We start from the raw sequence: 144,179 nt of genomic DNA on the forward strand, positions 1-144,179 counted from the left end.
TCTCTCTCTCTCTCTCTCTCTCTCTCTCCCTCCCTCCCTCCCCCTCCCTCCCTCCCTCCCTCCCCGCCCCCTTTGCTTGTCCTCCCTTGTCATCCCTTGTCCTCCCATGCACTCCCTCACACTCCCTCACACTCCCTCACACTCCCTCACGCTCCCTCACACTCCCTCACACTCCCCACTTCACAAAAACTCGGCCTTTTACTTTCACTGCCGGTGTCGCCGTGGGCACTGACGACAATTATATATATTCTCATGGGAAAGTGAAATTTGCATTTGGCTCCACGCGCATGGGCAGGTCTCTGGGTGGGGGCGGGCAGGCCAAATGCCCACGTGGGGGCATTTACCCCCCTCCCCCCCTCCCCCCACCCCCACAATCCCATGAACTCCCTCCGGGGGTAAGAATGAAGCACTCATAAGAGGAGATATAATAATGTTGATGATAATAATGAGAAAATCCGCTAGGGGGCGTTGGGTAAGGGTGAGGTGGGCGCGAACCTTAGACTAATGGATTGTCAAGTCGCATACTTAACCACTAGACCACCGTAACTTAATATTATTATAATAATAATAATAATAATAATAATAACGATATTGCCTGGTACTGCCATTCTTACTGACATTTGGCACGTCGTGGTTTGGTAGAAGGGCGTCAGAGTCCGGGGTACATGACTGAACTACAGCAGCTTGGGGTATTGAGCTCAGGTGTGCAGCAGTAAGGTGAGAACGAGGTAGAGATTATAATCAGTGGTCGTTGACAGAACCAGGCTGTGGCTCATACGTCAGGCTGCGAGCAGCCGTGTGCGACCCCGGTTGACCAGACGATCAACAGGGAGGGCTGGTCGGAGACCGGGCCGCGCGATCTTTGATCCCTGGAGCCTCCACAATGTAGGAAGCCACTGCAGGGTTGCAATGCACGGAAGGTTGCTCTGCAGGCACCCTCTCAATATCCTGTAGTTTCATCTCGAAAGTAAGAATATTGTCATAGAATTCTGTCTATGTGTGTATGTGTGTGTGTGTGTCTGTGTGTGTGTGTGTGTGTGTGTGTGTGTGTGTGTGTGTATGTGTGTGTGTGTGTCTGTGTGTGTGTATGTGTGTGTGTGTGTGTGTGTGTGTGTGTGTGTGTGTGTGTGTGTGTGTGTGTGTGTGTGTGTGTGTGTGTGTGTGTGTGTGTGTGTATGTGTGTGTATGTGTGTGTGTGTGTCTGTGTGTGTGTATGTGTGTGTGTGTGTATGTGTGTGTGTGTGTGTGTGTGTGTGTGTGTGTGTGTGTGTGTGTGTGTGTGTGTGTGTGTGTGTGTGTGTGTCTGTGTGTGTGTATGTGTGTGTGTGTGTGTGTGTGTGTGTGTGTGTGTGTATGTGTGTGTGTGTGTATGTGTGTGTGTGTCTGTGTGTGTGTGTCTGTGTGTGTGTGTGTGTGTGTGTGTGTGTGTGTGTGTGTGTGTATGTGTGTGTGTGTGTGTGTTAGGCTTATATCTACATCCCCCAACATTGAACTATTGAGTTTCAACTCAATTTCTTTCTTTATTATGCACCCCATACCCATCCCGTGGGCGGTGATGTAAAGGATTACAGAGGCACATAATCAGGTTCAGGAACTGAACCCTCTAGTTCGTTTAGCTAAGCAAATAACAATCTATTGACGCTAGTTACACAATTATCGTCAAAAGATTGTTATTTGCTTAGCTAAACGAACTAGAAGGTTCAGTTGAGTTTGGAAACTAATATACATATGTGGGTTTGTGATTTTAAAAAGATGAAAAAAATCATTGTTATTTTCCAACCAGAAAGGCTGAAAGACGGGGCCCAGGTGCTGAAGCTCATCGTACGTATATATAATATACTGGGTATATATATAAATATTCATGGGAGATATTAAAGAGAGATTAATATGAAGTACGGTATGTTGTTGTTGTTTAAGATTCGCTACCTGGAACAAAAAGTTCCAAGCAGCACGGGCTATGGTGAGCCCGTAGCAGTATATGGTACGGTAGCGGTTATACGGCGAATATTGGGTGGTATGATATGGGTTGTGAGGAGACTCTGGGTGTATTTGTAATGTTGTGTGTGTGTGTTTTGTGTTTGTTGTGCGATTATATTGTTGTGTGGCTCGAACCGCGGTCCCCACGTGTGTGAAGCCGTAGCTCTATCGACCGAGCTATTGCGAACGAGTCCCCCAGTCTTAAGTATTTATACAGGATTAATGATTATGGGCTATTCATGCCCGTGCCACCTCTTGGGTGACTTGATCTTCATTAATCAATCAGGACTAATGCCAATCATTTCAATCAATGAATGAATCATTTAGTCAATGAATAGAGTTGATCGCTGCAACATAGCCGTCTGTTCCTTACCAAACTGGTCCTCGTGCAACCCAATAATAGCAGCTGCACGGTAAATATTGGACGAGCAAAAGCCTACGGTTGTCATGAACGCACAAAGGCAATATATATATATATTTATATATATATATAATATGTAAAAGTTAGGAGGACATTTTTGGGTGGGATGGTGGTGGGGTAGTTAGAGCACTTTGTGTGAGGCCCGTGTCCTTAAAAAGCGCGGGAACCGTCAGTCCCAAAAGGGGAAGTCTTCCACAGGAGACTAGGCTCTGTATTTCTTTTGTAGAGATGTGCAGCACTCAACAGCAGCTTTTATGCTATTGTTTACTCTATATATATATCTGCCTCCGTCTCTATTTCTTTATTTTCTGTATTTACACATATATTTACAGTAATTAGTGCTCCATAACGTGTGTGTGTGTGTGTGTTTATGTATGTTTATGTGTAAGTGCTTGTGTATATGTGTATATTATATTTGTGGACTGTTTCTCTAATAACTTCATCACGTGAGCTTCAGTTTACACACATAATTAAGAGTGAATGGCATTTCCAATTCAACATTAATGAACGTAAAAACTAAAATTACGCTCGTAATGATCAATCATTTTTTGCTGTCAATTTTAATTACACAAGTTCCAAAAGCAAAATCCCCGATTCGGCAATCCGCATAATTAAAAATGTATATGAGCCTGCAATTTCCAGGCACTTATAGAGCCATAATAGTTAACCCTTATAAATCAACATCAACTTAACTGTATCTCTTGTACTAAGAACTAGAGCTGAAGAACAGCACTGATGTTCTTGAAGTGAATACTGCGAGCTAAGAGTCTTTCTCCTACATTCTACACGAGTCTGAGAACGGGTAGGAGTCAGGTAGCCATAGAGAGAAAGGCGCATACTCAATCAATATTTGAAACGTGAGTTTCAACGTGAGTTTGTGTAAGAATGACCTGCATCTTGACAGTAAAGTGGTAAGTTTCAACGTGAGTTTGTATAAGAATTTTGGAAGTCTGTTGATCAGGTACGAAACGCAGCTATTGCTGTGCGTCGCGTGGATTCCCTGCGCGCTAGGCTTGGCGCGGGGCTCTTGTGGTCATGGACGAATCAAAACTTCATCACCAAGTTATACACTTCATCGCTGAGAGCACTTAACATTTCAACTATCCATATGGTTGCCCCCGATGGTAGATATTGCTGCAAGGTTCGATTGGTGAACATCGTAGCAGTTGACGTATCCCCTCTTATAAATATATCCGTTGACTTGAGGTCATCAACGCAGGTGTCGGAGATGAGAAGCAGGTAGATCGTTGACATTCGAGAGCAAAGGGCAAGCACACTGCCCTGTGGTACGCTGCCACCAATTGTGTCGATTTAATTTTTTCAGCTCTATTTAGGACTATCCTTGAAGATCTACACTGAAGTATACACCTATTAGTTACCAAATGGAGTCTGAGATGCCCTGGCCAAAGGCACCTGCAATGTTCAGTTCAGCAATACAGCTCATCATGGATTCAGATGATCATCATGAAACCATCACCAAAACAATCTGTTCCTAAAACAATTTAACCACGGATTGGCTCTCCCATTTTGTGGAATGGGACTACACCTGCCTTGAGCTGGGCAGAGTTGATAACGGCGAAGCCAAGAGGTCCACACACCTGCATAACGGCTTCAACTATCTTGTCATGGTGCTTGGATCAAGCTGTGAAGGCTGTCTTTCAGGATCCCAGACCTGCATCTTGACAGCAAAGTGGTCTAACAGACGGTCTTTTCAACAACAAAAATGCAACAATTCAGCCTTTTCTTGATTACGGGTTGCAGCAACCCCATCATCTCGGTTTAGGGATGGGGAATGTGTTAGAGGAATATTGCTGTTTGGAGGACAAGGGACCACCGGGCTATAGAACCGACTTTGTCTGAGGCTGAGTCCTGAAAGTTCTCGCTGTGACCAGAATGATTCCCGTTACGGCTGGTGAAAAGACTTGCTGCTTGATATTAATGAGAGGCCGTGCCTGAAGCCTTAAACGTGGCTTAGACTAGCACCAGAATGAATACTCTCTCTCTCTCTCTCTCTCTCTCTCTCTCTCTCTCTCTCTCTCTCTCTCTCTCTCTCTCTCTCTCTCTCTCTCTCTCTCTCTGAGCCAAAATATATTCTTGCCAAATAGCTTTCCATCCGCTGCTCCCCGACTTATCATCCTTACCCTTCGCTTGGTTTTGATCTCGTCTGCTTTGTCATTCACTTTATCTTGTCTCCCGCGCGCTTCCCCTCTTCGTTATCCTGTCGTTGTGTGCTGGCTCCTTCATCCTCCGCTTCCACAGCTTATGTTTTGGTATTGGTGGATGGTAAAGGTGGTGATGGTGGTGACGGTGAAGGGCTAATGGTGGTGATGGTGAAAGGGGTGATGGTTGTGATGGGACAAACTGGGTGATGATTGCGAAGGGGAAGGGGGAGGGTTTATGGTTTTGAAGGGGTGATGGGGGTGAGCGCCATGATGGTGGTGAAGGGGGGGATATGGATAGTATAACAGGGGTCACAAATAACTCTAACAATGGTCAAAACAAACGTCTAACAACTGCCAAAGCAACTGACTAACAATGGCCAAAAACAACCGTCTAACAATGGCCACACACAATTCCCTGCCAGTTTGTCCGTACTCAGTAAGAGAACAAAGTCGTCTTATCTCGCTAACAAACTTGGCCAGAATTCATCAGGCATTTTCGTGTCCGCGAACGAAACCTGTGCATCTTTCCTCAGACATGGCGGCCTAGTATGTAAGGAACAGTTTTCCAGCTTGGACCTTAGCATCCCCAGGTTATGAATGTTATAAAACAACCTCGTAGTGCTTCGGAGCTCATAAACTGTAGAATGCAACCAGGAGCCAGATTCACAAAGCAGTGACGCAAGTACTTACGAACCTGTACATCTTTTCTCAATCTTTGGCCGCTTTGTTTACAATTATTAAACAGTTAATGAGCTCCGAAGCACCAGGAGGTTGTTTATAACAATAACAACAATTGATTGGGAAGTTTTCATGCTTGTAAACGGTTTAATAAATGTTTATATAAGATATAACCGGTTGTGAATCGCAACACAGACGCGTACCTCCGCGACAAAAACAAGTCCACTAAACAATTCCGCGTAACTCGCTACCAAACAGCGTCCTCCGCGCTAATAACCGGTACGACAGAATCACAATTAACTGCACTTGGACTCTGGGGGAGAATTCGCGCCAAATTAATCTCACATTCACCGGTGCGACACACGGCAGAGGAGGAGGCGAGGCTGGAGGCAGCCGGGCGCCACACAAGTGTCCATTGAGCAACTTGAGCAACGCGTGAATTCAGTCGGTAACTTGCGTGAAGCGGACATTCATTGGTCAACTTCAGCCCGGACACGCTTGGCGCGCCTCTCCTACTTGATTTTATATATTTATATATATATATAATATAAAATCAAGTAGGAGATAATAACGAGTGAACGTCTTAGCCAGTGCATACACTCTGATAATGTTCTACATATACGTATGTGTATGTTATATACTGATTAAGTAATGATTGTACGGTGTTTAATGGTAATTTTTTCAGTCTGTAACGACACTCGTATTGGTTGGGATATGAGGACAAGGAGCTGGGATATGAGGACTAGGAGCTGGGATATGAGGACAAGGAGCTGGGATGTGAGGACAAGGAGCTGGGGTATGAGGACAAGGAGCTGGGATATGAGGACTAGGAGCTGGGATATGAGGACAAGGAGCTGGGATATGAGGACAAGGAGCTGGGATATAAGGACAAGAAGGTGAGATGTGAGGACAAGGAGCTGGGATAAGAGGACAAGGAGCTGGGATATGAGGACTAGGATCTGGGGTATGAGGACAAGGAGCTGGGATATGAGAACAAGGAGCTGGGATGTGAGGACAAGGAGCTGGGATATGAGGACAAGGAGCTGGGATATGAGGACAAAGAGCTGGGATATGAAGAAGTGGATGATCAGAGTCCCCAACTTTGACCATCGGGGATCGAACATTAACCCAGCAAGAAGCGAGGCTGCCATTCTACCGCAGTTATAACGAGGCGTCCAGCCTCCTAACTCTATGTAACTTTATTAACTAGCTCTCCCGTGAGCTACAACCATGTAATCAGCGCAGCCGACCTACATGCTATTGCCCAGGGTTCGATTCCCGGGCAAGACAAGGCATATTTCACTTCCTACCTGTAGCATTATCCTGCTCCAACTGTTGTTAAAAGCATCTATAGTATTCAGATAATAGATTACCGATTCAGATAATAGATTAAAATACGAATTAATGTTAAAATTAATTCGTATTTTAACGAATGTTAAAATATTATTTCGTGTTTTAATATTAAAGTTGTAACAACGGCACTCGAAAATTAAATTCGTAATGCATATCTTGTGTTAGGTATTTTCTTAGGCTTTTATAGTCGAAATTTCTGGGCAAATACTTTATTCAAAACTTTGATTCAAGTTTGCATAGTTAAATCTTTTTTGAACAAAAGGACAGACTTAACTTATAACGAGGTTTATTCTCGAATTTACTTACAAAATACTTAAACAATTGCTGTATGATTTGCAGTAAATATTCATATGTTCCTGTGAATTTCATTATTCATTTAATTTTAATAGTATGGTGTTTTAATATTAAATCCCAGAGCTCACAATCCAGGCTCTATGTAAAATATTAAAGCCCAGAGCTCACAATCCAGGCTCTATGTACAATATTAGAGCCCAGAGCTCACAATCCAGGCTCTATGTAAAATATTAGAGCCCAGAGCTCACAATCCAGGCTCTATGTAAAATATTAAAGCCCAGAGCTCACAATCCAGGCTCTATGTAAAATTTTAGAGCCCAGAGCTCACAGACTAGGCTCTATGTAGAATAATCTCGGAGAAAATGTGTCGTCGCCTCTGGGGTTTACTGCCATTATAAAAGAGTTTGTCCAGCGAGCCAAATATCCTCGTTATAAAGCTGTTATACAGTTGGTGCGGACTTGTAAACTGCTTGGCGGTAGTTACTACAAGCCAGGGGGACGGGGGTTCTGTTGTTAGCTCCACCGGAGGAGTCCTTTGTTGTTGGCTCCACCGGGGGAGTCCTCTGTTGTTGGCTCCACCGGAGGAGTCCTTTGTTGTTGGCTCCACCGGGGGAGTCCTCTGTTGTTAGCTCCACCGGGGGAGTCCTCTGTTGTTGGCTCCACCGGGGGAGTCCTCTGTTGTTAGCTTCACCGGGGGAGTCCTCTGTTGTTGGCTCCACCGGGGAAGTCCCCTGTTGTTAGCTCCACCGGGGGAGTCCTCTGTTGTTGGCTCCACCGGGGGAGTCCTCTGTTGTTAGCTCCACCGGGGGAGTCCTCTGTTGTTGGCTTCACCGGGGGAGTCCTCTGTTGTTGGCTCCACCGGGGAAGTCCTCTGTTGTTGGCTCCACCGGGGAAGTCCCCTGTTGTTGGCTCCACCGGGGAAGTCCTCTGTTGTTAGCTCCACCGGGGGAGTCCTCTGTTGTTAGCTCCACCGGGGAAGTCCCCTGTTGTTGGCTCCACCGGGGAAGTCCTCTGTTGTTAGCTCCACCAGGGGAGTCCTCTGTTGTTAGCTCCACCGGGGAAGTCCTCTGTTGTTGGCTCCACCGGGGAAGTCCCCTGTTGTTGGCTCCACCGGGGGAGTCCTCTGTTGTTGGCTCCACCGGGGAAGTCCCCTGTTGTTGGCTCCACCGGGGAAGTCCTCTGTTGTTAGCTCCACCAGGGGAGTCCTCTGTTGTTAGCTCCACCGGGGGAGTCCTCTGTTGTTAGCTCCACCGGGGAAGTCCCCTGTTGTTAGCTCCACCAGGGGAGTCCTCTGTTGTTAGCTCCACCGGGGAAGTCCTCTGTTGTTGGCTCCACCGGGGAAGTCCCCTGTTGTTGGCTCCACCGGGGGAGTCCTCTGTTGTTGGCTCCACCGGGGAAGTCCCCTGTTGTTGGCTCCACCGGGGGAGTCCTCTGTTGTTAGCTCCACCGGGGGAGTCCTCTGTTGTTAGCTCCACCGGGGAAGTCCCCTGTTGTTGGCTCCACCGGGGGAGTCCTCTGTTGTTAGCTCCACCAGGGGAGTCCTCTGTTGTTAGCTCCACCGGGGAAGTCCTTTGTTGTTGGCACCACTGTGCCACAGGACCCTTGGCCTGGCGTTAGTGTGTTCATGGTGGTGGTGGTGTGATGTGTACGGCAATAACATGTGAGATGTCTAGGGTTCTGGTACATCAGTTCTGGCACTGTTATTGCTCGTAGCATGCTCAGGGTGCTGTGTGTGAAATGCCATGGGGTGGCTCTCCTTAAACTGAGGTTTATAGCTAGAGTAAAAATGTGTGTGTGTGTGTGTGTGTGTGTGTGTGTGTGTGTGTGTGTGTGTGTGTGTGTGTGTGTGTGTGTGTGTGTGTGTGTGTGGGTGTGTGTGTGTGTGTGTGTGTGTGTGTGTGTGTGTGTGTGTGTGTGGGTGTGTGTGTGTGTGTGTGTCCTTGCTTGTGTGCGTGCGCAAACACTGTGCGTGTGTAGGGGGTGGGGAATGCTTATAAATGTGAGTTACTCACACTCTAGGAGTGAGAAATGAAGTCTGGCAAAATTGAGAGAGTGTGTGTACGTGGAATCTTTAATTTGTTTTGGGTGGAGGGAGTCAGACTGTAATTTTAACTTGACGTATGTTTAATTTTGTACTTTTTGTGAACGTCATCAATCTAGTAATAAAAATTTAAGTCATTCAGGTGTTTAAAATTAATACTGCGTGCAGAACCTTCAATATTAACTGACCGGTACATGTAATATTTTGAAATTATACTATCATAAATTATATAGCACGGAAATTTTCAAAAAGCCTTGCAATTTCGCGCAAAATTTAGAGATTATTTATTGCCACCCTCACTCACCGTCAACTCCTGCAAGTCTCCGAAAAAGATTGGAAATTCGTCTCATCGTGATGCAGTATTGGGGCGGCAGCCGGGGCTCGCCCTCTATGTCACGCTCCAGTCCACGACTTGCATCAAAAAAGATAAAAAAAAAAATTTAGTCAAGGAATTTTCGCATCCATCTACATCGTTTGGCTATTTTAGGTTTTATCATTTTCTTTAACGGACGGGTCGTCGCGGGAATTTGAATCGGTGTCGCTTGAGTGATGGTTCAATCTCTCGGTGTAGGCGTCATGGGCGGTATTTGACCGCAATGTTTTTGACGTAATGATGAATGCTTGTCCCAGATGGCGGAGAAGTAAGACTTGTCCTGCGCCTCGTAGAGTCGACCTGCCCGGGTCTTGTTCGAGGGTAAACTAGTAGGGTTAAGGCTTACAATGAACTACTAGAAGGGAAAGCTCTCAGGCTGCTAACACGAGTCAGATATAGTCTACTCCTGTGCTCCCCTGTATAAAAACAAAAATAACAATAAAAAGCTGTGTCGTGAGAGGTACTACTGCTCGGCGCTTTTTCTCATGGTTTTCTCATTTTTCTCATCATTTTCTCTGGATCCCGCAGCAATGGCGTACGCCCCTCGGCTTATAGTACACCCCGGTCTCTCCAGCATTCACAACGTCACTAAAATGGTGTACTAAACTGCCCGAACCTAACCTAAATGAGGACCGACGAATAGAAAACGGGATATGACGTCAGCACAGAGCCTCTTGCTTTTATTACCGCCAAAAATATATTCTCGGGTAACCTGTCGCAGTAGCCGGAACGCTCTAAAATGTCTTTCTGTAGCCTATGTTGCTAAAAATAAGGATTTAGCAATTACTTTATATATTTTTAATCACTTTATACCAGTTCTTGAGCCAGTGTTATAACACAATGTTATAATTAAACTACGTAGCAACAAAATCAAAACTGTAACTTGCTTAGCTAAATGAATTTTAAGTACAGTTCCAGAAGCTTCATCATTATATGTGCCTCTGTAACCTTTTCCATCACAGCTCACAGAATCGGTATGGGGAGCATAATAAATGAACAGGATTATCACACATGTTCTTGAGCTGATGCCTGTATCTCATCCATATTTACCAGCTCCCTTTTCCCCGCATCATTTATCAAACTTCCGTCTTCGCACCCCCTTTTTGAACACCAAACCGGAAAAGGAAACGAACATATGAGACCATTTTCGAACCGACCAGTCAAGTTCAGAAACTCGACATCCCTTCAAAACTTTAATAGGAACACGCCACATTCGGACCAGCGAGGGCTTTACCGGATAACAGATGGATGTTAGTGCGTACACACTCCAGACGAGGACAAAGGGTCGGGAGATCAGAGCGGGATTGCGGGGTGCAGCGGGCTGATGATTAAGTATAGAGTTGAGGTTGAATTAGCAGTACACAAGTAGATTTGCAGTTTGTGGATGCAATCATACAGTACGCTGTACTGAGGCTAATTTGTTGAGGTTAATGCATTTCGTATTTTATAATAGTTGCTGTGAAGTTAATTATGTTGAACTACTACTAGAGAGTGTATTAGACCTGACACGTTTCAAAAGTTGAGTGTGCTAATGTTAGGAATGTGTTATATTACGTAAATTCTGCAATTCGCGTGTTGCAACTTCAGGTTAGGTCGTAATCTTGACTATGTTAACGTCAAGATGTCAGGAGTCGAGCCTGAAATTAATCATTAAGTCAAAGTTAATTACTTTTACACGAGAGGATGAGCGCGGGGCTCAAGCCTGAAAACCAAAAGGCTAAAATTTTTATGCTTGCGGGCGTCCGTAATTGTTTTTCTTGCCTATGTTCTTACCTATGTACGTACCTACACTTTTGTGAGGGTTGAGCTCCAACTACTGGTCTCTGCCTTTAAACAATTAATCATTCTATTCCTGGGATCCTAATAAATTTATATTTAACTTAGCTTTCAATATAAATCTATATGATCTAAAATGTCTAGATATACTCTCCATATTTTAGATATCTAGAGTATTTTGAACGTAACAAAATAACCACTTTTTAATTATTAAAAGGTTCAACTTCCATTTATGAGGTTTCCTGGTCCCAGGACCAACTCATCTTCGACTCGAGTCCATTACATTCAGCGGTCAACCCAGCATTTATGGGATAGATGTTCATGGTAATGACACGAAGTGTAAACTATGTGGTATGTTAAGGTCTCACACCCTTGCCCATTATATTCTTGATTGTCCGTTGATTAGTGTATATAGAAACACTGAGATAAGGACTGTTCCTGAACAAATAGCCTGGATGTGTCACAACGGAAAGGTTGATGATATTCTTGAGAGATATAAGAATTTTGCACCAAGATTGTAATATTTTGTTGAATTATCTGCAGGTGTCTTGCAAATTGTCTATACAGTATACCTAGGTCATAAAAGTATTTGTGTGTACGTCTGATACCATACTCCTTGTGAGGGAGGAAATGTATATTTTTACCTCTCAGAATGTTTGGTAATATGTTTATTTGTGATGTGTGTATATGTATATATTAACACGTTGTACTGAACGGGGTGAGAATAGCTTGAGCTACCTCATCCCTTTGTGTGTATTTTACCTCAATAAACTTATTTCAATTTCAATTTCAATTTCAAAACCCAGCATTCATATATTTTAACATGCTGTTCATTCAAAACGGGAATTTTCTCAAGTATAAATTAATATTATAATATATTGGCATATTGTGTATAAATAGGCGTAGGTTAGGTGTTTAGGTTCTATTGCCGATTATTTGTATATGTAGTACGTGGGTGAAGCATTTACAGCGTTGTGGTTCAAACAAAATTCGTCAGTGAAGCACTTGTTCCGGATATGTTCGAACGTCAGCAGTTGTGAGTCGTGTGTAAACCGCTTTTCATTCATAAACAGGGGGTTTGGCGGGTGCATGGAATCACTTTTGGATCTTTGTTTGGAGGACAGGCTGCCCAGTACCGTTAAACATCTCAAAATATCTTACATGTTGCGACTATGCAACCCGTCCTCGACTCAAGTCCATTACATTCACCGGTCAACCCCACAGACGCATTCATAAATTTTAACATGCTGTTCATTCAAAACGGGAATTTTCGCAAGTATAAATTAATATTATAATATATTAGCATATTGTGCATATATAGGTATAGGATAGGCTAGGTTAGGTGTTTAGGTTCTGTTGGCGATTATTTGTATTTGTAGTACATGGGTGAAGCATTTACAGCGTTGTGATTCGAACAAAATTCGTCAGTGAAACACTTGTTCCGGATATGTTCGAACGTCAGCAGTTGTGAGTCGTGTGTAAACCGCTTTTCATTCATAAACAGGGGGTTTGGTGGGTGGATGGAATCACTTTTGGATCTTTGTTTGGAGGACGGGCTGGACTATGTCTCCATACAGCTGGTGCTTCACGATGTGTGAGCTCCACACTGTTGCTTCACAATGTGTGAGCTCCACACTGTTGCTTCACAGTGTGTGAGCTCCACACTATTGCCTCACAATGTGTGAGCTCCACACTGTTGCTTCACAATGTGAGAGGCTCCACTCTGGTGCTTCAGGTGTGAGCTCCACACTGGCGTTTCAGAAGGTTAGGGCTCGACATTGCTACTGCAGATGTGAGCTCCACACCTGTGCTTCAGGTGTGAGCTCCACACCTGTGCTTCAGGTGAGAGCTTCACACCTGTGCTTCAGGTGTGAGCTCCACACCTGTGCTTCTGGTGTGAGCTCCACACTGATGCTTCAGGTGAGAGCTCCATGCTGGTGCTTTAATACATCTTTCATGGCTCCCCCCATAAAAGATGTACTAACCTGCCTAAACTTAAACCAACGGAGGACCCGCAAATAGAAAAGAAGAGTGCCCATCAATTTTGCCAGCTGCTATGATTTATAGCACATCATATTTCGACATTGGAAACGCTGCACGTACAAGTGGCTTTACAAGATTGTAAATACTATGCTATGTATTCTCTCAAACCCAATGTACCTTCTTGTATATAAATAGATAGATAAATAAAAAATAAATAAATAAATTGGGCATTTATACATCAAAATGGGATACACTATTCAAGATCACGGTATTAGGGAAAGAGGGCTGCCAGTGTTTACTACTGCAAGGAATGCAGCATCTATTGTCTCGGGAACCAAACACAGTGTTATGGTAAGAGGATGGAAAAAAAATATTTTTATTATGTAACTACTATATACTGTACCATAATGTAGTGCAAAAGACATTTTGCGCTGTTATACAAAATAGTTACTTCAAATTTATTTTCTATGTAATGTAATTTTATTAATTATATATAATTTAAGGCAGACAAAAAATACAATAAGAACTTATAACTGAAAGCTTTAAAATATTTAACAAAAAACTACTAAAAAGGCACGAAATGTTAACCAAGTTTTAGAAAATTACCTATCCTCACAGTCATCTTTTTTCAAGGAACATATGGCTAAGTTGTGAATAATAGTTATCTTGAGGTTATCTTGAAATGATTTCGGGGCTTTAGTGTCCCCGCGGCCCGGTCCTCAACCAGGCCCCCACCCCCAGGAAATAGCCCGTGACAGCTGACTAACACCCAGGTAGCTATTTTACTGCTAGGTAACAGGGGCATAGGGTGAAAGAAACTCTGCCCATTGTTTCTCGCTGGCGCCCGGGATCGAACCCGGGACCACTGGATCACAAGTCCAGCGTGCTGTCAACTCGGCCGACCGGCTCCCTATAATGTATCAGTATTCTTCAAAGCTTATTGATATAATAATTTTAAAATGCAAACATAAGGGAGGAACCTACTAGATGTAGTGAAACTTTTGCACTTCTAAAAATTTGTTAAGACTATTTAACTCCTGCAAATAGTTACCGCCCCCCCCCCCCCCCCACCCCACCCATTTCCTGTATTTACTTGTTGATCCCTATTTCTATTATCAGTACTTACCTATCTGTGATTCCTAGGGGTTGAGCAAAAGCTCATGGATCCCACCTCTTAACCTTCATTCTCCTGACACCCAGGTTACTGAACTCATTGGGGCTGTCATATCTGTAATGTTGGCTACATAATGAGTAATTGTCAAAAGAAGCCATCATGCAAGGAAGGCTGCATAGTACCATAAGGCTTGTGGGATATCACAAGGCACTAAATATCTTCAGGATGCCAATTCGAGAACAAAAGGACATAATGCAAGCAGCATCAAAGGTATCAGATTCACAAAGGACTCTCAAGGGACAAGAGACCCAGAGGGACGTTAGGAGTTATATAATGATTCACACTTCCTCCCTTCAACATTTCTCTACTTCTCAGACATTGAAAAAACTATTTTTAATATACCTGTAGCTCAATTTGGCACTTAATCAATGATGATCAATTGTTCTTGTCAATGCCAATTTCTACAATTGTTTTATGTGTGTGATGATCAGGTCTCCCATGTTTTCATATTCTTCCAGCAAAACCAGTGACTGGTGATGAAAGGTTACCCCATTTTTTCACATAAGAGCCCTCTTTGAATTGGTCTGCATTTGCATTATCTAATTTATTGTAATTCTTATGTTCCAGTTGGGTTAGAATTGTTATTTTAGAGTTGTCAGTCCTGTATGTTTATGTTGCAAGGAGTACATGTAAAGGACACTGAAGTACAGACAAAGTACAGTAAAGGACACTGAAGCCAAGATGGTGTTTCCATTCAAAATACATTTGGTAAATCACAATAAGATTAGTCTGTCTTTTCCCCAGTTTTATTTTGAACTTTAGCACTGTCAAAACTTCACAACTTCAAACCATACACAACAGGGCTAACCTCTCCAGACATTACAAGTTACCAAAGTTCAACAATTTAATCCCAGAGCACTTCAATGAGGTTCATGTACCACACAGAAGAGGTAACTGGTTGAAGGTTACCAGCCATTGAAGCTGGAAGTGTTTTCAAGCTTAAAATACACCTTGAAAAATATAAAAATTAGAATGACCATACAAGTCACTGGCTTCCTGTCCCACTACAGCTTCTAGAAATGGTGGCAATTGGGTAAATAGACAATTGTTGTCAGGAAATTTATACATAAACCTCAAAAACACATTCTTTGTTCTTTGCAAAATAGCTTATATTATTTAAACTTTCAATTAGTATTTAACACTCTTGGTTAAATACAAGTACTAAATACCTTATGTAAAATAATTTTTAAGTGTAATACTATTTAAAGATTTTTTGTAACTTCTGTAAGTTGATCCTGTGTAAATCTTAGAAATTATTATTATTATTATTATTATTATTATTATTATTATTATTATTATAAAATAAAAGTTTGCCTTGTCCAGGAAATATTGCAACAATTCTCTAAACACACTTTAGTATCGGATGAGACAAGTTAATATGGTCAACATTGTTAACAATGCAGCTCTTTTTTAAATGCTTATAAATCAAAACCAAAACAATTTCATAAACCTAGGCCTTTCTTATGAATTAAGAACTAACGTAATTTAAATGACTGAAGAAAAGAAATTATAAAACTAAAATTAACTCAATATTGTATGTACAACTTAATACTGCAATATGATAACAGGTTAAATTAACTTACCCAACCACCATCATATTCAATATCAGTGAAATTCAATGGCCATTTAACAACAATACCATGTGAAAGATATTATTGTATAAGGATGTTACTTCCTTTTCACAATTGTCAAGAATGTGCCTCCTCCCCTTTGTTTAACCCTCACGTCACAATTGGCAGCCTTCGCAGCCGCGGACACACAAGCCTTCTCCGCAGCTGACAGATTGAGAGGAAATGGCAGGTTATTGGCTTTAGGATTAGCAGCAAATTTTAGTATGCTCTCCTTAACTATCCGTTCAAATTCTGGGCGGACTTCCTCTAATTTTTTAGATGAATTACAATTTTCATCTCTTTTCTTAGATTTGTCAATTTTGATTACTTTGCCTTCAGGACTCCCATCTGAAATCTGAGCCAGAGGTTCAAACATTTGCCTGTACATGAACCGTTCCTGTTCCTCGGACTTTTGTTCTTTCTGAAGCAAGATCTCCAACTCTGTACTAATATCTGCATTGTTGGGTTTCAGATGCTGAGCACGCAGGAGCTGTTTACGAGCACTTTTGAAATCATGAAGCATTGCTTTTGCTTTTCCAAATCTGAAAAAAGGAAAGATTATTAAATGAAAAATAAACAATGGCAAGAACAAATATCAGTGTTTATCAATTATCTCCGATGCCTTGTTTCTTCTCAGACCTTCATTTCCTTGAATGGTGCTTTAATTTAGAACTAATGTAGAAATTTTAGCAATATCAAAATATGAGGAATCTGGCTCTCTAGGAGGTAAGGAAAGTTTGCAGATCAGGGATCAACTCACAATTCAATTTCTTTCTTTATTATGCACCCCATACCCATCCCGTGGGCAGTGGTGTAAAGGATTACAGAGGCACATAATCGGTTCAGGAACTGAACCCTCTAGTTCGTTTAGCTAAGCAAATAACAATGTTTGACGCTAGTTACAAAATTATCAATGTTGTATACACATGTACACACCCTCATACATACATGTACATATATATATATGTATACACATATACATACACATACATATCTAATCACCAACACAAATACACACATCAATAATCTTTGTGTCACAAGTGTCTTTGTGACACATCAATAATCTTTGTGTCACTTTGTGTCAACTCACAACTGACAAAAAACACACTAGGAAATATAAGGGTAACACAAGAAGCAACTGCTTGAAGAAAATTAAATGAGACATCTGTTTCAGGTTGCATCATAGGGAAGGTAAGCAGTTGGCATAGTGGGACCTCGATAAGCCTATTGGGCTTCCTGTCTCCGACTCTGGAAGGCTAAATCAAAGAGCTGCCGTAGGGTAAACACCACTAACCCATAAAATTTGACTAACAGGAAAAACGGGTAAAGTAGGGCAATGGATATTCAATTTCCTGTCAATCAGAATACAAAGAGTAATAGGCAATCATATAAAATCAAGTACAAGCACAGTAAAAAGCTCTGTACCTTGAGGCACAGTCCATACATCACTTTCTTTTTATTCTCAGATCAGATATAGACAAAACTACAAATCACAGCTTTATGTCATCATATGCAATGACACAAAAATCAGCATGAAAATTATTTCTGTAGAAGACATTGAAAACTACATGCTGGTATTAATGGTTTTCAATTGGGGCAGCAGAAAATAACAAGATGTTTAACGTTGATAAATTCCAGGTACAGAACTTAGATATGGTAAAAATGAAGACCTTAAACAAAATATTTAGTAGAAGACAATCAGATCTACTAACTATAGGAAAGCAACTTGTAAAGGATCTGGGAATAATGATGTCTAACAACCTAACATTCTGGAAGAATAGCCAATCATATATAGCATGAGCTAGAAAAATGATAAGATGCATTATTAGAACCTTCAAATCCAGGACTCCTATCATAATGCTCACACTATTCAAATCACTTGTGCTGTCCCACCTTCAGTACTGATCAAAACTCACTCACCCCCCTTGAAAGCAGAAAAGATTGCTGAAATCAAGGAAATACAAAAAACACACATAGCACGCATGGACACGATAAAGCACCTAAATTATTGGGATCATCTCAAAGCACTGAAAATGTATTCTCTGGAAAGGAGACAAGAGAGGTATAACATTATATACATATGGAAAATGGTGGAAGGCCAGGTCCCAAATTTGCATAATAAAATAACATAATGGAGTGAACAATATGGAAGAAAATACAGCACAGAGCCAGTGAAGAATAGAGGTGTCATAGGCACAATCAATAAACACGATGCACATCAGAGATCCACAGTTGTTCAACTTCCTCCCAGTAAGTATAAGAAAAACTGCTGGAACTAAAGTGGGCTTCATGAAATAATTAGATGACTTCCTGCAAAAAGTGCTGGACACACCGAGTTGTATGGATATGTGGGCCAACAGGCCACCCCAAGAAACAGTCTGTTGGACCAAGCTCTCATGTCAAGCCTTGCCCTAGACCAGGCTTGGGAAGTAGTAGAACTCCCAGAACTTTCTCAATGCACAATCCAGGTACAATGTATTGGAATGCTCCATAGGTGGCAGTCTAGGTCACCTGAACCTCCAGCCTGCTCCCCTCCCCCCAACCTCTCTCACTTATGACCAGCTTGAATAAAAAAAAAATCCATCTCATAAAGAGAACACAGAGGGAATGGGGAGCTACTGAGACCTAACCAGTAAAGGGCTCAATATTCAATACTTGATTAACAGAAGGGCTTCCTCAGTAGCCTCCTGGCCTAACTCTCCATGGTGCCTCAGCATAAGAGGCTTGGATTTCAAAAAAAAGAACAAATCAATAAACAGAAAATGTAGGACTTACCAATGGAAGATGGTAGAATATAGCACTGTGCAGTGGCACCACAGAAAGCAATTTTTAATTAACACATACAGTGAGGCCAAGGGACACTCCAGGCAGATACCAAAGGATAACACCCAGGTGGATTACCCGGAACAAGCCCCCAAGCTTGAACAGCAGCCAGGAATGCAGAGGAAGGGAATGAGAGCAGACTACTGACTAGGCCAAGAACAAAAACAACAGAGGGACACCATGAAGCCAATGACCAGAACCCACAGCATGGACTCAAAACGCAGGGCCCAAGAGCCCCAGGAACCAGCAACCGAATTCTCAGACCAGAAAAATAATGGTGGAAAAACACAAGGGGCTGGAGTTGGGGCCAGGAAGCATACAGCCGAAGTCAAATCTAAAATGAATGAGAAAACCCTAAGACGACTCGAGCAAGGAGACCAGTGAAGCAGAGAAAAAAAAACAGAAATCTTCTAACATGCAGCACAGGCCAAGATATAGAAGTCAAATTAATCCAAAGTTCCAGGTACACAGATGAAGCAATGACTGCCACAGTCAGGTCAGCTAATGTTCCAGGGCACAGTCAACATTGCTTAGTTTAAACCATGAAGCAGAGGATGTGCCCTATCAAAGGTTCTGTGCCCCCCTATGCAGGCTGAGGTGAACCCTAGGTGACCTGTGTTGCCACCTGGTAATGGTCAGGTGCATGATATTCAGGGTGTTAAAAAATTAGCAATGATAGTTTGCCTCCTTTTCTTCAAACAGTTGCTAGTTTTGTTACATTTATGCTTTCTGGTGGATTTTTTCTTAGTCTAAGGTTGATCATTAATCCCTAAGCTTCCCTCGCCTCATTTCAAAAACAACGAAGAATAACTCGAGGATAAATACCTCAAGATTAATTTTAAAATTGTTTGCACTGTTGCCATCTAAAATAATCTTTATATTTAATATTTTTCTTTACAAAATCTACCATTTTTGGATTCTATTATTCATACCATGATTAAATGCTAACATGTCTTCAAGCATACAAAATAATATAATCACTTGATTATAGTCTTCCTATTCATCCTTACCCAAGAAACTCACCTGAAGTGAAGTTTAGCAATGATATCTGTGGAATGAACTCCTGATACATCTAAGCCTAGCTTGCACTGAGTACAGGCTCGACCTGGCTCCTTCAAATCTAAAAATACCTGCAAATTAAAATGCTATCAATATACACTAGGAAATCATAATAGCATGATAAATCTTTGCAAAAATCATTGGAGCTGAACAAAAAAAATTGTAGAGTACATTAGTAAAAGATTTTGTAAGGACTTAAGTGGACTAAACAAGAAGTCCACACTATATTTTGTTAGGAAAAGAAAGGAAAGTAATGAAATAGATAAATACAAGTACAGTACACATATTTTAAATTAAGAGCATTGCTAGCAGAAGCTCCAAGAATTTTCAGTTACCATGGAGGAGGTCGACGGACGACTGACGGTTGAGGAGGCCTGATCGACGACCAGGCCGTGGGGTCGCTAAGCCCCGAAATCATCTCCAGGTAAGGTACCATTTTGATCTACAACTTTTAGTGACTAGAGCATAAACAAAATGATCAAATGTCTAAGATAAAAAATTCAGCATGTTGGTTTGTCCATAACATCAAACAAGTAGTTGGATTGTATATATACAGTACAACTTACACTACAATATTTTACCTCATACTTTGCAAGATACTATACAATACAGTATTATACAATATGCTTTACACGATAGCTACTGTCTCTAGTAGCCATGGCAGATATAGTAGCCCGGTGGCTTGAGGAATGTCTCCATTTATCCTGATGAGTTTTTCCCAGCTAAGTTTTGAAGTGAACTTTATTAGATTTCACAACCTCAGCAGGTAACTCACTCCAAAGTTTTATAGCCTAATGAGTCAAAAAAAGCATCTCCTATTATCAGTCCTACATTAAAGATGCTGAATTTGGAACAATTCTTAAATATATGTCATGCTGGACCTTTAAAGAAGAGGTATGGATGTAGGTACAGGTAGGTATGGATGTAGGAAGAGGTACATCTTCTAACTTGCTCAGTGTTTTAAGTGTCCAGCAGCGTCCCAACACCGTTTCACCACACGTCATGATGTATCTCTTACTACATCACTTCCCATGGTCCCACTGCATGAACTTGTCCACAAGATCCAGCCGCTCCACCATCATCCCAGGAAGCAATGACCACATTCTTTTTCCTCCAACTGCATTGCCCCCACCCCCCTCCTGCTGCACCAATTGGTCCCTGCTACTCAGGGCCTGTTTGCATGCTGCCAGCCTCTAGACACCAAATCTAGCTACTCCACTAGCAACCCAAGTTGCAACAATTACATTCTTATTCTCTACATAGATATATATTGCTGCCCAAAAGGAAAAGTATTGGAGTAACTATATCAAGCACTAACAGCTACTACTCCTATATCCACAATGTTTAGAGCCACTACACAAACGGCTGCACCAAATTGCTTCACCACAGCCAACCAGCAAACAGCTTTGGTCTGCACATCACCTGCTGACAGGTATGCAAGACTAACCCAACCTTGAAGAATCAACACCACCACAGACCAGCCCAGAGAAACAACAACACTCACCAGCCTCTAGGTAGCCATCTTAAAACACTTTGCCTCCAGCTTGTCAACAGTGTCCCCAACACCATCTCATCATACTTCAGCTACTGTAACCATAACTCAAATCTAAATACTGGTTACCACATTGTGCATTTTGTGTCATCAGGATAACAGAGTAGACTTCTGAATGTAGTCAAACCATCTTTGCTACATGCCAACAAGCGACCAGAAGTTACATGGAAAGAAGCCAAGGACCACTCAAAATCACCTGGTGAACCTGGGACACAGTGGTCATCCAGGATGAAAGACAAGAAATGAACCTGTTGAGAGAACACAAACCCAAAATAAAGCGAGATCCCATAATTTCTTCTTGCTTGAGGATGTGGAAAAATGGGACACCTGCAAAAATGGAGTTACTGTGAGCAAACTCTAGTCCACAAAATCACGAATAAAGGAGCAGAGTAGACGGCTGAGCAGGTTCTCAAGACACCAAAGGTAAGGACAAAACCCACTGGTGGCTCCAAGACTGCACAATGCGCCCAAACCTCTTGACACCAGGTGTTTTGGAAGATGCTTATATGTCCCCCACACAATGCCATCACAAGAAAGTACAATCAAAGGGGCCAGATTAGATGCACAGTACCAGTTCTACAACAGATAACAAAGAAAGCCAGGTTGAGCCAAATGCAGGGGGAAGACAAGACAATGAAAACCCATACAGGAAAAGCATATCTAGGAGACAGATCAGGATTCAGGAGCTGCACCTACAGGAAAGAGGAATAGTAGTCCAGCTCACAACGGAATAAAGGATAAAAAAAATTCTGAGTTTGTTGCTCGGTCTGTTCTGAGCAACAAACCTTAAAGCCAGGAACCAAACTCCAAAGAGGGTCAAAGAGCAGCCAAGGGCTTACTCGAGCAACCCTATATCCCCAAGAACCTCTGCCACAGGAGAAGGAAGAACAGAGATGGAGCATTCATCCCCCCAAAGCCTTGAGACCTTAAAGAATGAATAGACAGGGACATCAACAAGGAAATCCCTTGAAACTCAGGAAGCCAAACTCTCGGGTACATGCTAAGGACACAAAGAAGTAGGCTCTACATCCTTTGTTAAAATCCAAGCGAGATAGCTCCCAGAGCTGCTCCAGCAACCCCAGATCTGATGGTACGTCATAGAGCCAGTGCTGGCAAATTGAACAGATCTGAGGGTGGAAGGAATCCTTCACTGAACAGGCTGCCGAGTGATGAAGACAAAGGAATGAGCATTGGTATCCAAAATCTCATAATAACATCCAGAAAAATCACAAAGAGAAGTGTCAGGAATAAAACTGGCAGTGTCAGACAAGCAAAAACAAATCAAATGAGATTGCAAATACAAAAATTCTCACAGGGAAGAGCGATACTAGCAACTCAGAGTCAGGCAAAAACCTAACTTAAACTAAGTACAGTATGTATGCTGATTATTTCTCATTGCAATACTGCCAAACTTAGGTATTACTACAAGTAATCCCAAGTCAGAAAATCACATTGTCCATAAGGTTCATAATAAAAAAAAAAAATTCCAAGTGATAGTGAAATAGTGATTTTGGTTATCGGGTATGACATACGTACACACAACCAAGGCAGCAAAATTGTCACACTCAACATAAGTTTCTTTTGTTCCTTCAGTTAAATTTACTCTATTACATCAAGGGGTATGTATCATAAGCAATGCAACTGGAAAAGATCATCAGGCCAAATGGGGTATTTCTGATAAGCCACTTGCTTCCTGTCCTCGAGGCCACTAGTGTTTGTGGCCTCAGGTATATTCAGGTAAATAAGGCACAGGGAAACTTGCAGTATGTTTGGGAAGTAGCATCATGCAGTAGTTCACACAGTTGGCTCACAAACAAATGAACCAAAGTTTGAGTCCTAAGCAGGAGGAGACACATGTTGACCTGTTTCCTTACACCCGATACATATGTTCACCTAGCGGTAAATAGGTACGCAAGAGTTAGGCAAGTATTGTGGATTCTATCTTAAGGAGCATCAGGCATTGGCCTAAAGAGACCCTGATAAGCCCAACAGGCTTCATGTCCCCAACAATGTGAAACCAAAACATCACTGAATCACAAGTCAGATGATCAGTATTGTATTTTCAGTAGTGTATCACAACAGGAGTCCCAAATGTGCAGGACACACCATCACCAGTGATGGAAATGGAGGTTACACCTGTGTGGTATATACCTATTTCTTAATTCCCAGTTTTTTCTGTACTAATAAAGGTATTTATTAGCTATATTTTTGTAAGTTTCTACCAATTAAAATTACCTGTTTATTTGTTACAATTCTGGATGGACCCTCCTTGTGAACCCCAATTATAAATTCTGGATACAACCTTAGCATATACCAAGTTCCTTAAACCTATTTCAATGACTGACCAGCCTCACCTACATGTACACACACACTTTTAACCCCACCACAATCCTCACAACTATGAAACCACACCTCCCAACACTTATAAAACCTGCTGACAACACAAAACAATTCATCTGCAAAACTGCACATTTTGACCAAAAATCAAGAACACGGTTGTCAACACATCTACTGCAAGACAAAGTATTATGAAACATACAGACTCTTAAACTGGTTTACCTGTGCTAAATTACTGCGCATTTTCAGCAACATCTTGCCCCTCTCTACTTCCTCGTTCTTATCATTCACGTGAGCATCTTCCATAATCCAAGCTGCACGAGTATAAGCATCTCTTGCGGCATTCAGACTCCCTTCACGGTAGTGCTCATTGCCCTGAAATAAACCAAAAATGCCTTTCTAAAAAGAGGTTTCTTCAAGAGAGAACTTTTAAACCTTTGAACTTCAATCATTTTTTTAATATTCACTTAACAACTTTCTGAAAGTTGGAGTCAAATTATGAAAAATAAAGCATTAAAAGTGCAGAAACAATCAGTATAAGGAAATTAATAAACAATTATATTGAGCAACTAGATGTGAGGGGAATCAAGTAAGGCATCCCTGGCCCAGCATATCTCAAGATTTAAACAACATCAAGTGTCACATCCCCGGCGACTCGTTATGTTTCCTGTAACATCCCTTGTCCGTTATGCTTCCTGTAACATCCCCGGCGTCTTGTTATGTTTCCTGTAACATCCCCGGTGACTCATTTTTCCTGTATGTCTCCGGTGACTTTTATATTTACTGTCATGTCCCTTTGACTCATTATGTTTCCCATTATGTTTACCATCACGTCCCTAGTGTCTGGTTACCGTATGTCTTCTGTCACACCTTGTATCTTGTTATGTTTCCTGTCACATCCCCAATGTATTGTTGCTTCCTGCATTGTCACTGATTATGCTCACTGTCATACCTGGTTGATACCTGGTTAATGGGGTTCTGGGAGTTCTACTCCCCTTCTACTCTACTCTACTCCTGACGTGTGAGAGTTGGTCCACCGCAGGCCCATATATCTACCACAGCCCGGTTGGTCCAGCACCCCTTGGAGAAAATGATCTTGTTTTCTCTTGAAGATGTCCACGGTTGTTCCGGCAATATTTCTTATGCTCGCTGGGAGGATGTTGATCAACCGTGGACCTCTGATGTTTATACAGTGTTCTCTGATTGTGCCTATGGCACCCCTGCTCTTCACTGGTTCTATTCTGCATTTTCTTCCATATCGTTCACTCCAGTACATTGTTATTTTACTTTGTAGATTTGGTACCTGGCCCTCCAGTATCTTCCACGTGTATATTATTTGATATCTCTCTCGTCTTCTTTCTAGCGAATACATTTGGAGAGCTTTGAGACGATCCCAATAAATTAGGTGCTTTATTGCGTGTATGTATACTATATATGTTCTCTGTATTCCCTCTATTTTAGCAATCTCTCCTGCTCTGAAGGGGAAGGTGAGTACTGAGCAGTATTCAAGACAAGACAATACAAGTGATTTGAATAGTACCACCATTGTGACGGAATCCTTGGATGAGATTCAATTGTGATTGTGATCCCATTGTGATGGGATCCCATGGTGGCAGAGAGGGAGAGACAGACGAGAGTAGAGTATACTGTACTTGTGGATGGATAGGTGGGGAAGAGGCACTGCCTGGCATCATGATTTTCTAAATTGGTCATAGTCTTTTGACTCAAAATAAATATGAGCATTTTACAACACTAAGTAAACCCCAAAAACAATTTTGAAGATATTCTGTGAGCCAGACTTCAACAAAATCATTCCAAATTTGAATAAAATATCTTGCACCATTCTTGTGGTGTATATAAAATAAAGCAATATAACTGGATCTAATGCAAAACCTCCTAGGTTATAATTTACAAGAGAGACCACAGTCAGTGTCTTCTGGTATCAGGGCACTTGTAGACAATTTGTTGCTATATGTATAATTGTTTTACAGTGTGTTAAGTCTTCTAACCCTTAATCCTAGATAGTGTGCTAAAATGATTATAAAATCTACAACCTGTGGGATTCATGGCAAAATAACAATAGCGGACCTTCTTTGCACCATGATACAGAGGAGTTGAAAGTTTCTATCTGCTACATGAAGGCATTCTCCAGATATCACATGGACACCATAAAAGTTTTTGGACAAAAAATAATCCTGACAGGGATATGTAATTAGATATGCAAGATTTTGTGTTAACTAGCCTGGCGATGGAATCCTTGAGCAGCTTCTAACTTCTCTTGAAAAGTAGCAGCTCTCTGCTCCTTACTGTCCAAGGCATCATAGGAATCCGCTGCAGCACGATCAACAAAATAAATGACATACACTTCATATAGAATTGTCTCATTACCGGGAATCCTAGGTTGACATCCAATCTGAAAATAATTAGATTAGATTACAGGACTAATTGAAATAACTTATACAAATCATTATGATATAGGAACACATAAAAGTTAAGCTCTTTGCTGTGACATTCAACAATATACACAACATTCATAGCAAGTGGTTTACCATTTTCATATGAGGACTGTTCAATGCTTTGATACACTGACTTACATCCGAGAGAGTTTGAGCTCATCTCTCGAGCTGAGAGTTGAGCTCAAGTGTAAATGGAAACGGACAGAGTATTTTGTATTTATCTGGTTAAACCAAATTGTTTAATTATAATTTGATTACTGGAAAGCAGAGGTTGGCAGCATTCATATTAGCAACCCACCCTCAAAACATTAGGGTTAAATAAGTTTCATGCATAACTAGGGCCCTAGAACCACAACCCCTAAGCGCTGTCCACTCTGCCATGAGACCCACCCAAACCTGTATTTTGCTCTTAATGTGAATATTAATGAACTGTTACTAAATCAATTGGAGCTGTACGGGGGCTCAGCAACCAGCAACATGGATACTCCCAGGCTCACGCCTTAAACCAGTGACATGGATGAAAAATTTTCTAACTGACAGATGAGGGCAATAATCAGAGGCAATGTATCTAACTGGAGGAGTATTACTAGTGGATTACCACAGGGTTCAGGGTTCCATTCTTGCACCAGTAATGTTTATTGTCTACATAAGTGATCTACCAGAAGGAATTCAGAATTATATGAATATGTTTGCAGATGATGCTAAGATACTGGGGAAGATAGGAGATGCAGATGATTGTCATGCCCTTCAAATTGATCTGGAAAAAATAAGTGCTTGGAGCGACATGTGGCAAATGGAATTCAACGTGAAAAATGCCATGTTATGGAATGTGGAATCGGAGAAAATAAACTACACACAACTTACAAATTATGTGGAAAGACATTACAGAACTCTAATACAGAACGAGATCTAGGGGTGGTTTTTGAATAGTAAATTGTCACCAGAGGAACACATAATGAACATTGTGGAAGGAGCGAATGCATCGCTATCTAACTTCAGACTTTTAATTACAGTACATGGATGGTGAAATACCAAAGAATCTGTTTTAGGACTTTTTGAGACCAAAATTGGAATATGCAGCAGTTGTATGGTGCCCAAATCAAATCAAACAGTACTAGGAAGACGGAACCCATGAGCATAGCTTTCATTCTGCAACTACACTTGGCTAGTTACTGAATCACAATAAGTAATGTAACCTGTGATTCAATTGAATTCATTAGGGATCTTGAGGCATCAAGCTGATACTGTTCCAAATCAAGTTTTTACACAATACCATGCACACATGGGTATTGTATAGGAGTTCTTCCACCAATGCACCCTTCAGATGCACAAGGAAATCATATTTATGTTTGTACTCTCCTCATAAATTTTGCATCGTTGGTAAATATTACCCCTTAGTGAAGTTGCCCCCCCCCCCCCACCTTCCAGAGATTACCATAGATTGGGAATAGCAATGAACCTAGGACCAAGTTTACAGGGACTCTACTAGGTATGCCTCTTCAATCTGATCTCTCTTGCTCAGGGCTCCCTACCTATCCCCGTTCTTAAAGATCGGCATACTGTACTGATTTGCATTTTTACCATATATTATAGCAATTATTTAGAAATCTTTACAAGTAAAGCAAAGATAACATACAATAAAAAGCTGTATAATCATAAAATATATGTAAATACTTCAAGACTGACTAGCTTGCTGTTGTGAAGGTAAAATTATTTCAATATCACTATAACAATCATTCATAAATGATTACATGCAAAGCAAACAAATAAAAAACTACAAGACAGGGCAAACTTGAAATGATTTCAACTCCAATTCACTTCTAGAGGCATCTCTTGAAGAGAACAACTTATGTCCTCCAAAGAATGAGTGAATTTATTTGTAAACATTTACATGAAAAAGTAATACCTGTATAACAGCTAAACAATCACAGGATAAATATAAGCATCCTTTTGTGGCAATCTGCAGAGCTTCTAGAATCTAGACTCAAAACAACTTGAAGGGTGACACCACAAAATCACAGAGCACGAGTGTGTCATCAAAAGCTGACAAAATTAAAGTGGCGTAAATTATTACCTTTCCATAAGCATACTCTGGCTTTACAAGGAATCTTGCCGTCTCATTCTTCCTCATGCTCTTAATGGCAATGTTGAGCCCTGCCAGCAGTTGTCCACTGTCAACAATCTTCTTCTCTGGTTTGTTGCGAAGATAAGTCGAGTCAAACGGCTCATCACAGTACTGAAGATAGGAACTGTAGTGGAATGTGACAGAAGCCCCACTAGGGATATCTCCCCCAATACCTGGACGCACTTCCTGCCACAAAAATAGAGCGTTAAATGTAATGTAATGCCACTTTCTGTGAGGAGTCCTCACTGGCTTCTCTTAGCCGATGGCACTATTCAGAAAGGCCTTTGCTGTTCTACTGGGTGCACATGACCAGAATCTAACTTCTTAAAATGGAGGAGAGTATAATGATTAGAAATCAACCTGTTACCAAACAAACCAACACTTGTGAAAAACGACAAGAACAAATTGAGATCATGGTAACCAACAGCTCGCAATGGGTAAAACCTATGCCCCAACTCCTCTGAAAATCACCAGGTGACAACCCAGGTCACAGGGGATTTAATATCCACTCCCCATTTACTCACATGCAACAAAAGCCTAACCCCAACCCCACAGGACAGAATGGAATGACTGGACAGTTGGAAGCCACCAAGAGACCCCCATACATATTGGCATTCCACTGCATTTAATGCCTTTTTGTTCTGTTGGATTCTCCAGTGCCTCTCTGAACAATCTTACAAGATAATGGCTTTTCTGTAAGTAAAACATAATATAAAAAAATTGGATGACCTAGTACAAGCTTGCGGCAAGCCTAGCAAGATGCACAGAAATCAGCAGCCACATTTTGGAGAACCATGTACTGTATGTCGTTAAATTTAGCAGAGAATCTGAAGCAGTTGGTGTCAACAAGGCTGGATTGAAATTCACAAAGAAAGTACTCTAATTTCAATTACAAGCAAAAAAAGAAATTCCCTAGCCTAACCCAAGTGGAGAATCTCCACTAGGTGGATCCAAGCTTTCAAGTCCACTGAAAACAAAGCTGTCACTACCTTACGAGCTGTCATGCCCCCCCCCCCCCCCCCACACATCAATGTGGAAGGGCAGGGGCAAATAGGGCACAGTTGATAAATTCATACAGCACATTTCACAGAAAAACACAAAATTGGGGAGGTCTTCTTCCACTACAAAATCGAGTCCAATGATATTGTTGCCATTTCTCCAAAGAGGACAACTGCTTGTCTCCCAACCAGGAAGAGGCAGAGGAACTGAAGTCAAGAAATAAGACAAGAATGTGGGAACTTGCAGAATGGAGGCAAATCCAGTTGGAGGCATTGGGAAAAGGTAATATCCATTGCAAACAATTACCATTCTCTTGTTTCATTCATTTTTCAACTACCTTTCTCTACATATGATGGTTTGCTTCAAAATGCTTTTAACTTCCTGTGTGGTTCACAATTGGTAGCAGGTTGACTCTGATCCCTATGCTTTGCTCGTCTGCGAGGGAGCCAGATTCTGGTTCTGTGCTATCAGAAGGCCTACGAAAGTCATTAAGCCTGATTATTGCTCTTCTGAATGGGAGCTTTTAGCTCAGGGAAGCCACTGACAGGCCCACCTCAAGGCAATAAATACGGAGGAAGGTCAAAACTAGCAAACAATTAGTTACCACAATATTTGTTATTATTATTATTAAAATAAAAGTCAAATAATCTCATAGTGAAAAGTCTTAAAATATGAAATAAATAAAATGTGATAAAGAGGTTCTTTCAATAGTTCAATAGTAATTATACTGACTTCAGATTAGTCTAGTTACCATTTTTAAAACACCACCGTCCTCTATGAGAGCCACCATTTTCTTGGCAAGCTTTTCAAATGGTTCTGCTTCATCATCTGAACCTATAAACAATCAAGAAATATGAACATTTTTGCTTGAAAATTTTAATAAAGTTCAAATTCAAATTAAGTACATTTGAGAGATACCTTTTCATGTCTCTTTGGTAGACTAGTTATATATTAAATTTTACACTGATCAGCTTTAATTCAATCCCAGCTAAAAAAAAAAAAACTGATGCACTAGTTTTAAAAAGACACAAGGTACAGTAATATCAGTTTTCCATCAGTTCGCATCGAGTATTAAGTTAGGCATTCAGCACTACAGAAATGTTTCAATAATATCGTACCAAATATATTTTACAATACTGTATGTTGGTATATAACTGTAACCTCCATTTAAAGTAACTCTTCCACTTTCAAAATTTAAATAAAACGAGCACAAGGTTTAAAACTAAACAAGCCCCATTTAGATCTCATTTAAGAGCTTAGAATCTGATTTCTTATACAACCTATCTGTTCCTATCCTTCCATTAAGATCACTATTATAAATACAACCTGTCATGCATCATAAGTTGATGCTGTCTCAATGTTTTACCCAGGGATCTTGCTTAGCATGTTTCATCGTTTTATCTAATAAAACAGTGAAATTCTTGGCATGTTATGTATGACAATGACTAATGGTCATGAATGCTAGAAATTAACTAGGATACATATAAACTACATGTTCAAATGACATATCTTAAAGTTCATCATTATTAAACAAGTAGAGCAGATACTGTTACTCACCAGAGGCATCATCATCGAACACTGCATTGCCAGCACCAATACTGAGGCTGTTGATGAGAGACTCGTCATCAAAAAAACTCCCTTCATCCTCTGTACAATCTTTAGGAGCTTCCTGTTGTTCTGAGATCTCAAATAGTGCTCCCGTCTTTGAGTATAAATCCCTAAAAACAGAAAACCAGCATTGAATGTAATGAAACGCCAATTTCTAGGTGAGCCCCGAAAGCTCCCTGAAGCTATTACACTGATTCAGTGCAATACTACTAGGTGCCATCAATAGCGGTGTTCTTATTGGCCTACCAGGGACCACAAGCCAGAGCCTGGACCCCTCAGAGAGGCACAGGGAGCAGTGGCATATGAACACTTTACATTTAAAGTTAATCAACTCTACTAGACCAGCTGAAAGGTTACTGCAAGGCCTAGGGTAACCTTTCCACTAGGTGACCGCTAGGCCTCGCCCGTAGTCCAGTGCATTCAACCTGCAGACAACCAGCAGTCCAGTCCAGTCAGGGAACAACACTGCGCAAGGAGGCAAAAACCAAAACCATGCTGATGCAAAGAGGTCAACATTTAGGCGTCCAAACGTCCAGCAAAACCAGAGGGAGCAGTGTCAACTGTCCATACCATGGAACCAGGAAGAAACCTGGACAGACTGGCAGCCAGGACGTCAGACACACCTATAACGTGAATGACACAGCCCAGAGAAATCTAAACCCACCTTTGTGTCTGTCACAGCCACAAACACCCAAACTATTCAGCTTGCCAGACGAAGGGAGATGTAAAGTGAAGGCGGAGGAAGGTGCCAGAGAACCAAATCCCAAAAAATCCCAAGGGTAGGCTGGAGATGCAGAAGCCAGAGCCTCTGGCTGCTGCATCAGGCCCTTGGAGTCTGCACTCAAAGATCGCGAGAAAGGCAAAAAGGGGACTGCCCCGAAGAAACCAGAACAGCCCCTGAAACCAAACCCCACCAAATGGGTAAACCCAAATGGCAAAAGGCAGGCAAATGCACAAATGCTTGAGCAACCATCAAGTAACTCGGCTCCCCCTCACCACCACAAGATGGCAGCACTGCAGCCGGAGCAAGGTCACAGGATGTAGGAAAGCGACGCCAACTGAGAAACCCAAGTCAGGCCCAACCAGGTCTGAACCCAGGACAGAACCAACTGGGGCTTCCACCAGTTCACCAGGAACCCAAACCCAGTGAGCTAGGAATGAACTAGATTCCTGGCTAGCAGACAAACATACCAGCTGGAAGCCCACACCAGCCAGTCGTCGAGACAGGCCAACACCCAAACGCCTAACAAACTAAGACAGACCACCACGACCCCGAGTAAAATGCACAAAAATGCAAGGTGCCAGATTCAGCCCAAACAGGAGGACCCAAAAGTGGCAAGCCTGACGCCTCACCACAAAACCGAACCAATCCCCAAACCTCAGGTGGATAAGGATGTGCCATTACACGTCCTGGAGGTCCAGAGACTCATCCAAGCGCCACTACCCCTTCAAAGGGGCAACCCACGAAAGGGCCGGCACCAACTGCCGGCCTATAAAAGCAGGCAACACCTTGGTCCAACCAAAACTCCTGGAAAGGCAAGACCGACCCCCACTAACACACAAGGCAGCGATTGGATGGCCACCAACAGCCATAGCCGACAAAAAAAGAGAAAAAATGTCCTCGGGAAACAACGACATACAAATGGGGAAGGCAAAAGGGAGATCTAGGGGCTGATGCCGAGTCCAAAGAATGAGCGAGCACGGCTTGCCGACATGCGAGACAGGAGGTAAAATCATAAAAAAACAGCCCAGTGACTGATGGCAGCAAGTAATGTAGTATAGCAATGAATTAGTGTAATAGCTTCAGGGAGCCTCAAAGGGCTCCCCCCCCCTAGAAAATCCATATACAGTATATATCAATAAATAAATTAATTAATGCTTAATTATGCATTTGAAAAAATCAAATGTCAATTGAAATTGAAATTGAAATTGAAATAAGTTTATTGAGGTAAAATACACACAAAGGGATGAGGTAGCTCAAGCTATTCTCACCCCGTTCAGTACAACGTGTTAATATATACATATACACACATCACAAATAAACATATTACCAAACATTCTGAGAGGTAAAAATATACATTTCCTCCCTCACAAGGAGTATGGTATCAGACGTACACACAAATACTTTTATGACCTAGGTATACTGTATAGACAATTTGCAAGACACCTGCAGATAATTCAACAAAATATTACAATCTTGGTGCAAAATTCTTATATCTCTCAAGAATATCATCAACCTTTCCGTTGTGACACATCCAGGCTATTTGTTCAGGAACAGTCCTTATCTCAGTGTTTCTATATACACTAATCAACGGACAATCAAGAATATAATGGGCAAGGGTGTGAGACCTTAACATACCACATAGTTTACACTTCGTGTCATTACCATGAACATCTATCCCATATTCCCAGTAATATTTGTACCCAAGCCTGAGCCGCATGTACACAGAGTCACTCCAAGCATTTCTCCTTTTACCATAAGTGAAATGGGTGTTTTGACTCACATACATGTAGTGTTGCATGGTTTGACTACTCTCATACATTATCTCTCTCCTCTCCACTCCCGCCTGTGCCTGAATATTTCTGATTTTGCTTCTTATTTGTCTCATTGTGAATTCACATTCAATGTCAACTTGTGGTTTTGATGTGGCACGTTTGGCCAAGTCATCCGCCACCTCGTTGAGCACTATTCCAACATGAGATGGAATCCACATGAATTTCACACTATAACCTTTCAGCTGTATCTCAGTTATTCTTCTCTTACAGTCCTCCACTATAGACATGAAGACTGGGTTTCTACTGTTTAAGGACTCCAGTGCTCCTCGGCTATCGACAAATACAAAAACATTTTTGTCGTCATGACGTACTTCCTCCAAACACGCCAGAATGGCCTGCAGTTCAGCTTGTGTGGATGATATATAATTACTAAGCCGGAGTTCAATTATCCTGTCCACAGTCCCAAACTCCGTATAATCCCTTATTAGGACACCACACCCTGCCCTGCCATCCTCCGCCACCGACCCGTCGCAATATACATGTAAACTGTTGCCTCTTGGTAACCGAGATATCATGCTTCCATACAAACACCGTAATTGTCCCGGTTCATGATGAATCTTTTTCACCTTGAGGGGTACAATTTCGACGTCTATTTTCTGTACTTTCCAGGGAGCAGACATATTACACTTTCGAGAGGGTTTACAGCAGTCAAGTACGTCGTATTCCCTGAGGTCATGAGCTAATCCTCTCGTATAGCGAGTCTCCCTCAGTTTCCTGGAAGTGTGTACGTCACTCAAGCAGGTCTGAACGCTCTCAAACAGCTTATCCCCTCCTTTTCTCCGCATGAAACGAATAGATACTCTAGTGTTAATGTCACGGACTCTATCACACACACTCTGTAAATTTAATTCCATTCTCATTATTTCAATCATTGCATTTCTTTGACATCCAAGAATAATCCTCATAGCCTCGTTCTGTATCAGCTCTATTTTTTGAATTCTGCCTTGGCCTGTGTAAGACAATACGGGTGCTGCGTAGTCTATCAGGGATCGAACAGTGCTTATGTATAACATCCGCAAGATAGGTACCCCAACACCTTTACCAGAAAAAGCCAGTGCTTTTAGAGGATGCAGACGGGCTTTACATAAGGTGCTGATATGATTTATTTCAGCATTTTTACTCTCACATGTGTATCCAACATACATGCCCAGATACTTGTACTTCTGTACACGGCTCAGTTCCACACCATTTAGAGTAAGTGTTATATTTCTTCGTTTCCTATACTCGTATTTGGTTTTATCTGCATTTATAACTAAGCCTAACTTGTGACAGGTTGTACCAAGTATGTTAAGAGCATCTTGAATTTTGTTCCCAGAAGTGCCTTGTATAAGAATGTCATCAGCATATATGATCGTCGTGACCCCTGGAGGATACATCTCTGATGCTAATCTGTTCATTAATACATTGAATAAGGTGGGACTTAATACTCCCCCTTGTGGGGTACCTAACTGAAACCTCCGTTCCTCAGACATGTATCCCTGGTAATACACCTGACCTTTTCTGCCTTGCAGGTAATCCCTTATCCAGTGTAGCAATCTCCCTGTTATTCCCAGATTGGCTAATTCGTATAAGATTACTTCCCCATTGGCTTTATCAAACGCTCCTTGTAGATCAACAAAAACTCTACAATTGTCATCCACATTAGACAAACACTTTAAGAGACAATCCGCAGTACTTTTGCCTTTGATAAAACCAAAGAGATTATTGGACATGTTATCACCTACAAGGTAGAGTAGCCTATTTAACAAAATCCTTTCCATCATTTTACAAAAGCAGGATATTAAGGAGACAGGTCTGTAGCCTCCGTTTGACTTAGGGATAGGAATGATGACAGCCTCTTTCCATTTTCTTGGTAACTTTCCCTCTCTATAACTCATATTAAACAAATCAAGTAAGGGATTAGGTTTCATACCGGCTAAATAATTAAGTATGTCATACGTTACTCCATCTTTTCCCGGAGCAGTGGAGCTGCCACTTTTTATAGCATCCAGTAGCTCATCGTGGGTTATCTCAGTGCATGCTATAGATCTTGTATTTAAGGCACATAAAGTTACTCCATTTCTAATATTTTCCCATGACTCAATGGTGACTCTCGTGTCTGCAGGTAAGGACTCCATACCAGCAGCACTTGCCCATTTATCTACTAACTCATTAGCAACTTTCCCTGGATCTGAGTGAGCAATGAATTTAGTCTTACAACCCCTGACTTATGTCAAATGTCTGTCATATTGCTTACCTATCATTTATATACAGTAGAGGAATTCCTTACCAGTTACAGGTAGCAATTCATAGCTTGACATTTCATTGGTTTTATGAAACGAAGGATGTACATTTGGAATGTACCAAAGGTCCACCAAACAGGACACCAACTGAAAGGACAAGGCCATCTCGACCATGCCCGAGTCCTACCAACCCACAATGACCGAACAAGGGCAGGCTCAAAGGGAACGATCTATAATGGACCATGCCAGAGACTCGACCACTGTACCACATTAAGGTTCAATAACCACATAGAAAGCAACATACACACCTCATATTAATGGCCGTAGTAAGTTGAACAGGAGGATAAATTAAGTCTTGATCACAGTTCTCATTATTTGCCCGATGTGTATCCATCATCACCTGAAAACACATTTTATATCACTTAAAGCATAAATTTGTAATTATGTTATAATTAGCATTTTAGTAGGCATTCTTTGATTAAACATTATTTGTTTGAACCATTAAACTGATCCTACCATTCTCAAATGAATGGAAACATGGTCCTCCTGTCATACGTGAACAATTTAATGTGCCTCTTAATATTCAAAGCTTCTAAATATTCTATTTGGTTGTCATTCAATTCCAGAGACCTCTGGCAATTATTTGCTGTATTGGGAAAATTCATGAAATCATTAGCTACCTGACATTCCCTATATTCCATGGGTTTATTACCCATAGGGTAATAAACCCATGGAATTACGTATCCATCAAAACTGTATGTGCCAAGACATTACTGAAGTTTAAAATTCTGGTGGAAAAAAATCCTCAGGAATATGGTGGAGTTTTGACAATATGCCACCTACCTGTTTTCGTCAAGGCCACTAGAGATGGTACCCTTTAGGTTAATACTGTAATGAAAATTGGTAACCATGTTAAAAATTATTGTAAATTCTGGTAAAGATAATTTTTCAATTTTTCAAATCTTTTTGAGTGGGGTTCCAGGTTCCATCTTGACACCAACCCTTTTTGTCATAAACAAAAGTGTGTTAAGCGTGAGCTTGAATTATGCTGGCATTCTATAGTATGTTCTGTGTGCTTGGAAGGGTGCTTTGATTGCTTTTGTTTTATTTGTACATATTTTAATAATATAATAATAAAAAGAAACAAAAGTTAAGTGAAGTAAGTGGTGGAGGCCAAAACCATCAGTAGTTTCAAAGAGTCACATATGACAAGAGGGTACTGGGAAGATGGAACCTTAGGCAAACATTTTATGATTTTCCATTCCTAATCCTATGTTATTTATCATTATTTTATGTAATCATTATTATTTTAAGATTTGTTAATGCTTTTTCTAGGCTTAAACCTTAAATTGGATAAGATTAAATTCAGAAAAAACCTGGATAAATATTGGTTTGAAAACAGTTCTTGATTTAAATATAATTCTCAAGTAATTTTATAATTGTATAGTATATGAATTATAATAAATTATCAAGTAACATAATAGACAGGGGATCATTGGATTGTTTCAAGCATAGGTAAAAAATGTATGAGCAAGTTTGGTTGCCTTACATAGGCCAATAGGCTTTCGACAGTTTTCTATATTCTTTGATTCAAACGTAAATGCATGATGCCAAACCAAAGCAGCTCTATGCGTGATGCCAAACCAACAAAGCAGCTCTATGCGCGATGCCAAACCAAAGCAGCTCTATGCGTGATGCCAAACCAACAAAGCAGCTCTATGCGTGATGCCAAACCAAAGCAGCTCTATGCGTGATGCCAAACCAAAGCAGCTCTATGCGTGATGCCAAACCAAAGCAGATCTATGCGCGATGTCAAACCAACCTAAGCCAACTTCATGCACGATGCCAAACCAAACCAACTTCATGCACGATGCCAAACCAAACCAACTTCATGCACGATGCCAAAACAAACCAACTTCATGCACGATGCCAAAACAAACCAACTTCATGCACGATGCCAAAACAAACCAACTTCATGCACGATGCCAAAACAAACCAACTTCATGCACGATGCCAAAACAAACCAACTTCATGCACGATGCCAAAACAAACCAGCTTCATGCACGATGCCAAACTCAAAACACCACCTGCGTCATGTTCCACTATGTCGTGTCATTACACTGACAAATGCTTGTTGCATATTATCCGTCTCCCAAATTATCAACAAGAAATGTTGAATGCCAACTTGACAAGAGGTACAGTGCGTGGTATTCTTAGCAAAAGTATTCATGTCTTCTTGTTCACAGCAAAAACTGAGACCACCTGAAGAAAAAACAACATTTAATATTAATATTTAATATGCCTCTTATTATATTCAGTATTTAAATACAGTTTTATCACAGAATAAATATATTAGAGTTCTGCTACCAATAGATATTCAGATGATTCACTACCAATAGATATGGTCCATTCTTGATGAATAGACCATATCTATTGGTAGTGAATCATCTTATTAATGAATCTTTGTCTAACCAAAGGACTGTGGATATAGGCCCAAATTAATTAATTATTTTGATAGGCCAATTAGCTCAAAGTGTTCAGTTATTTGGATAAAGGCCCATATGGTAGTGCAGTACTGTACTGTAATTGGATATAGGCACATAGGGTTCTGTTCTGGCACTTGGATAAAGATCGATAGGATACTGGATTTATTAGATACATACAGTACAATAGGACTGTGTTACATTCCATGAGCACAGGCTCATAGGGTTCACTGTTACAATACCTGGATACAGGCCCACAGGGTTTTGTGTTACAATACTTAGATATAGGCTGTATTTTGGAGGCTTAGTCGAGGGCCGGGCCTGGAGGACACTAAGCCCCAAGATCATCGCAAGGTAACCAGGCCAATAGGATTTTCTGTTATAGTACTTGGATATAGGACCATAGGGTCCTGGGTTATAGTATTTGGATAAAGGACTATAGGGTTCAGTGTTGCAGAACATGGATACATGCTCATCGGGTCCTGTGTTACAGTACAGTTCATGGATACAGATCCATAGGAAACTGTTACTAAGATATATGCTAGTAAGGTACAGCCTAAATTGGATACAGGACATGTGATTGTTCATAGTCGGGGACAGGTAGATTACCAGGTATATCAAAGGTCTCAGGATGCAACCCACACCAGTTGGTTAGCTCCCACGGACCTATTTACCGCTGGGTGAACAAAGGCAACAGATTTATTTATTTATTTATTTATTTATTTATGCATATACAAGAAGGTACATTGGGAATGTGAGGATACATAATATGGTAATTACAGTCTTGTAAAGCCACTAGTACGCGCAGCGTTTCGGGCAGAAAAAGATAGATGAAAGATGAACAATGAAAGTTCATCGTTAGATGAAAGATGTTAGTTAGATGTTAGAAGTTAGAAAGTTAGAAAGATAGATGTTAGTTAGAAAGTTAGATGAAAGATTATGAGCCCAAACAGCTCTAGTCCTTCAGTGCAAGCCAAACACACAACCCTTTCTGTTGTAACCCTACTGTAGTGGTTACTGTGCTGTACAAGTCATATAGATTTTAAGCAAAAAATTTTTTTTACCCAGTATCCAAAGAGTGGTATTGACATGGTCATGTTGCCAGCATATTGATAACCCCTTGGGTATGGTATGGTAGAGTAGGGTAGGGTAGGTTAGGTTATCTTGAGATGATTTCGGGGCTTTAGTGTCCCCAGTGGGGCCTCGTAGCCTAGTGGATAGCGCGCAGGACTCGTAATTCTGTGGCGCGGGTTCGATTCCCGCACGAGGCAGAAACAAATGGGCAAAGTTTCTTTCACCCTGAATGCCCCTGTTACCTAGCAGTAAATAGGTACCTGGGAGTTAGTCAGCTGTCACGGGCTGCTTCTTGGGAGTGGAGGCCTGGTCTAGGACCGGGCCGCGGGGACACTAAAGCCCCGAAATCATCTCAAGATAACCTCAAGATAACCTCCCCACGGCCCGGTCCTCGACCAGGCCTCCACCCCCAGGAAGCAGCCCGTGACAGCTGACTAACACCCAGGTACCTATTTTACTGCTAGGTAACAGGGGCATAGGGTGAAAGAAACTCTGTCCATTGTTTCACGCTGGCGCCCGGGATCGAACCCGGGACCACAGGATCAAAAGTCCAGTGTGCTGTCCGCTCGGCCGACCGGCTCCCCAGGTAGGGTAGGGTAGGGTAGGGTAGGGTAGGGTAGGGTAGGGTAGGGTAGGGTAGGGTAGGGTAGGATAGGGTAGGGTAGGGTAGGGTAGGGTAGGGTAGAGTACGGTAGAGTAGGGTGGAGTGGGGGTAGGGTAGGGTAAAGTAAAGTAGCATAGAGTAGGACAGGGTAGAGTAGAGCAGGGCAGCGCTTAATGACTAAAAAAACGTGTGTAAATCAGGATTTGGTTCAATATTCAATCACACCCTCGTGTGTATGTTCACATTCATATACCACAAAACAAAACATTAACTGGAGGAAATAATAGAAAGACAGAGTAAGAAAGTTCCTACTGACCTCGCCTCAGGGTGAAATAACTGATGACAAGCTGTCACAAGAGAGAAATAATGTCAAATATGTAATGCTGGGTGCTGGCCGCTGCCTCCACACTAGTACCTGGAACAACCTTAACTCAGGGTTATGTTATGTATAATTAACTACTAGATGCCTCTATTATTTACTTTTTGTATAACTGGATGTATTTTTATAAATTAATTTTGAATTTTGAATTCATAATAAATTGCTATTTATATTGTCCATCTCAGAGAAGCTATATAAAATGTATTTGTTTGTGACTTGTATATATATATATATATATATATATATATATATATATATATATATATGTCGTACCTAGTAGCCAGAACTCACTTTTTGGCCTACTATTCAAGGCCCGATTTGCCTAATAAGCCAAGTTTTCCTGAATTAATATATTTTTTCTAATTTTTTCTTATGAAATGATAAAGCTACCCATTTCATTATGTATGAGGTCACTTTTTTTTATTGGAGTTAAAATTAACGTAGATATATGACCGAACCTAACCAACCCTACCTAACCTAACCTAACCTATCTTTATAGGTTAGGTTTGGTTAGGTAGCCGAAAAAGTTAGGTTAGGTTAGGTTAGGTAGGTTAGGTAGTCGAAAAACAATTAATTCATGAAAACTTGGCTTATTAGGCAAATCGGGCCTTGCATAGTAGGCTGAGAAGTGAGTTCTGGCTACTAGGTACGACATATATATATATATATATATATATATATATATATATATAGCTCGCCCCTAAATCAACACAACATATATATATATATAAAGCTACATGAGAAAAGCATGTAACCACCTACGTCATCGCCTTAACCTTTATTTATTTTATTTTTATTTATATATATACAAGACGGTACATTGGGACTGTGAGGATACATAGGATAGTAATTACATTCTTGTAAAGCCACTAGTACGCGCAGCGTTTCGGGCAGCGAAACCCAACATAACCTAATCCAATATATCCTATCCCAACCTAACCCAACATAACCTAATCCAATCTATACCTTCCCCAATCCAATCAAGCCTAACCTAGCCTAACGAAAATAGGAAATCAAATGTTGGGTTTTTGTATAGGGTGTACACGAGGTATGTGACGTCACTATGACGTCATAATATTTATGCCAGTACAGGCTTTGGATCCTACTACTGTCGTTGTATTTTATTGTATAATGTCGTTGTATTGTATAATGTACTACTGATCTTATGACACTAAGATCTATTTTAATATATATTGTATATCTATGGTATATATCTATATCTATCCATTCGGATACAATTCCTTTCCATCAAATTCATGGCACATTATCTATTATATATATGGTATTATGGGTATGGGGTGCATTACTGCCCACAGGATAGGTATGGGGTGCATTACTGCCCACAGGATGGGTATGGGGTGCATTACTGCCCACAGGATGGGTATGGGGTGCATTACTGCCCACAGGATGGGTATGGGGTGCATTACTGCCCACAGGATGAGTATGGGGTGCATTACTGCTCATAGGATGGGTATGGGGTGCATAATAAATGAACTAAACTAAACTAGTAATGTCAATTGGCATTTATACATCTTCGGTCCAGGTACCCGGCGGTGCCTGGACCTCTGTTTGTCCTTATATATATAAATATATATATATATATATATATATATATATATATATATATATATATATATATATATATATATATATATATATATATATATATATATATATATATATATATATATTCTTCTTGATTGCACGTGCAGTTATATCATTACATAAATGTATGTGCAGTTATTATAATTGTATAAATATCTGGTGAGCCCCCACCTTGATATTATTGCAGCCAGGCATCTTCAGAAAGACATAGTTTCATTGGAGAAAGTTCAACACCGAGCAACAGAAATACTTCCACAACTAAGTCAACTCTCATACCAGGACAGGTTAAGGGCCATAGGGCTAACAACATTGCAAACCAGACACGATAGGGCTGATCTCATTGAAACGCTCATAATACTGAACAATATGAAGGATGTTGATCCGGACAACTCCTTCAAAAGGCCAGATGCAACGCAGACAAGGGGGGTAATGGTTTCAAGCTCAACAAGCCACAGTGTAGGGCTGAAAATAGGAAATGCTCTTTCACAGGGTAATAAACTCTTGGAACTGCCTACCCGCCGAAGTTGTACATGCCAAAATTCTGCTGAACTTTAAAATCCAGCTTGAAAAAATTATCATGTCAAATGTGGGACATTTGATAAGCCGCCGGCTTCCTGTCTTCATCGAGGCCACTAAAATGTTAGTGGCCTTCAAGTATATATATTGTATATACAAAAGAACATAGAAACTGTATTGGAGGGGACCCCCAAATCACCTCCAATGTGTTATGTGTGCCTATCTCCGAGGTTAAGGGTCCCCCTATTCCAGCCAGAAGTGGTACTCCCTTCTATATTGTTTATATATAAACAAAATTCTATTTATTTAATAAATTTACCATTATTATGACTTGGATTTCAGAAATTAGGAGCATACATCTTTTAAATGTATATACAGTCAGCAGAATAGAGTAACAACAATTTATAAATATAAATATAATTATTAACATAAATTAGGTCTTAGAATAAACTAAAAATACGATGTAAATAAAAGTTAGAAGTATGTTATGAATATGAGTGTTGTGGAAGGTGCGCGGCCGGCGGGCTGCTCCTTCCTTCACAACCTCGGGTCGCCATGGTGGGTGATGGGACGCTGCTCCCGGCTTTTAATCTCTCTCCCTCATCTTCATCCGTTATGTTGAGATGCTGTCATTAGTGCTATATGGTAACGCAGGTCCCGGAGTGCCCATACTAAATAGTTATTTAATTTCAGGGTAAGGATATCTCCCACAAACACGACCGAAAAGTCATCAGGCGGGAGCCCAAGTCTCAGGATGTTTACCTGAGGCTTTTGGTGAAGGTTAGTGTTTATTCCTCGTTGCTTCGGGGGTTTTGTGTGTACAGTATATTGCTTTTCAACCTTAACTATCCCGGAGGATGTAGAGAATGCTTGGGATAAATATCTAATTAGGAACGTTTACCAGGCAAGTCTGAGAACGTGAAGCATGGCTGGGAAGATCTGCTGGCATTTGTTACGTTGAATATAACTGTAGCTGGTGTATAAATATCTCCTACATGTATAAATGGTGTGTGTGTTGTGTCTCCAGGGACGAGGGGACTCCCACGTCCCTGTGACGTGTTCATGGAGGTTTTTCCTAGTGTCCAGACCTTGTATATATGTGTTAGGTTAGATTTTGTAAGGTTAGACAGTTATGCTAGGCTGTGTTAGGGGCTGAGGGTGCTACTCTGAACAAGTTCCAAGTAGCACGGGCTATGGTGAGCCCATAGTGGACTTAGCTGGCACAGGAGGGGGGCAAGTAGCATGGGCTATGGTGTGCCTCGTCTCTCCGGGTTGCTAGAGTTAGGTAGGCTTTAATAGCCGTTGGTGAGGCTAATTGTGTATGGTGTGGCCCCTAGAGTTTGGGGAGGGGGGGAGGTTGCACGTGTGGTGAAAAAGTTTGAGAGAATGATTGTAGATCAAGATAAGTGTTATCTAACCGAACAAAAATTGTAGTACAGAGCATTGTGTAATTTAACCTGTTAACACAATTTGACTTGTAAAAGTTTTTTAAGTGGATTTTGCCTAAGCTGAAGTATGTCACTTTGTACCAAAGACAATGTGCAGACAGATTTTAACATCAAACCTTGCCTAACCCCCACAAATCTGTTCAATAATTGAAAAATAACCGTGGAAAAATAAGAATCAGCCTGTAGCAGGCCTACTGGCTGATAAGATTCTAAAGTTTAGCGGGTACACGCAGCTCGCATTGGCTTTCTTAGGCCTCGAGTAAACGGGCGTCGTTAAAAAAAATGATACAAAATAATCGTGGACATTGTTGTTGCTTGTGAAGGCATTAGTACTGATTGACCAACCAAAGGTGACATATGCAGCGTGAGTTGAAGAGCAACGTACTGGAGTGAACGATATGGAAGAAAATGTAGAATAGAACCAGTGAAGAGCAGAGGTGCCATAGGCACAATCAGAGAACACTGTATAAACATCAGAGGTCCGCGGTTGTTCAACGTCCTCCCAGCAAGCATAAGAAATATTGCCGGAACAACCGTGGACATTTTCAAGAGGAAACTAGATTTATTCCTCCAAGGAGTGCCGGACCAACCGGGCTGTGGTGGGTATGTGGGCCTGCGGGCCGCTCCAAGCTGCAGCCTGGTGGACCAAACTCTCACAAGTCAAGCCTGGCCTCGGGCCGGGCTTGGGGAGTAGAAAACTCCCAGAACCCCATCAACCAGGTATCACTGCTGTTCATCTTTGTGTCCACAACATCACTTAAAGATGATGAAATATACAAGTACTGTAACATTATTTTGCCATAATAGTATCACAGATGATCCCGACTGCGATAAAGACTGTTCAATGTTCAGGTATCGATGAACACAATGCTGCTTATGGTGATCACAGCTTTACAGCCGTGATCACGGTGCATCAGATGTTTGGTGCATCTGCGCATCATGAAATGACCTCGTGCCCCTTTAGAAAATAAATGTGTACGATTATTCATATTCAGGATTTAGTGACTAGGATGCTGCTGCTGATAGCAACATTGTGCCCAGGGTTAGTGATAGGCATGTTGTATTGGAGGCATAGTAGTGGGGTCTGGTGGCAGCATCGGCTGACTAGCGTGGCGACACTATGCTTATGTTTGGGTCCTTCATATCAGCTAAGTGCTTTGTAGTGTACAGGAATGTAGTATGTATACGAATGGAATGTGTAGTATGTATACGAATGGAATGTGTAGTATGTATGTAATTGTATAGTGTACAGTATAGCCAGTGTAACAATGGCAAGTCATTATTTTTTATAAGAATGTCATTATGTGCATCCTATTTTTGAGTAGTGATATTCCACACATTTTATTGTATAGCTATCAAATTATACACAATTGAATAATATTACTGTAAAAAAAGCAAGACATTGGAATCTTAAAAATATCTTCGCAACATAGATATTTGACCATAGTGGGGCAGGAGCAGACTTATATTAACAATACTGGTACCTATTCTAATCCATATTTAACCATAAATTGAATGGCACATTGCATCTTGTCTTATCAAAAATGAATACTAATCATACATTTTTTTCTGAAACTGTCTGACTTTATGTCCAAAGTTTCTCATGGCAGCCTTTACAAGAAAATAATGTATTAAACTCGTTTGAGATAAGGGTAACCATCAATGTAGTTCTTAGTGAGCAAAGCTTACCTCGTCAAATAAAAATTACCCATAGGATTGTTTTCAAACTGAACTTTTCCTACACACAGCATAAGTGCTCAATATTTTCTCAAGTATTATGGAAACTTGTTCTAGTCAATAATCCAGGGATTTCGGTCTCAACCAATTTAAAAAAAATTCTGGCATTTTTTTATCAACTCTGGTTGTCGAGGAACTATAAAAATTACAATTTCAGCAAGAAAATTAGAAATAAGATCTAGCAATTGAACCAGATCTTTGACATCCTAATTTTGAAGGAGATTTGGTGGGTGGATTTGGTAAGATTGAGGAGTCAGAATGTCAAGGTTTAGATTTTTAGGGATGAACTTTAAAAAAATGTATTTTAAAGGCATATCTTGGCCATTACATTGTGATAACCAAAAAATAATTCCAAGTATTTTAGGTTATAATGGCTGGCTAAGAAAAAAAGCCATGGTCGGGCACGAGTAGGTTTTGTTAAAACATTATCGTATGAGCTTGCTTATCCGAAGCCCACTGATCTGCGTATTTGGGTTATCGCGGCTGGATATTTTCCTGACAAAACTTTGCGATGTCTGTATAACAGTTCGGATAATCTGGGGGATTTTGCCGGATATTGCAGTCGAAATCAAGTTTGGATAAGTTTCTGCCAACTTCACCATATCCAGACAAAAATTGAGAAAACAGAAGATTTTGCCTAATACCAGACTTGCTTCAGGCCATATCATATTAATCCTGTACAGCAGTGGCTCAAGGTGTGGGGGTATGGCAGGTATTGGGGTGGTTGGTTTTGTGGTAGGGAGAGTCTGTTTTGATTGTCTGGGGGATGAGAGGCCTATGATCTGTATTACATAGAATAACCAAGAATTATGTAAGAACAATTCACCACAGGGAGCTGGTCGGCCGAGCGGACAAGACGCTGGACTTGTGATCCTGTGGTCCCGGGTTCGATCCCGGGCGCCGGCGAGAAACAATGGGCAGTTTCTTTCACCCTATGCCCCTGTTACCTAGCAGTAATATAGGTACCTGGGTGTTAGTTAGCTGTCACGGGCTGCTTCCTGGGGGTGGAGGCCTGGTCGAGGACTGGGCCTCCAATCGGGGACACTAAAGCCCCGAAATCATCTTAAGATAACCTCAAGATACAGTAAAAACTATGAAATATCTAATGTTATAATAAATACAAATTTTGAAAACTGTACAGCCTGAAGACTAGTTTCCTGTAAATATTTTTTTTTTTTTTTTTTGCCTGCCTACCTGCCTGCCCCAAGTGGACCAGTCCAGGCCTAGTCAGGCTAAACAAGCCACCTGCTCTTGACCTTCACATTATACCACAGTGCTGCACCATTACTGAAGCATTTTCTTAAATAACTTTTTCACAGTAACTTTGATAATTTTTTGCCAAGTCTGTCTGGTAGCAGCAGTAATCATTCTGGAGGTGTTCAGGAGGAGGTTGTGCTAACAATTTAAGATAAGTTAATGCTATAAAACTGAAAATGGGAGTTTGGGCGTGTGTGTTGCCAATGAATTTGGCATAGGTGCTGGTATTGTTGTATAAAGACAAAAAAGATGAATACATGAAATATATAGCAACCAGAGAGTGAGGGTGCAGGCACTGGTAGAGGGTGCAGTAGAAAAACTTAGAAGCCATCACTGTACAGTTGGATGAGGCTGTGTAAAGGTGGTTTGCACAGCTGGTGTAACAATTTGCGTTGTTGTTTAAGATTCGCTACCCGGAACAAAAAGTTCCAAGTAGCACGGGCTATGGTGAGCCCGTTCTAACAATTTGCAGTGCAGATATAAGAAATGCTGCAAGCAGGTTTGCAGCCAGTCTTGAAATACAGGAATTCCAGGCAAGTGATGATGGGGTGGATTGCAAGGTTTATAGGGAGGCATAATAATGTGAAGAACTGACCTTGCTAAGCTCATGACCTGTACAGTAATTTGTAAGGTTGTGAAAAAAAGAATTATTGATTTGAAGATAATATACGTAGCATCATTCAAGAAGACATGCAGGTGAAGAGAAAGGAAGAGGTGGCTTGATGGTGGACAGGTAACACCTCTGAGCAGCTGCTGAGGTCATGGTACAAGGTGCCTCATGGGGCAGATAACTTGTGGACAGTTGTGGTTTCCTTGTCAAGTGGGACCAAAGAACTGAAACTTAACTCACCCTTTCCCCTAAGCACAACTAGGCAAGTACTAAGTACTGTGCTGTACCACTTTTAATTTTAGTGGCTTGTTAAGATATACTCATGTTTAGAATTGTTTGAATGTTATATACAGTAACAGTATGCAAAGGTGGTCAGGACCGAATTCCTGGAACTGTCCATTAGGATGACTGCGATTGGAAGTTGGTAATTTTTCTGGGCAGGACTGAAGTGGGGACTGACTCCATTTTAATGTAATTCTGGATGGTCTGATGTTCCTAGGTTGTATTATTTTTATTTTGAAAAACTAGGAAGAAAACTGCAAAATTTCTGTGTTTCCAATTTGATACAGGAATAAATTATGCAATAGTTACTGTATTTTAAATCAGTGTAGGGTTCTGTATAATCTCCGCAGAAAACTGTTACCTTCCATTTTTTATTTGGGTTCTCATAATCAACATAGGCTTGTTCTCCAGCCCATTGATGGACTTTACCATAAAGTGGTTATCCCCTCTTCTCTTTTGGTAAAGACGTCCTCCAGCCGAAGATATCGGGGCAAAGTGACAGCTGTTTTTTATATGCTATTTGTCATGAAGGGCAACTTAAACAGTCAACTTAAAATATTTTCCTAGTTTTGTTTTTATTATATTGTACTGTATTTGGAGTGTAACTTTAATTACTAAAATTAATTATTAATGATTTACAGTGTCCTCAATTGCATATTTTAATCAATATTTAACTTAATTTAATGCAAGGACTGAGGATAGTCATTTCGTTTCTTCTGAAAAGACCGTGACTATCAGTCCATTTTGAGGCAGAGACCGTGATGAACCTTTTTTTTATCTCTGTGCCTGCCTTTGGTGATAGTAGTAGTTTTTTAAATTTCACCCATTTGGATATATTTACCCTAACTATATATCCTAACAGATCTAAACACAAGTATATCCTAATGCAAGGCATATAAAAATTGAAAGTGATACTTAGTCCTTAAACAGGAAAGACAAAAGTATCCTTTATGTAGTTTCTCCATGCACTGTGAACTGCTCATTTGATAACATCTTGTGTACACCAGTCACCTTGTACACGTACATTCATTGTTCAGTTGGTACTGGCATGGATAAATGCAGTTCTAGTTAGTGAAGGGAATAAGAACATTTAAAGGAACACATTTCTGGAGATGGTCACAGACGGGTGGAGTGTCGGACCGTGAAGGTTTAGGAGCCCCAACAAAATTTGGGAACAAAAACTACAAACTACTTGGGAATTTGTATTGATCTTGAGGTTAAATTAGAAGCATTGAAGATATGAGCAACAAGCATTCACTGTAGAAATTTTGAAGGGTCTTTTATAATAATCCATGACTGACTAATACTTGCAAATTATAAATTCCTATTGTATACTTATTGAACATTAAAGGGAAAGGTAAGAAGGAATTAATACTGTACCAGGTTCTTTTAATAGCTTCCGGTAAATTTTGATTGAAGTAACCCTGCAACCTCTGTACCTGTATCTTATTGACTGATTATTATCTGATTGACCTTGACTACAGTCCACCTTACCACCACTATTAGCTTAGATGTCATTCAAAGGAGTCTAGGTGAAACACCTTGATCCTCAATGAGGATCCTAATGTTCTTATCGAGTTATATTTTGCTAGGGTTGGTTAGTATAACTTTTTATCTGGTCATAACTAATTATTTTACTATTGTAATGCTAGAAAGTTAAACTTTGGGTTTTTGCTTGTACTTGGAAGAAAGTTAATAATTTGTTTTTTTCCAGCTCTACCGCTTTTTGGCACGCCGCACCAACTCCAAGTTTAACAAGGTCATCCTGAAGAGATTGTTCATGTCACGCATTCATCACCCCCCTCTCTCTCTATCTCGCCTCGTGCAACTTGCAAGAAAGCCTGGCCGCCAGGGGAGGATTGTGTGTGTTGTTGGCACCGTCACTGATGACCTGCGCCTCTTCAACGTCCCCAAACTTACAGTAAGCTTGTGTATACACAATACACAGTATATATATGTATTCGTTTGCCTTGTTCGGGTTGAATGTAGACACAGTAGTCGCTTCTGTATATATTTATTGAGTGAGGCAAACAGGTGTATAACTGGCCAGCCGAGGTCCACCTTCTCTGGGTCTGTCGAGATAACTGAGGCTGCTGGGAGCATGGCTGATGTTCCTCTGTCTGGCATGACGTCAGAGGCCTACTTGCCTGTGATTGGTTATATTCCAACTGACATAGAATTTGAGTATAACATATGAGCACTAAGAATGCAAGTAGTGAAAGTAGGGAATGGGAGTAAAATATAAAAATACAGGATGTAAATCTATAAACAAGATTTTATAATGATTTAGACATTTTAGAATAGTATGTAAGGTGATTTTAAAGGATTGAAGTGCATTATGGTGTAATGTTTGGATGGCAAACATGTAGGCAATGGAGGGAAAGAAAAATTAGAAATTCCCGAGAACCTAAGGGGAATTGGAACAAATTAAAAGATGGTGTCTGGGAAATTTTTATTGTGATCTTCAGTAAAACTTAGTTGCCAAATCAAACGTTTCTTCAGTCCCTTAACTTTGCTGTCATGTTTCTATAACATGCTCAGTTATACAAAAGGGATAGAAAAAATGTACAGGACGTTAGGAAGACCAGTGTCAGTGGTGGTCTTCTGGATGTTACTGTGTACAAGATGCACCTAAGTTAAAAAAAAAATATATATAATTATAGCTTTGGTTGTGGTGAAGAGAAGAGAGCCTGTGATGGTGTTGCATCCCTGTGGAGGTCATGGGCAGTGAGTCACTGTGAATAGTGGAACCTCGATTCAGCAAATCTCCAGTTAAAATACTCTTTCCAGGCTGGATTTATTTGCCTGATTCCATGCACTCTTGTTTGCTGAAGTGGATGTTGGGACAGAGTTCATAGACTAGTGGATAAACTTGCCCATCATATCATAGGTTAAAAATGAATGAAATCAGCACATAGTGGGAAATATTAGAGAATGAATGGTAACTTAATATGGCTCCACTCACTTTTTAATTATTTTTGTGGATGGATCAAAAATATGGCCTGTTTTCCTCTGAAAATTGTTTTGAGGCAAGGGCATGTGAAATATGCTTAATGTGGTTAAAATCTTTTTATAGATCAGTTAACTTTGTAACTGCCCTTCTTATGACAGGTTGAAATTTAAATTTTGCTCGGTAAAATAGCCCATAAAGCATGTGAAACATTAGGGGAATGAATTGTACCTCTTAACACTTTCGCGCTTTAGATTAGAGATAACTCGTCGCTGTTTTTTCTTACGATTCCGCATAACAGCCTACTTTTCTCGTCAATCGAAAAAATATTTCTATAAATTCCATTTTTTAACACTTTTGTTTTGTAGAGAATTTATTTGCGAATTTTTTGGTACCAGAATGAATATTATATCACATAAACTTCTATGAGTAAAAAAAAAAAATACACAAAGTATGTTTGGGGGTGTGGCGAGCGTGTGGCAGTGGGTTCCCTTTAGCCGTTGATATATCCAACACGTGGGAAATATTTGTATGTGTTATGTATATGTCTGTGTAGGGAATTTTACTGTGATCACTGTCATACAAATTATAAAATGTTTCAACAAGTATAAACATGACAAACATCAAACGAACGAAAACAATGCGTTCGTTTCTGCCGCGAACGCATACTGAGCGACGTGGTTCTATATTTGGCGCTTCTCTTACACATGCTTTGTACAAATGTTATACAGTTCATCTTATAGAAAATTTTATTGCGAACACATTGGTATAAAAAAGAAATACGTACATAGAAAAGTAGGGTCAGGAAACGTAAAAATTTTCCAAGCATGATTTCCCCCCTGTGTTTTCGCCAGTGCGCTCGCGGCTAACTACTCTCCACTTCACACTCTTGCGGGTGGGCAATTACCTATATTAAACATTCATATGCATATGTCCGTGTAGAGAATTTTATTGCGATTCCAATGACACCAAAATTAGCGATGTAGGACAACTGTAGGCTTCGCAACTATTAAGAGAGTGGAAACATTTTGTTGCTGTTTGGCGCTCTCGGCGAGTGATCTGCATAGTTTTTTATTTGGTGTTGATACTCCTTATGCTTGGGTGGCATTTTATAGGTATGCTCTTATAGACAATTTCATTGCGAACACAGTGATACCAAATTTAAATACGTGCGCCTTCAATTGTCAGGACAGTCACAGGAGTGTACACTTTTTCGGTCTTACCGCGTAGGCGCGGGAGGTGCCGAAAGCATCTGGGGTATTTTTTTTTTGAACGCCGAGAGCGCGAAAGTGTTAATATGGTTCCAATCATGTTTTAAATGATTTTTGTAGATGGGTACAACATGAGGAGTTGGGTCTTTGGGAAAGCCATTGAGCACATTTAAAACTAAATTATATCTTTTTTCATTTTGAGATTTCCCGGTTTTTGTTCACAAATTTGCAACAAGTTTGTAACAAATTGGGGTTGGTCAAATATAGTTGATTGAATCAAGGTTGCACTTATTCTTTAGACAGCAAAATTTAGTGTTTTTGCTATTATCACACTATGCAGAGTGTATAAAACATGCTACATGTTTTATACACCATATGGCTTGGTAATATTTAAAGTATTTGGAGAATTGGCAAGCCTTCTTTATACCTCCTTATTTGTTACATAAAATTAGGATAATAAGAATGCTAACACCTGCCTGTTAAGCTCGTTATTGATTTTCATATTGAAAATGTGTTAGTGGTGTGCTGTCAGGTTTATATTCTTAGTCTACCCATGTACACACAAGAAAAGATTTTATAGTTAATACCAGTAATTTATTTTTTGTTACATAATTTTTTTGCATGGTAAATATAAGAGGAAAAGTGTAAAAGTCTATATAGTATATGATACACAGTTGTCATATTACCAGTATTCTATTCAACCTCTAAATATCAAATTAATTGTACTAACAAGAAAAAGTTCATAGTCGCTTGACAAATTCAGTTTGTCAAGGAAAAAAGGAAAATACTTTGATCAGTTTGTTCCATTTGGTATTTAGGAAGATGAATAATATATTTCTGTTAATTATTTGCTAGCTTTTTTTAATCAAAGGTTTTGTTAAGTTTAAAAGAATGTTTAAAAGAATTTACTTGGTGATTTTTCTTTAGGTGAACAAATGAGTTTATTAAAAGTTAAGATAAATAATGTTGACCAGACCACACACTAGAAATTGAAGGGACGACGACGTTTCGGTCCGTCCTGGACCATACTCCAAGTCGATTGACTTGAGTATGGTCCAGGACGGACCGAAACGTCGTCGTCCCTTCAATTTCTAGTGTATGGTCTGGTCAACATATTTCAGCCACGTTATTGTGACTCATCGCCTGCATAAGATAAATAATATTTTTCCATTGTGTGCAATGTGGTGGTGTGTCCATTTGGATAAAGGTGGCTAGGGCTGCAATCTGTCCTCTTATTGAACACACTTCCACACTATTTCATGACTTGATAATGGCCCAGGACTGACTGATAACCATTGTTGTTTACTCGCTTCCTAATGTGTGGTTTAGTCATCATGTCTTCAGCCACATTGTTGTGACCCATTGTCTCCACAATTCAAAATTTAGGGGGTTTAGGAAAATTAAATTTACTGCACTATTGACACTTTATATGCCTAATGATTATTGGCTCTGTTTGGTTTTGTGGGTTGTGTAGGTTCTGACTTCTGGATATGCAAAACTGCTGCATTTTATATATTATCAATATAAAAAATGCAGATTTTTTTCTGTTACATGCTGCATTCCAATTTTAAATTATAGGAAGGAAGGTCTTTGTCTATATTTATGCAAATTGACAATTTTTGTTGTTCATGTGACATTTCATTTCAGGTATGTGCACTACGAGTAACAGCTCGTGCCCGTGCTCGCATCGAGAAGGCTGGAGGAGAAATTATTACTTTTGATATCCTCGCTCGTCGTTCTCCCTTGGGCAAAAACACACTGCTAATTCAGGGTGAGTTATAAGTGGTGACTAAGCCAAATTCTCCTGTGAGGCACAATTGCTTTTTTGATATCCCTGCTCAATAACAGATTATCCAGGTTAAATATTGTTGATTTAGTTGGCTACTGAGAGTTAACTGAAAAAAGCATTGTATGAAAAATCAGTATTTTCAAACTACTATATCCCCTGGTGAAAATGTTAGTTTGTAAAACCACAATTATTTTGTTCATGCTTTCATCTTTACTTGGCTTGACAACCAGGCTATTGTAATTTTTCATTTTTTGCCTATCATTCTCTTTCAGTATGGTAAAGGACTAAACTTTTATTTTTTGTGCAGGTAAACGCAATGCTCGTGAAGCATGCAAGAGATTTGGACCTGCTCCAGGTCTTCCTCACAGTCATACCAAACCTCTGGTACGCAGCAAGGGACGCAAGTTTGAAAGGGCTCGTGGCAGGAGGTCTAGCTGTGGTTACAAGAAATAAAGCACTGATATGAATAATAAACAAGCTAAGAATTTAGTTTTTTACCTAACCTTGATTCAGTAATTTAAATTATAAGAGATGAACTACTAAATTTTATAGGTCCAGATTGGTGGGGTGGATGGATAACTGACCTTCCATTCTTGAACCTTCCATCATTACTGCCCGTGTATTAGAGAATCCCCATTTTTCCCCATGTCCTGATTCCATCTTCTCACTTTAATAATAAAGATATAATTCAAGTTAAATAAATTTATAATTTTCAAGTCCTAATATTTTTCAAGTCCAATAATAAGGTATTTTAAGTGGATTTAGCAGTAAGAGATCTGTGCATGCTCTCTAGGTCAGCAATTTCTCCAGCTTTGAATAGGGCTGTTTGTGTGCAACAATATTCCACTCTTAAAGAGTACTAGTCTTGAGAATTATCATTGGTTGGCATTTATTTGAAAGGTTATTGTTATCCAGCCTGCCATTTTTCTTGCAGTTGTGACAGTGACTGCTGTGTACTTTAGTACACAACAGTTAGGTCTTGTGACATGATTATTCCTTGATCTTTTACATTGCTTTTCTTTTCAAGTGTGGTTTGTGTTTTGCTCTTTCCAGAGCACGGTAACTGGAACTTATCGTTAAACGTTATTTTCTGTGGTCCATTGAAAAACCTTATTAACATCTGATTAGAGGTTTGCTGTGTCTGATCTTACCAATTGTTTGACCAATTGTCTAATCTTATAAATTGTCATCTGCAAAGGATGATACAGTACTATAGTTTGTATCCTGATATGAGGATGAGAGAATGTACTAATGCACGCACAGTACCTTGAACTTGTGTTTTTCTCGGATCCAGAATTTACTACGACTTGCATTCTGGGTTCTGTTTTTTAGGAAGTTAGATCCATTTCCCTATTTTGCCAGTAATTCCTGTGTGCATTATGTACAATGATATTATGGCCACATTTATCAAAAGCTTTTTGTGAAGTCAGTATGTCATCAGCATTTTGCAAGTGTTCCATGGCATCCAAGGCCATATCAGTAGTCTAGGAAATGAGAGGTAGGAGTGCCCTGTCCTGAACCCATTTTGCCCAGGGTTTGTAGACACCATGATTCTGTTTTGTTAACACTAATATTCTGTTATTCAGCTATTGGTTTAAGATGTTTTGCATCGGCTTTACTTTCTGCCTTGTGAGGTGCTCCAATCTCTGCTGTTTTTAATAATGTCGGATAACTCCAGTATCTAGGCTCGAGATTTAGGTTTAGATAACTAGATTTAGGGTCTGTGACAGCAGGTTTTTTTGCAATTTTTGTATTTTATGTACAATTTCAGGAGTATGGGCATGCTATGTATAGGTACTCCAAAGTTGCATTCCCTGACCCAGATTTTATACCAATCAATTCTAGTTTTTACCTAGTTACTCTAGTTTTTTACTGCTCACTTATTTAAATTGGAACAAACTGAAATAGGGTTTGTATGTTGCTAATACAACCTAACCTAACCATTCTAGGCCTAATACATACTATGAGGCTTAATATAGTGCATATATGTACTAGACCTAGGATGTAGGAAGAATGGGGCGCCTGACAGTCAAGTGGACAGCGCTTCGGATTTGTAGTCCTGAGGTAACGGGTTTGATCCCCAGTGGAGGCGGAGACAAATGGGCAAGCAGTAAATAGGGGCATGGGTTGGATTATACCCTATATTGTCTGTTCTTGGAAGACCAAAAACAAAAAAAAATGCTTTTGAACAAGCTTTTGAAGTAGTTGAAAGATTAGCAGTTGTAGTTAAATGCTGACAAATATAAGGTTCTGTGGCTAGGTCATGATGTTAGTTATATCAACTGGATGGTACTGAAATGGCTGTTTTGACAAAAAAAAAATCTGCAGGTCATGATCAGTAGGAATTCAACCCTTAGCGGTTATCACATGAAGATTTAATAATTGTCTGGGTTTTACATGTATGATGCAAATATGGATAGTCTTATCTCTTAGTCTTATGTAGTTGCCTAGTTGTGCTTGCGAGGGTTGAGCTTTGGCTCTTAGTCCTGCCTCAACTGTCAATCAACTGATGTACAGATTCCTGAGCCTACTGGGCTCTATGCTCATCATGGTCAGCAACTCCATTGCTCTATCCACATGTGGATGGAATGGGGTTTACCTTGACCCCCATTAAAAAAATCATGCTACCATTTCATGGTACAAATGCAGTTATCGTGAATGTTACTAGATGATTGTAGTCATCATCATACAATTTAAACAATTATTGACGGTTTTACACCCGTGATGCAAATATGGATATAAAAACTCTGGATGTAAATAAAACCATATGTGAAATGGCAGTAAACCAGGAAGCATCAGCAAAATTGAGCACCAGGTGTTGAAAAGTGCCAGATGCAGACTTTGTACTGCATCTAACATACACCCAATGAGTGCCTCCACCCACTGAAACTAAATACAGTATTCACTTTCATGTTTTTAAAGCACCTAAATTATCGGGATCATCTCAGAGAACTCAAATGTACTCTGGAAAGGAGACGAGAGGTATAAAATACAGTATATTCAAGGAAGGTACTGGAGGGTCAGGTCCCAGAAAAATACAGTAACATTGGAGTGAACGATATGTAAGGACAAAGAATAGAGCCAGTGAAGAGTAGAGGTGCCATAGGCACAATATTGTATGAACATCAGATGTCATTGGTGGTTCAATTTCCTCCCAGCAAGTATTGTACACTGTATTATGAAATATTGCCAGAACAAAAGTGGACGCCTTAAAAAAAAAAAATTCTACAAGAAGTGCTGGACTAACAGAATTAGTGGACATGTGGGCCGCTCCAAGCAACAGCCTGTTAGATGAAGTCAAGCCTGGTCCAGGGCTGGGCTTGCAAAAACATAACTCCCAGGAGCTCATCCAGGTACATACATAAAACAGCAGAGGTCTAAACAAAGGTGGTAATAAAGCAGATGTAAAAATTTGTAGACCAAGAGCTCTTAACATCACACACAAAAGTCTTTGAAAGAGTGCCAAGAAAATCACAAAACACAATCAGTGCCTATATTTCCCTGGGCAACATGGGTTCAGAACATGGTACTCCTGCCAGACCAGAATGACATGGTTTTAGATGCTCGGGAAAATAAGCAAAATACTGACAAAATACACAATTTCATAAATGCTTTTGAAGTGACCCTAGTGTTATTGCACACAATGAATTACTGAGAAAGTAGGGAGATGGATCTTTGACTTAAACCCCCCCTCCTCCAAAAAAAAAAATCTGGATCGTCCGTTTAAAGCTTAGTGCCCCAAAGTATTGTGCTTTGCTCCGCTATGTTTTCTTGCCCTCATATAAGATACGGACAAGGACACAAACTGGAGCACCATATCATCCTTTGTAGATAACACTAGGATTCTCATGACAGCAGACAATATGGAAGACAGCAAACCTCCAATCTGATGTTAATCAATTTTTTCAATGCCCCACAAAAATATGATCTTTAATGAGGGCAAGTTCCAGTTACTGTGCTGTGGATAATACAAACAATATCAAAACAGAAACCACATTAATTAAATGCAGTCTGAAAAGTATGTATAACTGAAAGTAAGCTGGTTGGCATATTGTTGAATACTGCAGGGATTGTAGATGTTCCAGATGCCTCTAAGGATAATGCAATTAATGTATGGAAACAGGAAAGCAAAACACGTTGAAGGCAAGAGCACGGAGGAGGGGAGGTGACAAAAATCCTAGAGCTTGCCGGGCCAGAGCTATCAAGTGAATCATCAATTATTTAAATACATCATGGAATAAAATGATATGATAGTCTGGAAACAAGCAAGTGAAATGTCCAAACAAAGCACCAGAAAACATAAACACAACACTGACCATCTACACTACATACAACCATCCTCATCACTAACCATATACACTACACAACTATCCTTAGCACTATAACTGTCTTCATCTCTGTAATCATCATCACTAGCAAAGTACCACTGGGTTTCCTATCTACAAACCTCTCTCCATCACCACCTTCCTTACTCTTCATTACCTGCTATCTCCTCTACTTTTCCTACCTTTCATCATCTTCCCTTTCCATCACTATCTTCCTCCCCTTCACCATCTTCCTCCTCCATTACTACCTTCCTACTCACCATCTTCCACCTCCTTCACCCACTTTTCCTTTCCTTCATCATTTTCTCTATCATTCACCACCTTTCTGATCCTTCATCACTTTCTCTTCACCTCTGTAATGATTTTCACTGAACAGTGACTGTCAATAAACTACACGAACAAACTAACAATCACGTGGAAAGTAATATGTTAGATGAATCTCGGTGAGGATAGAATTTGGCATTTAGCAAGATTGGAAATTACACTAATTTGCTATTTTCTTGCAAAAAAAGGGGGGAGGGCATGGGGTCCGACACCTCTATCTTCCTATGACCATCCCTAGAAACACAAATCACCCTTCAAAATTTGGTGAGTAGCCAAAAAGTCTGGTTCCCAGCCTTGAAACAGGCAGATGAACAAATTTTCCCTTTGTAAATATAGATTACCTAAGGAAGCTATGGGGTATTGTTAGTACATTGTACTGTATAATATGCACGTGGAAGATACTGGAGGGCCCTGTACCAAATCTACACAGTAAAACAACATACTGGAGTGAACGATATGGAAGAAAATGCAGAATAGAACCAGTGATGAGCAGGGGTGCCATAGGCACAATTAGAGAACACTATAAACATCAGAGGTCCATGGTTGTTCAACACCCTCCCAGCGAGCATAAGAAATATTACCGGAACAACCGTGGACATCTTCAAGAGGAAACTAGATTGTTTCCTCCAAGGAGTTCCATACCAACTGGGGCTGTGGTGGGTATGTGGGCCTGCGGGCTGCTCTAAGCAACAGCCTAGTGGACCAAACTCTCACAAGTCAAGCCTGGCCTCGGGCCGGGCTTGGGGAGTAAAAGAACTCCCAGAACTCCATCAACCAGGTATCTAGTAAGGAAGCCATGGGAAGCTACTTTATACTCTGTGAAACCAAGTGAGTGTAGGAAAGTAATGGCAGCACCAGATGGGAATGGAATAAAGCAGATATAGACATACAGTACAAGAGACAACAACTAAGCTCAACAAGCCACAATGTAAGATAGATAAGATTTTTTTACCCATAGGTTAATAAACCCATGGAATTGCCTACCCACCGAAGCTGTAAATGCCAATAATAAATAATAAATGCCAAAACATTACTAGAGTTCAAAATTCATCTGGAAAAATCCTAAAGAATAAGGGAGGGGGGGGGGGGGGTTCTTTGAAAAGCTGTCTGTTGAGGTCTTTTAGAGTTTGTGGGCTTCAGGTAAAATCTTATAAGCAGAGAAATTGCATTTAAATACAGGGAAGGAGGACCAAACGGTCTTAGGGTAGCCGCAACAGAATAGTCGTCATTACAGAGAGGAGGGCCTGAAATAAACATAGCAATGAAAGAAAATGTAAAAAAAAGTGTATCCTCAAGAAAAAATAATCTGAACTAAAATACAAAACCTAACTAAGTAATTGGGGATCAAGGCCCAATGTGTGAGAGAACCAATCACACACATCATATTACCATTTAGTCAAATGGATGACTAAAAAGAGGCCAGGTGCAAGTCAAAGTGAGTGCATCTAACAAAACAAGTGAGAAGTGAAGTGAAACTGTCGAACCTGCTATATTTTGCCGCCAGTGCTCCGTGGGTATTGGGTGAACAATACATTAATACATTGGGTGAACTAAGAACAAAATCAGCATACCATTACATGATACCCAAATTCTTTGCACTGTTTGCAGCCAAATATGTATGGCCATCCTACATGGCATCCAACATATTCCCAATGTTTAGGTAAAGGTTCAATATTCAGCCAACTATTAAAGTACAATTTATTTATCCATACATAGATACATAGTTACATAGATACTGTATAACACAATCAAAAACATACAGTACAGCACTTTAAATATACAATATTTCATGGCAAAATTGATAAATAATTTAATCCTTTCACTGCAATATTAGAGCTGTTAAATTACAGAAGTTGCCATTTACTATACTCTTTTTACTTTTCTTGGATACATAAAAAACTTTTCTAAATATAATACTGCAATAGTTGACTAGGTTCTCAAGCTTTTAAAATTTGGATCTTAAACTCAATACTGCTGTCAGAATCTAATGTCAACCAAAATGGTACAGTACCACCTGACCCATCAAGAATGTCAACCTAAATGGTACCTTTCAGGTACCATTTACCTTTAAAGTCTTTACTATTACATTTACCTTTACATTTTAAAGGTACGTAACCATGATTTCACTCGGGCCAAATGGCGTTCTGTAGATTCCTCTATTATTTTCCACCCTGGAAAAGCTACCCATGTATGCTTCTTAACTACAGTATAACTAACCTGTATGCCAAGCATGTATCAAAGTTACCTGTGTCTGGTCCTTACAAAGCTAACTTGTAATCCTTTCCAACACCTTACAGTCATAGGATCTCCATAAATTTTGTTCTCTTTATTTACCAACATTATTTGTTGGTCATTCCCTTCTCCCTATTGACTGGAGCATCTTGCCACACAGCTCTTCATAATAAACAATTCTCTTCACAGCAAATATGTAGATCAGGTGCAATCTGCAACAAAATAAATGTTAATACAGTAAAGATTTCAAGATAAAGAAAAAACATCTATGATGACTCAATTGTTATAATTTTTCCCAGCTTTCTAAAAAAAATGCCTATAAAGTAGCTGTGGTAAAAAATGCTACTCAAACAAATTTAACCTAACCTAACAAAACTAAACTGATTTTTGTCATATACAGTATACACTTTGGTTGCATTTTTTTTCTATATTACTACTTAGTTGAGGTTCAAAAATGGCTCCAAATGTAGTCATTCTTTCAAGTCATTATTATCATTGTGTAGTACAGTATTAAAGAGCATACGTCACCCCAATACTAATGGTTTCACATGGTAAAAGTATAAAAAACTTTATCACAACCTTTCTCACTGCTCATAAAGATAAAAGGCACAAATATGCATCTTTTGACTTTAAAAATCCTTTTGATATTGCTAACAAAGAAGTTATTTTGTAAGAATTAGGTAAAATAGGAATAGGCAGTCAAATGTTACAAGAGATCCAAGGTTAACTTACCAATCAAAATTCCTCTGCACTGTTTCAAAGCTACAAAAGTAAAAATTAATGCAACTAGACAGAAGTAGTTTTGAGCTCCACCTTGTTCATTATCTTGCTAAAATCAATCCCGACAAGTTTCCTAAAAAACATTACTATATGATACCCTTGAACTGTACAGACCTAAACCCACCAAGATGCCAATACTTAAATTGTACACACAGGTTTTTAAACAGATGATCTTGTAATCTTCTCGTGAAAAACCCAAGGTGCTCAACAAACTGGTAATCACAAAAGTGGACAACAAAAACTTGAGACTGATAACATACATATTACCCATGTCTCCTATTTTAAATCCAGTACCTTGGAATTTCAGTCCCTTATACCTGAACTGTAGTATGGTACACCCTTAATACAGTGGAAATATTAAAATGGCTAAATTTACTGACTGTATGTACTTAGCATATAAGGTCTCTGATAGACTTATGTTCCAACCAGCTATATCATAGACAAAATATCTATATTTTGTCTATATCATAGACAAAATATCTATATTTTGTCTATATCAGACAAAATACTGGTACTGTATTCTGCACAAAAAAATGCAGAAGCAGCCCTTCAATATATATTGCACTCTCCAATAACTACCAAAGTTCTTAATATGCAAAAAGGTTTGAGTATACCTCGCATTCAATATAGAATACTGTATATTAAATCTATCCTATGACAAGACTTGGGCCTTGGTGTGGCAACATGTATCACTATCAATTGAACTACTGTATTAGAACATGCAGAGGAACTAGTGATCTGGCTGGTTTTCAAAGAAAGCTATTTATATTAATAGGGTCCCGGTAGTACAGTGGAGTTTTGTTCTCGACTCACAGTTGAGAGTTCCGGGTTTGAATCCCGGGCAGGACAAAAATGGTTGGGAGCATTTTCTATCACCTAATGACCTGTTCCTAGCAGTAAGTAGATATCCAGGAGTTAGTCAGCTTTTTGAGGTTGCATCCTGAGGGAGAAGGGGGGGGAAGAAAGTCAATATAATTTTTTTTTAATTATCAGGGGAAAGTGCCAAGCTATTATGACTTTATAGCACTGGGAAGTGGTCAGGATAACGATTTGGGATGGGACCAGGAGAAGGAATGGTGCCCAGCCACTTTGACAGACGGAGATTGAATGCCGACCTGCATGAAGTGAGACCGTCACTCTACCATCCAGTCAAAGTGGCTGGACAGTCAATATAAGCCTAACATGCATATATACACTGGCTGCCTGTCTCCTGACAATTATTTATTATTAAATTCAAATGTGATTGCAGTGTTAAAAGGTGCAGCACCCTGCTCCATGGAATATACTACCTCTTCACATCATGACATCTACATACCTAACCATGAAACCAATCACACAACCTTCAAACTCAGCTTGCTGTTAAACTAAGTACCCTTGAACACACACACAATCTACAAACTGAAAGATACAACACACACAATATACACTGACAGTACTGTACTCTCAATTCAGTTACAGGGATGGCAGGAAGTAATCATCGTTTGCTAGCCCAATGTTAAAAAAAAAATAGAGGAATGCAAGTCAGTAATTTGACATTCACTTTGCAACTTTACTATTGGCAATTCTTGTAGTACTCAAAATTACTGAAAACTCTGCAGCAAACAGCTTAATAATCTTCCATTTCCTCATTACTAGCTTTTAATAACTTAATCAAATTGTAACATGCTTGTCTGAAGCCAGGTATATATATTTTTTAATTCATTGTGTCAGGGGATATGAAACAAGGTTACATGTTAGGCTTATACCGAGGCCCCCCCCCCATCAAGGGTCAAATTACTGACCCCACCCAGAATGCAACTCCATAACAAGCTGACTAACTCCTGGGTACATATTTACTGCTAGGTGGACAAGGGCTTGAGGTGAAGGAAAAGAAAGAAACTATCAGGGAAAGTGCCAAGCCATTACAACTATATAGGACTTGGAAAGGGTCAGGATAAGGATTTGGGATGGGACGAGGTAAAAGAAATGGTGCCCAACCACTAGGGCGGTCGGGGATTGAACGCCGACCTGTATGAAGCGAGACCGTCGCGGGCATGAGGTGAAACGAAACATGCAAAACTATTTCTGAGCATCCCGGGATTCGAACCCGGAATTCTTGATTGTGAGTCTAGAATGAACCTGACTACTACAAGGACCCTCTAATATGCATTCTTAATAAGGGAATCATTCAAATTGTTGTAGATTCTCTCACACATTGGGCTGCAAGGACATGATAAAGTTTATGCCTTTGCCAAGTTTGCAGTAAATAACATGTTAAACACATGCTTGGGCTATTAAATAGAATTCTAGTAGACACATTATTTATCACAAACTGTCTCAAACAAAACACTTGTATGGGGCAAACAACGAAATCAGAAGACTGACAGATGTCACACCTCAAATACGACTGACTACAAGTATCCCCAGCTTGTATGTGGGATCTATATACTGAATATAGATGGCATTAAATGTAAAGTGTGACATTTTCTTGGTCATTACATTAATATTGAGCTGTTTAAAGATAAATCTGAACTTGTGTTGCATGAAATGTTAAATCATTTTATTGTAAATGATAAAATATCTGAAATTCTTGCACTGTATTCATATTCCACTTGTAAATAAATGTAATTAGTTGTATATACTTAAATCACATTACCCTGTAATGTTAAATATTTAAAATTATTTTCAGTATAAAGAAAATGACTTACTTCCAATGTGCAATAAAATATTGTCATACATAGCACTGTAGTGCAAGAAGTTTGTTATTAACAATCATTATAATGTGCAGATAAATTGTAAAGGTCAATGTCAAACATCCACCGAGGTCTGATGACGACCTTTTGGGCCTTGTAATCCCTTGGTGCTGCAGCAACAAAAAAATCAATTTGATCTTGACCCGGACACCACGGGCAGTCTGGGAAGTCCAGAATACCCAGGTTATGAAGCTTGGTTGCCAGCCTTGTAAGGCCAATGCGCAGCCGAGTGTTGTGAGAATGGAGACGGCAGTCCCGATGGACTTTTATAATCAGTAGCAACAATAATGTCTGGCGAGGTAGGAACCACATGTCCATACTGACCAGATGAAGCACCTGGAAAGTCTCGCAGGGTCCCACTATGTGCGCTTCACATGGGCCTGAGGCATGGGGTCAAGGTCACAGCTGCCATCTACAATGTCATTCCTATGTCTACCCGTGTGAGGTACCCAGTGGAGGACGAGACGCCGAGCATCTAGTCAAGCAGCCCGTCCCTCCTAAGGTTGCTAAATGTCAAGAAAATGATGAATTTAAAGTGTCCTCTCTTAACCTAACAGAAAAGGGGTCAGTACGTCACTTTTTTTTTAGATATATACAAGAGTTGTTACATTCAGTCTGGGAAGTCTAGAATACCCAGGTTATGAAGCTTGGTTGCCAGCCTTGTAAGGGCCTGAGGCACCCTATTAATTATTTTCGCGAAAATAATAATTAATAGGGCCAATTATTTTCAGTTGAAAATGTGCCTGTCCCATTTTCAGGTAAGACAATTTGGTTTTATGTAACGCATACGATCGAAATGCGACGTTGTTTGTAAGAGGACAGGTTGGGTCAAGATACCGTGCCTACTTCGTATACAAGAGCCCTGTGTCCCATGAGTGAGTCACTAACCTGAGGAATCGAGAAGCCACGAGGATCGCGAAAAGCTTCCATGCCAAGTTTGCGTGTGGCTCAAGAGGAAATATCCACCTCTGACACAGAAGGCTGCTGAACTAATAGCTGGCTGGTTGTTTACACTGCCCATTCGTGGCCAACAATGTCCCCCACTGCATCTTCAATTTACCAACTGGTAAGTCTTAAAAAAATACTAATATAGTACCTGTAATTTGAACATAGACGTTTTGCTCTTGATAATATAATGCTTTGCAGAAATAGTTTAAAAAATATTATTACAAACTTGTGTGACAAGCATTCCAAAATAAATATGCATGGCTCAAGATCTCCAAAACAGTCCATATAATCTGGGATGCTCCTGGACGCAGGTTCGAATCCTCGTCACGGCCCTTGTGGATTTGTTCATTTGTTCAGTCCATATAATATACACTCAACCCGTTCTCATTCCCTAATCAGCAAAAACCTGTCTTCAAAAGTAAATCAACTCACGGGAATGGACGGAGAACAACATAATTAGTGTTACTGTATTATCTACTCTGTCCATGGTTTGGTTAAGTTTCATTACGTTAATATGGTATATTATTGAACGATAATGTGAAATATGGAATTCGAAAACTATTTCAGTGTACCCGAGCATTTCGTTTACAGAAAACCAAATTCTTCAAAGAAAACGTTTCTAGCATATATTTTTTATACTTTAAACCAACGATTTGTAATACAATTAACTTTTAACTTGAGAATAATCTCTGTTTAGGATAAAAGTTCACTTACCAGTTTACATGTAGACTACTATTGCAGCCGTAACATGCTTTCAGACCATCACAAATATTTAGATAACTATCCAGGTGGTTTGAGGGGATGTGGCTTCTCATGGCAATGGATGTGCTCTTGAGGACCGGCTCCAGCAAACGCCAAATGATTGGTAATCCAGCCACCAAACCCCGTTTATAAATTAAAACACTTTACACATGATTCCCAACATACACTATACATAATAATAATTTCACCTGGGCTCTAGGAAACTCGAACCGCGGACCCTACGCATGTGAGGCGGAAGCTCTATCGACTGGGCTTAAGTAGTCTTAATAAGGAAATATTTCAGAAGCAACTACTGCTGCCAAGCTGGAATTTTCGACTGTTCCTGACTACTACTGAAGCTCAGAGGAATTAGTGATCAACGCCCACTCAATAAAAATTGCCATGCACACTTCCGTGGAAATAAACATTTCATTCGAAATAATAATAATAATTTTATTCATAAAATACACCTAAGAACATAGTCCAGTGCCAAATTTTGCAGGTACAAGGTTGCATATTAATAAATAGAGCCACCAATGCGCATAAATATACATTAATACATAAATGTCGGCATTTCTATAGAGGAAGGAACACAAGAGCATATATGGGGGCTACAGAGGCCGGGGTGTTGCTCGTGGTGGCTCTGACAGATCAGAACTAAACCAATATGCACTTACGGTTCCGTGAGAAGAGGTTTGCTTATGTACCCTCTCTGCATGACGGCTTCTTCTCTCAGTAAAGAATTTGTTTTCTATGCTCATAAGACTGTAATGTTGATTGTGAATAAACCTAATGTGATGATACAAAAATAATGAACATAAGATTGTGAATAAACTAAATTAAATGTCTCGCTTTCTCACTGTCCGACTCTGCGTTTATATCTAGTTTTAAATCATTGTGAATTATCGTATTAATCATGGCAAATATAATAGCTCAATAATCTGACTGGCATCATTTAATATTATATGAAACCAAATCTAAACATATATGAGTAAAAATCACCTAAAGATAAATTAACAGCAGCGTAATTGGTGGTAAATAAACTAATTTTAGAAACTAAGTGAGATAGGCTATTCGGTGTTGCCTGAGTCAAGAGAGGATACTCTTCTTAAAACATGTCCCCCTTTTGCACCTACAAGCTAAGGTAAATTTTGGGTTGGTAAATGTTAAGAATTATTATTTAATAAACTGTTCACTTCAGACAGTTAAGCAAGTCTTTCTAGCTGGGTTTGGATACAAGGGAAGGGATGCACAACCCTGTAGCGAGTTTTCTTCCTATTAGAGTGTTGTATATGCTGCTGTGGCGGTATAAACACTCACAATGAGTGACACCCCAATAAATTCGTCCTTTGGGACAAAATAACAAAAAATATTGAACTCATTATTCTATACCTTCACTATACGATATTTATCGCTAGGCTCAACCAGGGTTCACTGGGCCCAACCTGATGGGTGCATTAAGTGCCCGAAATTAGTGGGTTATGAGTGATCCCCCGCAGCAATCCTAGAAATTGTGTTTCCGTTACTAAAACAGAATATGCTGAACATGTAATGGGACACTTACAAAGCATCGAAAGTAGTTACTGTTCTCGGGGACGAGAAACCTGTTAGTCTTATCGAGGTTCACCTACCCGACGACTGCATGGCTATTTCCCTGGATGAGACTCCAAGTACACTACCTACATTTACTGCTTCGCGAACAGAAGAGCGCCAAAACTTCTTTCCCTGATCGGGAATCGAACCTGAGACAAATTAGTCGTGTTGCAACCCATCCTCTCCAATAATTCATCGCATTTTCACACATAAATCCCCTAAGGCCAAAAACTGATGTGCTAAAAATTATAGCAGCTCACAAAATTGACGTGATGTCTCGTTTTTTATTAGTGGATCCTCGGTTAGGTTCGAGAAATTTAGTACATCAGTTTAGTGACACTGTAAACGCTTTAAAGGATGAACAGTGTGAACAGTATGCTAACCAATGAAGGCTGAGGCTTGGAATTTGATATCCAAATACTGTATCATATGACCTTCCTCGGGAGGAAGGTCATGTGGAAGAAGTCTAAAGGTGGTTGGATTTAGCTCAACAGTGTCTGGATGCATAACAAAGACAGTCTTTCAGATTTATTTGTATATAGAAATAAAAACGAATAGATTTCCCGTGTCAGGCGAGTCTTAATTGTGGCTTTCTTCCTATTTTGTGGTGCTGCTATGATGGTATGTTCACTCACAGAATGAGTGGCGCTACCCAATAAACTCGCCTTCGGTGCAAAATTTAACATTTAAATCAATTGTCACCTGTAAAGGTATCTGATACACCAGATGGCATTGGGAAAACACAAATGTACAGTTTGCGACACCCGTGTTAGTGGTAAGCTATACCAATGTCGGGGACAGGAAGTCTGTTAAAATCATAACAAGTAACTTTAAGTAGGAGGCCAGTTCGCGCTGCCACTTATCCAATTATTGGCGAATGGTTCTTAACCTGATTAAGAGTAAGACGCACACCGCGCCACCGGCCGTCAAGTATACAAGCTGCTATTTATGACGGTAAGTGACCAAGAAGATATCCACTTATCCAGGTTCTCTGCCTGTTTGCCCAAGTCATAACAAAAATAACATTTCGTTCCGGTTTTAACAAAGAAAGTATAGAGCGCGGGCGGCGTCTCTTATTTATTTACCAAACTTTCTACTGTGCGTGAGAAGCAAAACTTGACGCCATCTGCTAGGCTGGCGAAGCGGCCCCGACGCCCAGCTGTTCCACGCAACCAACTGGAAAAAAGAGGTACAGTATTTACAACACACGGACGTTCAAGCCAATAAAAAAATAATATTAAGAACAATAATGAACAGTTACAAGCTTTCAAAATTCAAGATAGAAGAGCGAAGCTTGTCCGGGGTGATGATTGCCGTCTGACTTGCATATATATATTTATATGTTCAGGGTGACAATCGCGGTCTGACGTGTACATGATCATGGCGACGATCCCAGGGCAAATGATCAGGGTGACGATCGTGGGGTGATCAGGGCGAAGAACGCTGACTGACGTGCACATGATCAGGGCAACGAACTCTGACTGATGTGGACATGATACGAGCGACGATCGCAAGATGACGTGTGCACATGATCAGGGAGACGATCGTGGTCTAACGTCCACATCATCATGGTGGCCTATGACTAAAGGCCAATTACAGGATCGCAATTGAAAAATTCCTCACTACAGTTGGTAGTGATCGCTGGTAGTGTTTGAATGTGTTCATTGCGGCTTGCTCGACATCGTTGGTTGTTTAATACTCAAGTGATAGTCGAGCCTGGCTTCAGGCCGGACTTGGAGTACAACTAACTACTCCCGCAACCCTCTCCGGGTATTCTCCCAGTCCGTTCTCGCGAGCGTTCCTAACGTCAACTGTTGTATTAAAGTGCCTTATCCTAACCTATCTGAGGACCCACGAACAGAAAACGGGACTTTGTCACTTTCGCGAGCCGCTATCAGTCAGTAAATTTGTGTTTAAAACTCAAACTCTATCTCGTCTAGACTTACATAATTTAGTTCGAAAGTTGTAAGTAAAACATTTAATCTCCAAAAGTCCAATTAAACTTAAGTGTTAAAAGAAAAATCACATACCGATGCGGTTGGTATACTGATGGATACACGTGGCGCATTTTCTCGGATGTGGGTCAGTGTACTATAATGATACAGAACATATGTTAAAACAAATTCCGGCAAGTCAAAGAGACTGTGGAAACTTCCTCAGACTTTGTGATCAACGCACAATGACAGCTGTCTATAAATGAGGTCATTGCAGGTAAATAGACTATGTTTTTCCTCAGCTTACAGACACCAGGAAGCAAATCCCATCATCAGTGTCTTGTGAACTGTTGGAAGATCAAATCATGCCTTGACATCTGTTGGTAGTTCAGATCAGGCATGTTAGCCACCTTTGCCAGACCCGATCATGAATGTTGACAACTTTGACAGATCAGATCACGTATTTTGGTTAAATGTTACACACACACACACACACACAGTTTCATTACAACTAAATTTTAGTCTACTAAAATACATAGGAAGAGAAGGAGTAATTTCATGCGATTCAAAGTTAACAATCTTCATGTACAGCAACAATAAGAATGTAACCGCTACATACATCAATAGTTTAGATATCTTGAAGTATTACCCATCATGATGATGCAGGCAATACAGCTAAGATTATACTTGTTAAAAATTATATTGAATTTTACCTATGTACCCTTATTTATATTGTTTAAATTAACCATCCCCCATAATAAATAGACAGTTGTAATCCAAAAAGTTCACGGTGTGTAATATCGGAATGCTTAAAATACACTGTAGCTTTAAAAATATTGGATCAGTAACTTGACAACATAACCTAATTATGCTTAAATAAGTTTGTTTATATATAACATGTTAAGGTGTCCTGTACACCAGTTGCAGAGTGCTTCTGGCAGTATGGGTTCGAGTCACTTCTGGGGTGTGAGTTTTCAGTTGCATATTAATGAAACAGTCAATTAGTGTACATCCGACAATAATTGCAATATGTATTATCTTTTTTGGTTGACTAGTTAAACACACTGCTCCAAGAAATTTGGCCTCACAGACACCTAAAGTTCAGAGAACATTAAAGCATGAAATGTTCTGGTTTGTTTAGAGCTGAAGTGTGATGGTATGGGCAATACAAGCATCCACTAGTAGCAATCTAATAAGGCTATAATCTAAAATCTAATGTCCTCTTTCTCATCACATTACATTTTTTATGCTGTGTACCCTACCGTAAATATCGTAGTGGTTTAGGACTAACTGAAATCACCGTAAAATTAACGCTTGTATAGGGACTAATGAGTATCTGCTCTGATAGGTGAGTAGCCTATGTATTTATGGCTTTAGTTAGGTTAAACCAATGCATTTTTTACGGAGGGAGAAATCAAGAGAATGAGTTCTGTTGTTAGCATGACCGAGAAACAGCACGAGGAAGTAACAGTAGGACTTGCTTCCGTTGTTAGCGTGACACAGGAGCACCACGAGGAAGTAACAGTAGGACTTGCTTCCGTTGTTTGTGCGACACAGGGGCACCATGAGGTAGTAAAGACAGGACTTGCTTCCGACGTTAGCCACGTAACGCAGTGCGTGTACTACGAGGGGGTAAAGGTAGGACTTGCTCCCTTTCACTATGAAAACTTGAGATCTTCACAGTCCATCTGAAGTATACTAGTGTAAACGTTAGACGCCTTAAACGTTAGAACGTTTAGACTACAAATCTGAACTCACCCCTTAGATATTACTCATGATACTGGGAGATGGGGACATGCGACGAACCAGGCCACATTGTCCCAGCTCTGTAACCCCGTGGATATGACTAAGGCTGGTGCATTAATACTGCTCTACTTAAGTTTGGTCGTATAACAACAATTATTTTGAAAACACTCTTACAGTCCCCTTTTAAAGCGTACACATTTAACAATTGCGTAGTTGCCTGGGCTGTGTACGCATCAACTCGATTTGGTCATCATTTGGTCCGGGAGACATCTCCCGTCACGCAGGGTGCAGTCGCACCTCCACAGATCTCCAGTATCATCTATTGATACTGGTGATGGCTCAAAAGGGCCACCACTTACGGGCTATTCATGCCCGTGTCACCTTTTGGGTGGCTTAATCTTCATCAATCAATCATCATCAACTCGAGCGGCTATGAAATATAGGACTATGATCCTGTTAAGTGCACGAAAGAAGTTAAACAGGATAACAATATATATATCGTACGCCTTTTGCACGATACATATTGTCAGCCAACCCACATAAGATGGCAAGGTAATTCTGAGGAGAAAGCGCTAAGCCAGCATAAATTATATAGCACTTGGAAGGAATATGAGAGTCGAAGAACTGGGATACGAGGTCAGAGTGAATAAAATGTTCTCAGTCACTCGAGCCATCGGGGATCGAGCACCGACCTGCAAGAACCAGTCCAAGTAGATATACTGTATCCAGCTCCAAACACCCAATTTTGGGCAAGACAGGAATCCGTTCCCACGCTGTTTTTGCTTAACTTGATAATTTCAAGTCGCTACAGTCGTAAAACATCGCAACCTGCTTAGAAACAAGTAGTTCGACCCAACCACTTGGACTGCTCGGTGTAACGACAGCCTCGCTTCTTGTAGGTCGGCGATCGATCTTTAATGGCCCAAGTAGTTGAGAACCACCCGTTCTATCTCAGCTCCTTGTGCTCATAAGAGCCATAGTGTCGTACTAGCATAGCTCTCTCTACTGGAAATTGCTTGCTTGGACTCGTTCGCCTCAGTGACCTACTCTATTATCACAGCTTGAAGGTTCTAGGACCAAGTTGTCTACACATTCACATTGTTCCCAGCTTGGCTGCTATAGTAGCCTCTCCAGCGGACGATGGTGGTGATGGTGGCGAGGGCGTGACGTGTCTTGTTTACAAGCAGAAGTAGATCAGAGCGAGAGAGTGTGGCCACGGAGCCTGGACAAACCGCAGCAACCACTCCCTAGAGACTTTTATGCTGGAGAACCAGTTTACCACACCTCTACCACCACCACAACTACCTCCCCAGCCACCAGCATCACCAAAAAAACTGTAGCATCGTAACCCACATGCAGCTGTGGGGCGAATTATGTCTGGCCACCTTATGGTATTGTCTATTATTTTATGATAATCTCTATGACAGCTGGTTGCTTTTGTCTGTTTATTTTTATATTTCCAGTTTTCAAGCTTCAGTTCCTGAAGCCCTGTGAATGATGTGCACGTGTCACCCAGCTTAAGCTCCGTTGGTACTGGCCAGTAATTAGATGGCTATATACCCGGCCAGCGTATATCATGACAAACAGAAATATGTATCAGATAATTAGTTTATATATGCGTTGATATCATCCTTAGGTATACACCTGTTGTTAGTTCTAGGAATCAATGTCCCCGCGGCCCGGTCTCTGTTAGACATCACTGCTCGCAGTCTGACATAATATAAATCCAGATTAATATCTATTAAAGTCGCGTATTCCATTGAATTTATTATAATTCAACTGAACATCTTTATTCTTAAATTAACACAAGTTATATTTATTTAACTTGTGTTAAATAAATATAACGTATTTGAACAAATCGAGCAGCGACGTATTTGAACAAATCGAGCAGCGACGTATTTGAACAAATCGAGCAGCCACGTATTTGAACAAATCGAGCAGCCACGTATTTGAACAAATCGAGCAGCCACGTATTTGAACAAATCGAGCAGCCACGTATTTGAACAAATCGAGCAGCCACGTATTTGAACAAATCGAGCAGCCACGTATTTGAACAAATCGAGCAGCCACGTATTTGAACAAATCGAGCAGCCACGTATTTCAACAAACTGAAGCCCCATAATGTTGACGTTGTATATGCCTCACCGTCGGTAGATTAAGTTACTTGTGTTACGTCTGTTTCATGTTAGGCAAAACAGTTGTAGTTTTAACAGAGTGGCAAATAGAGAACACCAGCTGCGAAGGAGAGTCTTAAATTCGCTTACGGTCGAACCCTTTACACCACCGTCCACGGGATGGGTATGGGGTGCATAATAAAGAAATTGAATTGAATTGGTTGGACCTGTAGCCTAACCAAGCATGGTGACGCGTGGAGTGTACAGGTGGAAGCCTAACCCACATGCTGCAGCCTAACCACTTGGGCTGGACAGTAGAGCGACGGCCTCGCTTCATGCAGGTTGGCGTTCAATCCTCTACCGTCCAAGTGGTTGGGCATCATTCCTTTCCCCGCGTCCCATCCCAAATCCCTTTCCTGATCCCTTCCCAGTGCTACATAGTCGTAATGGCTTGGCGCTTGGCGATAGTTCCTCCTTCCTCACACCGTACATGAGCAAAGATCAAACTTTACGGCCGAGGTGTTTGTTGTTGCTTTTTTTGGACAGCTTAGCCAGCATTTTTTGTTCCGGCGACGTGACCAGTAATTCCAGTTTCTTTGCGACTTTCTGTTTCATGAGTTTTCTAAATCTTTAATATGACGCGGGTTTCACCCTGTGTATACACACCGAGGGGTGTATTTATACCTGTATTGACTATTTGTATTCACTATTCGTGCCTGCAGTATCGAGCTATTAGCTCTTGGACTCCCGCCTTTCTAACCAATGTTTTTTCCTCTATTATATCTAGTACATATATTTCAAACACACATACACACACACACATCCCCAGGAAGCAGCCCGTAGCAGCTGTCTAACTCCCAGGTACCTATTTACTGCTAGGTAAACAGGGTCTTCAGGTTGAAAAGAAAGAATGAAGAATGAAAAAACTGAAGAAAGAATAATTAAAAATATAATTAAAAATTGAGTGAAACCGACAGCCCCAAACCAAAGATAGGAATTTGTTAGAATCATTAATCTGATATATATATATATATATATATATATATATATATATATATATATATATATATATATATATATATATATATATGTCGTACCTAGTAGCCAGAACGCACTTTTTGGCCAACTATGCAAGGCCCAATTTGCCTAATAAGCCAAGTTTTCCTGAATTAATATATTTTCTCTAATTTTTTTCTTATGAAATGATAAAGCTACCCATTTCATTATGTATGAGGTCAATTTTTTTTATTGTAGTTCAAATTAACGTAGATATATGACCGAACCTAACCAACCCTACCTAACCTAACCTAACCTATCTTTATAGGTTAGGTTAGGTTAGGTAGCCGAAAAAGTTAGGTTAGGTTAGGTTAGGTAGGTTAGGTAGTCGAAAAATAATTGGTTCATGAAAACTTGGCTTATTAGGCAAATCGGGCCTTGCATAGTAGGCTGAGAAGTGAGTTCTGGCTACTAGGTACGACATATATATATATATATATATATATATATATATATATATATATATATATATATATATAATATATATATATATATATATATATATATATATATATATATATATATATATATATATATATATATATAATAAATACATACATACATACATAATGTCTAACCTTAGCTTGAAGCAATCCTACGCCCGCTATGTCACCCGGTAATTTCTTAAATAAATTAACAACTTTATTTCCAAACCCGTATTTACCCAGGTCTTTCCTGGTTCTAAACTTATGATTTCCTCACTCAATAACGTGGTAATGCAATCCTTTGCATTATTAGAAAGTAAAGAATAACGAGAAAATCAGACAGAAAAAAAAGAAGAGCCTGACTTTGAGAGTTTGAAACGTGACTGGCATAGTTGTTTAATGACAGAGAAGCCATGGGAGGGTATATTGAACTTTCATTTCCTCGTTTTCTTTATGATACCCCAGACTGTTTGTACCCGCGTTTAGCCTCTCTCTCCCCCTCTACTCACTCCTACTCTCGCCTCTATAGAGGGGGGTAGAAATAGCCTAAGCTACTCTATCCCTTTGAGATGTATTTCTTTCTTGTCTCAATAAACATACTTGAACTTGAACTCTCGCCTCTACTACCTTCTCCCACTACTCGCCTCTACTAGCCTCTACCACTACTCTACTAGCCTCTACCACTACTCTACTAGCCTCTGCAGCTAGTCTACTAGCCTCTACCACTACTCTACTAGCCTCTACCACTACTCTACTAGCCTCTACCACTACTCTACTAGCCTCTATCACTACTCTACTAGCCTCTACCACTACTCTACTAGCCTCTACCACTACTCTACTAGCCTCTATCACTACTCTACTAGCCTCTACCACTACTCTACTAGCCTCTACCACTACTCTACTAGCCTCTACCACTACTCTACTAGCCTCTACCACTAGTCTACTAGCCTCTACCACTACTCTACTAGCCTCTACCACTAGTCTACTAGCCTCTACCACTACTCTACTAGCCTCTACCACTACTCTACTAGCCTCTACCACTAGTCTACTAGCCTCTACCACTACTCTACTAGCCTCTACCACTAGTCTACTAGCCTCTACCACTACTCTACTAGCCTCTACCACTACTCTACTAGCCTCTGCAGCTTCACATATATCCTCATATTCTCTTCTGCACGCTATCCTCGCATCTAGTTCTTTTACCATCTTAGGATTTTGCGTCACGCAGCTTCACGCACCACACAGCCTGGGGATTGTGCGTCACGCAACGTCAAGCACGACATAGCCTGATGGTCCTGCGTCACAGAGCGTCAAGCACGACGCAGCCTGAGGGTCCACGTCACGCGAGTCACCACATGAGCACCATATCCACCACCAGACCTCCGGTACAGTACCGGGAGGAGACAGCACCTCCAGTAAGAAAAGGCACTACGGGCTCACCATAGCCCGTGCTACTTGGAACTTTGTTCCAGGTAGCAAATCTTTAACAACAACAACATCCAGTAAGAACATAAGAATAAAGGTAATTACAGAAGGCCTATTGGCATATACGAGGCAGCTCCTATTTATAACCACACAATCTCATATATATATATATATATATGTCTAACCTACGCTTGAAAGAATCAAAGGAGCTTACTTCTATTACGTTACGCGGTAACTGGTTCCACAAATCAACAAACCTGTTACCGTATCAGTATTTACCCAGGTCTTTCCTGAATCTAAACTTTTCCAATTTATACCCATTGTTTCGTGTTGTCTTGTGTTGATACTTTTAATAACTTATTAATATCCCCTTTGTTATAGACATTCATCCACTTGTAAACCTCTATAATGTTACCCCTAATTCTTCGCTTTTCTAGAGAATGTAATTTAACATTGTCAATCTTTCTTCATATGACAGGTTTCTAATTTGCGGGATTAACTTTGTCATCCTACGCTAGACGCGTTCTAGTGAATTTATATCCATTCTATAGTACGGCGACCAAAACTGAACCGCATAATCTAAATGGGGCATAACCAGAGCAAGAACAACACCAGGTGCCTTGTTACTAACGCTTCGATTAATAAATCCCAGTGTCCTATTTGCCTTATGACGAACATTTATGCATTAATGTTTTGGTTTTAAATTCTTACTAATCATAACTCCCAGATCTCTTTCACAATTCAACTTCGCAATCTCAACACCATCTAGCTCGTATCTTGTAACTCTATCATCATTACCTAGCCTCAGAACCTTACATTTGTCAGCATTAAACTGCATCTGCCAATCTTTTGACCATTTCAAACTCCATTTATATCGTCTTGAAGTGATAGTGAGTCTTTTTCCGTGTCTATTTCCCTACCGATTTTTGTATCATCAGCAAATTTGCAAATATTGCTGCTCAGCCCTGAATCTAAATAATTTATATATATTATGAATAACAGAGGTCCCAGGACAGAGCCTTGAGGCACTCCACTTACAACATTATCCCACTCTGACTTAACCCTATTTATACTAACTCTCTGTTTCCTTTGGTACAGCCATGCCCTAATCCATCTTAATATAGCACCCCCAATACCATGAGCCTCTATCTTTTTAATCAGTCTTTCATGTGGCACTGTATCAAAAGCTTTGCTAAAGTCAAGGTACACAACATCACAATCCTTACCACTATCAACTGCCTCAATTATGCTGGAATTAAATGATAGTAAATTTGTTAAACATGAACGGCCATTTGTAAAACCATGTTGTGAATCATTTATTACTTTATGTTTTTCAAGATGAAGACGAATGATATTTGCAATTATCGATTTAAGTAACTTTCCACAATATACGTTAAGCTAATTGGCCGGTAGTTTAACGCAGGTGATCTATCTCCTTTCTTGAAAATTGGTACCACATTAGCAACCTTCCATGACTCTGGCACTCCGCCTGACTCTAATGATTTATTAAATATGGTAGACAATGGATCGCAAAGCTCCTCTTTGCATTCTTTAATCATCCTGGCAAACACTTCATCCGGCCCTGGGGATTTGTTTGTTTTGAGTTTCACTATTTGTTTAATAATATCATCCCTGGTAACTGTTAAACTAGACAACCTGTCCTCGTCCCCACCCACATAGACTTGTCTGAAGGCATAGTGTTTACTTCCTCTTTAGTAAACACAGAGATAAAATATTTATTAAAAATAATCCCCATCTCTTCGTCAATATCAGTTATCTGACCTGTCTCAGTTTTTAAATGACCTATCCTTTCCCAAATCTTTGTTCAATATAACTGAAAAACCCTTTAGGATTTATCTTTGCTTGCCCTGCTAAGCGACTTCATAGTCTCTTTTTGCCCTCCTAATTCTTCGCCTTTCTAGATAGTGTAAATTAAGCTTTGTCAATCTCTCTTCATAAGACAGGTTTCTAATTTGCGGGATCAACTTTGTCATCCTACGCTGGACGCGTTCTAGTCTATTTATATCCAATCTATAGCATGGTGACCAAAACTGAACTGCATAATCTAAATTGAATAACAAGAGCTTCATATAGCTGAAGACCTACACCAGGTGTCTTATTACTAACGCTTCGAGAAATAAATCCCAGTGTGCTATAGATAACATTGTTATAAATAATGAGTGGGTGTTGTATGAACCTGAGAGAGGGAGAAGGTGACCCACTCAGCCCAGGGAGGGTGGCAGGGGACACGCTGGGTTGTTGAACTCTGTCGCGCCGCTGGCTACTGCTTGTTGGTGGGGCTGGTGTTTACCTGGTGAGCTAGCTCTCTCTCTCTCTCTCTCTCTCTCTCTCAGTTGGTGGGGCTGGTGTTTACCTGGTGAGCTAGCTCTCTCTCTCTCTCTCTCTCAGTTGGTGGGGCTGGTGTTTACCTGGTGAGCTAGCTCTCTCTCTCTCTCAGTTGGTGGGGCTGGTGTTTACCTGGTGAGCTAGCTCTCTCTCTCTCTCTCTCTCAGTTGGTGGGGCTGGTGTTTACCTGGTGAGCTAGCTCTCTCTCTCTCTCTCTCTCTCTCTCTCTCTCTCTCTCCCTCCCACTACTACCCTTGACCTACCTAGTGCATTTTTACTTTGCCTCTTCTGACTGTAGATATATTTGTCCAATCTGGCACGGAAATTTTGGCTGGAGGTGGCTTCCACGACCTCTCTGTTCACTCTACTTGTTGACCCGCCGTACAGGCCAGGAGTATTTCTTTATATTTCTTTGACCCCTTAACAACCACGTGACCCCCCTCCCCCCCCCACAACACAACACCTACAACCCTCAAGAAACAACAACATACACGAATGCGACGTCGCCAGGGGTACGATAACAACAAAGCCAAGCACGTTCGGTACCCACCTTTATCGTGATACACACAAGTATTGTATACTGAATTAGCGGCGCATTTTGCGTACTGGCCGCTGATTGGCTCGCCTCACATGCTGCCAAAGACCACATTTTCTCTCTAAAAAAATAGACCCAATGCACATGGTAAAATTAGCAGCTTTCCATATTTTTTTTACTCCATAATTTGTATTATTAATACCACGTGTTGGTGCTTTCTCTTCATATATATATTTTTTATTCTGGTCTGTTTTAATTCTCCATCGTTTATTTTTCACCCAAAGACACCAAATGAGAGAGAGAGAGAGAGAGAGAGAGAGAGAGAGAGAGAGAGAGAGAGAGAGAGAGAGAGAGAGAGAGAGAGAGAGAGAGAGAGAGAGAAGAGAGACAAAATAATAATTAAGTATATCAAGTATTTAATGAAAACTTTCAGGATATTTTGAAGCTGGAATCTAACTGGTCCTCCTAGAGGTCACGGACCTAAACACAGGAGCAGACACCCGCTCCTCCCTCTCGATGGGAAAGGTTCCCAGACACGGAAGGGGCGCCATCAGTAATGAGGAAACAACCAGGTGAGATGGGAAAGATGAGACCTTCCAGCTTCCTGGAACGTGGTTAAGGTGGTGTCACTATATAAGAAATTGGGAATATAAGAGCCATCCATTCCCTCATCACCACGGGAGACATCTCCTGTCACGCAGGGTGCAGTTGCACCTCCACAGATCTCCAGTATCAGCTCTTGATACTCGTAATGGCTCAGAAGGGCCACCACTTACGGGCTATTCATGCCCGTGCCACCTCTTGGGTGGCTTAATCTTCATCAATCAATCATAAGAGCCATAAACGAAGACAACCCTACTCTGAAAGCGACGACAGCTCTACTCATCAAGACTAACGACGCCACTCGGCCCATGATGAAGATGACCTTCGAGACAGCAGAACAGGTCCAGGAAGCAGTGAAGAACGGCTTGAAGTGCTTTGGAATCACCTCCTTCCCAAACCAGATCGCCATGGAGAAGGTCTACAACGTGAGACAGTGCTACAAGTGCTTCAGCTATGAACACTTCTCCAACAAGTGCCCAGAACAAACGGCTAAGCGCAGCTCATACCTGGTTACCTGGTTGATGGGGTTCTGGGAGTTCTTCTACTCCCCAAGCCCGGCCCAAGGCCAGGCTCGACTTGTGAGAGTTTGGTCCACCAGGCTGTTGCTTGCAGCGGCCCGCAGGCCCACATACCCACCACAGCCCGGTTGGTCCGGCACTCCTTGGAGGAATAAATCTAGTTTCCTCTTGAAAATGTCCACGGTTGTTCCGGCAATATTTCTTATGCTTGCTGGGAGGACGTTGAACAACCGTGGACCTCTGATGTTTATACAGTGTTCTCTGATTGTGCCTATGGCACCTCTGCTCTTCACTGGTTCTATTCTACATTTTCTTCCATATCGTTCACTCCAGTACGTTGTTATTTTACTGTGTAGATTTGGTACTTGGCCCTCCAGTATCTTCCAGGTGTATATTATCATGCTCTGACACTCACAACTACAAGGACTGTACCGCCACCACCAAGAAATGCGCGAACTGTGGAGAACAGCACGCCGCCGCCACCTCCTACCTCTGCACAAAAAGGAAGAAGGAACTGAAGAAAATTAAAGAGAAGACCACCACGCCGCCGACCACCCAGAGGCAAGTCGCCGCGACCTTAGACCTTGGACCTGACCAGTTCCCGAGCCTTCCTGCTATAAGCCAGATGCAGTATACGACCGTACCAGCCCTACCACTCCACCAGCTCCCAACCCTCCTACCATCACCATCTCAGCAGACGCACTAGCAAACGTGTTGTCTACAAATACTAACAGCACCACCAATACTCCTGAGATACCTTCTACCACTAATCCACGACACCTGAGCCTTCTTGAGGTTATCTTGAGTTGATTTCGGGGCTTTGTTTTTAGTGTCCCCGCGGCCCGGTCCTTGACCAGGCCTCCACCCCCAGGAAGCAGCCCGTGACAGCTGACTAACTCCCAGGTACCTATTTACTGCTAGGTAACAGGGGTATTCAGGGTGAAAGAAACTGAAACTTTGCCCATTTGTTTCTGCCTCGTGCGGGAATCGAACCCGCGCCACAGAATTACGAGTCCTGCGCGCTATCAACCCAGCCTACCTCAGGCTGCGAGACGAAAGTCGAAATCACTAACTACAGTTGTTACGGACTCCTCAGACGAGGAAATCTTAGTTGCAGCTCCTCCGCCACAGCACAAATTCGACACCTACTCGATACAAGATGAGGTGGTCTTGGAGGTCACCTCACCAGACGACAGCACAGCTCAGCCAAAGACTCAGCCAAAGAAAAAGCGGAAGACCTAGAGGTCTACACCCACCCACCAGCTCCATAACTGGTACAGCCAAATCCCCCACGAAGACCCCCATCCATCGCCAGATCTCCAGTATCAGCTATTGATACAGACAATGGCTCCAAAGAGCCTCCACTTACGGGCTCACCATAGCCCGTGCTGCTCGGAACTTATGTTTCGAGCAACTGAATCTAAAACAACAACAACAATAAGAGCCACTCTTACGGGCTATTCATGCCCGTGCCATCTCTTGGGTGGCTTAACCTTCATCGAACGAGAACTACTGAACTATAGACCAATTTCACTAACAACCCAATCCTGAAACTACTACAGTGGTCCGAAACAGGTAAATATAGACTTAGCGAATGATAAATAATAATTGACAAATTTATTATTTCTACGAGAGAGAGAGAGAGAGAGAGAGAGAGAGAGAGAGAGAGAGAGAGAGAGAGAGAGAGAGAGAGAGAGAGAGAGAGAGAGAGAGAGAGAGAGAGAGAGAGAGACGGGTGGGGGGGACAGTAACAACAGTATGAGGTAGATATAACGGGAGGAACATATTATATAGTTCCATTAATAGCAATAGCAGTTGAAGTATTAACATTACTAGTGGTAGTAATAGCAATATTACTAGCAACAATGAACACTTGTGACTGGCGAAGAAAAGTTGCATAAATAGATTAAGACGAAGTAGAAGAGAAATAAAGCAGAGTGAATAGCAAGTCCAAAACCAGCAACGCTCCAAGACCTAAATATCTTGTAGGGCCGGACATGGCAGCCTCCGGGCCTCCAAGACCTGTAATATCCGGATAACCGAGTGGCGTAGTAGGACATACCTGGCGTCAGGTGTGTCCGTACACACCTGTACCCTCCATATATATACACACAAGCACGCACATATTATGACGGGAGACATCTCCCGTCACGCAGGGTGCAGTCGCACCTCCACAGATCTCCAGTATCATCTATTGATACTGGAAATGGCTCAAAAGGGCCACCACTTATGGGCTATTCATGCCCAAGCCACCTTTTGGGTGGCTTAATCTTCTCTCTCTCTCTCTCTCTCTCTCTCTCTCTCTCTCTCTCTCTCTCTCTCTCTCTCTCTCTCTCTCTCTCTCTCTCTCACATATTATCTAATTAAAGAAAATATCTGGCACGAAGCACACGCATATCCGGGGTGGCGTCAGCGGCATATGCAAGACTGGTTAAGGCAGAAGGACCTTGAGGTTACTGAGGACTCCATATGTGGAGGTGTCTCGAGTCCTCTCACTGCAACTGTTTGGCCTATGAGGATTTCGGGGCTCAACGTCCCCGCGGCCCGGTCCTCGACCAGGCCTGGCTTCTAGAGACGTACGACCCCAAGCAATCCACCTAACCAAATCGAGGCCCCATGTGTAGAAAATATTTCAATATTATGGTAAGTTGATTTATTCAAATTCATGGCATTTCTGACACGTTGGTCGACTCCGTTAAAAAGGCGACTTGTTAGGGGTGAGGCCGAGGAAGGGAAGGCAATTTTCAGGGATAAGCGCCAAGCCATTACGACTATATAGCGCTTGGAAAGGGTCAGGATAAAGATTTGGGATGGGACGGGGCTGGGAAGGAATGGTGCCCAACCACTTGGACGGTCGGGGATTGAACGCGGACCTGCATGACGCTCTACTGTCGCTCTGCCGTCCAGGAAAATGAGAGAGTAGCCTTAAGGACCTATGAAGAAAGGCTAAAAGAGCCGACCTTCAAAACACCAGAGAAAAAAATACTTAGAGAGGACATAATCACGATATAGAAAATACTTAAGAGGCAATATAAACGTTGAAAGAGAGTGCAGGGATCATACGTGGAAACGTAACACATTAATGAGCTACAGATGTCAACAGAAACGTCTTCAGTGTCAGTAGCAGAAAAAAGCAGCCATGAAAAGCAGCCATGAAAAGCAGCCATGAAAAGCAGCCATGAAAAGCAGCCATCAAGTCCTGGAAGGCTATACACCCCCATCTGTGCCGCAGAACTGCCAAACGTCCATAGATTCAGGATGCCAACATGAGAGATAAAGGAGGCGACGAGACACAATAACGTGGCTAAAGTAAGTTGACCAGACCACACACTAGAAGGTGAAGGGACGACGACGTTTCGGTCCGTCCTGCTGGACCATTCTCAAGTCGATTGGCTTGAGAGATAAAAAGACGTAAGGATAAACATACAAAGGAATGAGACATAACGAGGCTGTTATGTAGGGACAAGTGGTTGAGAGACAGCGGGGAGATAGGAGTTCACACACTACCAGGACAACCACACCACCACACCACAACAACCACACCACAACCAGGACAACCACACCACCACAACCAGGACAACCACACCACAACCAGGACAACCACACCACCACAACCAGGACAACCACACCACCACAACCAGGACAACCACACCACCACACCACAACCAGGACAACCACACCACCACACCACAACCAGGACAACCACACCACCACACCACAACAACCACACCACCACACCACAACCAGAACAACCACACCACCACAACCAGGACAACCACACCACCAGGACATCTCCGGCTGGTGGGAAATCTTGGAGGGGGCGGACGACGGTGCCCAGGACAAGGCAGCTCCAACAGTACGGTGCAACTCTTTTGGCTCCAGCAAGTGCCTATCCCTTAGGGAAAACTGAGGAGGCTGGGGGCGCCCGTCGAGGCTACTAGGGAGATAGTGGCCCTCAGGTAAATTCAGGTGAGCATTTATGTCTCCCCCCACACACAATGCTGTGTAAATATGACAAAACCAGCTGGGGTAATGCATCGTCACAATTGTGGATTTAATGGATAAGAGACGGAAACCAGGAGCTGAAGTTCGCGCCCCGCAAACACACGTAATTTGATGTAGGTCCGTATATACATTGACAGACAAGTAGTCATACCACAACAGTACCATACAAAAGCAGGACAGTCTGTAGTGTAAAATACAAATCAGAGAAGATAGATTAAAAAGCAATGCAAGGCCAAAAACAGCAAAGATGAACAAAAATATTAAAAAAATGACAAAGGAGAACAGAATTTCTAATATGTGTCGACAGGAGGTTGAAGGTTCATGGACCTCCGTTGTCTAAACTGTTCTCTAATCGCGGCGCCCTCGTTTTTTATTGGGTTTATTTCACACTTGGTGTGTGACCTCGCTGTTTAAGCTGTGACCTTGACCTGCCAGAGCTACCCCCATGGACACACACAACTCACAATAGCGTGATGTATCAAATAAACAGCAAATCTTTTACCATGTCGTAGCTCAGTCGATCAAGGCAGCGTCTGGGATGCTCTCGGACGCAGGTTCGAATCCTCGTCACGGCCCTTGTGGACTTGTTTACCCCCAAGGTCAGGTCTATCAAGCCGTCCCGTAGTTGATATCTCTGCCCCGTCAATGTTTTCTGCAGATGATATGACCGACTTTTTCTTACGAGAGAGAGAGAGAGAGAGCACACACAGTGTCTTGAAGACTGTCAGCGATGGCGTGGCATCCATTCCTCGCGGGGCTGTCATTATCCACCCTCTCATTTTCCTGGTTAATACTACGTTTGTCTCACTCTGCTCTTTCATCGTTCCGTTGCCTCGTATTATTATTCCAAGGTATTTTAAGCAGTCACTTGTTTTCCATTCTGAAATAATTGGGATTCATTACCGTTGCGGATCACATTTTCCGTTGATGAGAGGAAAGAATTTTTTTCATATTTTATTCTATTTTTTTTCCATAGTTTATATTTTGATATTGTTTTTCAAGGTGATTGTTGTGATGTTTGGGGGAGATGACTGGAAGCTGGGGTTAGTGTTCCCCTTTGTGTTGCGGAGGTGGAGGAGCAACGGTGCTAGGACCGTGTCTTGTGGGATGGTGCTAGGACCGTGCCTTGTGGGATGGTACGAGGACCGTACCTTGTGGGATGGTGCTAGGACCGTACCTTGTGGGATGGTGCTAGGACCGTGCCTTGTGGGATGGTGCTAGGACCGTGCCTTGTGGGATGGTACGAGGACCGTACCTTGTGGGATGGTGCTAGGACCGTACCTTGTGGGATGGTGCTAGGACCGTGCCTTGTGGGATGGTGCTAGGACAGTGCCTTGTGGGATGGTGCTAGGACCGTGTCTTGTGGGATGGTGCTAGGACCGTGTCTTGTGGGATGCTGCTAGGACCGTACCTTGTGGGATGGTGCTAGGACCGTACCTTGTGGGATGGTGCTAGGACCGTACCTTGTGGGATGGTGCTAGGACCGTACCTTGTGGGATGGTGCTAGGACCGTACCTTGTGGGATGGTGCTAGGACCGTACCTTGTGGGATGGTGCTAGGACCGTACCTTGTGGGATGGTGCTAGGACCGTACCTTGTGGGATGGTGCCCCACAACAACAACAACACCACAACAACAACAACACCCCACCACCACCACCACAACAACAACAACACCCCACAACAACAACAACACCCCACAACAACAACAACAACACCCCACAACAACAACAACAACACCCCACAACAACAACAACACCCCACCACAACAACAACACACCACAACAACAACAACACCCCACCACCACCACAACAACACCCCACCACAACAACAACACCCCACCACAACAACAACACCCCACCACAACAACAACACCCCACCACAACAACAACACCCCACCACAACAACAACAACACCCCACAACAACAACAACACCCCACCACAACAACAACACCCCACCACAACAACAACACCCCACCACAACAACAACACCCCACCACCACAACAACAACACCCCACCACAACAACAACAACACCCCACCACAACAACAACACACCACAACAACAACAACAACACCCCACCACAACAACAACAACACCCCACCACAACAACAACACACCACAACAACAACAACACCACAACAACAACAACACCCCACCACCACAACAACACCCCACCACAACAACACCCCACCACAACAACAACAACACCCCACCACCACAACAACAACACCCCACCACAACAACAACAACACCACAACAACAACAACACCCCACCACCACAACAACACCCCACCACAACAACAACACCCCACCACAACAACACCCCACCACAACAACAACACCACAACAACAACAACACACCACCACAACAACAACACCCCACCACAACAACAACAACACACCACCACAACAACAACACACCACAACAACAACAACAACACCCCACCACAACAACAACAACACCCCACCACAACAACAACACACCACCACCACCACAACAACAACAACACACCACCACAACAACAACACACCACCACAACAACAACACACCACAACAACAACAACACACCACCACAACAACAACACACCACCACAACAACAACACACCACAACAACAACACACCACCACCACCACAACAACAACAACACCCCACCACAACAACAACAACACACCACCACAACAACAACACACCACAACAACAACAACAACACCCCACCACAACAACAACAACACCCCACCACAACAACAACACACCACCACCACCACAACAACAACAACACACCACCACAACAACAACACACCACCACAACAACAACACACCACAACAACAACAACACACCACCACAACAACAACACACCACCACAACAACAACACACCACAACAACAACACACCACCACCACCACAACAACAACACCCCACCACAACAACACCCCACCACAACAACAACACCACAACAACAACAACACCCCACCACAACAACAACACCCCACCACCACAACAACAACACCCCACCACAACAACAACACCCCACCACCACAACAACAACACCCCACCACAACAACAACACACCACAACAACAACAACACCCCACCACCACAACAACAACACCCCACCACAACAACAACACCCCACCACAACAACAACAACACCCCACAACAACAACACCCCACAACAACAACAACACCCCACCACAACAACAACACCCCACCACCACAACAACACCCCACCACAACAACACCCCACCACCACAACAACATCCCACCACAACAACAACACCCCACCACAACAACACCCCACCACAACAACAACACCACAACAACAACAACACACCACAACAACAACAACACACCACCACAACAACAACAACACACCACCACAACAACAACACACCACAACAACAACAACAACACCCCACCACAACAACAACAACACCCCACCACAACAACAACACCCCACCACCACAACAACAACAACACCCCACAACAACAACAACAACACCCCACAACAACACCCCACAACAACAACAACACCCCACCACCACAACAACAACACCCCACCACCACAACAACAACACCCCACCACCACAACAACAACACCCCACCACAACAACAACAACACCCCACCACAACAACAACACACCACCACCACCACAACAACAACACCCCACCACCACAACAACAACAACACCCCACCACAACAACAACAACACCCCACAACAACAACAACAACACCCCACCACCACAACAACAACAACACCCCACCACCACAACAACAACAACAACAACACCCCACCACCACAACAACAACACCCCACCACCACCACAACAACACCCCACCACCACAACAACAACACCCCACAACAACAACAACAACACCCCACCACCACAACAACAACACCCCACCACCACAACAACAACAACACCCCACAACAACAACAACATCACCCCACCACCACAACAACAACACCCCACCACCACAACAACAACACCCCACAACAACAACAACAACACCCCACCACCACAACAACAACACCCCACCACCACAACAACAACACCCCACCACCACAACAACAACACCCCACAACAACAACAACAACACCCCACCACCACAACAACAACACCCCACCACCACAACAACAACAACACCCCACAACAACAACAACAACAACACCCCACCGCAACAACAACACCACACCACTACCACAACAACACCCCACAACAACAACAACACCCCACCACCACAACAACAACACCCCACCACCACAACAACAACACCCCACAACAACAACAACAACACCCCACCACCACAACAACAACACCCCACAACAACAACAACACCCCACAACACCACAACAACAACACCACACCACCACAACAACAACAACACCCCACAACAACAACACCCCACCACCACCACAACAACAACACCCCACCACCACCACAACAACAACAACACCACACCACCACAACAACAACAACACCCCACAACAACAACACCCCACCACCACCGCAACAACAACACCCCACCACCACCACAACAACAACACCCCACAACACTACCCTACCCGCCCCAGAGCGGGTAGCAGGGAGGTGCGGATATTCCAGCCCGGCTGTGCCCTACTTTCTTACTCCGAGACGTGAAGAAAAAAAACGGGTATTTGAGTAGGGCGAGGGAGAAAGTGGAGAAAGTTAGGGTGAGGGAAAGGGAGGGGGGAGAAGGAGAGAGAGAGAGGGAGGGAACGTGAGGGGGGGAGTAAGAGTGGGGGGAGAGGAGAAGAGGTTGGGGAATGAGTATATTGTCTCCACCAGGGGGGGGGGAAGGGGGGAGTGAGAGATGTGAACAACCTGTGAGTGAACACATCGCCAGAGTGACAGTATTGGGCAGCGTCACTCATCCTGTGAGTGAACCCCCCCCCCCCCCTCCCCCTCCTTCCCATCCCAAATCCTTAGGTTGACCCTTTCCAAGTGCTATATAGGCGTAAAGGCTTGGCGCTTTCTCCTGATAATCCCATTCCATTATTATTAGTATTAGTATTATTGAGAAAATCCTTCGGGGCAATAACGTGACTTCAACTGGCGTTCTAGCGATTCCCGGAGAACTGTCTTCAAGTATTTTTTTTTAATTTTGCCCCGAGGGGCGAGTTTTCAATAAATCTTCAAGTGATTATCTCTCCTTAATATATCATACCATTGTCATATCTTTGTATATTATTATTATTATGAATTCCTTATTATAGTACTATGCGTTTATTTTTATTATGAATGAATCGTTTCTAATTTATATTATTAACACCACGTATAATAATTTACTGAGCATGAACGGGTGAATTCAGAAATGTGCTCAGCGTGCTTAAGTCACCCCTTAAGTGTGTTGGATACGCTTAAAACGTGGATGGAATCCCTCATGAATGAGTCAGTCACTGAGACGAGTGTCGGGGAACTGTGAGGATGGAGTCACTGTCTTCACTCTCACGGTGGGGTTAATGGGTTTTGGTGGGGGGTTAATGGGTTTTGGTGGGGGGTTAATGGGTTTTGGTGGGGGGTTAATGGGTTCTGGTGGGGGGTTAATGGGTTTTGGTGGGGGGTTAATGGGTTTTGGTGGGGGGTTAATGGGTTTTGGTGGGGGTTAATGGGTTTTGGTGGGGGGTTAATGGGTTTTGGTGGGGGTTAATGGGTTTTGGTGGGGGGGTTAATGGGTTTTGGTGGGGGGTTAATGGGTTTTGGTGGGGGGTTAATGGGTTTTGGTGGGGGGTTAATGGGTTTTGGTGGGGGGGTTAATGGGTTTTGGTGGGGGTTAATGGGTTTTGGTGGGGGGTTAATGGGTTTTGGTGGGGGGTTAATGGGTTTTGGTGGGGGTTTAATGGGTTTTGGTGGGGGGTTAATGGGTTTTGGTGGGGGGTTAATGGGTTTTGGTGGGGGGTTAATGGGTTTTGGTGGGGGGTTAATGGGTTTTGGTGGGGGGGGAAGGGTTGCTTTAAAAAGCTAGGAAGGAACATTGTGGCAGCTACGGGAAAGAAAGAAAGAGAGAGAAAGCGATAGAGAGGAAGGATGATGGAAAGAGGGAAGGAGGAAAGGCAGAGGGAGAGAGAGAGAGAGGGAAGGAAGGCCGAGGAAGAGAGAATGAGGGAAGGAAGGCAGAGGAAGATAGAGGGAAGGCAGGGGGAAGAGAGAGGGAAGGCAGAGAAGGAAGAAGAGGGGTAGGACTAGCAGTCAGCAGGAGAAAGCGGCAGGAGTCACTGACCCCATTCTTGGCGGGAAGAGGGCGCGGACAAGGGGCGGATCCCACCAGCTTCTGGAATGTGGTTGGCGGGAAGGAAGGGGGTATAAGGATAAAGATAAGGAGGGCTTCATTAACCTCTATGCCAGTAAAAGTGTAATGTGGGAGTGTGTTAAATGACAGGAATGTTCAGTGTGTGTTTGTTCCATCCTCTAGCTCTTGGACCCCGCTTTTTTAGCCGTTGGTTGACTAATGCAATGACTCCTGGACTGTTTCCTCTATCATACTTGCTTTTAAAGCTATGAATGGAGTTAGTCTCTACAATTTACATCCTGTGTACTCACCTAGTTGTGCTTGCGGGGGTTGAGCTCTGGCTCTTTGGTCCCGCCTCTCAACTGTCAATCAACTGGTATACAGGGTCCTGAGCCTATTGGGCTCTATCATATCTACACTTGAAACTGTGTATGGAGTCAGCCTCCACCACATCACTGCCTAATGCATTCCATTTGTCAACCACTCTGACACTAAAAAAGTTCTTTCTAATATCTCTGGGGCTTATTTGGGCACTCAGTTTCCACCTATGTCCCCTAGTGCGTGTGCCCCTTGGGAAAAATGGCATGTCCTTATCTACCCTATCAATTCCTTTGAGAAACTTGTATGTGGTGACCATGTCCCCCCAAACTCTTCTGTCTTCCAGCGACGTGAGGTTTAACTCCCGTAGTCTCTCCTCGTAGCTCATACCTCTCAGTTCTGGTACTAGTCTGGTGGCAAACCTTTGAAACTTCTCCAGTTTAGTCTTATGCTTGACTAGATATGGACTCTATGCTGGAGCTGCATACTCCAGGATTGGTCTGACATATGTGGTATACAAAGTTCTGAATGATTCCTTACACAAGTTTCTAAATGCCGGTCTTATGTTGGCCTTCCTGGCGTATGCCGCTGATGTTATCCTCTTGATATGGGCTGCAGGAGACAGGTCTGTGTATGTGTGTGTGTACTTACCTAATTGTGAACCTAGGACCTAGTTGTGTGTGTAATTACCTAAGTGTAGTTACAGGATGAGAGCTAAGCTCGTGGTGTCCCGTCTTCCCAGTACTCTTTGTTCTATAACGCTTTGAAACTACTGACGGTCTTGGCCTCCACCACCTTCTCCCCTAACTTGTTCCAACCGTCTACCACTCTGCAAAGAAAACTATTTCAGATATTTTTTCCATAATAAAGATATCTTTTCGGCACCTTTGTTTCCTTAGCGTAAATCTGCGACGTCTGGTTCTTGAAGTTGCTGGTTTCAGGAATTCCTCTTTGTCAATTTGGTTGAGTCCTGTTATTATTTTGTAACATATCACCTCTTTTTCTTGAGTGTGTGTGTGTGTACTCACCTAGTTGTGCTTGCGGGGGTTAAGTTCTGGCTCTTTGGTCCCGCCTCTCAACCGTCAATCAACTGATGTACAGATTCCTGAGCCTATTGGGCTCTATCATATCTACATTTGAAACTGTGTATGGAGTCAGCCTTCACCACATCACTGCCTAATGCATTCCGTCTGTTAACTACTCTGACACTGAAAAAGTTTTTTTCTAACGTCCCTGTGGCTCATGTGGGTACTCAGTTTCCATCTGTGTCCCCTTGTTCGCGTACCACCCGTGTTAAAAAGTTTATCCTTATCTACACTGTCAATTCCTCTGAGAATTTAGTAGGTAGTGATCATGTCTCCCCTTACTCTTCTGTCTTCCAGTGTCGTGAGGTGCATCTCACGCAGCCTTTCCTCGTGTGTGTGAGAGAGAGAGAGAGAGAGAGAGAGAGAGAGAGAGAGAGAGAGAGAGAGAGAGAGAGAGAGAGAGAGAGAGAGAGAGAGAGAGAGAGAGAGAGAGAGAGAGATAATGCATTAAACATGATAGACTAAAACAGGTCAGGAATCAGTAAATTAGGCAACCAATCTCGATTAGCAGCTCGATCCTGCAAACAGTCAATACACACCTACCACTACTCAGCCACCACCACTAACACGAACTAGCCCCCCTACCACCACCAACAACAACCACCAGTCCCCACCACTACCTAGCCCCCAACCACCACCAACAATAACCAGCCTCCCACACCCAACACCACGATCAATATCAACCAGCCCCACACTACCACCACCAACAACAACCAGCCCCCCACCACCACCATCAACAACAACCACCCCCCCCCCACCACCACCAACCCCCAGACCCTACACATTGATGACCCCCGACACAAAACATCGAGGTCATCGTCAGTCTGGCACCAGGAACCTAACCAACCCATCCCTCCACCGCCCGCCCTGGCCGACAAGGCCGGGAGGAGGAGGAGTCCAATTTATGGCTCACAAGGCCACACGAAGTCAACGGAAGAAGACGCAAGGCCACACGAAGTCAACGGAAGACGCAAGGCCACACGAAGTCAACGGAAGAAGACGCAAGGCCACACGAAGTCAATGGAAGACGCAAGGCCACACGAAGTCAACGGAAGACGCAAGGCCACACGAAGTCAACGGAAGAAGACGCAAGGCCACACGAAGTCAATGGAAGACGCAAGGCCACACGAAGTCAACGGAAGACGCAAGGCCACACGAAGTCAACGGAAGACGCAAGGCCACACGAAGTCAACGGAAGAAGACGCAAGGCCACACGAAGTCAACGGAGGAAGACGCGAGGCCACACGAAGTCAACGGAAGAAGACGCAAGGCCACACGAAGTCAACGGAGGAAGACGCAAGGCCACTCGAAGTCAACGGAAGACGCAAGGCCACACGAAGTCAACGGAAGACGCAAGGCCACACGAAGTCAATGGAAGAGGCAAGGCCACTCGAAGTCAACGGAAGACGCAAGGCCACACGAAGTCAATGGAAGAAGACGCAAGGCCACACGAAGTCAATGGAAGACGCAAGGCCACACGAAGTCAACGGAAGACGCAAGGCCACACGAAGTCAACGGAAGACGCAAGGCCACACGAAGTCAACGGAAGACGCAAGGCCACACGAAGTCAATGGAAGAGGCAAGGCCACTCGAAGTCAACGGAAGACGCAAGGCCACTCGAAGTCAATGGAAGACGCAAGGCCACACGAAGTCAACGGAAGAAGACGCAAGGCCACTCGAAGTCAACGGAGGAAGACGCAAGGCCACACGAAGTCAATGGAAGACGCAAGGCCACACGAAGTCAACGGAAGAAGACGCAAGGCCACTCGAAGTCAACGGAAGAAGACGCAAGGCCACACGAAGTCAACGGAAGACGCAAGGCCACACGAAGTCAACAGAGGAAGACGCAAGGCCACTCGAAGTCAACGGAGGAAGACGCAAGGCCACACGAAGTCAACGGAAGACGCAAGGCCACACGAAGTCAACAGAGGAAGACGCAAGGCCACTCGAAGTCAACGGAAGAAGACGCAAGGCCACACGAAGTCAACGGAGGAAGACGCGAGGCCACTCGAAGTCAACAGAAGACGCAAGGCCACACGAAGTCAACGGAAGAAGACGCAAGGCCACACGAAGTCAACGGAAGACGCAAGGCCACACGAAGTCAACGGAGGAAGACGCGAGGCCACTCGAAGTCAACAGAAGACGCAAGGCCACACGAAGTCAACGGAAGAAGACGCAAGGCCACACGAAGTCAACGGAAGACGCAAGGCCACACGAAGTCAACGGAAGAAGACGCAAGGCCACACGAAGTCAACGGAAGAAGACGCAAGGCCACACGAAGTCAACGGAAGACGCAAGGCCACACGAAGTCAACGGAAGAAGACGCAAGGCCACACGAAGTCAACGGAAGAAGACGCAAGGCCACACGAAGTCAACGGAGGAAGACGCGAGGCCACTCGAAGTCAACGGAAGACGCAAGGCCACTCGAAGTCAACGGAAGAAGACGCAAGGCCACACGAAGTCAACGGAGGAAGACGCGAGGCCACTCGAAGTCAACAGAAGACGCAAGGCCACACGAAGTCAACGGAAGAAGACGCAAGGCCACACGAAGTCAACGGAAGACGCAAGGCCACACGAAGTCAACGGAAGAAGACGCAAGGCCACACGAAGTCAACGGAGGAAGACGCGAGGCCACACGAAGTCAACGGAAGAAGACGCAAGGCCACACGAAGTCAACGGAGGAAGACGCAAGGCCACTCGAAGTCAACGGAAGACGCAAGGCCACACGAAGTCAACGGAGGAAGACGCAAGGCCACTCGAAGTCAACGGAAGAAGACGCAAGGCCACACGAAGTCAACGGAGGAAGACGCGAGGCCACACGAAGTCAACGGAAGAAGATGCAAGGCCACACGAAGTCAACGGAGGAAGACGCGAGGCCACTCGAAGTCAACAGAAGACGCAAGGCCACACGAAGTCAACGGAAGACGCAAGGCCACTCGAAGTCAACGGAAGAAGACGCAAGGCCACACGAAGTCAACGGAGGAAGACGCGAGGCCACACGAAGTCAACGGAAGAAGATGCAAGGCCACACGAAGTCAACGGAGGAAGACGCAAGGCCACTCGAAGTCAACGGAAGACGCAAGGCCACACGAAGTCAACGGAAGACGCAAGGCCACTCGAAGTCAACGGAAGAAGACGCAAGGCCACACGAAGTCAACGGAAGACGCAAGGCCACTCGAAGTCAACGGAAGAAGACGCAAGGCCACACGAAGTCAACGGAAGAAGACGCAAGGCCACTCGAAGTCAACGGAAGAAGACGCAAGGCCACACGAAGTCAACGGAGGAAGACGCGAGGCCACTCGAAGTCAACGGAAGAAGACGCAAGGCCACTCGAAGTCAACGGAAGAAGACGCAAGGCCACTCGAAGTCAACGGACTGATTGATTCCATTAAACAGGGAAGGGAACAGTATGGGAGGAAAGGAGCTGACCGGAGGAACGCCAGAGGCGGCAGTAGTAGAAGGGAATAAACGGTAAGGCACTCTTGGGGGGGTGGGGGTGGTTAAGATTCAGCTACAGGGACCCAAAATTGTTCCAAGTAGCACAGGCTATGGTGAGCCCGTAGTGGTGTGACCTGGCACGGGCGTGGGGTAGAGGGAGGGGGGGGGCGGTGACTGCTGGGTGGGGGAGGGCTGGTGGGGAGATATATATATAGGTTTGTGGGTCTGTATGTTAATGTGGGCGGCGGTGAGGAGGTCAGGGTGAACGCAGCGTGGGGCATGTTGCTTCACAACCCATGTGCACCCACACGTGTGCACACACACGCGCGTGCACGCATATATATATATATATGTATGCGCACGCACGCATACATGCACGCCCACGCACGCACCTGCGCGCGCACACGCACAGGTTATCTTGAGATGATTTCGGGGCTTTTTAGTGTCCCCGCGGCCCGGTCTTCGACCAGGCCTCCACCCCCAGGAAGCAGCCCGTGACAGCTGACTAACACCCAGGTACCTATTTTACTGCTAGGTAACAGGGGCAAAGGGTGAAAGAAACTTCGCCCATTGTTTCTCGAAGGTTATCGAAGATGGGCAGACAACGCTCTGGGATCGTAGTCCAAATGGCCCGCGTTCGATTCCCGGTCGAGGCAGAAACAAATGGGCAGTTTCTTTCACCTGATGCCTATGTACACCTAGCAGTTAATATGTACCTGGAATTTAGACAGCTGATAGGGGCTGCTTCCTGGGGATGTGTGAGAGAGAAATATATGTAGTAGATATGATTCAATATAAATCTCTCGGAAGTCAGTGCATTAGACAATCGACGGTTAGAAAGTCGGGGTCCAAGAGCTAATAGCTCGATCCTGCAGGCACAACTAATAAATACAAAATAGTACACACACACACAGAGTGGTAGACGGTTGGAACAAGTTAAGTGAGAAGGTGGTGGAGGCCAAGACCGTCAGTAGTTTCAAAGCGTTATATGATAAAGAGTGCTGGGAAGACGGGACACCACGAGCGTAGCTCTCATCCTGTAACTACACTTAGGTAATTGCATACAATCTTACCGCTAATTCTGTAAGAAGTAGCTGGGGTCCTGAGACTCTACTTCGCAATGTTCTTCAACTCCATACTTGGATCACACCTGTGTGGGTTTACTTGGAGTGGGTTCTGGGAGTTCTACTCGCCAACAACGGGCTCGCCATAGTCCGTGCTACTTGGAACTTATTGTTCCAAGTAGAGAATGTTAAACAACAACAACAACATACTCGCCAAGCCTTCTTAGTTTCCGACACTTCTTGCAGGAAACTAAATTTGTCTTGAAGAAGTCCACTTTTGTTCCGGCAATATTTCTTATGCTACTGACGAACTGTCGGAGGGATGGAATGTTGTTGTTGTTATAGATTCACCTACTCGGAACAAGTTCCAGGTAGCACGGGCTATGGTGAGCCCGTAACTTACCTGGCACAGGAGCGGGGCAAGTAGCACGGGCTATGGTGAGCCCGTAACTTACCTGGTACAGGAGCGGGGCAAGTAGCACGGGCTATGGTGAGCCCGTAACTTACCTGGCACAGGAGCGGGGCAAGTAGCACGGGCTATGGTGAGCCCGTAACTTACCTGGCACAGGAGCGGGGCAAGTAGCACGGGCTATGGTGAGCCCGTAGTGGACTTACCTGGCACAGGAGCGGTGCTGTGTCGAAGAAGGATGGAAGACAGCCAATGTCAAATTACGGACACAGGACCAATGACCCACAGGTCAGCGCCATTAACGGTCATATTCTGCAAGGTACCAACCACCCTGTTAAGCAAACGATTCATGAAACGCCGAACTAAATAAATGTGATTTATGCCCAAGAGTAAGTATGGATTCCGCAAGGCCAGGTCCGGAGAATTCCCTTCCCTGTCATCGGCGCCTGACAGCTGGGTGGACAGCGCTTCGGATTCGTAGTCCCGAGGTTCCGGGTTCGATTCCCGGTGGAGGCGGAGACAAATGGGCAAAATGTTTCTTTCACCCTGAAGCCCCTGTTACCTAGCAGTAAACAGGTACCTGAGAGTTAGACAGCTGCTACGGGCTGCTTTCTGGGGGCTGTGTAACAAAAATTAGGCCTGGTCGAGGACCGGGCCGCGGGGACGCTAAGCCCAGAAATCATCTCAAGATAACCCCAAGAAGATCTCTCTCTCTCTCAAATTACGGCCTAAGGTTAGTTACTCATAACACACAGATATTCCCCTCACGGTGAAGTGGCTCCCCTAGGGAGCCGATTGGCCGAGCGGACAGCACGGTGGACTTGTGATCCTGTGGTCCCGGGTTCGATCCCGGGCGCCGGCGAGAAACAATGGGCAGAGTTTCTTTCACCCTATGCCACTGTTACCTAGCAGTAAAATAGGTACCTGGGTGTTAGTTAGCTGTCACGGGCTGCTTCCTGTGGGTGGAGGCCTGGTCGAGGACCGGGCCGCGGGGACACTAAAGCCCCGAAATCATCTCAAGATAACCTCAAGATGGGTGAGAGGATGTCTCCCTGGTAGGAAACAGAGGGTAAGAGTGAGAGAGCTGTGGGAAGTTTCAACTGGTGTGCCTCGGGGGATCGGTATTGTACCCATTCTACTCCTGACATAAGTCAACGACCTGACATACGAAACATATGCATCTTTATCCCTGTTTGTGCAAATAACCGAGTTGTTAAGAGGGGCAGGGGCGAGAAAGGGATTATCAGGAGAACACGCCAAGCCATTCTTCGTCCTCCCAGCAAGCATAAGAAATATTGCCGGAACAACCGTGGACATTTTCAAGAGGAAACTAGATTTATTCCTCCAAGGAGTGCCGGACCAACCGGGCTGTGGTGGGTATGTGGGCCTGCGGGCCGCTCCAAGCAACAGCCTGGTGGACCAAACTCTCACAAGTCGAGCCTGGCCTCGGGCCGGGTTTGGGGAGTAGAACAACTCCCAGAACCCCATCAACCAGGTATCAACCAGGTATCATTACGAATATAAAGCACTTGGAAGGGGGTCAGGATAAGGATTTGGGATGGGATGGGATGGGGTAAGGAATATAGTGCCCAACTACTTGGACGGTCGGGGATTGAACGCCGACCTGCATGACGCGAGACCGTTGCCCTACTGCCCAGTCCAAGTAATTGAGCAGGACGAAGGAGGAAGGGGGGGAGGGGTGGAAGAATTCATGTTGGAATTTCACTAATGTTGGGATTCCACTAATCCGTCTTGGCTTTTATTTAAGCCTTTAAAAGTAATGTCACTGTAATATTAAGAGAGTCGGCGGGTTAACACAAAACAGTAAAATGCACACACACACACACACACACACACACACACACACACACACACACACACACGTGTGTAAATCACGAAAGTTAACACGCGATGAAAAATGTGACAGTGTCAGACCACTGAGGAAGAATTGAAACAGGAATTTCCTTAAGTACTTTCGTATTTAATAATACATCTTCACCCTTCTGAAGATGTATTATTAAATACGAAAGTACTTAAGGAAATTCCTATTTCAATTCTTCCTCCGTGGTCTGACACTGTCAGACATATTGTTGTTTGGGCTGGGATGTGGAGAGTGCCACCTTGTCAGCCAAGCACCACCGTGTAAATGTATGCTACTGTAGCTGGCTAAAATCCATAGTCAGGTCAAATGAAATCCGCCCATGGCGCGGTGACCGTTAGGAGCTGGGTCACCCAGGAGCTGCGCGTCGTGCAGCCCTCACCGACGTCGTCTGAGGGGCTCCACTCACGCCTCACCTCGACACTGGTGCGTCACACTGCGTCATGCTGCGTCACGTCAACAGCAGCAGCAGCAGCGTGAGCAGGTAGGAGTCAGGTCACCGTCAGAGGTGTGTTGAGGCAGCTGGCAGGAACAGCAGGAAGGAGGAACGAGAATATATCACCTTGCCGAGACCAGCCCAATATGGTCATATTGTCTAACTTTCCCTCGCGCGGTGTGAACACGCCTCACACTATAGCTCGCTCGCTCTCTCTCTCTGTTCCCTCTCCCTCCCTCCCTCCCTCCCTCCCTCCCTCCCTCCCTCCCTCTCTCTCTCCCTCCCTCTCTCTCTCTCTCTCTCTCTCTCTCTCTCTCTCTCTCTCTCTCTCTCTCTCTCTCTCTCTCTCTCTCTCTCTCTCTCTCTCTCTCTCTCTCTCCCTCTTACTTTCAAACACTCTCACTCTCTGGTCATATATATTTTTCCCCGTGATCTCTCCTCTTTTTTTTTATTTTTTATACCTCTTTCTTTTCTCACGGGCGCGAGGGGGCGCGCGCGCGCACCGGCCGGGTCCACAGTTCCGGGTCAGAAAGATACATGGTGAACACTTTCTAAAAGGCTTACTAGCTCGCCCTAGGTAATACCTCCCCTACCCGCTCTCTCTGGAGAGAGAGAGAGAGAGAGAGAGAGAGAGAGAGAGAGAGAGAGAGAGAGAGAGAGAGAGAGAGAGAGAGAGAGAGAGAGAGAGAGAGAGAGAGAGAGAGAGGAGAGAGGAGTGACGGCTGGTCGTGCAGAGGAAGATAGGAACGACCCATCCCGCACAAGTCGTAAGAACCTCCAAAGAGTGGGTTATGGTCGTCACGAAAACCTCGCTTCAACCTGTAATATATTACCAATTTATCTATAACAAAAAATAATTATCTTTAGAAACTTTTCTCCCCAACGAGCGTTTCTCGGTAGGCCCAGGGGGGGGGGGGGGGGTGTGTGGGGGGGAGAGGGGAAGGTTTGGAGGAGCAGAGTGCTACGCCACAGACGCTGTGATGGTCGGTATTTGCATCAAGAAGTGGCGGAGGCGTTGACCTTATGTGGAGGTGAAACCTCTAGCGCCGAGCGTATGATAAAAAAAAAATGACGCAGAAGAAAATGACTGTTCTCTCTGGATGACCTCAAGTGGATCAGCTGCTTGTTCTTCCCGTTGTGTTCGTCGGCCAGCAACGCTGTTATTCTTTAGCTAACATCATCTACGGGCTCACCATAGCCCGTGCTACTTGGGACTTTTTGTTCCAGGGTAGCGAATCTTTAACAACAACAACATTCTTTAGCTTACGTTGAGTGCAGTGATGACTTAAGCTCCGGTGAGTGCATAAATGCCCTCAGGTTCGTTGAGCCCATCAATGCCCTCAGGTCTGTTGAATGCATCAATGGCCTGAAGTGAATCAGCTGCGTGCATATATATTAATAATAATAATAATAATAATAAAAATAATAATTCATTGTGTCGGGGAACGGGCAGTGTATTCATACACGTTAGGCTTATATGGTAAGCCAAGGTCGAATTACTGACCTAAAAGTCTCTCTGACCTAAGGTTCATATCCAAACTTCTTCACCAAGGGAATATATGGTCTTGAAAATATAAAATACAAAATAAAAAATCTAATCTATACACAAACTAAATGCCCTCAGATTGCACTCTCTCTTAAAAAGCGCAGAACATAATCTTTTTTCAACCCGTCTTCCGAAATGACAGTACGGTTTAATACTAAGTGTAATAAGTACATTTCCTGACTGTCATACTTAGTACATAATTGCACTTATGGGGCTGTTACATTTACCTCCCCATTTATTCTCCTCGTTTTCTGTTAAGACACTTAGAATTTTAGGCTGAAGTGTTAAAGTTCAATTCAATATGAACAAAGTTTTAAATATCAGGAATTTCTTTTTCAGTTTTATTAAACAATAGAGATTTTATACAAAATTTGAAAATATTCTGAGTTACTTTACAATTTATTGAAATATTTTAGTTTTGTTTTATTAGTTTTATAAAACTGTGATATCATTATAGCTATAGGTTAAGTACTAATTGTAATTAAGAAGCAATAAAATGCTTATCTTCAAACACTAAGAAGGTTAGGTTAGGTCGTGGTTTTCTATTCAGCTTTTCAGGCAAACTCAAATATTCACAATATAGACAGTGCGGTTTAATACTAAGTGAAAATAAGTACAATTCCTGACTACTAGGAATAGTACATAATTACACTTACTTATGCTGTTACATTTACCGCCCCATTTTTGGAGGACGGGCTGGTCTTCCTGACCTGTTTAGCATAAACCAGAAGACCTAATACAATCTCCTCTCATCTTAAGTTCTTATGATATAATAATTTATGATATATATGACCAGAGAGTGAGAGTGTTTGAAAGTAAGAGGGAGGGAGGGAGGGAGAGAGAGAGAGAGAGAGAGAGAGAGAGAGAGAGAGAGAGAGAGAGAGAGAGAGAGAGAGAGAGAGAGAGAGAGAGAGAGAGAGAGAGAGAGAGGTTGGAGGAGAGAGAGAGAGACAGACAGAGACGGAGAGAGAGATAGAAGCCATCTTTGGAGAAAAATATAAAAATGACGAAAAAATTAAAACATGCATAAACAACAATTATTTTTATAACACTAATTAAAGATAATGCAATAATATTACACTACAACCACCAAACCCAAGTGGAGTGCAAGAGAGGCATAGCTGAGCACAAATAATTGGCACATCAAGGTATCTTATACATAGTAGGAGACTTAAATTTCAGTCAAATAAACTGCCCCCCTCCCAAAAAAAATGAAATCCTTGAGAATAAAAACAAAATGTATTTAGTAATTGAAGACGTGCCATATATATAAACGCATTTTATAGAACCTAACTACGGGCTCACTATAGCCCGTGCTACTTGGAACTTTGTTCCAGGTAGCGAATCTTTAACAACAACAACAACAACAACATAGAACCTACTAAAAAAAACATGATATAATATCGAGGTCTACAATGGGATCAAACCTGCACACCTAGACTCCCCATGCCTCACCACCTTATTGTAATTTCACGGTGTATATCATATTTACTTCTGGACAAGAACGAGATGACAAATTCTAGAGAGTTCGACAACAGCAATCATAACGAGTCCAGATTCACCACCACGTGGAGAAACTGTGAACCAGAAACTGTCTACGTCCAGTCTCGGATTATCATAATGATGGCAATATCCCCCCCTGACCACACCTGATTGGCCAATCCTAAGCTACATGGCTAGTTGGCCCTCGTAAACAACGTGGTTGAACAGTTGTCAAAAACAAAAGAATATTTCAATATTTTTTTAAATTTATTTTACAAATTGCATTAAATAACGAATTTAAGCCATTAGGAATGTACATGGTAACTGGCATCTGGAATTTTCAAGTGATCACCTGAAGGCTCTGGCACACAGCTGGCTACGGGCTCATCATGTTCCTCATATGATAGTTACTTAAGAGTTAAGTTTATTCCTAATAATGCATATAATAGGCTCATGAAATAAATGAGACTCGGGGAGTAGGCTTCAGATGAGCTGAGGTAGGGTAACAGCCCTTGCTTGCAGGAGAGAGAGAGAGAGAGAGAGAGAGAGAGAGAGAGAGAGAGAGAGAGAGAGAGAGAGAGAGAGAGAGAGAGAGAGAGAGAGAGAGACAGAGAGAGAGAGAGAGACAGACAGAGACAGAGAGACAGAGAGACAGAGAGACAAACAGAGAGAGAGAGAGAGAGAGAGAGAGAGAGAGAGAGAGAGAGAGAGAGAGAGAGTGAAAGCGAGCTGTGTAGCGCGCGTGAACTTTCTGGAGAGAACGCGAAAGTGAAACAGCTGTGAGCGTAAAGAAAGCTGAATATTCCGCATTGTGAGACCACGGAGAGAAAGTTGTTGAGAAAGGTGGGGGAGAGGGGAGGGTGGGCAAGGAACGGGGGGGGGGTGTGAAGGGGTGATAGGGAACAGGAAGACACGAAAGGTAGGAAAAGAGGAAATAAACAAGATGATAGGAACAAACAAGAAGAGAGAGAGAAGGAAACACTTGCCAGACTTTCCACATATGTCACTCTTGCCACACCTGCCATACTCATCACACGTGCCACACCTGATATACTCACCACACGTGCCACCACCAACCGTGGGGAGGTGAGGTAGTGGTGACCCAGCACACTCCGTGTTACCTGTGTTTCTTATGGACGCCGATCTCACTTTCTCTTCTAGTATTTCCCTCCTTGGCTCTTTATCACATATACACCCCCATTATTATGTCTTAACTTTCTCCCTAGCTATTCTCTCTCTCTCTCTCTCTCTCTCTCTCTCTCTCTCTCTCTCTCTCTCTCTCTCTCTCTCTCTCTCTCTCTCTCTCTCTCTCTCAGAAGGCGCTTGTGCGTAATTATCTGACCAATTCTTAACATATCTAGAAAACCAAAGGCAAATCAGAAACCGGCACGAGGTATTATGAGGCAATAAAGGAGGGTGTGTGAGGAGTCCAGGATCCCGGGTTCACTATGTACATCCTCTACCACAAACGTGTGAGAGGGGGCGGCCGCCCCCCTCCACCACCACTGTCGTCATTGCTATGCTGGCGCTCCTCTACTTTCACCCACTTATATGGACGATGTAATACACTACGTGTTCCTTAAGTAGCTCCGTCATAGTCGTTATTACCCTGGCAGCTTCCTACCTTTCACCTCACTACATACAACACTTATAAATAAGTAATTACATGAATATATATATATATATATATATATATATATATATATATATATATATATATATATATATATATATATATATGTCGTACCTAGTAGCCAGAATGCACTTCTCGGCCTACTATGCAAGGCCCGATTTGCCTAATAGGCCGAGTGATTTTCTTCATTTTCAATAAATTGTTTCCTATTGGTTTATTTTAAATATTATTATTATAATATATTAAGAACATAAATTATTGATTTAGTTATGTTAGTTTAGGTTTGGTTAAGATAGGTTAGGTTAGGTTAGGTTAGGTAGGGTTGATTAGGTTTGGTCATATATCTTTGCTAGTTTTAACTAAAACTTAAAAAAATATGATCATACATAATGAAATAAATAGCTTTATCATTTCATAAGAAAAAAGTGAGATTTTTTTTTTATGAAATGGGGGCGGGGGAGGTAGTGAGACCCACAAACTCCCGCCACATTTTCCAGTTATTTCATCACTTCCTTGAACATGCTAGGCTCCCACTCTCTATACTTTCTCGTTGTCCGGGGCACGAAGCCTGTTAGACTCATCGAGGCCCCAGTAACACTCTAGATATATTCCAATAACACTCCAGGTATACTCCAGTAACACTCCAGGTATACTCCAGTAACACTCCAGGTATACTCCAGTAACACTCCAGGTATACTCCAGTAACACTCCAGGTATACTCCAGTAACACTCCAGGTACACTCCAGTAACACTCCAGGTATACTCCAGTAACACTCCAGGTATACTCCAGTAACACTCCAAGTCACAGGTCAACCTGGGAACTCCATTAGGATCTAAAACCTGTACAGCCACGAACATTGTGACGTCACACACCTCATCCACACCATACAGAAGAACACAGCATTTTATCTCATATTTTCGTTAGGCTGGGTTAGATTAGGATGGGTTGGTTAGGCTGGGTTAGATTAGGATGGGTTGGTTAGGCTGGGTTAGATTAGGATGGGTTGGTTAGGCTGGGTTGGTTTGAACAGTAACAGTGATGATGGGGAGGACATAGTGTCCTCAGTACTAGAGAAGGGGAGCTTGCACACCACCTGCTCAACAGCTGGTCACTACAACATCACACGGGTGAGGCTCTCAGTCTCTCGCCGTATCACATATGTCAGACCAATCCTGGAGTATGCAGCTCCAGCATGGAGTCCATATCTAGTCACTCGCCGTATTTCCGCCGTGTAGGTATCCGGAACGTTTGCATAACGCGCTCCATATAGGGCGTCGTCAGTTACAGTCCCGCTACTGTGCCAGGCAAGTTCACTACGGGCTCACCATAGCCCGTGCTACTTGGAACTTTTGGTTCCGAGTAGCTAAGTCTAAAACAACAACAGCGACGTGAGATTAGAAACCGTCGGTGGCCCATCAGATTCATCATTTGTTCTCTTAAGAAAACCTCCACAGTCTCCACAGAGACTCCACAGAGAACACTGTTCAACCTAAGAGACCCAGAGCTCTTCAACGTCCTCCTGCCGTATATAACAAATATTTCCGGAACACATGTGGAGAGTTTCACGAGACAATTGGCCAAGTTTCCGCTGTAAGTGCCGAAGCAGGTTGTAGAGGATAACCTACCGATTGCTATCCTCGACATAACAGCCTAAAGGACCACGTTATCACACGACATGCAGGGCTTCGGGAGTAGAAAGACTCGAAACCGGGTATAGGTAAAATATAGGTAAAGGACCCTACGGCCTTCTTTCTGTGCAGCGGGGTAGCGATGTCTCCCCCCAGCGTACTGACAGGGGCCACCCACCACCACCTCCTCCTGCCCCTTCACGCTTCTTAACTCCATTCAAACTTCTCTGTTTTCGCTTTCCCGCCCTTATCCGCCGGGCATGCGTCGCCTCCCGGACATTCCTGTCTCTCCACCCGGATATATGGACATGGACTCCTCCCACATGCTCACTTTCTCCGCGGACCGGACTATCTCCACCATCAGCTTACCACTAATGCAAATTTCCCCCTCAGGTGGAAATCAAATATTGATGTGGATAAGATATTGACAACGGTTTGGTGTTGGGCTTAAGAACGGTTAACCACAGGACGGCTATTAAGGCCACCACAAGAGCATACTGAGCAACTAGCAAGTATAATAAAGTATACTCTTAGTATATTTTAGCCCCCACACCCCCACTCACTGCCCAGGCAGGGTCATACTACACCCCCTTCAGGTGATGGGACTACATGAGCTGCCACCCTGGAACACGTTCTCATCCCTTTAAGGGTAGGAGAACCAGGGGGCGCCACCGTCCACAGGGAAACAAACATGTACTGTACAGAAAAATATATCATCAGTACTATTATGTCCAATTAGTTTAAAAAAATGAATCTTACGGTAAAAGATTCAATTTACTTTCTGAAAGAGTTGGCCAGTAGTTTCCTGTTTAACCTCAGGGATCGAGAGGAGAAACTCCCACATCCTGGGTTCCTGCCTTACGTGCGAGGCCCGACAGCTGCTTCACAACCTCAAACTTTTCACTGTCATACTTTCCTGTAAACACATTCCTTTTCTTAATGAAAACAAAAATTATATATATATATATATATATATATATATATATATATATATATATATATATATATATATACATATATATATATATATATATATATATATATATATATATATATATATATATATATATATATATACACCACGAAGATTCCTGACCACGAAGGAAAAATGAGTGGAAATTTCTTAAGTACTTTCGTATTAATTAATACGTCTTCAGAAGGATTATTTTTTGGGTGGGGGAGTAAAGAGGAAGGAGAGGCATAGGTGAAAATATAGCATTTTAACTTGAACGCCATAGAAGTGGGAAATACAGTGAGAGGTATGAAAGCAGGCGGGTTGTCCGCCTTGCTGACACGATGTGTAAGGATGATGTATTGATTAATACGAAAGTATTTAAGGAATTTTTCCTGTCATTGTTCCTTCATGGTTGACAAATTGTTGCCACTGTCATTTATTTGCCCCCGTCTCAGTGTTTAATGGTCCAGTCTTTTCCCTAATCATTGTTTGATATAACTAGTTGTAACTGCTGGCAAAATCTTTTGTAAAGTTTCACGCTAACAGCACCAGTCGGCTTTTGGGGATATTCCAATATACCAGGAAATACTGAAGCCGTACAATAGAATTGGAACCGCTTTCCTGGCCTCCCCAGGCATCAGGGTTCGATCACACCATACGGCCTCAATATTCAATAATAGGTACATCACGTTTTTGTTTCATTTCGCTATTGTTCTTGGCGACAAGAAGCCTGTTAGTTTCATCGAAGTCCCCCCTAGATGTAGAAACATGAGTGTTTGGGAAACTATACTAAAAACATTACTCACTAAAACACATGATGACATACACTGGCCATGAGAAAACCTTCCAGTCAGCAGAAGTATTCTTCGTGAAGTTGAAGTCCTGGTCATTGCCTGCAACGTCAAAGTAGACTAATGAGTTGGGAGTAGCATTGATTGGGAGTAAATCCCTCAAAATGTTCCTGCTGATGCCAAAATTTGATGCCTGGAATATACAGCATTAATGCTCACATTACCAATTTGTGTGGTGCTGGTGGCAAAACATTCCCTATGGCGAAAATGGGACCCAATTTCTAGGTGTAAAGAAACTGAGATATTAATTAATCCTGTACTATGATAAGGACAAAAGTATACTTCTGATTGGTCAGTAAACTAGTGGTCTATATTAATAATATCCCTCCGCGTCTAACGGAGGCCTTAAGCCCAACACCAAACCATACTGAAACAATCTCAATAATATTAAACAAATGTAAACAAAAAAAGGTTATGAAAAGCGTGGGTGGGTGTTGTAAAGATCCCGCCACATCCTTGCTGGCGGGTAAGCGCTACCGGAAACGGTAACAGGAATATAGCATTTAAACTTAAACGCCATAAATCGCTTTGTGAAATTTACGAGGCAGTAGAGGCTTCCAAGATTAATGGCTTATGTTCGAGCAAAAAAGCTAGTTTTATTTGTAAAAACAAAATGCGACGTACTGTTCGAGAGACCTGGATTGGTATGTGATGTCCAGTGTTGATATTCTCTCTCTCTCTACGGCACTACGGGCTCACCATAGCCCGTGCTACTTGGAACTTTTTGTTCCTGGTAGCAAATCTTTAACAACAGCAACAACATCTCTATCTCTCTCTCTCTCTCTCTCTCTCTCTCTCTCTCTCTCTCTCTCTCTCTCTCTCTCTCTCTCTCTCTCTCTCTCTCTCTCTTGTTATACATGGCAGTTGCTGTGCAACCGGTGTCCTGTTAATAATTATCAATATAATTAAATATACAGTGTACAGATCAATTGTAGTAGCGAATGTCAAACACCTTCCACTTGGGTCTCATTGACATTATGTGACTTCCGTAGTCCTTTTGCGTTAAAATTCACAGAATGAGTATGGGGTGCACAATAACCTACAGCTCACAGAATGAGTATGCGGTGCACAATAAACTACCGCTCACAGGATGAGTATGGGGTGCACAATAAACTACCACTCACAGGATGAGTATGGGATGCACAATAAACTACCGCTCACAGGATGAGTATGGGATGCACAATAAACTACCGCTCACAGGATGAGTATGCGGTGCACAATAAACTACCACTCACAGGATGAGTATGGGAAGCACAATAAACTACCGCTCACAGGATGAGTATGGGATGCACAATAAACTACCGCTCACAGGATGAGTATGCGGTGCACAATAAACTACCACTCACAGGATGAGTATGGGATGCACAATAAACTACCACTCACAGGATGAGTATGGGATGCACAATAAACTACCGCTCACAGAATGAGTATGCGGTGCACAATAAACTACCGCTCACAGGATGAGTATGCGGTGCACAATAAACTACCACTCACAGGATGAGTATGGGATGCACAATAAACTACCGCTCACAGAATGAGTATGCGGTGCACAATAAACTACCGCTCACAGGATGAGTATGCGGTGCACAATAAACTACCACTCACAGGATGAGTATGGGATGCACAATAAACTACCGCTCACAGAATGAGTATGCGGTGCACAATAAACTACCACTCCCAGGATGAGTATGGGAAGCACAATAAACTACCGCTCACAGAATGAGTATGCGGTGCACAATAAACTACCACTCACAGGATGAGTATGGGAAGCACAATAAACTACCGCTCACAGAATGAGTATGCGGTGCACAATAAACTACCACTCACAGGATGAGTATGGGAAGCACAATAAACTACTGCTCACAGAATGAGTATGCGGTGCACAATAAACTACCACTCACAGGATGAGTATGGGAAGCACAATAAACTACCGCTCACAAGATGAGTATGCGGTGCACAATAAACTACCGCTCACAGGATGAGTATGCGGTGCACAATGAACTACTTAATACAACTAGGTTGTCGCGCCAGGTGTACACGTACATATAGAAGCACGTGGACTAGTAATTTATTAACATGTGACACCTTCAGCATCTTGAACGACAAATGTCAACGCTAAATGTCATAATTCCTAATCCCGCGCGTATATAAATACATGCATATATGCTACATATAATTATAAGAATTTTAAAAACCATATTAATTTCATGAAGCTATATACAATACCTGCTTTTAACCTAGCAAAATATTATAAATTATATCGCAGTATATCATGATTAAAACAATAACCCACTTTCTACATTAATTTCCAGCAAAGTAAGAAATGGGTGACAGCTGGACAAATCTTCTCCCTTGCAAAAAGTATGCGGCAAGAAGGTTAGCACTTAGCATTGGCGCTGCGTGTGTGTGGTACCGAGAGCTCGCTACCTGCTTATAAAGATATAGAAAAGTGGACACTACCCTGGCAGCGATATATTTTTCCCATGGCCGCAGGCGTCCTAGTGTTGGTGGCCTGGCCCCAGATTCACGAAAGCACTTACGCAAGCACTTACGAACCTGTACATCTTTTCTCAATCTTTGGCGGCTTTGTTTCAAATTATTAAACAGTTAATGAGCTCCGAAGCACCAGGAGGATGTTTATAACAATAACGACAGTTGAATGGGAAGTTTTCATGCTTGTAAACTGTTTAATAAATGTAACCAAAGCCGTCAAAGATTGAGGAAAGATGTACACGTTCGTAAGTGCTTGTGTAAGTGCTTTCGTGAATCTGGCCTGGCCAGTTACTCACCCATGGAAAACAAACCGGAACACTGTTATTATTTGTTTTAAATTAATTTGATTTGATTCTGGATCTTTTAGTATATATTCGTTTAATTAAAGAAATTACGTAAGGCTGATCTCACATGAGTGTTAATCTGGAGCCTCGCCATACAACTTGTGGCATTCAGTCGTAGGCTTCGCAACCTATTACTTCTACACGAACATAATATATTTTTTCTAGAAAACATGTCTATAGCCTACAGTATGGTGAGCACAATAAACTACCGCTCACAGTATATGGTGAGCATAATAAACTACCGCTCACAGTATATGGTGAGCACAATAAACTACTGCTCACAGTATATGGTGAGCACAATAAACTACTGCTCACAGTATATGGTGAGCACAATAAACTACCGCTCACAGTATATGGTGAGCACAATAAACTACCGCTCACAGTATATGGTGAGCACAATAAACTACTGCTCACAGTATATGGTGAGCACAATAAACTACCGCTCACAGTATATGGTGAGCACAATAAACTACTGCTCACAGTATATGGTGAGCACAATAAACTACTGCTGACAGTATATGGTGAGCACAATAAACTACTGCTCACAGTATATGGTGAGCACAATAAACTACCGCTCACAGTATATGGTGAGCACAATAACCTACTGCTCACAGTATATGGTGAGTACAATAAACTACCGCCCACAGGATGAGTATGTGGTGCACATTAAACTACAAAAATCAATAAAAATAAACTCAATAAATCAATAAAACTACAATAAACAAAAATCCGTGCATACTTAAGATTCTGTTCATGTTTGCATCTCCTAAATTATATAACGGTTTTCAGACATTTTGCTTATACTTTTATGTGAGTTAAAAGATTATGCATAAATTCCTCGGCATGTACTCACCTAGTTGTACTTATCTAGTTGTGCTTGGCCTCTTTGGTCCCGCCTCTCAACCGTCAATCAACTGGTGTACAGATTCCTGAGCCTACTGGGCTGTCATATCTACATTTGAAACTGTGTATGGGCTCTGCCTCCTGTTTAATTCATTCCATTTGTTAACTACTCTAACACTGAAAACATTCTTTTTAATGTCTCTGTGGCTCATTTGGGTACTAAGTGTCCACCTGTGTTCCCTTGTTCATGTTCTACCCGTGCTAAAGAGTTTGTCTTTGTCCACCCTGTCAATTCCCCCGAGAATTTTGTAGGTGGTTATCATGTCTCCCCTTATTCTTTTTTTCCAGGGACGTGAGATTCAGATCCCTTAGCCTTTCTTCGTAGCTCATACCTCTCAGTTCCGGGACGAGTCTGATGGCATACCTCTGAGTCTTCTCTAACTTTGTCTTGTGTTTAACTAGGTTTGGACTCCACCTATGGACTCGAGGTGTGGAATTCATCGAATGACTGCAATTCTGGCTTTTATCTTTAGCTCTTTTTTATGTTTTATAACGAGGCATCGTAAAGATCTCTATACAAAAGATGAATCACAGTTTCTATGTATAATCTGCTGGAGACATTTGTCTAAAGAGACCACTATTTTTGTCATATTTGGTCTAATTAGTATTTAAAACCTCATAATGCACTAATAACTTTGTCTTAACAAAAGTTGGACTTATCGTACGGTGGGATCTCATTAATCTTGTGTAACCAGCGTACAGCACAAAATCCTAATTTGCGTTAATTACGATATAATAATAATAATTACAAAAGTGGTTGAACCTGGCAATGTTCCCTCCTAACGAGATTTGATACACATGCCCCAAACAAGCGTACCACATACACTACGTCTGTTTAAGTGATTTCAATAATCCCCCTTTTTCAACCGACGTCTTTCAAAAGTTCAGTAAAAAACTTAAGTTTTTGTAGCGGGTTAATGGAGTTACTTGCGGTGCGGCCGGAACTCTGGTCGGGGGGTTGGGGGGGGAGTGTTTCTGCGCTGGACGACCAGACTTTCTCCTCCAATGTTTCTTGACTAGCTTTTTCTTGCACAAACAAGTTCTTGGTCTTGCTTCCTCCTCTCTCTCCCAATATTTATACATTCATTCATACATTCATCCATCCATACATACATACATACATACATACATACATACATACATACATACATACATACATACATACATAAGCAGTACACAGTTTCAAATGTAGATATGATAGAGCCCAGTAGGCTCAGGAATCTGTACACCAGTTGATTGACAGTTGAGAGGCGGGACCAAAGAGCCAAAGCTCAACCCCCGCAAGCACAAATAGGTGAGTACATACATACACATACATACATATATATCTATATCGTACCTAATAAGCCCGGCCCGATTTGCATAACGGGCAAAGTGATTTTCGTTATTTTCAAATATTCCTTTTCAATTTGGTTTATTTGAATTAATATTATTAGGTTAAGAACATGAATTACTGACTTAGTTATTTTAAATTACATTAGGTTAGGTTTGATAAAATTTCTATGTAAGTTTTAACGAAATTAAAAAATTATATATAATATAATGGAAAGCTTTATCATTCCATAAGACAAAATATAAAATTACATATTTATATATAATTTCGTTATATTTATATCTATAAATATATATATATATATATATATATATATATATATATATATATATATATATATATATATATATATATATATATATATATATATATATATATATGTATACACGCACAAGTGTCCCGCTCAAAGGGAACCTCAGATGTTGACCTGACAATAGTTACAAGCAACATTTGATGGACGATATACAAGTTGTCTGGGACTGGCAAGTGTGCACCTTCATTGCCTTTTACCTATCTACAGTACAGTGAATTTGAAGGTGTGTGTGTGTGAGGGGGATGGGGCTACTGCATTCAGAGACCCAGAAAACTAGTAAGTATAGGGGGGGGGGGGTTAGGACATTGTTACAGGTTCGTGCCAATAGGCAGAGATCTTGGGCGCTTAAGTTTTTGAAGGAGGTGGGGGAGGCGCTTGGACCAAACCAGAGATCCAAGATCGGCCAGTAATATTCTCTTTTACCGTATCACACTGGGGAGGGGGTTAGATGCTGATATTTCTTAAAGAGTGGCACTGGAGCCGACCCCGACTGGCCTATAACACTCCCATATCCCACATGCTTCAAATGAGACAGGTGGGTGAGGCTAGACCCAAGCGTCTGGCCTACAACCTTGGACAGACATAAACATACATTCTCGCTTATCGATATGGATATATATAATCTGTCTATTTAGTTAAACTTCATCTAACTTCACCAAATCCTACACAAAATGTAATCAACTTATTAAAAATGTGATTCTAGTGAATATGAATCTACCTTTGGTAAAGATAATAATAAAACAGAGATAATGATTAGGCTCCTAGCAAGCTACTGGGTCAGCTAAACAAAATGTTTATGATTGTTCCGTTATATTTACTTGTGCTTCCTATATATTTTTTTCTTTTGTACAAGAGAGTATTTGCGTAAAGACTTGGCTTGAGAGAACAACTCGGCCTCCAGTCAAGGTAAACATTACACCCACTCTCTTAACTCAGTTGCCCGAAACTATATAAGTGTTAATGACTTTGCGAAAATGTACTAATTAATCACTAAAATCTTTACTCATACAGCAAACTTTAATTTGGGCTCGTTCTCAACTCACAACTTGGAATGCTGGGTTGGAATCCTGGTCGGGGGAAAAATGATTGGGCATGTTTCCTATCACCTAATGCCTCCGTTCACCTAGCAGTAAATAGGTACCTGGGAGTTAGTCAGTCTGTGTGGGGTTACATCCTGGGAAGGATCTGTAGTTCTATGCAAATACCTTCTACCATCTGAAGGGTGCAGAAACACTAGATCATTTAACCTTTTCATTTTTTGCAATGTAAATGTAAATTAGTGTGACCTAAAATAGACATGTAAATGTAAAAATTCCCTCGCACAACCCTGCTAAATGTTTCCACAAGTATTGAAAAAGCGGTGAAGGTGTTGGAGACTTGCTGCAGGAGGCACGGGAGCTCACCAGGTGGGAGACAACTGGTCTCCTGACGGAGGGGAAGAGTATTTACTGAGCAGTAAAACCAACTTAACCAAGACAATGTTGCCCCCTTCCCCCACCACACATGGAGAAACCATGGATGGTGAAAAGTTGAATATTGAATATCTCAACGATGTGGAAATGGAAAGTCACTTAATTGCTGAAAAAGCCCTCAGACGGGAAAATAATGGTTGCACATAGCTTTAGGTTAAATTACAGCTAATTAAGAGACTAAAGCCGTCAGGAGAGAATATATTTGTAAATGAAAGCAAAAACCTATATTGTGATGAAAAACCCCCTTCAAGCGACCTTTATGAATTTTAAGCATCTAAATCTATCTCAAAACATGAAGTAACCGTGGTCATTTATTCATCGAATTAATAACTAATTACATCAAATAAATATGTATAAGTAAACTTGTCTAATCATCAAGAAAAATATTTTGTTGCTATCGACCGTAGAATAAAGATGACGTGAAACCTGTGGCACGAGGAATGTTAAGAGGAACGCCATCTGCATTCACCTCCACGCAGGGCCACCGGGTCAGCCGCGGTTATAAACACAAGAGAAACTTCCCCGCCACATGCAACTGCCTTTCTTATTTACGGGACCCGCCTAGCGGACCATGGCACGCAACCGCAGAATCACGTTATCATCTTAGCTCAACACTGGAAGTGTACTTTAGTATATCTTATAAATTACCATGTACTTACTGTGTTAAAAAGCCATACATACATACATATATCTACGAGAGACAACCATAATTGATTTTTTTTAATATATTAACACCTGTTGTAGAATCTTTGCGAAACCTGGCTGTTTACCGATTATTAAAATTCCGTATAAACGGTATAATCACTGTTAATGCCAGCGCCAACCAGTGAAGGATTGGCAGTTTTGTGCCTTGAGTTAGACACGGGTCAGGGTACTATTTGGATAATACATAACATACATAATACTTCCAAAATAACGTAACCTTTGTATTATGTCGGAAAACAGCGCTATACCACTTAAAATATGACGAAAAATAGTGTGTATGATAATTTAGTGGCTTTTCGTGTACCGTTTCCAACTAAACCCACCCTAATCCAACCTAACATATACTGGTCTACAAAACCTCACTTATCCTTAGCAAGCTTATCTTAAATCAAATTAATTTACAACATAATTTTCCAAACTAGCCTAATATTTTTAAGCTAATTTGTTTAACCTAATCTTTATAACAAACCTAATTCTTCTCAATAATCTAATCTTTCTAAATAACCTAATTAATCTTGCCTAGTTAACCCATCCCTCTGACCTAATCTATTTTTTTTCTTTTATTCTTCTTTTATTTGGGATCAACAAGCCGTTCTCTACTTCACTATAAATAAATTAATGCCCATCATCAAAGTAAATAATGTAAAATCCTCTACTGACATTAAAATTTACGTGTCAGTATTTGATCAACAGCTTCGGTTTGTGAAGGGATTAATGAATAACCCCTGACAAACAGTCCCCATGGCGTAGTGGTAAAGCACTCGCTTGGTGCTTTGGCCTGAGTTCGTATCCTGGCCAGGGGAGGATTGACCGGGCGCCAATCCTTAACAGTAGCCTCTGTTCACCCAGCAGTAAATGGGTACATGGTTGTTAGCGATTTGGCGGATCGTATTCCCAGGGAAAAAAATCGGATTGAGGACATGCCCGAAACGCTATGCGTGCTAGTACTGTACAAGACTGTAAGAACTCTTGTATATATAATAAACACACGAGCCATCTCCATAGCACTCATCAGGGGAACAATCTTGTACCAGCACTAGTTTACTAAACTAATACTAAAGCCAAATGTTACCATTGTATTTACGAATAATACACTCAAAACGCTCTAGATAATTTATAGCTTTGCTAAGTCAATATTTTAAAGAATGAAACACTTCAACAATATTTTGCACGGAAACACAATATAGCGATACTAAAACGGCCAGTATGCTAATCGAGGCGAAATTTATGTAAAATACATGTTTTTCACACAAAATTGCATACAATTTGTACGTATCAGCTGTCGACGAGTACAAGCCTAGTATTGCGAGACATAACCTACTTCCTTCACACTATAAACTGAAATCTGTATAATCTACATAGAAAAATACTATGACCTGGAAATATTAATATTTTACAATCACACGAACAAGCAAGACTTACATTTCTACAATGTTCTTAATATTATGACTAAGCAAGAAACGTCAAAAAACATTCGATCCAGGATTATATATATTATATATATATATATATATATATATATATATATATATATATATATATATATATATATATATATATATATATATGTCGTACCTAGTAGCCAGAACACACTTCTCAGCCTACTACGCAAGGCCCAATTTGCCTAATAAGTCAAGTTTTCATGAATTAATTGTTTTTCGACTACCTAACCTACCTAACCTAACCTAACCTAACTTTTTCGGCTACCTAACTTAACCTAACCTATAAAGATAGGTTAGGTTAGGTTAGGTAGGGTTGGTTAGGTTCGGTCATATATCTACGTTAATTTTAACTCCAGTAAAAAAAAATTGACCTCGTACATAATGAAATGGGTAGGTTTATCATTTCATAAGAAAAAAATTAGAGAAAATATATTAGTTCAGGAAAACTTGGCTTATTAGGCAAATCGGGCCTTGCATAGTAGGCTGAGAAGTGAGTTCTGGCTAATAGGTACGACATATATATATATATATATATATATATATATATATATATATATATATATATATATATATATATATATATATATATATACAATGATCACAAAAACACTGATCCAAGTATGCAGAATAACCACATGTGAAAAATAGAAAATGCTTAACGCGTTTTCTATTTTTCACATGTGGTTATTCTGCATATATATATATATATATAATATATATATATATATATATATATATATATATATATATATATATATATATATATATATATATATATATATATATATATATATGACAATGTCAGACCACGGAGGAAAATGAAACAGGAAATTTCCTTAAGTACTTTCGTATATTAAATACATCTTTGGAAGGAAGATGTATTTAATTCTGAAGATGTATTTAATATACGAAAGTACTTAAGGAAATTTCCTGTTTCATTTTCCTCCGTGGTCTGACATTGTCACATTCTTAATCACGTGTTTATTTTCGTGATATACACACACATATATATATATATATATATATATATATATATATATATATATATATATATATATATATATATATATATATATATATATATATATATATATATATATATATGTCGTACCTAATAGCCAGAACGCACTTCTCAGCCAACTATGCATGGCCCAATTTGCCTAATAAGCCAAGTTTTCATGAATTAATGTTTTTTCGACTACCTAACCTACCTAACCTAACCTAACCTAACTTTTTCGGCTACCTAACCTAACCTAACCTATAAAGATAGGTTAGGTTAGGTTAGGTAGGGTTGGTTAGGTTCGGTCATATATCTACGTTAAATTTAACTCCAATAAAAAAAAATTGACCTCATACATAATGAAATGGGTAGCTTTATCATTTCATAAGAAAAAAAATAGAAAAAATATATTAATTCAGGAAAACTTGGCTTATTAGGCAAATCGGGCCTTGCATAGTAGGTTGAGAAGTGCGTTCTGGCTATTAAGTACGACATATATATATATATATATATATATATATATATATATATATATATATATATATATATATATATATATATATATATATGTCGTACCTAGTAGCCAGAACGCACTTCTCAGCCTACTATGCAAGGCCTGATTTGCCTAATATGCCAAGTTTTCATGAATTAATTGTTTTTCGGCAACCTAACCTACCTAACCTAACCAACCCGTTCTCGCAAATTTAATAAGTCAATATTGACTTATTAAATATGTGCATAGGTGACATACTTAACATAACAGATACCCTTAAAAAGATTCATAGAAAACCCCGACCTTACCTAACCTTGTTAGTATCTTAAGATAAGCATCTTATTGCTTCGTAATTACAATTATTACCTAACCTATAATAGGTATAGGTTAAGTAATAATTGTAATTACGAAGCAATAAGATGCTTATCTTAAGATACTAACAAGGTTAGGTAAGGTCGGTGTTTTCTATGAATCTTTTTAAGGGTATCTATTATGTTTAGTATATCACCTATGCACGTAGTTAATAAGTCAATATTGACTTTACGAATTTGCGAGAACGGGTTGAACCTAACCTAACCTAACTTTTTCAGCTACCTAACCTAACCTAACCTATAAAGATAGGTTAGGTTAGGTTAGGTAGGGTTGGTTAGGTTCCGTCATATATCTTCGTTAATTTTAACTCCAATAAAAAAAACCTGACCTCATACATAATGAAATGGGTAGCTTTATCATTTCATAAGAAAAAAATTAGAGAAAATATATTAATTCAGGAAAACTTGGCTTATTAGGCAAATCGGGCCTTGTATAGTAGGCTGAGAAGCGCGTTCTGGCTACTAGGTACGACATATATATATATATATATATATATATATATATATATATATATATATATATATATATATATATATATATATATATATATATATGCGCATCAAGCTTGATTGGTCCCCAAGCCAACATGCATCGGAAAACTCTTGACCCCTGAAGGATTCGAACCCGGTCAACCAGGGCCTCCATGTCTCTTGGCAGTCGATATAGTACTGGACAGTGCGTTCGTATGAAAAATAAGAACGCACTGCAGAGGCTGACGCGGTGGCTTGACACGGTAACAACTGGTGCCAAGTTCCCACAGCCACATGCATGATGACGATAATGGTGATTACATAGTGGTGGTGATGGTGGTGGTGGTGGCGGCAGTGGTGGTGATGGGAGTGGTGGTGGTAGCGGTGCTGATGGTGGTAGTTGTGACAGAGGCGATGGTAATGGAGGTAGTGGTGACAGTAATGATGGTGATAGTGGTAGGGGGTATCTGAGATAGTGGTGTTGATGTTATTTATGATGATGCTGGTGTGATAGTGACGAAGGTAGTCATAATATTGATGATAGCGATACTGATGAGGCCTGTGATGATGACTGGCAATATTTGGAGGGAATACAGTAATATTAATATATTAAATGACTGATATACTCTTTAAGTCTTCATAATAATATATGCGAAGATACTAAAAAAAACATATACGAGTGTTTGGAGTTCTGAAACAGTTAATCACTTATATTTGCAACTGAATTTATATTTTGTACCTAAACAGATTTAGTCAATATTCATAATTATCTCAAAACCAACTGTCTTTTCCCAGCCTTAGATAGGGGGACAAGATTCTATCCTTGAAAACTGATGTGTGTGTGTATTTTCTATTTGTGCCTGCAAAAATCTAGCTATTAGCTCTTGGACCCCGCCTTTTTAACCGATCTTTTTTTTCCCCCTCTTTATTATGCCTACTACATATGAACACACACACACCCACATCCTCAAAAAGCAGCCTGTAGCAGCTGTCTAACTTCCAGGTACATATTTACTGTTAGGTGAACAGGGCATCAGTTGAAAGAAACTCTGCCCATTTGTTTCCGCTTCGGACGGGAATCAAATCGGGCCCTTACGAATACGACCTCCGAGCGCCGTCCACTCCATATTTTCGTTTTTATATATATGCAAGAATTCTTACATTCTTGTAAGATCACACATGTGTACTCACCTAGTTGTGCTTGCGGGGGTTGAGCCTTGGCTCTTTGGTCCCGCCTCTCAACACACACATCGGTGTGTGAACTCACCTAGTTGTGCTTGCGGGTGTTGAGCTTCGGCTCTTTGGTCCCGCCTCTCAACCGTCAATCAACAATCAACCTGTGTGTGTGTGTGTGTGTGTGTGTGTGTGTGTGTGTGTGTGTGTGTGTGTGTGTGTGTGTGTGTGTGTGTGTGTGTGTGTGTGTGTGTATTCACCTAGTTGTGTTTTCTGTGTGTGCGTGCGTGTGAAAAACACATGTTTTTCGTGCGTGTTTGTTTTCGTTTGTGAATACATAAACAAATATATTATTCATATAGTTTTCAGGATGATAATAATTAAATTCATGTAAACAAATTAAAGACTAACCATGCGTAACTTTTGATAAAACACAACACATAAACGACTTCTGTTTTGAAACAAAAGGAACAACAATTGCTAGGAAATAACAGGTCGACAATGTTATTTGAGTTACCGTAATGTCAAGTGCTGGGCATGTTGTTGTTGTGGCTGTTGTTATAGTTGTGAAGGACAGCGACACAGAGCAGCAGCGAGAGCTTCACTGTGGCAAAGATACGGAAGCAATACAGTGTTTACATGAGTGGTTCCGTGCATGGCCGCTAGAGGCGCTCTCGTCGCGACAAGACATAAACGATAACATGGCAACCCTGGTAATGTTAGCGCGGCCTTACATGCTAGAAAGTGGAACCCGGGGGGAAGGAACTAGAGTATAAAGTCCATCTTGCTGCTTCATCTTGTTCTGCCGTTGTTACATCAACACCATCACCTAACTATCAAAGACTTTACAGTGAAATTTAAAAAAAAAATGGGTAGTAAAATTAAGGTAATGACATCGTGCCGTGCCGTGGTACAATGATCTCCAGAAGCGGTCAGTGATGGTGAAGACGGGCGAGGAGCAGCACGCAGTGTCGCGCCTCCGATCATACTCCACTTATGGCTCTTAACACTGCCACGAATCTATATATTTCTTCCTTTTCAGGGGATAATTAAATATTCATTAGCCTACAAATAAATGATGTACTATGATCTTTTTTCTTTCATTATTATTAGTAGTATATTTTTCCTATTATTAGTATTATTTATTGATGTTATTCGTAGTTACAGTAGGCCTAGTATTAATAGCCTACTAGAAATATTATATATTTTAATCATTATTTGTATTAATTATTATTATAACTATTACGGTATTATATAATATGTAATGCATATTAACATACAACATATTTTATAGCAATTATTATTAAATTGCTGGTGAGTTCTTGTAGTTTGTGGCTGGTTAATATTGTTTGCCGCCGGGTGTGGGTCAGGTGAAGCACTGGCATCACCTGCTGTACTAGTGTGACCCACTGTACTGTGTCACACTGCTGACTCACCTTACCCCTCTCAGCGCCACACCATTAACCCACCTTACCCCACTCAGCGCCACACCATTAACCCACCTTACCCCACTCAGCGCCACACCATTAACCCACCTTACCCCACTCAGCGCCACACTATTAACCCACCTTACCCCACTTAGCGCCACACCATTAACCCACCTTACCCCACTCAGCGCCACACTATTAACCCACCTTACCCCACTCAGCGCCACACCATTAACCCACCTTACCCCACTCAGCGCCACACCATTAACCCACCTTACCCCACTCAGCGCCACACCATTAACCCACCTTACCCCACTCAGCGCCACACTATTAACCCACCTTACCCCACTTAGCGCCACACCATTAACCCACCTTACCCCACTCAGCGCCACACCATTAACCCACCTTACCCCACTCAGCGCCACACCATTAACCCACCTTACCCCACTCAGCGCCACACCATTAACCCACCTTATCCCACTCAGCGCCACACCATTAACCCACCTTACCCCACTCAGCGCCACACCATTAACCCACCTTATCCCACTCAGCGCCACACCATTAACCCACCTTACCCCACTCAGCGCCACACCATTAACCCACCTTACCCCACTCAGCGCCACACCATTAACCCACCTTACCCCACTCAGCGCCACACCATTAACCCACCTTACCCCACTCAGCGCCACACCATTAACCCACCTTACCCCACTCAGCGCCACACCATTAACCCACCTTACCCCACTCAGCGCCACACCATTAACCCACCTTACCCCACTCAGCGCCACACCATTAACCCATCTTACCCCACTCAGCGCCACACCACTGACTGGTCCTCCAAATCCAGCCAGCGCCATACACCTCATCTTCCGTTAACAAATGATGTGAATGAATTCGGATCTGGGTGAGGGATTCGGTTGAGGTGGGGCGGCCAGTCTAGAAGATTTTCCAGCATATCCGGATTGTTTTTTTTTTATTTATCTCGGTTACCGAATTCTTACTTTTTTGCATTATTCGTTCATTTTGTTGCTGCTGTTTCAGTCATATTTTGTCTGTTTTCTCTGAATAATTCACATTTCCTGATTTCTGTTTAACTTTGTTATTATGGCTGAGTTTGTTATCTTTGGTTTTATAGAACACAAGAATATACAATAAATATAAAAATATAGAATATAAAAATAAAGAAAACAGCAAAAGGTGTATTATTGGCCCATATGTGGCAGCTCCTATTTATATCTGCCCAAACTCATTCATATGTATGTCTAACCTACGCCTGAAACACTTCAGTGATGCCACGTCTATTATGTTACCCGGGAAGCTGTTCTAGACATCAACAATGTTTCCAAACCAGTATTTACCCAAGTCTTTCCTAAATCTAGACTAGGATTTAAATCTAGATCTAGCCGTAGACTTTCTTAAATCCAGTTTATATCCATTGTTTCGTGTTCTGTTTTATGTTGACATGTTTAACATCATGGATATACACACTTAGGGGGCGTATTCTGCTTCTCGTTGTATATATATATATAGACATTATACTAAGTATACACTTGCTGTTTGGCCAGTATTGTGATGGCCTTAATAACCTTCCAGAAGTGAATAGCCCTTAAACCAACATCAAACCAAACCAAAGTTTTATCCACAAAATATACACGCAAACAGATGTATTTATCAGTGTAAATACTCAACTCCATTCACGATTAAAATAGCCTTGCAATAATGCATCGTGGCCTTAAAGCTAGTGGTAGTTGAGACTTTAAACCTTAAGATATACTTCCACATGACTCCTCTAATTGCTAATACCTTATCTGGTGCATAATGAAAGCGTGAAGACGGAATATACACGGCAAAGACGTTCAAGTATGTTTATTGAGACAAGAAAGAAATACATCTCAAAGGAATAGAGTAGCTTAGGCTACTTCTATCCCCCAAACGGCAGAGACGCTAGCCGCTGCTCACACGCGGACCATAAACACACGTGCTTCATATTGGTTATTGTGGCGGATATTGCCTCTACTGTGTATTGTGCGCGCTCACCCCTATGCTCCTTCAACCCGTCCTCCTACCACAGCGTCGTATTTTGAAGTATATTATACCTAAGGCCGAAAATCGTCGTATTGGAAAATGGTAGCGGCTTGCGGAATTGACACACGGTTCTGTTTTCTGTTTGGGGCCCTCTGGTAGGTAGAATTCTGATAAATAAGGGGGCCTGGGCGGGTCATCCAGGAGAGGGAGGGGTGCATATTCAAGATAGGAGTGAACTTGAACCTTATATAACGTTTTGCAACCGTTGCTGTCAAGAAGGAATGTGGAGATACTCCGTAAAGCTGTAAGTTTCTTGCCTGTCTTGCTTGCCAGGTTAAACACGTGGCTTTTCATGGTCAGTGAAGAATCAAACTTAATTTCCATGATGTCAACTTTGTCGCTGGACACTAGGTTTTTGCCACTCAGTTGTATACTTGTCCCGCTTGCAATATCATGCTGTGTTGTTATCATCGCCTGTGTGTTTTCTGTCCCAAATGTGACCTTCACCTTCACAATTTAGACATTGGTGCAGACTGGTAATTAATGAGCTTCATAGACGCTGGAATTTCTTATTTTTCCACACGTAAAAGATAGATTGCAGTAATCAGCATAGTCCTGAACCTCAGGGATGAGGCTGTGGATCGTTTGAAATAGACGGAGTGGACAGAGTGCTTCCTCCCGCCTTTCACACTGTTATATAGAACGGACCGCTAGCTACCAACTAGAACCCCCAAGTGTAGCTCAGTGACCTTGTTGAGGTCATCTTCTACTCCATGACCCACCGGCGATGGCTGTGCCTGGCTGTGAAGGTGGTGGCTCATACACCCCCCCCCCCCTCACACTTAGAAGGTAGCAGTTGTATAACTACTATGACTATCCTCACGATAGGCGGAGTTCTCACGACGCTTCCTTGTGAGGACTGAGAATGTTGCTCACTGGTTTGGTGTTGTTAAGACCTGTCAACTACGGGAGGGTTATTAGGGCCTGTCAACTACGGGAGAGTTATTGAGGCCTGTCAACTACGGGAGAGTTATTGAGGCCAGTCAACTACGGGAGAGTTATTGAGGCCTGTCAACTACGGGAGAGTTATTGAGGCCTGTCAACTACGGGAGAGTTATTGAGGCCTGTCAACTACGGGAGGGTTATTAAGACCTGTTAACTACGATATATATTATATATATGTTGTACCTAGTAGCCAGAACGCAGTTCTTGGCCTATTATGCAAGGCCTAATTTGCCTAATAAGCCAAGTTTTCCAGAATTTCAATATTTGTCTAATTTTTTTCTTATGAAATGATAAAGCTATTCATTTCATTATGTATGAGCTATTTTTTTTAAATTTGAGTTAAAACTAACGTAGATATATGACCGAAACTAACCAACCCTACCAAACCTAACCTAATCTATCTTAACCTAACCTAAACTAACATAACTAAATCAATAATTTATGTTCTTAATATAATATAATAGTAATATATAAAATAAACCAAAAGGAAATAATTTATTGAAAATAAAGAAAATCTCTCGGCCTATTAGGCAAATCGGCCCTTGCATAGTAGGCCGAGAAGTGCGTTATGGCTACTAGGTACGACATATGTGTGTGTATATATATATATATATATATATATATATATATATATATATATATATATATATATATATATATATATATATATATATATATATATATATATATATATATAATATATATATGTATGTATATATGTGTGTACTCACCTATTTGTCCTTGCGGGGGTTGAGCTTTGGCTCTTTGGTCCCGCCTCTCAACTGTCAATCAACTGGTGTACAGATTCCTGAGCCTACTGGGCTCTATCATATCTACATTTAAAACTGTGTATGGAGTCAGCCTTCACCACATCGCTGCCTAATGCATTCCACCTGTTAACTACTCTGACACTGAAAAAGTTCTTTCTAACGTCCCTGTGGCTCATTTGGGTACTCAGTTTCCACCTGTGTCCCCTTGTCCGCGTACCACCAGGGTTGAATACTTTTTCCTTGTCTACCCTGTCAATACACCTGAGGAATTTGTAAGTAGTGATCATGTCTCCCCTTACTCCTCTGGCTTCCAGTGTCGTAAGGTGCATCTCTCGCAGCCTTTCCTCGTAACTCATGCCTCTTAGTTCCGGGACTAGTCTAGTGGCATACCTGTGAACTTTTTCCAGCTTCGTTTTATGTTTGACAAGGTACGGGCTCCATGCGAGGGCCGCATACTCCAGGATTGGTCTTACATATGTGGTATTCAAGATTCTGAATGATTCCTTACACAGATTCCTGAATGCTGTTCTGATGTTAGCCAGCCTCGCATACGCCGCAGACGTAATTCTTTTAATGTGGGCTTCAGGAGACAGGTTTGGTGTGATATCAACCTCTAGATCTTTTTCTCTGTCCGTTTCCTTTTAAGTACTTCATCTCCTATTCTGTATCCTGTGTCTGGCCTTCTGTTTCCCCCGCCTAGTTTCATTACCTTGCATTTACTCGGGTTGAACTTGAGCAGCCATTTGTTGGACCAAGTGTGTATGTGGATGCATGTTTGTTGACACATTAAGACGTGTACTCTTGACACACATGGCAGGAATTGAGTGCGCGGTTGCCAACTTTCACCATGTGGTTGGTCCAGTGACACGAGTGCCAGCAACAAACTGGACAATTAGCTGTGTTCCCACAATTATAATGAACCAGCCTCTTCCTCTAGTACCTACAATACATTTTTTGCAAAACAATAATTTCAAATATAATATTTAGCAGCGGAATGCCATGAGAATCGGTCCATATATATTGATTTTCGTATAATACAATGAGCTATTTTACTACTTATTGCATCGTTGATATGCACAGATAGGTATATTCTGTTTCTTGGTATATATAAACCGAGAGTTTACCTGAGACATAGACCATTCAGTAATAAAATAATGACCAGTAAGCTATCGTATTCTCAATAATCCTGCAGAGGTTGACTGACCTTAAACACAGCGCCAAGGGGGATATATTCTCGTACAATCACCAACACGTATAGCGTCTCGGGGGGGGGGGAATATAGAGATCCGCTTTTACTAGACGTCCTAACACGTCACACTATGTATATAAAAACTGGTAAAGTTAGGTGAAATAAGCGGGTGTGTGTGTGCCTCCCCTTCCCCCTCCCACGGTCTAGCACACTGACCTCCTGCCCCCTATCCTCTCCTCCACCTGGAACCCAAGAATACCTCCCCACGCCAAAGTATTAAAATAATCCTTTCAATTCACTTGTATTTGAATAATAGTTTGAAACTGCTGCTTGCTGCTGTATGTACGCAAGTGGACTATGAGGCTAGGCGAGGCGAGCGGTCGGGGTGACACAGATACTGCATGTGTCTTCCTGGATCATCTGAAGGGGGCGGGGCTTGGGCAGGTGAAGGGCCCCGTAGCGAGCGTGAGGCAGGCGGCGGCCAGGGGCCCCGGAACAAGCCTGACGAGGTATTAAACCGCGGCCGAGGCCAAGGTGTGCGTCACTAGTGAATATAATCCTGTCGTGTTCTGTGTTACCAAGACGAGTGAAGAACGTCCAGTTAGAGACTTTTAGTGTTCCAGAGTAAGTTGTGTCAGTGCTGGGATCCTTCTTCAGTTCTGTTTAAAGTTTTGAAATGCATGTCGTAAGTGTAAAAATTTCCCTTGAAAACTTGCGTACAGTGAGCGCGACTCTTGTGACAATATGTCCAACTGGATCATTATCTTCCTCAGTGTTGAAGTCGGAGGATTGTCCTCCTTTACATCTCCTGGATAAACTTTTAACTCAGTAGCGTATAGCCGTGTTGCTCTCAGAATGCTGACTTCTCAGAGTACACATCGGCGGGTATCACGATGTCCCTGTCAGTGCCAGTCCTTAATTTATTAATTTATAAGTATAATACTGAAAAAAATTAGCAAAGGAAATAAGTTTTGATTTTATAATATCAAATATACTATTAAGAACTTAAGGATTGCAATGGAAACAGCGATAGCCTAAATCACGACCCGGCGCCTTCACATGCTGCTGAAGACTAGTATAACAATAGTCTATTAGAATAGTATGTCTATTATAATTAAAACACTTCACCCATCTTCCATAAATACTTATGCACGAGAGTTCACTTGTTCTTTGTAATGAATATACTTAAATATTGGTTTCACGATTCACTTCTCTCAAAGAGTAAAGTGGAGCATTTTGTTTAGTATGAAACTTAATTATTAGTCTCTTCCTATTTATAATGTTCTTTAAATGATATACTTTAGTTGGCTTGATCCTCGACTCACAGTAGGGATCCCGGGTTGGATTCCCGGGCGGAACAGAAATGGTTTTCTTTAGCCGATAATGCTTTTGTTCACGTAAAAGTAGTTACCCCTAGGAGTTAGTCAACTGTTGTGGGGTTGCATCCTGGGAAAGGATCACTACAGGCGTCCTCTCCCCGAGAAAGCTAATTATTATTTTTAATTATTATTAGTATTATCATTATATCGAATAAGGTTCATACCGTTCGTGAGGAATTATACGAGAAACGTAATCATTGTAAGTAGTATTAAACTATACGAGACTCCCAAGAGCCAGGTGGGTGCCGTATGACAATAGTACCTGAGAGTTGAGCCTGCGTGAGACAGACAATAAAGCAGCTGTACATGGTCGCTACGAGTCGCGTTGGACCAGCGTCAATAACGTTGATGCTGCATCCCGGCCTCTCAGCCTGTACGTTTCATTTTAAACGTTATTTTAATCTGTACGTTGTTTCCCAACGTACAGATTACAAGGTACTATGTAAAGTAACTGCTCTCAAAAATCCTCGTTTTCTATGCATCGGTGGGTTAGGCTAGGTGGGTTGCTTGGGGTCGTGCGTTTCTGGTTAAGTTAGCCCTGGAATTTAAGCGGGATTGAGCGGGCGGGATTTAAAAATGGATCAACCTGGATGGTTCGTTTGAGCCTTACATTTTTAAACTGAGGAATTTTAAAAGGCTAGAGTTCTGAAGGCTTAAGGGCTATGGCTACTTTAATGAGGGACAGTCCTGGGATAAAATAAGCTCCTTTGTAAACAGAAGGGAGGGAAGTATCAGGGGAAGGCGCAAAGCCATTACGACTATATAAGCACTTGGAAGGGGACAGGATAAGAATTTTGGGATGGGACGGGGGGGAGGGGAAGGAATAGTGCCCAACCACTTGGACAGTCGGGGATTGAACACCGACCTGCATGACGCGAAGCCGTCGCTCTACCGTCCAGCTCAAGTGGTTGAGAAATAAGCTTATATATGGTGTATCATTCCTGCAGCCCAGCCTCCGATATTAACCCAGTGGGCACCGTTGGTTGGAGGCGAAAGACCTTACATACTTTTTATTATGTAACGTTGCTGGCTTTTCACGCCTAATGCCCTCTGCTCACTTAGCAGTAAATATAGGTACCCGGGAGTTAGGCAAAGTATCCACTAGGAAAATGAAAGAAAATTCCGAACGTTTTCGTGTTTCTCTACAGTATGAAGAAAATACGGTTAATGTGGTGGAACACGAAAACGTTCGGAATTTTCTTACATTTTCTTAGTGGATACTTTGCCTAACTCCCGGGTACCTATATTTACTGCTAAGTGAACAGAGGCATTAGGTGATACAAAACGTGCCCAACAATTAGTATTAATACTATTCCAAACCGCTGATCAAGTTAATCATCATTCCAGCCTTGGCTGAATCATTGTTGATGCTAACTTATCGATTAAATATGAAAAACGACATATGGCAACTTGGAGATGTTCTGGTACGAGGCAAGTACCCGGGACTCACTAGTAACATTGTAGGTCACACGAAGAGAAACTAAAATGGATTTGCAAGCTAAGTAATTATCAAAAGAATGCGCCAAGCCGGGAGGAGTTACAAGTTTTTCCTCTGCCGGAAACATCAAGCGCTGCTATAATCACAGTTCTGATTATACAATTATATAATCGACCTGATTATAGGTCGATGCGCTGGTAAAAGTCACTCTAACCTTCCTTCCTTCCTTCCTGCTGCTGCTGCAGATGCAGGCGATACGTGTGGTGTTGGTGGCGGTGGTGGGCGTGACAGTGTGTCGGGCGGCGACCATGTTAGACGCAGACGTCGACCAGGATGTGGTGGACATTGGGCCCAGAGACGACCTCGCGGCCACCAGTTCAGCCGCCACAGGTGAGTCCTCGCAACATGTGTTCTGACCACACATCCTCCTGTTTACAGAGTACTTTTGTGTAACTATGTGGACCATCGTACTTATATTGACGTAATGGACAATTAGATAGTAGAATTTGGTACTATTCACTTTATGAATGAAAATGAAGCTGTAAACCAAACTTAGATATTCCTTGGCCTGGTATACCACATATGTACTATATTAGGCCTCAGATAGCGTGTATTAGGCCTAGGATGGTTAGGTTAGGTTTTATTAGCAACATAATTACAAAACAGTTTCCGGTTTGTCCAAATTCAATAGTACCAAATTCTACTTTCTAATTGTCCATTACATCAGTATATGTACGACGGTCCTAATCGTTACTATAAGTATTATCCAAACAGGAGGATGCGCTAGAAACACCTCTTATGCGACGTGTGCTGTTATCTCATAAACCTATTTGATTCACGGACGGGTATTTGATGTCATACATTAAAGTTGAAAGAATTCTAAGAATATAGACCGGAAATTATTTTAGTGTGCTTATATTCTTGTTAGTTACGGATTCCGTGCGCCAAATACGCGTGAGAGTACAGTGTGGCACATTTAAATCTTTCGTACATAAAAGGAAGATAATTTACTGTTATCTCAATACATAAATTATTTGCAAACAAAAGTGGTATACAGACTGTTGGTCTAGAAATTGCAGATGTGGAGTGTGGATAAACAAAACAAAAACATGTGTCTCATAAAGAAACATTATCTTCAATGCAGAATCATCAGTACATTTTTTTCTGAAAACACAAATAACGGATTTCCACGGTTCCACATTTATAATTACCAATCTTCCTCCCTACTTTCTCACCAACAGGACGGACCTTCTCAGAGTGGGGCCAGTCAATCATGGAATGGATGGGCTTTGGAGACGATGAGAGCGACGAATATTCAGACTACGAGTACTCGTACTATTACCCGCCCAGCGCCTCCTCCCAGATAGGCTACGGGCTGCCCTCCGTCGGCTACCAGGGGGCAACGGGTGCTCAACAGTCCTCCTACAGCAGCTATGCGCCCGTGCAAGTGGCTCATCCCCAGTTCTCCCCCGCCCGTGACGACACGTGAGTCAAGTTCAAGTTCAAGTATGTTTATTGAGATAAGAAAGAAATACATCTCAAAGGGATAGAGTAGCTTAGGCTATTTCTACCCCCCCCCCCCCGTGAGTCTTCATTCTCCAAATTTGTCTTCACTTCTGCCTTTCCTTGTAGAGTCTATACTTTTACTGCCTCCCCCTGTAGACTCCATACATTTACTGTCTCCCCCCTGTAGACTCCATACATTTACTGCCCACTACGTAGAGTCCTTTTCCACTTGAGTCAGAGTGATAAATTTCATTGAATTCTATACAGGTGAGCCAGAATAGAATTTCTTTCAATATTTTATTCTTAATAGTGACCAACTCTCGGCGCAGCTTCATAACTCCATTCTATAATTTTTTATATCACTGTGTGTTCACCTAATCGTGCTTATGATGGTTAAGCTTGGGCTCTTTGGTCCCGCCTTTCAACTTTCAATTATCTAGTGTTGAATTGTAATTTTTCTTTTAGGAAATTTGGCTCTAACTCCTACATTTAGTGTTTATGGAGTCTGCCTGTGTGTGTGTGTGTGTGTGTGTGTGTGTGTGTGTGTGTGTGTGTGTGTGTGTGTGTGTGTGTGTGTGTGTGTGTGTGTGTGTGTGTGTGTGTAAGCCAAAAGTTACACAAATATTGTATTAGTTTTCCAAGAAAATTTTAGAAAAAATTGACTGAAATATTAATTTATCACAGCAAATCAGACTTATAATTAACTTAAATTTTACTGTGTGAGAAGTGGGAATTTTGTCGCCAACATTTAGTGAGGTGAAAAGCTCCAGCAAGCAATGAGTGCAACGCGAATATGGTGCACCGTCCGTAGCCTCACTGGAAATCCAATTGCTATTGCAAAGATATTAACATTAAAATTTAAAAGATGATTAAATATATAGAATTATTGCCTAATTATCTGCAATGTCAGCATAGTTTAATATATATGAATTAATTCAACACCAATACCTTGAGGAGTTTCTATTTAATAAGATCACACTAGCCAAGATCCGCCCTTGAACTTTTACTGTATACCAAAACATTAATAATTCAAAATATGTCATCCGTAGCTGGAGTGGAGGGAAACGATTATAGTGAATAGCGAGAGTAATAAGTGGGTGGATTGGGTTAGGCTTGCACAAGTCATCAGGTTCCAGGGGGAAAGCCAGAGGGCGTTGCGCTACACCTGATAGTCACTGCCGCTGTCACCAGGCCGGTGACAGCGGCTGGTATTACTAGGCCGTTGACAGCGGTAGAACTTAGAAATTGACTGAAAAACTGTTTATTGTTTCATGTGGAAACTTGCTTCAGTATTTTATGGCATGCAATATTGATGTACATTTTAGAAAGACTGAAATTCCAGGCAGACAGATATTCATACACTCGGTCACTCACACGTTCCCTCTCCCTCTACCACTGTCTTTCCTACAAAACACACACTCAAGAAACAATAAAGACACGCAGGGAAAGGAAAAGAGAACTGCGCAGGAAGGCCAAGAGGCAGTATAAACCTTCCAGGTCTCAAGCAGCGATACACATTAAAACGACAGCGTCAGTGCAATTGAAGCCTAAATTTTTCTAGTCACAACAAATACGAAATGGACCAAGTGACTAACACTGAAAAAAATTTCCGGAGAGATGCTGCGAACGACCATTGAAGGATAACTAATCGATTTGTCCATATAGTTTTCCCCGCATAACCGTGAGCTGTTTGTGTTGCAGTTATGAGGATGACGACGGCTGGTCGATGACGGATATTATGTACAACATGGCCCTCACAGCTGTTCCTGTCGGCCTCCTCCTCTCCGCTCTTCCCACTGGGCTATTCACCATCGCAGTCAGGTTGGTATACCGTCAAGGAGTTGGTATACTGTCAGGGGGGGGTTGGTATACTGTCAGGGGGGTTGGTATGCATTCAGGTTGGTATACCGTCAGGTTGGTATATCGCCAGGTTAGTATACCGTCAGGGGGTTAGTATACCGTTAGGTTGGTATACCGCCAAGGGGTTGGTATACCATGAGAAGGATGATACCGCCAGAGTAATTGAACAATTTCACCTAGATTATATATGTGAGAAGCTGTAGTGTGTTACATAAAACCAACTTATGTTTACATGTCACGGTGGTAGACGAGACCTTGACAGGAATCCTTCATAAGTTGTGCTTCATCCCCCTGGCAGACGAAGCTTCGACAACAGCAACCTCCTGGATGAGACTATGGACCCGTCGGAGTTGCCGCTGCTGCACGCCCTTGTGGAGAGTGACTTCATGGCCCTCGTCTCCAGGGACTGCCAAGAGAAGCTTTTCTGCGAGATCTCCCGCATTGGGGAGCGCGAGGGCGCCTCATTCATGCAGAAGGCCTTCTACTATGTTGCCACTCTGTAAGCTTCTGCATTTTTTTATATTCGTTGTAAATTTTATCATTTTTGTCATGATCAATATATTCAATAGATATCAGTGATATAAAAGAGCCGACATGTTACTGATAGGACACTAAAGTTGAGTTGAACGCTGTGCTTTCAGGACCCCGGACGCTGTAGCGCGCAAAGTGGGGTTGGCTCGGTTATTCCGGACTTCGCGCCACGGCCATTGTGACATGATCCAGTGCTCGGCCACCTCGGGACAGAGACCTCCCCCAATGGTCACGCACAAGCCTGTTGATACAAACCGTATCTTCGAGGAAGTTAGCACCTCAGAGAAGGACGCTGTAGAGGTCGCAAGAGAGTGATGTGGCAGCGCCCTTATGTTGCTGGCTGTTCCTCATCGCTTCGAGTCGGCTCAAACTCCCGTTGTAAGACTTGTCTGTTCTGTTGTGAACCGGTGGACACTCAACAGCAAAATATTCTTAATTGTTGGCACACAGAAACGTCACTGTAATTGGGACATGCATTGTTACTGGCTCTGCTGCATGTGAAACACCCAGCAGTCGTGTACAGAATGCATGGTTGTTTCTACAATGGAGCGTCAGCGGACCGAGGCTAGACTCCTCCACCAGTTGCCTAGACAACCTCGGTCTGGACGAGTATTATTATCAACTTCTCATATTTATCTACCAGTCGTAAGAAACTTTACTAAACTTTCACAACCTCTGTTCATATTCTCGGCATGAACGGCTGACCGAAATATTTAAGTGACCTCAAGACCAAACATCCAGACTGACCTGGAGACTGACCCATTCTAACTGTGCCATACGATACGGGCCATCCAAACACCCCTTGAGTTGCCCTCAATAGTATTTGCTGGACGGTAAATTCCAGCGCCACAGTGTCGCTCAACAGATCAGACTCTCATTTCTAGAGCTTCAAGGAGTGTTTGAGACCCTCGGCCTGACTTAGACTGTGATACTGCCGACTTGGGAATACTTCACGACCCAACCCCCTTCACTCTATTCTGCTGAAGTTTCACTTCTAAAGTAAACAGTTTTGTTTTAATCATTATTGTTGCATTCTAAAGGCAGAACAGTTAATGTAGCTACTTTCATACATTTGAAAATTAGTTAAAATTAACGGAACCAGAGTTTGTGGAGGGGGGACATGTGAAGCAATATATATATAACGTTACAGACGCTAGACTAGTTATTACATTCAGTGTACATGCGAAGGAGAATTTACTTATTACAGACCTTAGACTAGTTATTATACCGTTAACGCTGAAGATATCTTCACCACAGACGCCCAAGCAACGCTCTCGTTGGTCACATCACGTGTGGGTGGCCCGCCCTCTCTACTCATCGCTAAACTGTAGATATTGTATTTATTTTTATAAGATATTTCGTCTCTTGAGGCTGGACCTCGGTGTGTGTGAGTGTGTGTGTAATCTCAGGCTCTTCTTCTTAATCTTGTACGTTTTAAGGTTGCTCAAGGACACTGAACGCGGCGTGACAGGAGGGCCAGGAAGCCGTCGCTGATAAGAGGACAACAATTGCCTGTCCTGCAGCGTCACACAAACTATCACTAGCTTTAACTACTCGTTGCAAAGAACTGTCAATTGTCTCTATCTTCTTGTATTATCAGAAGATAAAATTTACCTCAAGTTTGGTTGTAGATACAAGCAATGGCTGCCCTCCAGCCACGGTGTGCAGCTCCCGGCCGCCCGCACGACCTGTGACCCCGCCTACGGGTAGACTCGCCGCCAAAGACTTAATTTTAACCCAGGACTCTCTGTACATATGACAGATTTCATCACAACTAATTTCAGTAAATGTATTCCACGACTCTTGTTCTCTTGTAACTGGTCGTATAAAGCAGTTCAACAAACTGATTCTCTCTAATTTTAAGAAAGTGAATGTCGCTGGTGTCTTGTTTACATTAAATACTGAAGGCTTTGTGTTGACATTATTTCTCTGTTTTCCATCTTGTTCCGTAATCGCCATTTTCAAACTTCGGTTTACTCATGTAAGTCAGCCTTTGTGGGTACAGTTGTGTCTAGGATATATTATTTTTGGTTTCTCAGACTCTTGAGCATTTTAAGCCATATTGGCAATAATCACGAAGGACAAAAACAGATTCCTTTTCCTGTTGGCTCTCCACATGTAAAAAAAATTAGTTCTTTCCATAATACTTCTCGACTTCAGACGTTACATATACACGGCAACTTTGTTTTTGGACCGTAAGACAATTAACAATGACATTATAGTTGGCGTTGTTAAACTCTGCAATACTCTGGGCTTGTTTAATCAAATAATGATCAATGGCTCATCGCTGACCCAAGACAATATCCCCCGGGCATGTTTGAGCAAGCGACGTACAAATGCAACAGTGATTTTCGTAGATAACGTTAAACAACTGCTAGTCGAGCATGTTTCTGCCTGCTGGGGATATTACTGTTCTTACACAATATAATCTGACGTCATTAACCTATTGTATGGAGTCAGCCCTACAAAATATATTTGTGCAGAAAACACTGAAGACTGTTTCACGTCACATTTAGAAAACTGAATCACTATTTACCCTGAACATCGTTGAAGTTACCAATTACAGTTCCCAGGTATTTGATTTAACAATTACAAATATTAACATATCCCAGTGGGTACGATATTCAAGAGCAACGCCAATTCATCATCATGAGTATTGTATTAACGTCAAGCCAACGCGACTCTTTGATATTTATTGGTACTCTCTGGGAAGATGCTCCTGAGTCGGTGACTACCTACTGAAGACTTACCAATTCCTTTCCAAATCAGTATTGAAGTATCTGACTCATACTCGACTAACAGAATACTAATTACTTCTAAAATGGCGACAGTTATCGATGCTGACTTCAGCGCTACGAATTCTAAGTTGGCGGCGATTAGTCAATCCGAACACAAAATGCGACATGACAATTTTTTTTTACCCTACAAAAAATAGGATAACACCAAAATACTCAGACTCCTGTTTACCATTTACGTGCCGGTTATGTACGACTACATTGGGACACATTTTTCATGTATGACTGACAGACGTATGCCGCAGTATGATTGATTCTAAGGACAATTTTGTTTTTGGAAATCCTCACAAAAAAAAAGTAATTGACATAACTATGATCATCACCCATGACTGACCGATACGCAAGACATGATCATCACCCATGATTGACCGACTCATAAGACATGATCATCACCCATGATTGACCGACTCATAAGACATGATCATCACCCATGATTGACCGACTCATAAGACATGATCATCACCCATGATTGACCGACTCATAAGACATGATCATCACCCATGACTGACCAATACGTAAGACATGATCATCACCCATGATTGACCGACTCATAATACATGATCATCACCCATGATTGACCGACTCATAAGACATGATCATCACCCATGACTGACCAATACGTTAGACATGATCATCACCCATGATTGACCGATACGTTAGACATGATCATCACCCATGATTGACTGACACATAAGACATGATCATCACCCATGATTGACCGACTCATAAGACATGATCATCACCCATGATTGACCGACTCATAAGACATGATCATCACCCATAATTGACCGATACACAAGACATGATCATCACCCATGATTGACCGATACTTAAGACATGATATTCACCCATGATTGACCGATACTTAAGACATGATCATCACCCATGATTGACCGATACACAAGACATGATCATCACCCATGATTGACCAATACGAAAGACATCATCACCCACAATTGACCGATACACAAGACATGATCATCACCCATGATTGACCAATACGAAAGACATCATCACCCACAATTGACCGATACACAAGACATGATCATCACTCATAATTGACCGACTCATAAGACATGATCATCACCCATAATTGACCGACACATAAGACATGATCATCACCCATAATTGACCGACACATAAGACATGATCATCACCCATAATTGACAGACTCATAAGACATGATCATCACCCATAATTGACCGACACATAAGACATGATCATCACCCATAATTGACCGACACAAGACATGATCATCACCCATAATTGACCGACACATAAGACATGATCATCACCCATAATTGACAGACTCATAAGACATGATCATCACCCATAATTGACCGACACATAAGACATGATCATCACCCATAATTGACCGACTCATAAGACATGATCATCACCCATAATTGACCGACACATAAGACATGATCATCACCCATAATTGACAGACTCATAAGACATGATCATCACCCATAATTGACCGACACATAAGACATGATCATCACCCATAATTGACCGACACATAAGACATGATCATCACCCATAATTGACCGACACATAAGACATGATCATCACCCATAATTGACCGACACATAAGACATGATCATCACCCATAATTGACCGACACTTAAGACATGATCATCACCCATGATTGACCGATGTACAAGACATGAACAACGTACATACTGCCTTGACCACGCCCCTACACGACTGATCCAGCACACATCTGCTTGACAGAACCTGCAGGCTAACCTACCAACAAACATCTCCCTTCACCAGTGTCAACGACGTTCATGCGACATTAAATCAACGTTGATTTAACGCTGAAACTACGTTATTTAACGTTATTGATCTTATTTTTGCCCAGTAGGGCTTGAATCAATTTCGTGATGGATCCACTTGACCTGAGTTCGGGAACGAATCAGAGAGACTACTGGAAATTCAAATTTGAACTTGACTAAACTATACTACTATAAGAAGACCAGACCTGTAACCTCTGTAACTACATGACTTGGTACCTAAAGAACACACCTGACTTCCCCTAACGACTGTATCTGATGCCTAAAGAACCCACCTGACTTACCTAGCGACCAGACCTGGCTCACTCTGGAACTAATCATTATTTGACTGCACCTCATTTAGTTAATAGACCTGACTCACTTGACGGCTGTACCTGACTCATCTAGCGAGTGCAACTTTGCTAACAGACCTAATTCACCTGGAGACTGTATCTCACTCACCTAAAAGCGACTGAGCCACTCATCCTTAAACTCACTAACAAGTAATTGTAAAGAGCTCATCCAGCGGCTAGACCTGACTCGCCTAGTGACGAAATCCGACAGAAACCGACTCACCCCATACCGAAACTTACCCAGCGGCTGAAACTGTCCAGCCCAGTGAAGTAACTCATCCACAAACTGGCGCCGACTCGCCTATACTGAAGTGACTGGGCCTTCGACAGCACCTGACCAGCGGACCTGACTCCCTCGAGCTGCAGGCAGCTCAATCCTTTCATGGTGTATTTATCAGAATATTTATTTATGTTATTACGTTTTTGTTGATAAAATAAAAGCCTACTTTTTGATTTGTGTTTCTCAATAGCCTCATATTTAAATGCACGTCTTTGTTAAACAAACGGCTTAAACACGGCAATGGTGTTAGATGTTTGATATCGTACCCTTCAGTAAGTTGTTACTGAACGTCAAATACTTGTCTTGGAACTCTCTACGACGTACCAATGCAACAAAGTTATTTATGAAGAGAAAGCGCTAAACCAGTATGACTGTCTTACACTTGGTATATGAACACAAGAAGTTTTTTGACATTGTAACACAACAACCATCAGTGATGTGACATTGTAACACAACAACCATCAGTGATGTGACATTGTAACACAACAACCATCAGTGATGTAACATTGTAACACAACAACCATCAGTGATGTGACATTGTAACACAACAACCATCAGTGATGTGACATTGTAACACAACAACCATCAGTGATGTGACATTGTAACACAACAACCATCAGTGATGTGACATTGTAACACAACAACCATCAGTGATGTGACATTGTAACACAACAACCATCAGTGATGTGACATTGTAACACAACAACCATCAGTGATGTGACATTGTAACACAACAACCATCAGTGATGTAACATTGTAACACAACAACCATCAGTGATGTAACATTGTAACACAACAACCATCAGTGATGTAACATTGTAACACAACAGCCATCAGTGATGTAACATTGTAACACAACAACCATCAGTGATGTAACATTGTAACACAACAACCATCAGTGATGTAACATTGTAACACAACAACCATCAGTGATGTAACATTGTAACACAACAACCATCAGTGATGTAACATTGTAACACAACAACCATCAGTGATGTAACATTGTAACACAACAACCATCAGTGATGTGACATTGTAACACAACAACCATCAGTGATGTGACATTGTAACACAACAACCATCAGTGATGTGACATTGTAACACAACAACCATCAGTGATGTGACATTGTAACACAACAACCATCAGTGATGTGACATTGTAACATACCAAACTTCATCAGAGGCTTCAGTTTACAACACAGCGAAATTCACTAACACAGAATTAAGCCAAAGAAGACACCATAAACAGGCAACATAAATAAACTGGTATAATTGTGCCATAATTGTGATGTATTAACTGATGTTACAGCCAGGCACTATATTAAGTGCCACCACAGCCAGCAATATTGTCAGTATAACTAGGCACGGTACTATTAACTGACACAATGACTAGTAATTATTAACTGGCATCATTCCAAAGGCACTATTAACTAGCATAACTAAATTGTTTATGAATATGAATTTGTTTTCAAGCACGTTAGTATAGTTTATTCTCTGCAAATAGATGTGTTCATTTATATATAAATATAATTTACAAGTTAGAACAGTGCTTCTGCTCTTCATAGCAACACGAACTTTTTAATAACAGTTGAGAAAAAAATATCAATTATAAGAACAACAAAAAACTGATACACTAACATCTGACAGTTCCCAGGCTGATGTCGCATCCATATCAACAACAGAACTATTTAAGGCGTTGTTGGGGCCACCGCTAGACAGTTCTTTAGTGGTAAAAGAGAAAATCAGTAGGAGCCATGTGCTTATTTAGTGGCATCTCTTAATGAAGCGCAGAGTACAAACCTGCTTCGACCATTAGTGACGCTGAAAACATCTTCCATTATTAGCACTGTACCTATCTGACTTAATCGTTACCATCGCCTTACTAACCTGACTTCAAAATGATCACCATACAGATGTTGAGGCTCCTGCTCTGTTCAGTAGTTTTCATAACTGGCAACCATGCTGGATCAGTGAAGGCAGGGAAGAATCCAGGTGTCCAAATCTGCCCTGAAGCAGGGGTCATCATGCCTTGCCTGTGTACCGTGATCAGTGATGTCATCATGGAAATGGACTGCTCTGAGGTGGATAACGAGGAGGAACTAGCCGGAGTATTCAACCAGAATTTTTCAGAGTTCAACTTCTTCAGTCTCATTATAAAAAACAACCCTCACCTGAAGGTGCTGAGAGAGGGTGTCCTAGGTAATTCTGCCTTCAAGCACATCAGGATCTATGATGGTGTGCTAGAAGAAGTGCAAGTGGGCGCACTGACAGCCAGTGCCTCTACGGTCACACACCTTGACTTTTTCAAAAACAATCTTACAGTGTTTCCCTTCAACGATATTCCCTCATTCACTCAGCTCCAGTACCTGGACCTTCAATACAACAACCTGCAGCAGTTACCAGAGATATCATCATTAACAATGGAAACACTTTACTTAAGTAACAATCCTCTGGGTAGTATCCCACTCAAGGCTTTTGCCAACACACCGGCGATCTCTGTCATTCACTTGGCTGAAACTGGGATACGAGAAATAACTCCAGGTAAACCAAAATTCTGTTTTGACTTGGCTCAGATATTGAAAAGGCACCACAGATGAAGATGTATCCAGGTACCATAAAAATACTATCACCATTGCTGCCACTGAAGCAATTTGGGTTCATTCATACTTCAGTTTGCCCATTTGTGGAAGATTTTTTATACTGTACCGTATATTAATTCCACGAAAAATCAGCTTTATTCATGGCATCTGAGATTATTTTAAACTTTTAATTCACTGCCTGGTGTAGAGGCCGACTTTCTTGTTAACTGGCATTAAACAGCTTATAGCAAAATGAAAAATAAATTATTTAGAAGCTCGGCAGCAAAATTATACGTGCCAATATTTTCCTGGAAGTTTACAATATATCCCCATCCCTGGAAGTTATCAATCTTCCTAAATTTATCATCAAATTTAGTATATACTGTATTAAAATTTATTGTTGGATCAGCATAATTAGCAAAATATTGATCTATGTGAGTCACCGATTCCTCTTAATTGCTTTTATTTGCAATTTGGGTCTCGGTAGTACAGTAAGACTCATTCTCGAATCATAACCGGGACTCCTGGCTTTAAAGCCCGGGAAATAGTTGGACATGTTTCCTATCACCTAATGCCTCTTTTCATCTAGCAGTAAATTGGTACCCGGGAGTTTGCCAGCTTCTTGTGAGAGTGCATCCTTTGGAGGGTCAGTAGTTCCATCACGGGGGAACTTCAATATACTGTATGCCAATATACTGTGTGTGTGTGTATTATATATATATATATATTATATATATATATATATATATATATATATATATATATATATATATATATATATATATATATATATTATATATATATATTATATATATATATATATATATATATATATATATATATATATATATATATATATATATATATATATATATATATATATATATATTATATATATACATACACACACACACACACACATATACATACATACATACATAGCAGCAGCAGAAATATTTATTAACCAAGAAAAAATCTTGCATTACATATGCAACTCCTTTATGCCCCCCTCTTACACCAGCCTCCAATATCTGCATTTTCACCATTATTCGTGTTTCTTAGGTTATCTGGCAGGTAATCTCTTATGCATTTAAACTATTAATCCTAAATGTATTTTACATATGGGGGTGTCCTCTAGGAATATTCTCTGAGCTGCCACAGTTGGGAGAGGTGGACTTGTGGAACAACAAGTTGAGCAGTCTACCAGAAGGAACCTTCAATTTCAGCTCAAAGGCCTCAGTCTATGTAGGGAGCAACAACATTACCAAGGTGGATGTCAATGCCATCACAGGTCAGACTCAAAAACCATTTTTTTTTTTTTTTTTTTTTGCAGTTTCAGTCTTCATCTCTCCATCAATAATAATAATAAAAAAATTACATGGCACTGTATGCCCATGAAAACTTCATTATATTGTGCAGTCATGTTACAGAATTTATTAAAATCTAAATAAAGTACTGTATTTAGAGTTTTCACACTTATTATGGTCAGTAAAAAGGCTGTGTTATGTGCGAGTTCACACATTGACTAGTTAGTGATGAAATAATAATGATATTTACCCTGACAGGAATGAGTGTTGGCAGAGTGGACATAAGCAGCAACAAACTAGTAGAACTGGAGGAGCAGGTGTGGCATCCACTGCTCGATGTAGGTATAACCCTTGACCCCTCAGGTAAGTCCATGCAAGAACATCCATCCTGTAGACACCTCACCCTTGATTTTGCAACATACACTTCCCTTGATAAATAAATCTCTCCAAATGTTATTGAGACGGTTTTGCTGGTAACCCATACTATCTTAGGCATCCCAGTCTTCCATAGGTGACCCAGACTTTCCTTGGTAACTTAGTCTTCACTAGGTGATCCAATTTTTCAGAAGAAATCCAATCTTCCTTAATAATCTAGCAGTGGCAAGTGACCCAAGTACAACATGATCATGATGACCAATACCGCACATGAGAAAGTGAAGAAACGACAACTTGGTAATGGTTCAAGTGAGATCTTCACTTTCCAATGTGTGGTTTGGTCATCATATCTTCAGCCACGTTATTGTGACTCATCGTCTGCACAACATGATCATGTTCTAAAATAAAAATTTCCCCTCGTGCTCCTTTCACCTTACATTTAAATTTATTCTTCTTTATGTATCTTCAGTTTCATCTGTGATCCATTCTCTTCCAGTGTTTTATTACTTTCAGATAATCCTCTTGGATGTGACTGTGACATTCTTTGGATCATCAAAAATGCCACCATCCTGAGCTTAATTCATCCCTATACCACCTGTGCTGATGGCAGATACCTGATATTCCTAAACCCAGCTGATTTTGATTGGTGTTTATGATTTCTCAAAACACTATATTTTCTCTTGACCCTCATGCTTATAATAATATTTGGCTTCAGGTGTTGCATGTGTTGAAACTAACAGACAGAAGAATAAGAAGCGATGTGATCACCACATTCAAAATCATAGCATGAATCAACTAAATAATAAGAACATTTTTAAACCTTCAACTTTTGACTATAAGAGGTTTTATTTTTTCGATATATTATATGTTATATTATATTATATTATATATATATATATATATATATATATATATATATATATATATATATATATATAATATAATATATATATAATATAATATATATATAATATAATATATATATAATATAATATTATATATATATATATATATAATATATATATGTGTGTATATCACGAAAATAAACACGTGATTAAGAATGTGACAATGTCAGACCACGGAGGAAAAATGAAACAGGAAATTTCCTTAAGTATTACTGATAATATATATATATATATATATATATATATGAATGAGAATTACTGACAGTGTCAGACCATGGAGGAAGAATTGAAACAGGAATTTCCTTAAGTACTTTCGTATATTAATACATCTTCAGGAGTAATTTACAGGTCAAGTATTGGACATAATACTTGTATGTATATAATTTATGTCCAATACTTGACCTATAAATCACTCCTGAAGATATATTAATATACAAACGTACTTAAGTTAATTCCTGTTTCAATTCTTCCTCCGTGGTCTGATGAGATGATAGAGGTGAATTCAGGTAATCATGGGGATGATTGAACACATTAAGCATATTTCTCATTCTAAAAGTATACTTAGGTAATTTTACACATACAGAAAAACAATATTGTATGCAGAATTACTGGTCCATGTCTAAGGTATATTATTGGCTGATCTACGTAATAGCAATCGATTCATGAAATGATGCCCTTGAAGGCAATTAGCAGCCCAAGCCCGTATGCTTAGAAAAAGCTTTCAAATAATTTCATGTTCAACCAGGTCCTTTGACCATCAAAACAAGCCCTTGGATCTGGTAAATGCTGCTAGCAGTTGATAGAATCAAATCTCACCCCATGTGGTAAGGTAATTATCAGGAGAAAGCACTAAGCCATTAAGACTATATAGCACTTGGAAGGGATATAAGGATAAGGATTTGGGCTAGAAAGGAGGAAAGGAATGGTGCTCAACCACTTGAACGGTCGGGGATTGAACACTGACCTGCAAGAAGTGAAACCGATACTACCTTCCAGTACAATTGGCTGGTAGAGTTATTGGCCAATATACTTTCTTCAACCAATCTTCACACTGACACACCTATTGTGATTTGTGATTTCATTGCAATCTGACGGGTGCAGAATGAAGGCAACATTGTTGTTGCCTTCATTCTCTGGGCCTAAACAACTTTACAGTACAACACCTGTAGTTTATTTTTGGGTGCAAATCTATATTTTGTAAATTTTATCCATAGTAAATACTGTATAGAATATACTATATAGAATCTATCCTTTTTTGGAGGATAAGTTGACTAACAGT

General features: G+C 41.6%; 4 protein-coding genes and 1 long non-coding RNA gene across 7 annotated transcripts; 3 read left to right on the top strand and 2 right to left on the bottom strand.

Moving 5' to 3' along the window:
- Positions 1-14,962: 14,962 nt before the first annotated feature.
- Positions 14,963-40,172, bottom strand: shu (shutdown). Of its 3 annotated transcripts, XM_045761548.2 has the most exons (11): positions 40,057-40,162; positions 37,667-37,841; positions 36,423-36,467; positions 35,888-35,979; positions 30,751-30,911; positions 29,945-30,027; positions 28,144-28,380; positions 25,856-26,026; positions 23,836-23,988; positions 19,689-19,795; positions 14,963-16,384 (listed from the first exon to the last, which is right to left on the bottom strand). In XM_045761548.2, exons 4-11 carry the CDS (start codon positions 35,974-35,976, stop codon positions 15,901-15,903), a joined length of 1,485 nt encoding a protein of 494 aa, XP_045617504.2. In that variant the 5' UTR covers positions 35,977-35,979; positions 36,423-36,467; positions 37,667-37,841; positions 40,057-40,162; the 3' UTR covers positions 14,963-15,900. The 3 variants fall into 3 exon arrangements, with proteins under 3 accessions (XP_045617504.2, XP_045617503.2, XP_069157496.1); XM_045761547.2 differs by lacking the exon at positions 37,667-37,841 and having other exon boundaries at positions 40,057-40,172; XM_069301395.1 differs by lacking the exons at positions 36,423-36,467; positions 37,667-37,841 and having other exon boundaries at positions 40,057-40,153.
- Positions 40,173-42,729: 2,557 nt separating this feature from the next.
- RpL18 (ribosomal protein L18) lies at positions 42,730-54,009 on the top strand. Its single transcript, XM_045761550.2, has 5 exons — positions 42,730-42,798; positions 42,934-43,020; positions 49,289-49,495; positions 53,383-53,506; positions 53,832-54,009. The coding sequence occupies exons 1-5, from the start codon at positions 42,796-42,798 to the stop codon at positions 53,975-53,977; spliced, it is 567 nt and encodes a 188-aa protein (XP_045617506.1). The 5' UTR covers positions 42,730-42,795; the 3' UTR covers positions 53,978-54,009.
- A 5,361-nt stretch (positions 54,010-59,370) lies between these two features.
- Positions 59,371-120,052, bottom strand: LOC123770004 (uncharacterized). The gene is made up of 4 exons (XR_006774299.2): positions 119,916-120,052; positions 106,841-106,927; positions 68,285-68,375; positions 59,371-60,617 (listed from the first exon to the last, which is right to left on the bottom strand). It is a non-coding gene; the product is annotated as an uncharacterized lncRNA (long non-coding RNA).
- A 6,256-nt stretch (positions 120,053-126,308) lies between these two features.
- Positions 126,309-134,439, top strand: LOC123770005 (uncharacterized). Its single transcript, XM_045761552.2, has 6 exons — positions 126,309-126,438; positions 128,877-129,021; positions 129,873-130,116; positions 131,839-131,958; positions 132,296-132,496; positions 132,639-134,439. The coding sequence occupies exons 2-6, from the start codon at positions 128,877-128,879 to the stop codon at positions 132,841-132,843; spliced, it is 915 nt and encodes a 304-aa protein (XP_045617508.2). The 5' UTR covers positions 126,309-126,438; the 3' UTR covers positions 132,844-134,439.
- Positions 134,440-139,432: 4,993 nt separating this feature from the next.
- LOC123770174 (oplophorus-luciferin 2-monooxygenase non-catalytic subunit-like) lies at positions 139,433-142,807 on the top strand. Its single transcript, XM_069301396.1, has 4 exons — positions 139,433-140,275; positions 141,452-141,604; positions 141,879-141,983; positions 142,509-142,807. Exons 1-4 carry the CDS (start codon positions 139,633-139,635, stop codon positions 142,649-142,651), a joined length of 1,044 nt encoding a protein of 347 aa, XP_069157497.1. The 5' UTR covers positions 139,433-139,632; the 3' UTR covers positions 142,652-142,807.
- Positions 142,808-144,179: the final 1,372 nt, after the last annotated feature.

The sequence above is a fragment of the Procambarus clarkii genome, chromosome 45, assembly GCF_040958095.1.
Source record: "Procambarus clarkii isolate CNS0578487 chromosome 45, FALCON_Pclarkii_2.0, whole genome shotgun sequence".
NCBI classification, from domain to species: domain Eukaryota; kingdom Metazoa; phylum Arthropoda; class Malacostraca; order Decapoda; family Cambaridae; genus Procambarus; species Procambarus clarkii.

Bases quoted from the DNA above. Each gene is read 5' to 3' on its own strand.
- LOC123770174 (XM_069301396.1), top strand. From the start codon at position 139,633: ATGATCACCATACAGATGTTGAGGCTCCTGCTCTGTTCAGTAGTTTTC. The intron at 141,605-141,878 runs GTCAGACTCAAA...TTACCCTGACAG, and splicing joins GGATGTCAATGCCATCACAG to GAATGAGTGTTGGCAGAGTG. The intron at 141,984-142,508 runs GTAAGTCCATGC...TATTACTTTCAG, and splicing joins TATAACCCTTGACCCCTCAG to ATAATCCTCTTGGATGTGAC.
- LOC123770005 (XM_045761552.2), top strand. From the start codon at position 128,877: ATGCAGGCGATACGTGTGGTGTTGGTGGCGGTGGTGGGCGTGACAGTG. The intron at 129,022-129,872 runs GTGAGTCCTCGC...TCTCACCAACAG, and splicing joins CACCAGTTCAGCCGCCACAG to GACGGACCTTCTCAGAGTGG. The intron at 130,117-131,838 runs GTGAGTCAAGTT...TTTGTGTTGCAG, and splicing joins TCCCCCGCCCGTGACGACAC to TTATGAGGATGACGACGGCT.
- shu (XM_045761547.2), bottom strand. From the start codon at position 35,976: ATGATGGATACACATCGGGCAAATAATGAGAACTGTGATCAAGACTTA. The intron at 23,989-25,855 runs GCTAGTTAACAC...GGTTTATTTCAG, and splicing joins CTCAAGGATTCCATCGCCAG to GGCAATGAGCACTACCGTGA. The intron at 19,796-23,835 runs GTAAACCAGTTT...TTTAATTTGCAG, and splicing joins TGCGCAGTAATTTAGCACAG to GTATTTTTAGATTTGAAGGA.
- RpL18 (XM_045761550.2), top strand. The intron at 49,496-53,382 runs GTAAGCTTGTGT...ATTTCATTTCAG, and splicing joins TCAACGTCCCCAAACTTACA to GTATGTGCACTACGAGTAAC. The intron at 53,507-53,831 runs GTGAGTTATAAG...TTTTTTGTGCAG, and splicing joins AAACACACTGCTAATTCAGG to GTAAACGCAATGCTCGTGAA.